A 139,059-nucleotide genomic window follows, 5' to 3' on the forward strand; every position below is an offset into this window, starting at 1 on the left:
ATGCCAAGGCCTGGGCAGCTCCATCCTGCTGGGTCCCAGCTGATTCAGGCAACAGGCAGCTTCCCAGCCGGCCCTCTGTTCCGGGCTGGGGCACCCGGGGCCACTGCATCCCTGGAACTCTTGCCCTGCCTTGGACTCCCCCTCTCAGAATTCAGGCCCCACATACAGGCACTTGCTAACCCACCTTTATTCGCAGCAGGTTTTACTAGTAATAAAAGATCCAGACAGGGCCCAGGATCCCAGGACTTTTGTCTCCAGACGCAAGCCATTGACAGAGGGTTGACACGGCAGCCAGGGAGGGTAGGGGGCCTTCTGCGGGGCTTCTGCAGGGCTCAGCTGCCCCCAGCTCAGACCCTCCCTGAAGCTGCTGAGGATGCGCCTCACGTTGCCTCCTTCCGGAGGCCTCTCTCTGTCCCATTTCCTGGGGCCTCATTAATTCCTCCCCACCTCACCGCGTGAGAAAGCAGGTCTGTGCTAAGCCTGGCCCAGGCCCAGCACTGGGTCTCAGCATGCTGCTGCTTGGTTTGGGAGGCAGGGGACGGGGTGGGGTAGGGGACTCACCCTGTCCCACACTCATCCCAGGGAAACAGGCAGGGTGGCCTTCCATCAGCATCCGTGTCCCAGCTCCCACCCACCTTCCAGGAACCCAGGCACCCTGGAGATCAAGAATATAAAGCACAGCTGGTCTTATGTATAATATTTATAAAAGGGGGCTGCCAGCTTCTCCACCCCTGCCCCAGACTGGCCCCTAGGGTCTTTGGCTCCCAGGGGCAGAGACACTCTGGGCCCCAGCCTCTTTCTTCTCCCAGCAGTGGAATGTGAACTGTGGCCTGGGGTTGGGGTGGGGGGGAGTCCCAGCCTCCCCAGGACTGGCAAAGGGCCAGAGAAGAGGTCCCTTGGGGGTGCCCACGCCCACCTCAATTGAAAACCAAGTTCTGGCCTCAGGGATAGGGTGAGGCCAGCGCGGGGGTTGCAGGGGCCAGGGGGCTGTCTGCTCCTGGAGGGGGGGGACGGGCAAAGAGAACTAGATTATCCAAGGGCCTGAGCCCCAGTGCCTGAAAGGGGCCTCAGGGACAGAAGGAGGAAAGGCAAGTGGGCTGAGGGAGATGAGGCCCCAGGGTGCAGACCATGGCCCGGCAGCAAGGTGGGGGGTGACTGCAGGCTGATTCAGCTCTGCGCGCCCTCTACAGGCTGTGGGACCTGAGGGGGCAGCCGCTGGGCCTCAGTCTATGCACCTGTGCAAAGAGGATAAGGGGCTTGGGTGGGATCTGAGGCAACAGGAAGGGAGCAGGGGTCCAGCCCCACCCTGCTCCCAGCTCAGGAAGCCCCGGCAGCCCAGGAGCTCAGTGGGGTAGTGGCCCGAGGGCCTTGGTCCTGGCGCTAACAAACTGGGCAGGGCCAGATGCCAGTGCCCAGCACGCCTTTGTCCTCCCCCCTGCCGACTGGCCACTAGGTGGGAGCAGGGACTGAGGAGTCTGGGCAGGAGGACGAGGAGACAGAGGAGATGCGGGGGTCATCCTAGTGGCTCCCTCCGTGCCGACTGGTGCCGGAGACCCAGTCCATGATGATGAAGCTCAGGCTCATGGTCATCAGCAAGATGCCAAGTGCAGCAAAACAAAGGGCCTGTGGGGTCAGAAGTCAGGGTCAGGCCTGAGGTCAGGGCAGACCCCCTCAGCCTCACACCAGCCCACCGACCTCCAGGCCCTTCGCACCAGGATTTTGGGGGTAGACCTTGCAGGTTCCTTCTCAGTGGGTATGATGCGAAAGTAGAAAATAGCTGGGAAGATGAAGATGAGGCACGGGGCAGACGTGGCACCTGCAAAGACATGGCCACTGTTGGCTGCTCACAGAGGATGAGATAGTTGGATGGCATCACTGACTCAGTGGACACGACCTTGAGCAAACTCTGGGAGACAGTGAAGGACAGGGAAGCCTGGCGTGCTGCAGTCCATGGGTTCGCAAAGAGTCGGACATGACTGAGCGACCGAAGATCACGACTGTTGGTTCACTTCCACCTACTGACTAAAGTTCAGGGTGGGACACTTTAATGAGATCAAACATTCCTTGATGAGGGAGTCTCAACTTGAAACTCCACTTGAGAACTCTGCCTGATTCTGGAAAGTCCATCAGCCCCTCCCCTTTTTCTCCATCCACCAGGATAGAAGGCTAGGGCTTTTGGTATCTGAAGACTCTGTCAGTGAAAGATAGCAAAAAGACAAGCCAAGAGATAGAGACAAAGCTTTGAGGATATTGGGCTGCTGGATACAGCTATTCCTGAAGGCATTTCAATTAGCTGAGCCCATGCATTACTTTATGCTTAATTCATTTTGAGCCAGATTTCAGACATATAGAACCAAGAGTCTTGTCTATGATATAAATGCTACTCAGTCCCCAGGTCAGTGTGTTGGCCCTTGCAGAGTTGAAGAGTCAGCCTCCTGAGTTGAGTCACCCCAAAGATGTCAGAATTGTTTGATCTTCCCACTCAGAGCTCCAACTGGGACAGTTGGACAGAAGCCCAAATCTATAGTTCCATTATCCTGGGGCTGAATCAAGGCTCTCCGCTTGATAGCTATATGGCTCTCCCTTAATCACTGTACACTTCCTTATATGTGGGGTGGGGAAAAGGCCTGATGAGATCCTTTGTGGAGGCCCCTTGACCCCTGAGCTCCACCCCATCCCCCAACACCACCAGCAAGGGTAACTGACCCGGTGGTTCTGAGCCCTCAAAATGGATTAAGAGACCCTGAAGAACAAATCTCAGATGGGAGGCCAAGCTGTCTGTGCACATGGCAGGCAGCCATCTCTTAAATGTAGGGTATGATGAGCTCAGGAATCTGCCAGGGTTTGCAGAGAGGAAGTTGCCTGGGGCAGCACCCTGCCTCCATTCACAGGAGGGCCAGACCCCTTACCGATGACCCCGAAGATGCCCAGGATGTTGGGGGCAAAGATGACCAGCAGGTTGATACACGTGAGCAGGACAACGGCAATGAGCACGTGCCGCAGCCAGCTGAACTCTCGGTTGGGAAACAGAATCTGCTGGAGGGCGCGGCGTACCTGGGAAGCGGGGCGGGGAGAGTCATCAATCTGTCAACCGCCTCGGTCCACCCCCGCCACCCCGCCGTGGGCCTGGCCACGTGCACATTGGCTCACCGGGAACAGAACGATGGGCACTGTGAGTGTGACTGCCGTCAGCACAGCCACGCGCACGCACAGGATCAGCACGTCAAACGGGTCCACCTTGCTGTAGGTGTGCAGCAGCTCCGACTCTACCCCGTCTGTGGCAGGCAGGGAGGGTGGTCAGCAGGAGGTCCAGGGAGGGGGCTGGGCTCTGAGCCTGGGTTGACCCTGACACTGTGGGGAGTGGCAACCGACTCACCTCCACAGCCGCAGGGCACAGACAGGCATCACAGACCTAATGAGCGCCTATAGTACGCAGGGTGCTGTGGCCGCTGGCCAGCCCCTTGCCCCCCAGCCTGGCCTCTGCCTCTGCCCCCCATGGTCCAGCCATACCGTAGAAGGTGAGGTAGCCGAAGAGGGCAGCCAGGAAGTACATGACATACATGACGGCGATGGAGAGGTTGGAGATCCGCTGCATCTTCCTCTTGGAGGGGCTACGGGGCAGCAGGGGAGGGGACTGGTGCCGAGCTGGGCAATACTGGGAAACCCCCGGGTGTCCTGGGGGCTCTCTCTGGCAATACACCCTCACCATCTGGTAGCTCAGGGAGCCTCCTTCTCACCCCCGGTCACCCCTCTGGCAGCCACAGAGACCTTGGATAAAATAACTTGGCTCCTGACATTCCTCCCCGCTTAGGACCACCTCCGTTCACTCCAGGAAGAAGAAGCACCTCCCCATCTCCCATACATGGATACCTACTCCTTGAGCTCCGTGTAGATGGGCAGCACCTCAGGGTGGCAGACAAAGGCAAAAGCCATGATGGGGATGGTGTATGCCGTCTGAAGAAACACAGATTCTGTGTCAGGACAGGCCACCCCCTCACCAGTCCCACACTCTTCCCAGGCCTGCTGCCCCTCCCCTGGCCTGCTGCAACCTGAGTGTTTAGCGTGAAGTAACTTGGGGTGCAGAAGGCCCTGGCCTCCGTCTTGGCCTGCAGCCCTGCCTCGTCTTTGTCGATCTCCACGAGGCTGATGTTGCTTGTCACGTTGGTCGCATTGGGGGACAGCGGGCAGGGCACGTGGAACTTTTTGTAGATGACCTAGGTGGGTGGTGGAGAGGGCGCAGGGAGAGGAAGAGGGCATCAGGGCCAGGCAGGGGTCCTGGGAAGTCACTGTGAAGCCACGTGCAGATCAGGATGCGTGGAGCTGTCCTTCTGACCCAGGCTGCCCAGAAAGACCTGCCCCCTCCCCGGGTGGAGGGTGACTCACTGCAATTAGGAAGAACATCATGCAGCTGAGGGAGAAGCCGCTGGAGTAGCCCAGGTAGCCTGTGAGGTGGGGGAGTGGGCATGTGAGTCGGAGGGGCCCTCCCATGCCTGCCCCAGGCCCCAGGCCCTGGCGCTGCCACACTCACCGAGTTGCCGCATCAGGGCTAGGGGCAGAATGACGACGACGGAGACCAGGATCACCAGGTAGTTCCCATTCGTGTACCAGTCCCTGCAGGGGCGGAAGTGGGGAGCCGAGGTTACAGTGGCGTGGCTGCCTTGCCCTCAGTCGGGGTCACCACTGAGTGACACCACGCAGCGACCTCTGAAGAAGACTCGTCCCCCACCTCCGAGTCTCCCTTTCCCCATCTGCAAAATGGGCCCACTCCCAGCATTCTCCGGGGCAGGGTGAGGACTAGCACACGCAGCTCCCGCTTGGTAACCATCACGATTACAGTCACTGTGGCTGTTTTTCCCAGGGCGCACAGATCTGGGTCCAGCCTGCCCAGGAAGTAGCCCTAAGTGGGTGGGATAAAAAAACCTGGGTCTGGGGAGGTGGTGAGGCATTTTCCATGGGGGTCTCAGGGACTTGCCAACCACCTGAGCTCCTTGTGGTGGCCCCAGGACCAGGACCTTCATCCTACGTCATCTGGCCCACACCCTCAATAGACAGTGGGCATAGGGATGAGGAAAGAGACCCTCCTTCCAGGGCAAGTCCAAAGGCCAACTCCGCAGGAGAGGCCCCCAGGGCCTGGGCACCGAATCCTGGCTGTTTGTTTCCACCTGGAGCCGCTCACAGCCACACGGCCCCTCTGCCTGCTGGGGCTGTGTTTCCAAGGGCAGGGCCTGGCTTTCTTCTCTGTTCTTACCCACAAAACATGGCTATGCCATCAGTACTGGCTAAACTGATGATAGGCAACTGGGACACTGTGGGCTTAATTTCTTGGTTGGGGCGAGGTGGGGGGAAGCTAACACCCAAGCCATGGTCAGGAATAGCAGGAGCTTAGAGCTAAGCCCGAGGTTCTCAGGTCCTCCGTGCTCATGGCTGGGTCCAGGGCTAGGCGGGGCCAGCTTGCTCAGCCTCACCCCACCTCCCAGCCCCACATGGCTCTCCTGGGAAGGTTCCCCGAGGTGAATGTTAGCTTTTCTAGCAGCTCTCTGTCCCCCACTCCACCCTGGCTTGTCTCTCCCACTAGTCCAGCCTGAGCTCTGCTAGTGGTGGTAGGCAAGGAGGGGTAGCCCAGAGCCTCCCACCCTCACCCAGCCCCGCCCCACCCTGGGGCTCACGAGGTCCAATCCTCCAGGTTCAGGAAGGTCTGTATGACAAGGGGCAGCTCGGACTTGATGATGTACAGGTAGCTGGACATGGCTGTGGGGAGAAGGGCAGGTCAGCCAAACCCGCTAGCTTTCAGCCTGCGCACTGCCCACTGTCGCCCCGTCCATCAGCTTCACCTCCGATGTTCTGCAGTGTGATGGCCAGGGCAGCCGCCAGCTTTCCTGGGGTCCCAAAGGCGCGGTAGCCCAGCTGCTCATAGGCACGGATGCCTGTGGGGGCAGGGAACCAGGACAGTCAGAAGAGCTCTCCCCAGCCCACTCCTCCCTGCTACAGGCAAATTTGGGGCTCACCCACGATCCCTGAGGACTTGAGTAGCAGATGAATGGAGTAGCTGGACAGCAAGGCGACGGCTGTCAACAGGAACCTGGGGAAGGTGGATAAAAAGAGACTACTAGGGCTCCCCTGGCAAGCAGGGGATGATGAGCTCTGGGGAGGGGCTGAATGTTCGGGGTCCGCAACCCAGGTGTCTGGACCCCCAACATATGTGGATGCAAACTTGACAGTCCCCAGGGGTGGCGAACACCACCCAGGTTGACCCAGGGTGGTCAGGACTCAAAAGAGACCCTCTGAGCACCACCTCTCACTGATATCTCGGAACAAACATATTTTCCATTTAGGCTGCAGGGCAGAACTCCCAGGTAAGGACACGTATACCCACATACGGCCTGGCCACTGGATTCATCCATCACGTGTTAAATGTGGTAGGACAGACTCAGGCCTGTTTGGCTGGCCCCATGTCATGATCTCAGCAGGTTTACCAGGAAATGAGGTATATTTGTCTGGCCGGGGCTGTTTTTTTTTTTTTTCCAGCTATGGTTTGGGGTGAGTATAAGTGCCCACCCACTGCAGCCTGGGTCTTGGGATAGGAAACTGACAGGTCCTGGGAGGTCAGGGTTGGTGGCCTGTTTGGGGCTCCTGTCTTTAGAAGGTTTGCTGAGAACACTCACAGGAAAAGGATGATGCCCGTGTTGGCCATGGCATAGGCGAGCCCCAGGATGCCGCTGCCCATGATGGCGTTGCTGAGGTTGAACACAGACATCCCGAATGACGTCTTCCCCTCGAACTGCAGGCACCAGAGTGAGACGGGAGGGTGGGGTGAGTCAGTGAGGTGCAGAGGGCAAGCCAACGTTCCCTCCCTCACTGTCCCTCGGCCTCCCGGCGCACCTCATCACTGCTCCCATGCCCCTGAGCCCTTAACTGCAACCCCTGCTCACGTCGGTGAAGTGTGGCTCCTTGCTGGGGCTTTTTGGTAGGAAGCCTTCGCCCTCAACACAGCTCCGTCCAGGCCCCTCGACCCTGCAGGCACAGGTCAGGGCACGCAGCTCAGCTCTAGACTCTTGCCCGCACCCCACCAACCCTGCCCTGCCATGTGCCACGATGGGGTCCGGCGCTCACCTCTGGCCGCCAGCTGTGGGGGTGGCGACTGGGAGGAGACCCTCCAAGTGCTTGCCATTGGGCACCAACTCCACCATCTCCGTCTGCAGAGGTGCTTCCATGGCTCTGGGACCACCGCCACAGGAACACCAGCCCGCACGCTGACGCTGTCGGACGTCTACACAGCAGAGAGTCCTGGTTATCCCCGCTCCTTGGGCTCGCGGCCCAGACTCCCACGGGAAGGCTGCTCTCTAGCACACCTCCCAGTTCACAGAGGACAGACTCGCTCGCGTCTGCCTGCTGTGTCCCTGGAAGCTGCCATTGCGGGGCAGAGCTCGCACCCCTGAGCCCTCCAGGCCACCCTGAGGGGACACCTCAGCCAGTACCCAGCACTTCACCCTCCCCCCACTGCCGCATAGACGTAGCGGCCCAGGCACATCTTTTGGGGGTCTTGCTTTCACCATCTGTGAAGTAAGGGTCAGCTGCAGGACCTGACTTGCCACAGCCCGAGGGTGCTGAGTCCCAGGCCTCCAGGCCCCTCTCTAGGGGTGGGCCCTAGACTGACTCCCCCGCCATGACACTAATACCCGGAGACGGTTTCCTGTGCCCTATGTGCCAGGGGCCTCCTAGCCAACCTAGAATGGCACTGCCCGACGGCTGGAGGCCTCGGGACAGGGCGAGGGCTGTGGGCTCTGTTCCCAGCCGCCCGGCGGGCCTTGCTGGCAGCCAGAACAAAAGGTCCTCTGTGGGCTGAGAGCTGGCGCTGGGAACGGCAGGCGCAGAGACTACCCCCCCCGGAGTCAGGAGGCCTGAGGCGGTGCTGGGTGGCTGGACACCTGGGCCCTGCCCGCTCGGCTGCAAAATGCCCTCGTGGCCTTCCAGGAAATGGGAGCCCCCAGAGCCCAGTTTTCTGGGCCACACAGACCTCACCCTCCACACAGCCCTGGCCTCAGGGCCATGTTCTTTCAAGCCTCTCCTCCCCTGCTGGGGAAGCCCCCACCCTGAGGTGCCCACCCTTTGAGCAGACTCCCCACCTCCTGGAGCCCCAGGTCAGGAACTCAGGGCCTTGGCCAGCTGTAGATGGGCCTGGACCACTGGATCAGTCTTCTCTTCCCTGTGCTCTGCTGGACCTCAAAGGGATCCCCTCCTCCCCCTGCCCAACTCTGCCCGTTGCCCAGACAACTTACTGGCTCCTCTCCCATCACTGGGGCTGGGAGCCACCTACCCCATGTCTAGAAGGTACCTGGGCATAGTGCCCCCAAGCATCTCTAAGGACATCCTGAAGGCCAGACAGAAGGCCAGGGCAGAGACCAGGGAGGCTGCAGCACTGCCAGGCAGGTCAGCCAGAGCCTAGTCTTGACTAGTCCCTCTGCCTGGGAACCCGGCATCCCGCTCCAAATCCCCCAGATCCTGATGGTGTCAAGTGCGTTCTTAAAGCTAGAGTACCAGGGGTCTCAGACTCAGCATTCAGGGCTGGGGTGGGGAGGGGAGGCTAAGCTCAGGACTCAAGCCTCAGGCCACAGGCCCTGGTGTCCTTGGGGCAGCAACCACATGGAGTTGCCCAAAGGACCTCTTTGTGATTGCCCACGCAGCCCCAAAGCAGAGTTCCCATCCTAGGTACCTCAGTCCTGAAGACCCCATACCTGGCACTCTTGGACCACTTACCCTGGCTCTCCTTCCTCTGATGCTGGCAGCTGTATCTTTCTCTCCTCCAGCCTGTCCACATAGGACCATGACAATTTGAGATCTCTTCTCATGCCCTCTTCCCCTGGACCAGAGTCCCCCAGGTCGGCCTGTCCTCTTCATGCCCCTGCCCTGAGCCTCACTGAGAGCACCCCTCCAAGGACACCCACACCTGATCTCCAGAGTCACTCCAGAGTGCCCCCCGGCTCTCAGCTGGGGTTACCCTTGCCGGGCCTCCTGCCTTGGGCAGGCTGGGACAGGCCCTCAGGGTGTGCTGAGTCAGCAGATTGGACAAAACACTCTTCTCTGCCTTAATATTCTTCCCTAGCAGCCAAGCACTGCCTCCAGGGAGACCATAGCGCCTGGCACGGTCATGGCCAAGGTGCCCGAGGCCCTCGATTCAGGTTCCCCAACCCCTCGGCAGGACCTGAGGTCACAGGCTGGCCTGAGATCCCAGAGAGGACACAGAATACCCTTCCTCAAGTGGCTTCCAGTCTGGAAGGGACAAACTCCCCACCCCCCATCCCCTACCCGATGGCTCCTGCTGTAACGGAGCCACATAGTGCTGGGATTCAAAAAAGGAGAGAGAGAGAGGCATCAAGGAAGGCTTCCTGGAGGAAGAGGTGAGGGAGCCAGTTCTGAAATTCCAGCAAGAGCCCTCAAGGTGTGGAAACAGGAAAGAGCAGCTCAAGCAACGTGCACAGCACGGATGGGCAAAGGCCTCGAGGCAGGCTGTGAGGATAGTATGAAGGTTCTGTGGCCATAGACAAGCCTGACAGGGCCTTGAAGTTGAGGTCAAGGAGGCTGGATTTCAGTTAAGGCAGGACTAAGGGCTGGAGGTGGAGGCAGGGTAGAGATAGCACTGGCCTGACATGTGGACCCTGAACCATTCCCTGAGGCTGGCAGCCCATTTTTGACTGTTCCCATCTCTCAGGCCTGCCACGTCCCCAGGCATCTTTGCTTCAGACATCTGGGTAGACTCAGGAGTTAGCCCTGCCTGAGGAAAGCAGCCAGGAGATTCTGAGCCACTGCAGGGAAAGCTCAGGGCGGACACTCTGGGTCTGCGGCCTGACCTGGCCCTGCCTCACGGTAGGATCATGGACAAACTATTCCTCACTCGGGACCTCAGTGTCCTCCTGCCCTCCGGGGGTTCTGTGAGGCTTGACCAAAAGTGGGGACAGAGTGAGGCGCCTCCCAGAGGACTTTGCCCCTAGAGCAGACCACAGGCCCCCAGAGAGGGGTCAGGCTCTTGGGTGGGGAGATCACGGCAGCCTTGAGCGGATCATCAGAACGGCAGCCGTCATGGGTGTAGCATGAGTTCAAGCAGTAAATCGATGGTACAGGCCACTGCCCTGGGGCCTGTTTGCTCTGTTGGGAGATAAGGGCTGAGGTGGAGGGGGGAGCCGGGGGCCAGAAGCCAAGGGGATCACACAGCAGGTAACGTCCGCCCACGCAGACATCACAGGGTGAGAATTCGTCAGGCACACCTCCTCGGCAGGCGTTGAGTTTGGCTAATTAAAGATTTCAAGATCCAGGAATCCAGGCCACCGTGGGGCCACTGCTTGCGTCAGCCGCTATGGGAAGCATGTCTCTCTGCCCTCATCCAGGTCCTGGGAGTCACCAGGGCTCTGAGCCCGGTTTTCCTCCCCTATGCGCAGGGACACAAGTGGGTCTGCAGCTCAGCTACAGGGAGAATCCACACTGTCCTTCTTCCCTCAGTCCTGTGGCTGCACGCGCTGGTGGAGGCACTGAACCCACGGGGCTGGCTGCCATGGCCCCCCGGTTCCTTGAGCCTGGACAGCCCCCACCTCAGCTCAGATTTCAGGGCAGAGGCAGCGGGCCTGGCTTAAGGCTCCACTGTGCTCATCCCTGGGGGCTCAGGGGTGACGGCTGCCCCCAGTTCTAGCTCATGGGTTCTTACAACTTCCCTCATTGGCTGAGAGATGCCCCTCCCAGCCTAGTGTCCACCTGCTTCTCCAGGCTTCAGAAGGAAAACAACCTCCTCAGACCAGACATTAGTCAACAGAGAAACTGGGTTTGCTGGACACGTGTGGACTGTACGCTCTCAAGGCACAGCCACGGCGATTGGTGCGAAGCCGACTGCTGAGGTCAGGGGTCTAGGGACAGGCCATGTGGGAGGATGTTTAGAACAGGAGAGGATGCTTAAAAAAAAAAAAGTACTTTGCCCCTCCTCAAGACGCACAACTCCAGGTTTTGACCTCAGCGGATCCAGTCGTCCATCTACTACTCCCTCACTGTCAACAACACTGAGTAAGTGACCAATGTGTGGCTAACCCCCGGCTGGAACTGAGGGGGTGGCAGACAGGAGGGGCCACATCCAGGGGAAGGCAAGTGGTGCAGAACAGCCATGTGCTGGCCACACCAACCCTCACCCGCTAGCTCCTTGGCCCCGTGCTTCCGTGTCTGGGTATCCGGAACCACCTAGGAGGATCTGAGGGCCCCTGCTGGGGCCGGAAGGTGGACTTCCCTGTGACAGGGTACACTTTCTAAACACTTAACAGATGCTTACCCTTGGGCCTATCCCCAGTCACCTAGGCCTCCCCTCTTGCCTAACCCTGAACCCTCCTTGCTCAGGTTGCCCCCCAACCCAGTGGAAGCTGTGGTCAGAATCTCTTGGCTCAAGACTCAGCCAGGGCCAGCAGCAGCCCCCTTCCCCCCACTGCCAGCCTGCTGAGAAGGACGTGCAGCCCGAGGCTCAGCTGAAGCAAAGGACAGGACATCACGTGCCTGCGGCCCCCCAAGAGGCAGGGGAGACCCCGAGCCAGCCAGCCCATCCTCCTCCCTGCTGACCCGGAATCCCCTGGAGGCGGCCAAATATTTGGACAGCCGGATTTCTGGCCCCAAAGAAAGCTGGAGCCGGGGCCTGGGGCAGCTCAGGACTCATTGGAGACCCTGATGGGGAGGGGTGGGCGGCAAAAGACAAGACAAGATCAGCCTGGAGGAGAGGCACCATCCAATGTCAGGAAGAAGCAGAGAGAGTTGGAGGAAGGGAAGAGAGAGGGAGAAAACACACGCACACATGATATCTGTGCTCATGCAAACAGATCCAGACCAAGAGACAGACAGAGGCGGGGGAGATAAGAAACACAGATGGACCCAGAGGGACACAAGGGCGTCCCTGGTGGCTCAGATGGCAGAGAATCTGCCTGCAATGCAGGAGACCTGAGTTTGACTCCCGGGTCAGAAAGATGCCCTGGAGAAGGGAATGGCTACCCACCCAGTATTCTTACCTGGAGAATTCCATAGACCGAAGAGCCTGGTGGGCTACTGTCCATGGGGTCACAAAAGAGTCAGACATGACTGAGCGACTAACACACACACATACATACACACAGAGGGATACAAAAAGAAAAAAATACACAGAGAGACAGATGTGTAGGCATTCAGACAGGAAGACAGACAACCAGACAAGTGAGAGACGGATTGACAGAGGTGGCCAATCAGTTAGAGATAGCTAGATGTAGAAACAGACAGAGAGCCGGAATTACCAGACAGAGTGCCCCAGAAGGAGCAAGAAGTGGACGGTGCCAGAGGCCCAGATGAGGGGCAGTAGGTCCAGTGGGACGCCACAGCATCTCTGGATTCTTATGAGGGCAGGTTATGCCCTCATTAGCCAGGTGGAGACATTCAGAGGATGGGGCCACAGGCCAGGACGAGCTAGAAAACTCAGAACCCCCAAGTCCAGCACCCACGGCTTGTGTACCCGCACAATAGGAAAGCTACAAGAGAGAACCGTCAGTTGGAATGACCCCATCCTCAGCAGCCACGCACGTGTGTAGACGTGCTGGCTGAGAGGCTGTGTACAGGACGTGGCCCGCAGAGCGGAAATTCAAATCCAAGCCACCCCAGGCCACAGGCCGGAAAGCCCCTCCTGCCCTGCAGCTGGTCCTTCCCTTTGGCCCCCAGTAACCCTGCCTGGTCCTCTAAAGAGCCCCCACCCTGCATCAGTCTTCTTATCCAGAGTCAAAGTCCAGCCCTCCACCCACCTGACAGTGTGCAGGGGGCACACAGTAGGCACTCAGTAAATATGAAATGAACGAAATGGGTTCAAAGTCTTTGGCAAGCCTCCAGGCCATCTCACCTGCTCCAGGTGGCATCTGGTTCCCCAGCCATGTCTGCCTGAGAACATCCCCCTGCAGCGCCCCTCACCTAGTAGGGTACAGGCTGCAAACCCACCCCAGCTTTCTGTGTGCACAGATGCCACAACTGTACATTTCTTGCAGCCAACCATTCCCCTAAAACGGTTCCCGCCTCAAACTGAGTGCCTGCCCCCTACCCAGCCCAGACTTTCAGGGTGCGCTCAGTTCAGCTCCAAAAACTTTCCCTGCCCCAACCCAAGCACCATAAACCACCTGGTCTGTCCTATTGCACTTCAATTTCTCCATCTCTCCAGGGCTCCAAGGCTACTTGGGTTTCCCTGGTGGCTCAGTGGTAAAGAATCTGCCTGTCAACACAGGAGATGCGGGTTCAATCCCAGGGTCAGGAAGATCCCCTGGAGAAGGGTATGGCAACCCACTCCAGTATTCTTGCCTGGGAAATCCCATGGACGGAGGAGCCAAGCAGGCTACAGTCCATGGGGTTTCAAAAGAGTCAGACATGACTTAGCAACTAAACAACAACCACCAAGGCTACTTGCTAGGGAGCCTGCACTGGGACAGGAGCAACCAGCTCTCAAGATCTTGCCACTTGGAGCCTCATGGGGGGTGTCTGTGACATGGTCCCACAGAACCAGTACTGAACCAAAGGTGGATTGAAAAGCCAGTGAGGATAGGGCTCTATGAGCCCAGGCAGAATAAAGTTCCGAGACATACAGCTCAACCTCAAGGAGCCAGAGATTCTCCTTCCTGATTACAAGTATTCCAGGCCTCTTGGAGATGTGCCAGGTCTGGCCTCATCTACCCCTGATTTTCCCCACCTTTGGCTCTTCCTACAGGAAGCCTTCCATGATTGTGCAGAGCCTCCCCTTCTCAAAGTGGACCTGTCTTTGGATCCCACCAGCTTTCTATGCTCTGGACTGAGAACCTCTGAGGGATTTGCTTCCCTTCCAGAAGGAAGTGAGCCCCCATGCCAGACTGTGCATTAAAGACGAAGGGCTTCTTTCAGGGCCAGCCAGAGGCCCAAGGCAGTCGTGGAAGGAAGGACAGGACTGGCAGGCTGAAGGAAGGATGGGCCTGGGTCGAGGTGTCCCCTACGGTGCGAAGAGCTTTCACGTAGTCCCCCTCAGACCTGTCCCGGAGCATATACCTGGACTCAAGGCTCAGGTGACTGTGGTGGGGGTGGGGAGGCGGGTGGAGAGGGTGACTTCCCATAAGCCCCTCCCCTGGACTCTCCACCGGGTGTAAACAAACGCACGCACTTGCTGTGGCCAATCGAAGGGGCCAGTTGGGCTAGGGCGGGCTCCTGCGAACCTAGTCCCAGTCCTTCCCCTCCGCCCCTGCGCCCGCTGCCAGCTCTCACACCTCGGCCCCAGTGCGCGTGGCGGGGAGGAGCGCAGACCAAGCCCCGCCTTCAGTCCGGGGAGCCACACTCGCCCAGTGCCCGCCGTGCCCGCTGGCGTGGCTGCAAATGGCATGGCCTCTGGGACCAACGTGTGTCCCGTAGCCCCTCAGGAAGCCTGGCCGGATCTGCCCTCAAGCCCCTGCCTAAGGCAGCAGGATAAATATACCCTGACGCCCGCCTTGCCAGCCAGGCCGATTTGCTTGTCAGGGCGCCCGACGGGGCAGCGCTCCAGGGCCTGCTCCCGGGCCCTCTTAGGCCCCCCTCTGGGACCCTCTCGAGCCCGTCCCCGTGGGCCGTGCCTCTGCAAGCCCACGGCGCGCCACCCCAGCCCCTGACAAGGCGTCCCGTGACCCTGGCTCAGGGTACCGCCGACCCCGCCGGCCCTGCGAGAGGCCCCGGGACGACGAGGTGCCCCTCGCGGGACACCAGCTCAAGCTGGGAGCTGGCGGGTCCCCAGAGCCTGCAGCTCTCCGGGCTTTGGTTTCCCGGAGGCTGGGGCGCCTGCCCGGAGCCAGGGCGGGTGAGGGGACCTGCCCGGAGTCCAGATCCGGACGCGAAAGTGGACAGTAGGGTTCCGCCCGCCCGGTGCCCCTAGGAGGGGGTCGGCGCCCCCAGCGGTACCTGGCCTCGCGGGAGGGGACGCGCGGTGCTCCGCTCGAGTCGGTGCTGTCCGCTCTGCCCACGGCGGAGCTCGGCGGCGCGGGATGAAGGGCGCCCAGCCCCGCCCCCGGCCCGCCCCCGGCCCTCCAATCCTGGGCGGCCCGCGGGAGGAGGGGCCGGTCGGGAGAGAGGCGGGGGCCCTCGGCAGGCCTGGAGCAAAGGGGAAGCCCTTAGGTAGGACAGCAGCTGCTCCGGAAGGGGCTCAGGGGAGTCTTGTTGGGAGAATGCTTTCGTCCAGGACAGATTCTCTCTAAGGTCTCCGAGTGCCCCCTTAACCCCTGAAGTGCTCTGCCCTCACTTCCCTTGAGCCAGAAGGGGCTTTTCAGCCAAGAGTAATGGCAACAGAGCCATGCTTAACCTCAGCGAAAGGTGCTTTGAATGGGGGACTTTCAGACATCACTTAGGCAAAAGATATCTTTTCTGCCGGCCTCACCCTTCTCAAGCAGAGGCGGGATAGGGTGAGGACAGGGACTCTGCATCAGTTCTGTCCTCACTGCAGATAAGCGAAAGAGACTGAGGGTAGAGTGAGGACGGGGGTGGAACCAGGCTTGGCTCCTGTTGATCCTTGCCTGTGTCTCCCTGGCCATGCCCCCACCCCCACTTCCTTATTTCTGAAGAGTAGGAGACAGCTGTGTCTGCCCATGGGAACTGTGGTCTGGGACTTGGTGCCTTGGCAGAAAGGGTTTCAGGGTGGTCCTGGTGTTCCTGGCTGAGGGCTCCTAATCGCATCCTTGCCTGCTTCTTAGCCAAAGCCTTAGTGATCAGAGGTGCATGGTGGGTGTTAAGACTCACGCCCCCCCACCCCAGGCGTAACCAGCAGTAAACTGGGGAAGGCCCTAACCTGGGGAGTGAGCTGGAGGGGGTACTGTTCACCGAACAGCTGTCTCTCGCTTCTCAGCCACTGGCTCTGATCCGATTAATCCATGGCCTCTGCTGTTCCTAGCCAAGCTGGATGTCTCTGTGTCAAGTCCGTCCCCCTCCCTGGTATTGGGGAGAATGCCCTCAGAAGACAGGCCTCACCTCTTCCCTGCCCTGGGTTGGGAGTCAGGACTCCAGGATTCTCTTCCTACTGACTCACAGCACCACCACAGCCAAGCCCTAGCGTACCTCAGTTTCCCTCTGTGTCACAAGAAAATAGCTGTCTTTTCCCCTGGCCTGAAGGAAGCTGTGAATCAAAGACAGAGGACTCAGCTTTGGCTGGGAAGGCCAGGGGGCTGGGTGGAATAAAGAGAAAGGCATTGGGATGGTGGCAATCCTTGAAAACCTCAAACCATCTAAACTGCCTCCCTGCTGAGGGCTGCAAAACAGGAAGGGACTGGCTGTCCCTCTTAATCTGGGGCTGATGTAATCCCCAGATCACAGCTTACTTTGGTCCTGAGAGACCCTAAAACTCACCCTCTGAGGGGCTTTAGGGCTGCCCGTGGGACAGAGTCAAATAGGAGAGGTGCTGACCAGGGTCTCAGTTCTGCCCCACCCCCCCAACCTCCACACATCCTGGGTGCTCACAGAAGCCATCTGCCAAGGACTGGGTGCTCCTATTGGCAGTTCCTGAGGAGCCAGGTCTGGCTTCAAGGTCACCGGCATGTGGGTGTTGGGGTCCTCAATCCAGTCTGGAGGGAGCAGGGGCCAGCTGGGCTGGGCTGCTGTGAGAGGCCCCAGGGCGGCATGGTGTGGGGTCCCTGGGCCAGGCCAGTTGTGGCCCGGCTGGGGGAGGAGCTGCCTGTTTGTTGATGCTAGGCCTGGGCCCCAGCCAGGGCAAACACAGCTCAGAGGACTTTCCTGCCACCTGCCGAATATCCCAGCCCAGCTTGAGGTGTCCGGACAGCTGGCAGTCTTCATGGGGCTCCGAGAGGTACCAGGCACCTTCTCCCAGAGGCTGGAGGGAATGTCCGTTCACGCAGCTGCAGTGCTGGGGGCAGCCACCTGGAGTGGAAGATGGGGGGGGAGCTTTATCTCAACCTGTGGCCCAGCCTCCTACCTCCGAGCCCCCATCTCCAGAAACTGACACACAGCCCCAAGAAACTGCCAGATACATGAGGCAGAACGTAGGGTCCCAGAATCACTCAGACCCTTCTTCCAGGGTCCTGGCAGCCCTTTGCTCTGCTCTTCCCTCTTTAGTCATGTGTTCTCAGCCTCCAGCTAGGCAGCCTCCTCTCAGCTTGCCAGCACGTCCCATGGCATGTTGGCTACACAGCATCCCAAGACTCTTTTACCATGAGGCTCCATCCTCATCTTCAACCCAGTCCTCTTCAGAGCCTAGCATCTATATCCACTGATTCCTCCAACACACTGCAGGCACCTGCCTCACACCCAGACAGCCTCCCTGACACCCTCCCGACCTGCTCCTCTTCCCAGCTGGCCTCTTCACTTCCCCCACTGCCCAGCTGGCCAAGCTCTTTCCTGCTGTTCCAAGAACATGCCAGCCTTCACTTCCCTGTACCTCTGCAGTCCTGGTTCCCCATCCTGTCCCACATCCTTGGCAAACTCTCGCTTGTCCCTCAGTAGCCAAATGAAGGATCACCTCTGAGCCCCCAGAAAGAGCCAGCTCCTTCTTCCTACACCGACTGCAGCAGCTCTTGCCACCCCGCCACACAGCTGCAGCCCCAGTGTCTCCAAGCACTCTGTGTGGGTCCTTGAGGCAGGAAAGCTCCTGCCAGGTTAGAGCATGCAGATAAGGAAAAGCCTGATGGAGAAGCAATCTGTGGGCTTGGCTCTGCCAAGGGGAAGAAAGACACCTGCCAGTGTGGGGAAGAGAGGGCACGGTGGACAGAAGGAACAGCTTAGCCACAGGGAACTGTGAATGAGTATGAGATTAGCACTGATAGGCAGAGGGCTGTGGCCAGGGCGAGACCCTTGGCCTGGAGTCACGTTGGGGGCTTTCAAGGCCTTAGAGGAGAGAGTGGTTTTCACCTCCACATCCCAGGGTTGAGGACCCACACTTACAGCTCCTGACAACACTCTGCCCAGCTTGGTGTCTGGGAGGCTCCCCTTTGGTCCCAAGCAGGGGGTTAGGGCTGTAGAAGTCTAGAGTGGACCCATAGGCAAACCCTCCTGTCTGGTTCTCCCCTGGCCTTCATCCACAGAGCTCGTGACCTTCTGGCTAGAGCCTGTCCCCACAGCCCTGGAGGGCCCCCCTCTCTCCCCCGAGACCTGGCCCCCAGCTTCTTTGGCCACTGAAGCGGCTTAATGAGCCCAGATCACGTGCGCCCCCCATGCCTGTGGGGAGGGCCCAAGCCCCCAGTGGCCACCCGACCAGGCCCTGACGTCAGCAGCATTAACCGTTCACCAGGCCTGTTTAATCTCTGTTCCATGGCTGGGCCAGGTTCGCCCCGCCAGAGTCAGAGTCGAAGGTCGTGAAGGCCCCCAGGGGCACCTTGGCGTTGAGGTCAGCAGGGATGGTGGTGGCTGGAGGTGCCCATAATAAACGCCCCTTGCCTATAAGACGAGGGTGGGGCCACATGTTGACTCTGGACCAGCTCTCTGATCCTCTGCCCTGGACTGTGAATCAGGCACTGGGCATCCATTGATCCTGCTCGCTAGGGTATAATTTACACTGGTGTGGTAAGTGGGGCTGAGGAGGCTTCCGTCCGGGAGACTTGCCCCTCTCCCTCCACTTGATGGCCATGAACAGGGCAGCTGGAGGCCAGGCAGAGTCGCCAGTCTGTGGGATCCAAGAATATCAGCTCAGAATCCCAGCCCCTAGGGTCAGAACCTGGAGTGTGGGGTCCAGCATTTCCATGGTATTGGCCTCTTCTCTGTCTCTTGCCAAGGAAGCCTGGGTAGCTCATCACCTTTCTTCTGAGACAAGGTGGCTAGGCAGACTTCCCCATGAGCCCAGCTCTCCGGACAGCTTCCTCTGTCTCAAGCCTGCCTCCTCCAGCCTTTCAAAGCTTTCTGTCTTCCGCCTTGCCCCTCCCCATGAAATCCCGCCATCACCCTCCCCTGCCTCACCTCACTCCAGTAAATTGTTTGGGCAGAGAGTCCTTAGCAGGGATGAGCAGCCCAGCTCAGCCAGGCCCCAAACCACCCAGTGGGATCCTGAAACACTGGCCAGAGCCCCATCCTCCCCCTCAGGCCTCTGAGCAGCACCAGAATGGCTGCCCACACGTGTCCTGGGCTCCCTAACTTATCCGGTGTCCCCGCACCTCCACCCCACGCTCAGGCCTGCGCACACTCACTCTCCCCTTCTAGCCCCACGCAGGCTCACTGTGCCGCTTCCACCTGGACACTGAGGACGCTGCCTGCATGCTGCCTTCTGCCCAGTCCCAAGGATCTGTCTGACTCCTGGATCTCTCCCTCAAGTGGCCACAGGTCCAGAAAACTCAGTCCTCTCAACACTCCTTTGCAGCCTCAGCTTAGTGGGGGCATCACATGCACTTGATCACTGTACAAATTCAGACCCTTGTCACTGAGTCCCACTCCTTGAAGATGTTGGTCCTATGGAGTAATGACATAAATCTCTTCCTCATGGAGCCTCCCAGCCCCACTCCTCTCATCCCCCCATGCCTAGCCTCCAGGAAAAATGTGTGTCCCTATACACATGCTTTTATGAAAATTTTTATGATTATTTTTTCCAGAAACAGATTTGGAAAATAGTATTGATGATTTTACTCCCATTAAAGCCAAGAATGTGAAAGTGATAGTTGCTCAGTCGTGTCCAACTCTTTGCAATCCCATGGACTGTAGCCCACTAGGCTTCTCTGTCCATGCGATTCTGCAAGCAAGAATACTGGTGGGTTGCCAGGTGCTTCTCCAGGGGATCATAGCAACCCAGGGATCGAACCCGGGTCTCCTCTATATAACACTGTAAATACTGTTTTAGGTATAAATAAAATACTTAAGCTTAAAATAGGACTTCCCAGGTGGTGCTAGTGGTAAAGAACCCACCTGCCAATGTAGGAGACATAGATGCAGGTTCAATCCCTGGATTGCGACATAAGAGACGCGGGTTCGATCTCTGGGTCGGGAAGATCCCCTGGAGGAGGACATGGCAACCCACTCCAGCATTCTTGCCGGGAGAATCCCATGGACAGAGGAGCCTGGTGGGTTACAGCCCATAGAGTCGCAAAGAGTCAGACACGACTGAAGCAACTTAGCACGCGTGCACAAGCTTAAAGTAACACTGTGAATTTTAATATGCCTACTTTCGACTTATTTGATGTTTCTTCAACTACTTTAACGTTTCGTAAAAAAAAAAATTAACCTTTAAAACTACATGAAAACATATATGATAGGAGTGGATATTTTTCCTTTTGCTTTGGGGTCCAATATGGTTCCGCCAGGCTCTCTTGGATCTTGTCTTGATAAAAAATTTTGATATTCTGTTCATTATGGATTTTTGCAGGTAATTTTGATTTTTGAAAGTACTGCATTAGTATTTATCTTGATTACTGAGTTTTTTTGGCACCACCTTAAGCTTTACATCTGAGGTGAGTGCCTCATTTGCGTCACCCTAATCTCAGCCCTGTGATTATATCCTAGCTTCAAGGGCTTCCTGGACCCATCATCTTCTGGAGGAAGCACAGGCCCTTGGGCTGGTGGGTGGCACCCGTCCAGCCTTCCTGCTGCTGCTTCTCCCATCTTCCCTTTCCTTCCCTGCTCCTGCTCCACGCAACTCCTGTGACCCAAAAGCCCACATTCCTGGGCCATTTACACCCTACTATCCATGCCAGAATGAGCTTCCACCTCACAACCCCTTCTTGATCCAAGATTGTCCTTGTGAACATTTCCCATGGCCCCTTTACCCCCTCAATCCCTCTCAGGACACCCAAATTGATCCCACGCCCCCAAGAGTGCCCCCTGCCACGCCAGGTCAGCCGCTTCTTTCTGGAAAGAACCATCTCCCTACTCACGTCCAGTCCAGCACTGGGCATTGAATAAATGCGCATGATTCATGATCATTAACTCTCCCCTTCCCCCCAAGAAAGGACAACCAGGGCCTGACGCAAAGGTTTATTGCTAAGTTTGTGTATCTAGCTGAAGGGAGTGCAAATTATGCCCTGGACTTGTTAGACGGATGTTCCTTGCCTTTGACTACAGCACGGGCTACAGCCCATGGGCATCAGCAAGGACTAGGTACTTGATGAGGAAGTGGGGAGCAGAGGTAAGGGGACATGGGCTTTTGTCCCTGATGGTTCAGGCATGACTTTTTTTTTTCCTACCAGGGCCCTGATGGGAAGGGTGAGAAAAGCTGCTGGCAGGGACAAGGGGGTCACATGGATTTGCTTTTGACCCTACCTGAGGCAGACCACTCTGGGCACAATCTGGGCTTCCTTCCGGTCTCACATCCTCTGCCTGGGGCTGATCGATGGGACCCGGACTCTGCTCCCAGCCACCCCTCAGGACAGTGTGACCATTGGCCACAACTGGTGTCAACAGTACCCTCCCTCGACAGAGTGGCTGATCTAGAGTGCCGCGGGCTGGAGGGGAGTAGGACATGACTCTGGTGTCCAAGGACGGCGTGGGCAGAGCCTCTGGGGGGAGGGGTTAGGGTACGGGAAGTTTCCAGCTTGAGTCTCTTCCTGCTACCAGGAGCCCCCAGGCTTGCCCTGACTCACTAAGTCGTCTCCATACAAGCTGCACAGGCCAGAGCTGGCTTGAACTTTGGACTCCTGAATCTGCTGGGCAGGGCAGTCACTGGCCACTGGGCAGATGGGCATCAGACCCTGTCACATGGAGGTGGTAAGGCTAGAATGGGCTGATGGTAAGCAGAAGGCTTGCTCAGAGAAGGGCTCCATGCCTGCCCCCTGCCCTTCATAAAGCTCTGGGAGGGAGGGCTGTTTGCTGAACCCAGACTCACCAGGTGAGTAATGGGCCTCCTGGGGCAGAAGAGAGGCAGGAGATTGGTCAGTAGAGGTATTGCTGAGTCACCGTGAGCTGTAGCTGCCCCAAGTCCTGCTTGCTTCTAGCTGGGGCTGGCTGTGGTAGGTCTGGGAGGCCAGTGCAGCCAGGCCGTGAAGGGCAGTGCTGGGATGGCTGGGGGCATTGGACTCTCGGAGACCTGGGAATCCTGGGAGCCACGAGGGAGGGTTATAGGGCCTCAAGGCTAGCAGGGTTTAGGGCTTTGAGTATGTGGCTGGTGGGGCCACAGGCTGGAGCCCAGGAGTCCTGGGGGACTGATAGGGTCATGCACATTGGGGCTACAAGGTGTCAAGGGCTGCAGGGTCTCAGGGACGCATGAGCTCAGGCACCTGTGAAGAGAAGAAGGAACAGAGTCAGCATCCGTAACATGGAGTCATATGGAGATGGGCGTGGAAGCAGTGCCCTAGCTGAGTGACTGGGGCGGAGTCAAAAGAGAGCTAGTGGGTGGGGCTTGTGAGCCGGGGGCGGGGCCTATGGCCATAGGGGTGGAGCCTGAGGAGCTAGAGTGGGATCCGGAAGCGGAAGGGTCAGAAAGTCCGGCGACCAGACGCCAGGCAGTGGAGTGGATCCGGAAAGCTGGGGAGGGGCTTGCAGATGGGATAGGGAGCTGGGGATGGGGCCCCCGGGGGGTACTGAGATCAAGAGGCAAGACAGAGGAGCATCCCGGCCCGCAGGGGAGCCACCTCAGAAGAGCCCGCAGTCTTTGAGGTTCTCCTTGATGATGATGTCGGTGACAGCGTCGAAGACAAACTTGACGTTCTGCGTGTCGGTGGCGCATGTCATGTGGGAATAGATCTCCTTCACGTCGCGTCGCATGTTGAGCTCAAGGAATTGCACCTTGATGTAATTGCCGGCGTCCTCATACGTGTTGGGCCCTGGCAGGGGAGGGGTGGGGGGCTCTCAGTCCCTGCTACGAAGCCTCCCCGCGGCGGCAGGAGGAGCTCAGGCCGAGAGAGTGGCTTTGGAGCGCCGCCCGGTGGCAGGCCAAGGGTCTCACCGTTGTAGTCCGGAAAACAGATGCTAAGGTGCGCCTTTTTGATCTTCTCCGAGAAGACGTCCTTCTTGTTGAGAAAGAGCACGATGGACGTGGTGGCGAAGTAGCGGTGGTTGCAGATACTGTTGAACAGGTGCAGGCTCTCGTGCATGCGGTTCTGAGGAGGACAGAGGCTGTCGGGCACCGGGGGACAGGGGTCGCCACCCCCCTCCACCTGGCTGCGACTGACTGGCCGACCCCAGCCTGCTCTCTGGGCTCCGGGACCCCACTCAGACAGCTCCAAGACTGTCTCCTCCTTCTCCTGCCACTCGCCCACCCTCCCTTCATCTCCTGATGAGGAGGCTGCCTCGTCTCCTCCTTCAGAGGGCTCTGGGACAAACATCCTCTCTCAGATGCTCCCCGCGCCCGCCCACAGCGCCGTCTCCTCTTTCTCCTCTCCTCCTCGCCGCTCAATCGCTCAGGCCCGGCTGGACACTCACCACTTCGTCGTCTTCCACCAGCACCATGTCGTAGGCGCTCAGCGCCGCGATGAAGATGATGCAGGTCACCCCCTCGAAGCAGTGGATCCACTTCTTGCGCTCTGAGCGCTGCCCGCCCACATCGAACATCCTGCGGGGCCATGAGGACCGGAAACCTGTGTATCAAGTCTGCCGGAGACGCCCACAGGCATCCCCTGGCTTCCTAATGCTGGCTGGGAAGCACCCAGATGGGCCTGGCATCCGGAGGGGCCAGACTTCTCTGCTGGTGGGGTGTTGGAGAAGTGGCAGGTCTCTAGAAGGGCTGGGACCTCTGCGACCAACAGGCCTCGGGCAGTGAACTTGGGGGAAGGCCTCCCCACTCCAGAGCAGGAGTCAGGGCTCAGTGTCCTACCGAAAGTTGAGGTCCTTGAAGGAGAACTGCGTCTCAATGATACCCGTGGTCTTGACACGGGAGCGCAGCACATCCTGTTCAGTGGGCACGTAGCCCGGGGTTACCAGGCGCTCCAGGTCTGAGAGATAGCTGTGGGAGATATGGGATGTGGGTAGGGTTGGGTGGAGGGGTGTGCCAGGGCCCCGCCTGCCCCCCACCCCTGTGCCTGGCCTGTGCTCTCACTAGCCAGCAGAGTCGTTGAGCTGGTACTCTGAGGCTCGGTCAAAACAGGCCTGGATACCGGAGTCCTTCCACAGCCGCTGGATGATGTCTGACATCTCCTTGGGCATCGTGCCCTCCTCGATGGTGTCTGCCATGTGCATCAGCTTCCGGGCGTCGTCCTGAGGGCAGGGGAGTGGTTGGTGGTAACCAGGGGCTGGGGCTCAGCCTCGAATCCCCAGAGGCCCTGTTCAGCTAGTCTCTTGACACACCTGGCGCGCAGAGTCTCCGTACTGGATGTTGAGCGTGGTCATGGCGCGCACAATGGCCAGGATGGACTGTAGCGTGTTGCCATAGATGATGGCAATGAACTCAAGACACTCTTCCAGTGAGTACCCGTCCTGGTGGATAATCCTACAGCCACGGGAGCCGGGTCAGCACCTCTTGGGCGGGTCGGGGATCAGACCTCCAGGGCACGCCCAGCCCCAGGGCCTCAGGTAGGGCAGGGGCACCACCCACCCCCAGGGCCTCAGATAGGGTAGGGGCACTCACTTCATCTGCTTAACAATGGTACTCTTCCCGGATTCACCGGCACCTGGATTGGAATGGAAACCCTGCCTCAGAGATGCGCAGACCGCACTGTCCCCTCTATCCCACCTGTTTCCCTACCACACTCCCCAAATAAGGTCCTAATACCCCGGCAGCAAAACCTAAATGTCAGGAGTGACCAAAGCGGGCTGACGAGGCGAATGGACAACCTCAACTCTGTCCTGGAGCCTCCAACACCTTGTAGGCTGTCTTATTTTTCGGAGGCCAAAAATAAAGAAACCTTGAGCTCCACCTTGTGGACGATTCTGGTACTACATGCATGGGATTATTTGAGCCAGGTCAACCCCTGCTTTTCCACCTGGGATGGAAGGGAGTGTCCCCAAGAGGCTCAGAGGGAATTAGCACGTTTTGCTGGGGGAGAAGACAGAGCTGACAGTCCTTCTGAGCCTGCTCTCGTGTGGGTGTCGGGCACAGTTAATGGGATTTTGGCTTAGCCTGTCTTCCCTGGGGTACTCTGGTTTGGTCTCTCTACACACATTCACCTGTCTGTCTGAACCCTGGACAGCCTGGGAGAAGCCTGAGGTGCCTTCTCAAAGCAGTTCCTTCCCTCGGTGGTGGCGGCAGGAGGAAGTACTAGATCAGTCCTAGCTCCCCTCACTACCCATGGGACCAAGGACATGGCTTTCTCTATTCTCCGCTGGGCCTTAGTAGCCGTCTACATCTTTCACCTGTCCTGCAGGTCTGCCAGCAATAAAGCTCTGGAAACTGAGGGCCACTGTGTGTGGACCTGGGAGGTCCTGGAAGCTACCTACTCTCAGGAGGACTGTGACCTCCTTCCCAAGGGAGCAGCCTTGTTGTGGTGCTCCCGAGGCCCCTGGTTTCTGAGCCCTCCTCAGCAGGCCCATCAAGCTAAAGGCTGGGGTTTGAGGGAACATAGCCAGGGCAAATGTGGGCCTTGAACACGTCTCTAAAAAAAGTGTGATTGGCACACACATCTTGGGAGGGGAGGTTGCCTGAGGTTTGAGCCCTCCAGAGAGGGTTTCTGTGGGATACCTAGCCTTAGGGAGCCAAAAGTGTCACCCATCAGGCCTGGTCTTGCTTGGCCTGGGCTCCACTCTGTTGCTAGGCTGTAGGCTCATTCTGTTTCCCAAATCACACCTGCTTCACAGAAGGGCCACCTGCCTGCCCCCAGGCCTCTGACTGGCAGACGTGGCCCCTCCTCAGCCCACCCCCTTACCCAGAAGCAGCAGTTTCACGGTTCGAGCATCTTTCTCAGCATCTTCTTTCAGCTTCTTTTCCAGCTCCCTTGAGTGCTTCTCCTCAGCGCTGGCCCCAGCCCCCATGGTCCTGGCAGGAGGTGAAGGAGGAGGGCCGTGAGTTGGTTCTTCCGGATGGAGGGGTTCCCCAGAGCCAGGCTCAGGCTAGCCTCTGGCCTCCCTGGACACCCTTCTGACCCCAGAACTGGGAATCCAATGGCTGTCTACAGATCTGGGCAGGGCCTGGTGGGGCTACTTAGTAGGATTTGGGGGTTGTTGGTATCTAAGAGCCAATCAGAGACAAGGACAGGTGAATCCAGCTCAGCCCCCAGCCCTCCTAATCAGGCTGGCATGGCCCCAATCCCTCACCTGCTGACTCTGCACCCCACTCTTTGCCGCTCCCCAAACCCTCTGGGAGAGACCCTGGAGTCCTAGTCCAGCTCCTGCTCCAAAGCAGGGGTACAAGTTCTGGGGGGTTCAGGCTCAAAAAGGGGAAGAGAGGGCCTCAGTTCTGGGGGTGGGGGTAATGAGGGGAGGGCCTGGGAGCAGGGAGGAGAAGGATAAGCCTGCAAGGAGCACCTGCCCACTGTCTAGTACTGGGCTCAGCACTGCTCCTTGCTGAGCTCACACCAGCCTGGCGGATGCACCACATCACTGCACAGATGAGGAAGTGGAGGCTCAGAGGATCACATGGCAGGAGGTGGTTGAGAAGGGCCGGTGACTCTAGGCCAGGGTTCCATGCTTAATAGGGAGTCAAGAAGGAAAGGTGGACATTGCATTTGCCCTGTACCAAGGGCTGGATCCAACCTGGGTGAGGCCTCTACCTGCCTCCATGATTCCAACAGACTTGGGTGGGTGTGCATGTATCCTGTACTGGTGTCAAGCAAGACAATGACATACGTTTGTCTGTGTATACTTGCATGTAAACATGTGCCTGTGCTTTCGTGAGTGCAAGTGTATGTCTATGCTTGCTTGTTTGTGTACCACGTGTGTGTGCATGGATGCTTTTGTGCACTTCTCATGTGTATGTTTATATGTGCACTTTGCTGTGCTTATGTGGGTTAATGTTGCATGTGTGTGAATGTATAATGCATGCACAGGTGAAATGCATGTGTGTGGATTTGCCTGTGTGCACGTACATTTATGCACGTGTCTGCCTGTATGTGTACACACTTGCACATGCGTGTACCCATAAACTTGAGGTCAGCAGTGTGACCTGCAGAGGTGGCCAGGCTCTTCCAGGGAATATCTTGCAGGCCTGTTATCAGATGGGAACAGAGTCCCAGCGCAGGTCTGGCATTCCCAGGGGAGGAGCGGATGAGCCCCACTCCTCTTCTGTCCCCTGTGGGTGCTCTGGGACCTGTCAGGGATATCTCCAGGGCATGCCTGCCTCAGCTTAGGGGTTAGATGTCTGTGTGGGGTTCGGATGGGACAGGGTGTGCTCCTAAGTGGAAGTGGTTCAGCTGAGCATGTAGTGTTGAGTTGCAGCCTCTGGAGTTTTGCCACCTCCCATGAGAAGACTCAGATCCTGGGCTCTCAGCCCCCTCCTGGCTGGACTCCCCAGAAAACTTGCTGCCTTAGCACTCAACTCTTGCAGACGCAAGGCTGCCAGGGCCCCATATTCTGGGCATTGAGACTGTCCCTAGTGTTGAGCAAGCTGAACAGGCACATGTAAATCAATGAAGTTAGAACACTCTCACACCACACACAAAAATAAAGTCGCTTAAACACTTAAATGTAAGACAGGACATCATCAAACACCTAGAAGGGAACGTATGCAAAACAGTCTGACATAAATCGTACCAGTATTTTCTCAGGTCAGTCTCCAAAGGCAATAGAAATAAAAGCAAAAATGAACAAATGGGACCTAATCAAACTTAAAAGCTTTTGCACCTCAAAGGAAACCATAAACAAAATGAAAAGACAACCTAAGGAATGGGAGAAAATATTTGCAAATGATGACTGACAAGGTCTTAATTTCCAAAATATGCAAAAAGCTGATGCAACTCAACAACAAAAAAACAAATAATCCAATCAAAACATGGGCAGAAGAACTAGACATTTCTCCAAAGAAGACATACAGATGGCTGACATACATATAAAATAATGCTCAACATTGTTAATTACTACAGAAATGCGAATTAAAACTACAATGAGGTACCACTTCACACTCGTCAGAATGGCCATCATTAAGAAGTCTACAAATAATGAATGCTGGACAGAGTGTGAAGAAAAGGTAACCCTCCTACACTGTTGGGGGGCAGGCAAGTTGGTAGAGCCACTAGGGAGAACAGTATGGAGGTTCCTCAAAAAACTAAAAACAGAGTTGCCATATGATCCAGCAATCCCACTCCCAGGCATACATCTGTAGAAAACTGTAATTGAAAAAGATACATGCACCCATATATTCATAGCAGCACTGTTCACAATGGCCAAGACGCAACCTAGACATCCATCAACGGATGAACGGATACAGAAGACATGGCACAAAAACACACTGGAATACTACTCAGCCACCAAAATAAATGAAATAATGCCATTTGCAGCAGCACAGATGGAACTAGAGCTTATAACACGAAATGAAGCAAGTCAGAAAGAGAAAGGCAAATACCGTATGACACCACTTATATGTGGAATCTAAAATATGACGCAAGTGAACTTCTACAAAACAGAAACAGACTCACAGACAGAGAACAGACTGTGGTTGCTAAGGGGAGTGGTGTGGGGGAGGGATGGAGTGGCAGTTTGGGATTAGCAGATGCAAACTATTACATATAGGATGCATAAACAGTAAGGTCCTACTGTATACCACGGGGAACTAAACTCAATACTTTTTGATAAACCATAACAGCAAAGAATATTTTAAAAGAATGTATAAATATATGTATAACTGAAGCACTTTGCTGTTCAGCAGAAATTAACACATTATAAATCAACTATACTTGAATTAAAAAATTCACACACACACACAACACACACTGACCCTAAACATGTAGGAAGTAGACACTGGTTCTGGGAGCTGGGAGCTGGTGGCTTCAACATCTGCCCTGCTGGGTGAGGGGAGATCCATTCAGGAGCAATAGATTATCTGTGCCACCTTCAACTTTTAGGTTCCATTTGTCTTCTACCCCACCACCATGCTGCAAGTGGGCCCTGGGAGTCTCTGCAGCCTGTACACTGCCCAGGGGGTTGGGGTGGTACAGGGGCCCAGGTGTGTGAAACCAACAAAAACCTGCTTTCTACATATTGGCTTTGCTTAAAGTGGGACTATTCCACTGCCTCCTTGTCCCCCCCAGCTCCCCTTGCCTGCCAGGTATGGCCCTGAGCCCTGCTGGATCCCTGAGCCTCCCTAGCTACTGGCTTCCCAGGTGGCTCAGTGGTAAAGAATCCACTTGCCAATGCAGGAGATACGGGTTCAATCCCTGGCTCAGGAAGATCCCCTGGAGAAGGAAATGGCAACCCACTCCAGTATTCTTGCCTGAAAAATCCCATAGACAGAGGAGCCTGGCGGGCTATAGCCCATAGGGTCGCAAAGAGAGTCGGACATGACTGAACATGCATGCACATCAAGGCTTGACTCATTAACTTTGGCCCAGGGCCCCCAGCCCCACTTCCTCCTCTCCAGCAGATCCCCACTTATCCTGGTCTTCCCTGCCTCTGGACATTTGCTTGTGCTGGGCCCTCTGCTAAGAGCTGGCTGGAAGGAGACAGGAAGAATGGGAATTTTGTTGATTCTCGGGCCAGGGGCAGCTGTGCTGTGAAGGCTGTGGCTCTGTCTTGCCAATTCTGAGTCCTGAGTTCCTGGCAAAACACAAAGCCAGGTGAGAAAGCAGTGTGAGCAAACGATCAAACGGCTGAATGAATGACTGAAAGCTGAACTTCCAAAGGAGACCGTGGGGGAACCGGTGGTCAAGCTACATTAGTGGAGGACAGAATCTGGGTGTGGGCTGAACTCCCACCCTCCCTCCTGCGCCAAGGAGAACACCAAAGTCCAGTCCCAGAGCCAGTGTTTATTAGCAAGATGGAACCCAAGGGCAGGTGCAGCCGGGCAGCAGAAGGCTGCCAGGAGCTCCCACCCCACTACCCAACTGCCCCCCAGAGCTATTTACACCCATCATCTGAAGTGGTGGGCAGAAGGGAGCCCTGGGGAGCTCCTGCAGGCCCCAGGCCTCTGCCATGGCCCTTTCTCCCCTCAGTGCTACCTGAGCCTGGCCCCTCTGCTGTTCTCCCAGCCCCCGAGTCACAGTGGCACAGAAAAAGCGAAGAGGAGGTAGAGAGGCCAGGCAGGGTGGGAAGGAGGGGCCGGAGGGGCTGCCCCACCCAGGCAGGGCTCCTCTTCTTCTATCCCCAATAAATAGAGAATAAATACCCAGGAAAGGGCTGGCCTTGACTGAGTGCCCCTCTCCCAGGCAGGCGCTGGCATCCTGTGCCACCCCCTTCTTCCCTTCTCTGAGTGCATCTGAGCCCCCGCCCCCCACCCCCAGTCTCCAAAGCAGTCCTCGCCTCCACGTGCATGCCAACAGCACAGGCTGATGGAACACACTGGCAAAGGTGTGTGTACAGTCCGTGCTCTATCCAGGTAGAGCCTGCTCGCTCCCCGTGTCCTGTCGATCCCGCCGGTGGCTGTCGAGCAGGTAGACCCCCAGGTGAGCCTGGGGACTGTGGTCCTGGCCTGACCCGGCCAACTGGCTGCGCCTGATTAGGTGGGCTCCGTTTTCTGCTGTCTCTGACCAGCTTGGGTCTAAGTTCTGGACGATGCTGCCGTTGAGGCAGGTTATTTACAACCCACCAATAAATACTGTCTTTGCAGGGGCAGGGTGTATATAGAATATAGATATTTTATATATATATATATATATCTTTTATATTAAAAGGAACAAGGGCTAGAGGCTGGCCCATTGCAGGGCTCAGACAGCAGGCCTCATGTGTCCGGTGGGTGGTGGCGGCGGTTCCGGGGTTTTTTCTGGTCCTGGGGTTTAGGAGGCCTGGGTGCCCCTGGGGCCTCCCTGGGACTGGGGGGCACGTGGCGCCAGTAGCCCTGGCAGTACTGGTGGATGAGGCCCACTTCTGGCTGGGCCAGCAGCTGGGCCAGCTCTTGGTAACGGGGCTTTGGGGGGCCGGTGCCCGGGGGCGGTGGAATGCTCGCAGCTGGCGGTGGAATGCTTGCAGCTGGCGGTGGGAAGAGGGCCGTACGGATGTCTTCCTGGCCCAGGACATGCAGCTGCACCCGTGTGATGATGTGCTTGAAGTTGTTCTCGGTGGCTGTACAGGAGTAGAGGCCGCTATCACCAGACTGCAGGGCGCGGAGCAGCAAGCCCTGTTCAGTGCGCAGGAAGCGGTCGTCCGCGTGGACCTGCAGGGGCAGGGGGTGGAACTCAGGGACTGCAGGACCACCCTGCTGTCCCCACCAGATCAGACCACCTTTGTGGCCACCCCATGGAGGGACACCCATCTGGAATTTCCATGGAGCAAGAAAAACCCACAGGAAGTGTCCATATGACATCTGAATGGCATATGACACTGCCATTTCCAGAGGAATGACCATAAAGGGAGTCTGTACAATGAGGGAATTCTGGAGCATACATACAATTTCTATTTAATGAGAATAAACGGATGTTGGGGCACCCTCCTAGAATTTGTTTAAGAAGGGACTGCCTAGAAGCTATTTCCATAATAGGAGGGCTACCCGATAGAATTTCCAGATGCTGGAACTCATCCACGTGACAGTTCCATACAGTGAGGTACACCGCCAATCAAGTACACATATGGAACTCTCACATGAAAAGGCATGCCTACAAATAGTTTCCATGTACTATGGAAACCCCACAGGGTTTCCATATAACTGGATTCACCCAAATGATTTCCACACAGGGAAGGGTGCTTGGAAGGACTTTCTTAGAATGAGGGCTGCCCCACTCTTGGTTCCTATACCACGCTTCACCCACGTGGAATTTCTACTGTATGAGGGATGCCCCATCCACGGCAAGGACCATGGGGCACAGGAAGTCACCTCGCGGCGCCGGTCACTGGGATCTCGCTGGAACAGCCACTTCACGGTAGCCTGGGGCGAGCGGGGCTGGCACTCAAGGAAGGCTGTGCTCCCTGCCACACCGTACTGCACAGACTCCACGGCGTTCTTATTGGCTGCAGAGCAAGAGGGTGCCACGTGAGAGCAGCACCGCCTCTGGGCAGACCGTGGGCTGGCAGGGGGCACACACAGCCACACACACCCCCACACACACAGGCAGGGCTGTGCCCTCAGGCATCCACTCCTGGAGGGGGTGGCCAGGGACATCCCTTCTCCAAAACCCCTCACCTCCACGGACCATGGGAGGGTCTGTGCAGTGCGGGCCCCGTGATCGGCTCTGCGGGCCGCGTGGTAGTAATGAGACACAGCATACTCACCGTTGGAATTGAACCCACGGCACTGCCGGATGGGGTTCCCGTGCCGGACATCCTGCCGGCGGCTCCGCCTGGATGAAGACAACTCCTAAAGAAGTATTCTCAAGAAAGCTTGTCCCCCCGAATCCCCACCACCAGGTCTCTAGAACCCCAAAACTCCAGGCTACTAGAATGCCTCACCCACAGAGACCCCCCAGGGATATATCACATCCATCTCTAGACCCCCAGGACAGAGCCTTTTAGTCAGAATTCCCAAGGTCTCAGGGTCTGCACCTCTTAGAGGACGCTGTGTAGCGGGAACAGGCTTGGCCATCCCAGGCGCAGTAGGGGTCCCGGGCGAGGCAGCAGTCGGCACAGGCGGCCCCATATGCCTGACAGCGGTGCAGGCTCAGCTGTGTGACGCCCACGGCTGAGGCCACGTACAGTTGTTGCTGTGGGCAGGGGTAGGGGCTTGTCAGTTCCCTCTTGGCAGCCAGCTTTCCTTAGGAGCCAGCTGAGCTGGGCTCCTCCCCTTCCTGTTCGGTGCCTCAATACCCCCCATCTCTCTTTACCACGGGCTTGACCCCAAGGGGAGGTGGGCTCCATGCCCACTCCCAGCCCACCTCGCCTAAACTCACCCTCTTGGAAGAGATGGTCATGGTCTTAACAGGTGCTGGGTCCTAGAAGAAAACAGGCGTTAGCGTGCAACCCTAGGGACCCCCCTTCCTGTCCTGACCTGGAGGTCTGAGGTTAGGAGGTGGCACCGAGGGCAGCTGCGGTGAGTGGGACAGGCCCGGGTGGTGTCACACCCACCTTGAAGACCTCGACCTCCTCTAGCATGAGCTCCTCCATCTCCTGGTCGTCCTTAGGCAGCACGATGACCTTCTGCACTGTCCCGCGGTCTGGAACGGGCCGGGCAGGGCCTCAGCGGGGCTGAGGGTGCTGGGAAAGGGGCACCAGCCTCAGCCCCTTCCCCCACCAGGGCCCAGACCCCCCAGGGGCAGTGGAGTGGGCGTGCTCTATGCCCAGGTGGAAGAGCAGCCCCAGATGAGGGGAAGAGGTCTAAGGGGGCTGGCCCTGCATAAGGAGGGTGCCACAGCTAGAGTCTGCCCCTCTGCCCCCAGACCCTCGTTTGGGAAGCTGAGAACAGGATGCAGGATGCGTTCCCCTGGGTTGACAACTACTGGGACAGCAGTGAATGTGGTCTGCATTGCACACGAGAGCATGTGTGTACTTGGACCCGGGTGTCCTGGAAGTGCCTGCCTCTGTCTTCCCTCTTCCTGCCAAACATGGGTCCCCAGGCACCCTGGGTCCCCATTCTCCCGGCCACCAGGGATGAGGATGGGAATGGGGTTTCCCCACCCCCATTCTCAGTTATCCTGGTAATAGAGGGCTCCATAGGATGAAGGAGGTGGCAGGGGTGACAGGGACAACCTTGTAGCAACCCCCTAGGAGGTCAGGCCCAGCCCTGTGGGTCAGCACCCTCCACCCAGCGGGCCCAGCGTGGGAGGGGCTGGGAGCAGCAGTGGGTACCTGTGCCCAGGAAAAGCACCTCATAGCGCCCGTCGGCTGCGTCCACCTGGTCCACGGCCACAGTGGTGAGACGGTAGGGCGCGCCTGTGCGGACCACCAGGGGCCGCCGCTGCAGAGGGTAGATGGCCTGGTACATGAGCGGGTGGCTGCGCATGAAGTTGATGACTTCATCAGGGTAGTCTTTGGTGGACTTCATGGACGGCGTGAAGGTTCCGCCAGGGCACTGCAGGCAGGTGATGAGCGTCAGGCCCAGCCCGCCCAGGGCCTGCCGGGCCCATTCGCTCCAGAAGAGGTCTCCCCTGTCTGTGCCTACCTGCTGTCTTCCCCTGCTCTGCTTCTCAGAGCTGCCCCCCATCTGGGCTTCTGCCCTCCACCCAACCTCTCTGCAGGTCCTGCTCCAGCTGAGGTCCCAAGGTCTCACCTGGCCAGGTCCCATGGCCATCTCCCCAGCTCACGTGCCATGACCTTGTGGCAGCCATCTGGCAGAGCTGACCATGGCCTTTCCAGGTCCTCATCCCCACCCACTTGTCTGCTTCCTCAGACTGCTCTTCCAGACCCCTGCCCCCGACTCCACCCCCTGCTCAGCGGGAGCTCCTGCCCCAGCCTAGCCATGTGATCAGATCATGATGTGTTCCTGCTTCCACTCCTGCGGTGGCCCCATCACACCAAGATCAGGTGGGTCGCCTCCCTGCAGGGGCTCCTGCCCACCCCCCCACCTCCAGCCTGTCTTGAAGACTTCCCCCACAATTTTTAGCTCCCCAACAACCCCTGCCCCTGCCCCCAGAGGGTGCACCCTGCCACACCCAGCCACCGTCTCTGTTTCAGGATCCTAGCTGGCTTCTTTCACAGCCTGACACTGTTTGTAAACGGTGGAGTTTTCTTTTTAACTTCAACTTTATAGCGGGTGAATAGGGAGTTTATACGTGTGTGTGGTCCACCCTTCCCCCCCGCCCGCCACTTGGCTATGAGTGTCACAATGGTGGGGCCCACGTCTGCAAAGGGCCTGACCCAGCAGAGGTCTCGTAGAAAGAGAGGAAGGGGAAAGGCAGGCTGAGTGTGGTCCTCACCGTGCCGGGCCGTGGGTAGGGCATCTTTCCTGAGAAGGGCATCCACTGGTAGTTGGGGCCCTCCTTGTGGGCAAAGGGCCCATTGAAGACCATGCGGATGTCAGCCATGGAGTAGACACACACGGCAGAGCCTCGGAACACAGAGCTGCGGGCAGGGCAGGCTGCTGCTGTGGGTGGGGCAGACCCTTGGCCCAGGGCCCCTCCCCAGCCTGCTTTCGCCCACAGCTCCCCACCAGGATGGGGTCCTCCACAAGTCATAGCCCCTCAAACTGCCACCCGCTGCTACTGCTGGCCCTGGCCTTAGCCTCACCCCGAGGAGGTGAAGACAGCGTAGATGACTGGGTTCCTCACATCCTGGGTCTGCTGGACAAACACATCCTCTGGGGATAGAAAGAGAGGGGGCTGGGAGCGTACCTTGGCCAGGAGCCCCAGAGCCCTGCCCACTCCAGGGAGGGGGCACACCAAGCTTTCCTGACTACCCATCTGGCCGCCCTCCCCTGCAGTGGCCACTGGCCCCGCCCAGGTGCTCACGGAGCTCGTCGAAGTGGGTCTCGATGCCATCCTCGCCTGGCACAGAGCAGACCAGCCTTGCCTTCAGGAATGTGCTCCACTTGTTGACCAGGCAGCAGTGGCCGCCGTCATCATTCTGGTGGGGGTGGGCAGGAACTGAGTCAGATCAGCTCGCTCACCCTCAAGACCCCGCCAAAGCCGGGCTGACAAGAGCCAGGACTGGGCCTGGGCAGGGGGCAGCAAAGGGGCTTCGTACCAGGCAGATCCGCCCAATGCGGGCATACACGGCAGGGCTCTGCGGCGCCTCTATGGACCGCTCACGGAAGAAGAAGTAGAGCTTGTCGTCGTTGCGCTCGGCACTGTCAGGGATGAGCTCGGCGTGGATGAAAGAAGGGTCTGCGGGCGGGCAGGAGTCAGCAGGCAGGGCCCTCCTCAGACAAGGTTTCTTGCCCAGGTCAGGTGCAGGAACACCCCCAACTCTTCCCTTAACCCGGGATAAGAAACCACCCTTGCCCTAGCCAGTCAAGGGCCCCAGATTTTCCATGAGTGTTGCCTTAGGGTCTCCGTGCAGCACCCCAGACATGCTGCCCGCTGGAGCTGTTGCAGGCTGTTCTCACCATTGAGCCACCGAGAGTTGTACTGATCCGTGCGCATGGCCGTCTGCTTGCCAAGGGTGCGGAAGATGGCTGCGTCCGTGCCCATGAAGTCGATGTACACGCCTGCATAGAGCTCCTCATCTGCAGGTGGGCCAGTGAGTCAGGGGGACAGTGCACAGCTCAGGTGACCTCCGGGGCAGGGGCCCATCTTCCCCGCTCAGGTTCTCCCAGGCAGTTGTACCACCAGTGGGGCGCTGGGGACTGTTTTGACGACTGGTTCTGGGAAGACTGGGATTGGTCGCAGTTGACTCTGATAAGCAGCCAGAGCCAATATCTATGGTGTAAATGCTCCCACTATGGCTGATTTCAAGCCATTACCCTGAATCACCGAGCAGAGTGGGGAAGAGCTGCTCAAACCAGTGGATAGTATTTCTCACGGATATTCACAGAAGATGTAAATAATCTTAAGAGTATAGATAATAATAAAACGTAGTAAAATAATTAGGAAGTAATGAGTTTGGAGTATCTTTACCTTTGTCTTTACAGTAATTTAATTGTAAGCTTATATAATTGACTTTTTAATAATATCTGTGTTTAATAGCTGGCCCACAAAATACCTGAACATTTAACAGAAAATCTGAAGTGCGCTGGCTCCAGCACACCATTCCAAGGGTGCTCCTCTAAGGTCCTCCCAGCAGGTCTGGTCTTCCCCCATCGGACTCCCTGGTCTGGATCCTGCCATCCAGCTAAGAGACCTTCTTCCCAAGATGGGGGAAGATAAAGCCCACCCACTGCCTTTCCCAGGCTTGGAGGTGGCACGCTGCCCAGCAGCTGCTGAGAGGCAGACTTGCTGGGCAGCCGGAAAACAGGCTGAGTGCAGGGACCTGGGTCAGCACGGGGCTTGCCCGACCTGGGGGTAGGGGGCTGCAGCTGCTCCTGAGGCCCCAGGCAGGACTCCTTCTCAGAGAACCTTCTCCCAACTCCCCCAGACACCTGGCCAGACCAGAAACCAACTCTCCCAGTCAGTCTCTGGGCCAACACCCTCCATTGGTGCTGCCTTGTGGGCCTCTCCTGGTCTCCCAGACAATCTAAGGCACACTCTGGGACCAGCCCTCATACAGGCCTCACTGCAGACCCCGCTTGTCTTTTTCCAGGGAGGCTGCAGTCTGGAGGGCTCTGATCTTCGCATGGACCCCAATGTGGATTTCAGGGTAGAATCTGGCCCCCTGAGCCTATCCCCACCCCACCCCCCATCCAAGGGGCTGGATGGAGGCTCATGCCACCTCGTCTCTGCCCCTCAGCTACTGGGGTCTGGTCTGTACCCTTCCCCTTTCCAAGAGAGGCCACACTGCGGGGGACGGGTTTCAGACACGGCAATCTCACAGTCTCTTCCCTGGGATAAGTGCTGGAGCCAGGCTCCCTGCTCCAGAGGCAGAGGTCACACCTTTTGGCCACAGAACCGGGGTGGGGTGAGGGCACTCACTGATGAGGGCTGAGGCTGTGTCCAGCTTGGGGTCATAGGGACACTTGCCCTTCCCTGACTCGAGCTTCTCAGGCTCCAGGTAGAAGACGTAATCCTGCAGGGCAGAGAGGGGCGCAGCGTCGTCCAGGCTGTCCCACAGCCAGGGAAGGTGAGGGCCACCAGGCTCCCAGGGTGACAGTGAGCCCCCAGGGGGACCCTGAAGCCACCCTGCTTCCCTCCCCAGATCTCACTGGGTTTTAACTCCATCTGGCCAGGTCTCCCAGGGCACGGCCATGCTGTGGGTTCCCAAGAAGTTGCTTCCTGGTCCAGGTCTCAGATAAGACCTGGACATCACAGGTCTCAGAGGACTCTGGTTTGGGGACCATGAGAGGGGCATGGGGTGGGCTTATGGGGGCTTCAGCTCCTCCATGCCAACTGGTTCAGGAAGACTCTGCCCAGGGCCCCCCAGTGGGCCACAGAGGCACACCTCTCTGAGCTGTGGCTGCCAGTCTCAGGCCACAGAAGGGCTGCCGACCTGACCAGGGCAGGGGGACTGGCCAAGGGCCTGGGGTCCTGCCCTTTGCCGTCAGGTCCTGCCAGGCCCGAGGGCTCTGAGGTTATTGTGCTGCTGGGTTTTGCGCCCTACCTGTGGTCCTTGGGACAAACTAATAGAGCAGGGCCTTTTCCCTGCCCCTCAGCAGAGCCCCCAGCCCCACACATCTCTGTGGGGAGCTGGGAGTTGAGGGGTCTAGCCTGGACCACGTGGAATTCACAAAGCCCCCCAGACCTCCCAGGCCATCCCTGCAGATGCTAGGAGGCAGGCTGGTAGAGGCACTGGGACCAGGACAAGCTCACGAGGTTAAGGGAGGGAGAAGAGACAGGCAAGAGGCAGGAAGAAGGCGCAGCAGGGGGCAGGGATGGTGATGGGAAGGTGCACACAGGCCTGCTTCCAGTTCCACTCTGCACACACACGGGGCTGCACACAAAGCTCGGCACGCGCCACAGCCAACACACGGAACCCATTGTTCACACCCTGGGAGCGCACACACACAGTCTGAGCGGTCCCACCTTTCAGCACTCCCTGCCACAGACACACCAGCTCAAGTGACCACTTGCTCTGTCACTCACCGGCAGCCTCTGCCCCCCTGCCCGCCCCTGCCCAGCCCCGGCCCCCCCCAGCCCCGGCCCCCAGTGCCCCCTCCCTCCAGTGCCCCCCAGCCCAGCCTTGTCCCAGGTCAAGCCTAGTAGAAACACAGTTCTGCCCCTTCCACCCCGGGCATGGGGGTATGCAGGACACCTGCATTAATGCACGACCAGGGAGGCCTGGGGCACGAACCCCTGAGAGCTACGTCAGGCTGAACATACGCGCCATATTCCCGCACTGGGTGCTGAGTAAGGTGTGGGCTAGAGAGTGCCCTACGCGTGCCCACGCGTATGTGGGTATGTGCTCACACATGTCTACACACGTGTTCTGAGGGTGGAGGGATGGCTGTCCCCAGGGCTCCTGTTTTCCCCAGCTGGTGACTTCATGATTTCTCGTCACACTGAGGCTGACACGAGTCCAACTGGGAATGCCTTCAGAGCCTGAGGGCACTGCAGGGAAAGGGGTGGGAGGGGGCACACAGGTAGACAGAAAACCCTGGGGAGGCTGGCCTGGGGTGCGGGTTCCTGGCTGTAAGGTCAGGCCCGGGGTGAGTTCGGTGCTGAGGCAGTACTGGCTGGCAAGGGCCTAGAGGGATGAGGCCCACCTGGCGTGGGGCTGTGGGCGTCGGGTAGAGGGCGCCATCGGTGGCTCTGCTGCCTCGGCCTCTGACCACCTGCATCTGGGTCCAGGGAGTGGCCTGAGAAGACGAGGAACATGGGTTAGAGCCAGGGGTGGCAGGGGCTGGGGGAGCGGGCTTGGGCTGCCAGCCTCTCACACCACACATGCCAGGGACACACACAGGCGCACCTGGGCCCCCTGAGCTCACACATGGCTCATCGCCGTGAGGACATGTCCACACAGCTGGGGCACGCCTGCACACACTCATGCCCCTTCAGTCCAGTCGCTCTCACACACACTCTACAAAGTCACACCAGCTCACACGCATGCCCACATGGAAATGGAGCGGGGTAGAAGCGGGCAGGTGGGCGGGCAGAGCTGAGGAAGGGGCAGCTCTCCCCCAGGCCGTGCGGCAGAAGCTGACCCAGGCGTCCAGCCTCCTAATGCTGAGGCCCCCGCCAGGCCCTCTGGGTTGGCTGCAGGGGGCACCATCCACAGGCAAAGCCAAGAGAACTGCTGCCGGGTATGGAGTGAGTGCTTACTACACGCCAGGTACAGTGCTAAGTGCTCTGAGAGCATCAGCTCACTGCCGCCTCCTCACACCGACCTGTGAGAAAGGCAGCTATAAGTCCCGTTTTCAGGTGCGGAAACGGAGGCTCTGAGAGGTGGAAGAAGTCACTCACCCACGGCCACAGGGCCAGGAGGTGGCAGGGCTGGGGCTCAGGCCCGTGCTCCCGTCAGAACCCTGGAAGGCAGCTCCTAGTGGGGGCGGCATCGGGCCGGGGCGGGGCGGGGCTTACCTCCGCGCGGCGGCCACGGTTTACATAGGCGCACACGGGGTTGTAGGCTCCGGTGCCACACACGTACAGGTGTGTTCGGTTCCAGGGCTGGATGAGCCTGACGAAGTTCCCGCACTCACCCTGGGGCCAGAGGGAAAGCCAAGGAGATGCCCCAGATGCCTGCCAGGCCCCATGCCTTCCTGGGGTCCCCGTGCCCCTGCCCTCCCCACCCCAGCCTACCCGTGGACCCCACTGCACTCACGTTGCCATCCTTGCCTGAGAGCACACACTCTTCAATGCGCTGTGGGGTGGCTGCCCAGTGGATCTGCCAGAGAGGGGGATCAGAGGGCCTGCCGGTAGGGGCCCCGCACCCTGAGGCTCACGTCCCCCAACATCCCCCGCCCCACATCTGGCCTGGCCCTTACGATGAGGGGCTCGCGGTTGATGTCATGCAGGTCCAGGGATAACACGTAGTCCTTGCTGCCCACATACATGCGGTCGTGGTCCTCGTCCTTGAACAGGATTCGGTAGTCGCTTGTGTTGAGAAGGAAGTTGAAGAAGTGGGCGGTGCCTGTGGCCTTAAGCTCTGTGGGCGGAGGGTAGGGCAGCAGTGGGCACCTGGAGGCCAGCCAGCATCCCCTCGACAGAGGCGGTAACCCCGCCCCACAGTCCTCTTAGCCCTCTGCTTCCCCTGCAGAGCCTTCTTGGTAACCTCTTGAGTTCCTGACATTCTCGGAGGAGAAAATGGGACGACGGGTGGGCAAGCCAGGGAAGGGGCCACACCCAAAGCTGGGGCCCTGATTCATCAGCAGCCCAGCCAGTCTCCAGGTCCCAATGAAAGCGCAGTGGGCGCAGGCCAGGGCGCGTGATGGCATCAAAGACTCTGCTCAGGTGGGGGTTAATGCTCCCACGCTCAGGGTGGGGCCAGCTTCCCACAGGGGCCTAAAAGGGTTAATGAGCAGGGGGGTGGGGGTGGGGGCAGGTGCATCAAGGGAAGCCCGAAGACGCTGGCACAGAGCTGGGGCACCCAGTCCTCACCCCAGCTGCCAACAAGGCAGGGGGCAAAGCGGGCACACACAAGGTCCCCACCGTGTCAGAAGCAGGTTAGCCAGGACACCGGAAAGCCTTGCTGGAAGCAAACTGCCCAAGATATCTTGGGCTTCCCCCAGACCCCATGGGGTTGCTGATGGTGGAACCCTCAGGCCACTTCCTGGAACTAGCCAGGAAGTCCTTCCCAGGAAAGAGGCCTGCCCTCTAGAGCTACAGCACCCCCAGGGGCTGGGAGCAGTGTCCATCTGACTCATCAGTTTCCCTTCCATGTGGCCCGCTGACCCACAGGCTGCTGGGGGAAAGCCCTCCTTTCTGAGGATGAAAGACAGGAGGGAACTTAGCTAGTGACACGCCAATGACAGAGGATTCCAGGAAACTTGGGAACCTTCCTCCTCTGGGAGAGGGAGTTCCGAGGGGTCCCTGTGGCAGGCCCCTCCTCCACCCACCCCCAGCTATTTTCAGCTCCACCAGAGAGGAGTTGATTGTAACCAGGGTGATGGATATTCACCAGCACAGGAGACTTGAGATGGCGGCACACAGAACCAACAGTATGCATGTATGCACCCAGCCCAGGTATACACACCTGTACATATCGGTCCTACGCCACATGAGGCACCCAAGGGAGATCAAACATGTGCAATCTCCCTGCCCCACAGCTGGTGACCCATTTCACAGGTGGGGCAATCGAGGGAGAGACCTGGAGAGGGGGAACAGCTGGGATCTGAGGTCCTCCTCAAGGTGGAACCAGCAGGGGGCTCTCTCCCATTAGCCCAGGCTGCCTTCTACTCGGGGCAGTTGTCTCTGACTGGCCTGGCTGACCCTGACCCCCTGCTGTGCTCTGGAGAGCTGGGAAGGGGGCTGGAGAGGCTGAGCCTGAGAGCAGCTCTGAATGGGAGCTTCAGGATGTGCTGAGATGGGCGTGTGAGGCGGGCCAGGAGCCAGGGGACTCCCACAGCAGACCCGGAGGCCACGTCCGAGGCCGTGCCCTGCCCAGCCCTGACTATGGCAACAAGAGAATACAGGTGATGACCTTGGCCCACCGCTGGGACGCAGGGACGCCAAGGGATCAAAGGGCCGATCCCTGCCTGGCTTCGGCCTCGTTGGCGGTGCCTCTGAAGTCCTGGGCAGGGCAGCCTGGGCACCTGTCCTGCACCTGTTGTTGGGCCACTCGGAGTCCCCCGCCTGGCCACCCAGCCATCGTGACAACAGGAAAGTAAACACTCCCTCACCCCCAGGGCCAGGAAGTGGCCAGAGAGGAAGTGGGGCTGCCAGCGGAGCCCCCCCAGGCTGGGACAGCCCGCCAGGGGTTATTTATACCCTGGCTGGGGGCATGGCCTTGACAGTGCCCTTACCCATCCTGCTGGGCTAGGGGGCATTTGGGGGGCAACAGGGGGAAGGGAGGCGAGGCTCAAGTGGGCACCTTCAGACACAGAGATCTAGGGTTGGGGGGAATTTCAAATATCTAGCCCCAGGGATACAATCGGCTATAATCCCTACATCCCTGCCCAGCCCCATGGGCCCCTATAATCTGAGCCCTCCCACTCTACAGTGCCAGGACCCCTCAAGTTTTCCAAATCCCCCTCTCAAGTTCAAAGTGCTGCGAGGACAGAGGAGAGGGCCATTCAGCAGTGAGGAAACAGACCTACAGGAGGAGCAGGAGGCTCGGTGACCTGACCCTCCCTCACTCCCTCCGGGTCCCCACCCTGTGGGTAGAGATGGGAATGGAGGGAATCATCCCTTGTCTTAGTCATCCCGTGTCTATCATGAGCAAAGCCCTGTGCTCACAGCATCCAGTTTACAGATGACAGGCAGAGCAGGAAAGTGACACATCGGAGTGCGCAGAGCGCAGGATTCCCGCCCAGGTCCATGGCCTTTTGGACCGAAGGAGGGGGCAGCTCTGGCAGAGCCCATCCTGGTGGTGGTGGTGGGGACTGCCTGCCAGGAGGGCCAGGGCCGGAAGGTGACTCGTCCTCCACTTACAGGGCACATGACTCAGGACCCTCGGGACCCCTCCCAGTGGCCACGGGATATGGCGTCAATGGCTCTGTTGTCACAGGATGTGATGTTTTGGTCACTGTGGAAACAGGCAGGTGTGGGGAACCCCCATAAGGCTGTATAGAGTAGGGAAGGGGTGGGACAGGGGTCAGGAATCTTTGGCCCTGCCATGGGCTCCTGGCATGGGCTTCAGGAGCCCAGTTGGGGTCACTGAGTGCTCATTTCCTGCAAACCAGATTGTAGTAAAGAATTACAACAAGGGTCCCTGTGACAGCCCTGCAGCCCCAGCTCCAGACAGGAAGACTGAGGCCCAGGGGAGAGTGGTGCTCACCTTAGGTCACCAGGCAAGGACTGAAACTAGTATCCTGTCCCCACCTCCCCTCTGCCACAGGGTGAAAGAACAGGGGGTCTTCACTCCTCCAAGAAGTGCGGCTGAAGGCAGGTGGTGGCTGAGTAGTCCTGGGCATCCTGCTCTGACACCTGCAGCGTCAGCAGGCCTACAGCCTAGGGCTGCCAGCTCCAGTGAGGGGCAGGGACTTGGGCCCAGGGCACTTGGGGGCCTAAGCAGGCATGGGTGTGCGAGGAGGAGCTGACATGGACCCAGGCTGCTCACGTCCTCAGGCCAGTCCCCACCTCTGCTCCACTTGTTCCAGGCCCAGCTCTGATAGCAGGAGTGTCACCCCCCTGCCGCAACCCCAGGAAAATACAGACGGAGGGGCCAGGGCACAACCAGCCCAATCCAAGGCTCTGCGGGTGCCAGGGATTCAAGTCTGGATGAGCTCTCATTTTGGGGAGAGAGGGTGGTGTGCCTGGGTGATGCTCCAGGGACGAGCTCCCCACCCCCAGGCCCTCTTGCAGGCTGGGCACAGGCTGGGTGGGGTAACATCCGGGAAGGCTTTTCCCGTCATCGGGAAGGAAGAGCCTTTTCTGGCATCGGCCACCTCATTTCCGCAGCCGTTCCCAGCCTTGACAGTCTCCCATGGCCATTAGACACTTGGGGTCCTGGCCCAGAACGGCCTGGCAAAGGTCCATGGGCAGGAACTTTCTCAGCATAGAGGAGCCTAATCCTGGGGGGTCTCTGTTTCCTCCTCTCTGGGAAGCACTTGATGCCTCACTTGAAAGGAGGAGGTGGGCGAGGATAGTGCTGAGGGGGCGTGTCTGCAGCCCTCACCCGCAGACCCCGAGTGGGCGGCCCCCGACCCCTGCTGCCCGTCTCTAGGACACCAGGTCTGTCGCCAGTGAGGCAGGGGCTGCTGCAAGAGGGGGGTCTTGGAGCAGAGATGGGTACCCCGCCCCCTTGGTTACAGCCCTACAAAGCAGCAGGCCTTGACTGACAGTGTCACCTCCGGGGCTGTGCATGGGTACTGCGAGCTGATGGACAGGTCCTGGCAGCCCAGCCCTGACCTCTGACTTCATGTGGGCTGGGGCAGCCCTAATTCCTAAGATGAAGAGAAATGAGGCAGAGGGTGAGGGGCAGGGGTGCGCCAGGGTCTCTGTTAGGTCTCTATCCTCCAGTCCTTCTGAGGAGGGAAACCAAGATGGAAAAGGAGATGGGGGCAGGAGCAGAAGGGGAAGGGTCCCTCCTGGACACCCTCGTGGGCGCTGGGCAGGGGTGGCCCCCAGCCCCTTCATCACTCCCCCAAGCTGTGAGGGGCCCCAGAGGAAGGCCTAGGGGCTGGGCTGGCCCCCTGGCTCCCAGCCTAATCCTCTTTTAATGAGCGGCCAGCCGGAAGGCCTCAGCCCCTGGCCGCAGCCTTGCAACCCCGGAGCTCCAGCCAGGCTGAGCAGGGGGCAGGGCAGCCCTAAAGCCATTGCAGGCATCTTTCTCCCTGCTCAGCACCCCACCTCCCACACACCTCAGTGCCAGGGTCCCGGCATCTGCAGGGATACACCGGGGTGACATGTGCCTTGTGCTAATCCTCTCCTAGGCACGTACCATTTATTCAGGTCCAGGTCCCACATGGGGCTGAGCAGGGGAGGCCATCACCTTTGATTCAGGGGCTGATTCCCCCAGTCCCTTCCCTCTGCCACCCCTCGGGATGTTCTAGATGGGAACCCCTAGAAGCCAGACCCAGGGGTTTGCCTAGGGCTTAATCTGTCTGCTTCCTGGGATGGGGGGCAGACTCTAGGTTCCTCTGGCCCCAAGCCCATCAAAGTCTTCCCTCTCCAGTCCCATCTCTGCATCAGGCTGTCCAGAGCGGAGACCCACAGGCCTCCCTAGGAGCCATCCATACTCGCCCCTCTTCCCCCTAGGCAGGTGAGCCAGGTCGGTGCCAACAAAACCAATTACAGCAGCTCTCACCCAATTAGCAACTAATTATGGCCTCGTAGTCCATTCAACATAATTAACATGTAAATGACTCCGCGTGTTTATATTCAATAACGGCTCTGATTGAATTTAATTTAAAAGTCTGAACTGGGGACCCTGTTACCGTATTTTACCACTTAGCGCTGCCACTTCCTGGGAATGTCAGCTTCTCCAGGGGAGAGGGACCCAAGGCCAGAGTGGACAGCGGAGGGACAGGCACCAAGACAGTGGCCGAGAGGGTGGAGATGGTTGTAGTCTCTGGCTCCCTGACATGCCTATCCCAGGGATATGGGGAGGTGGTAAGATCAGACCTTGATGGGACCCTCAGGATAGGAAATCCTCTGGAACAAGGGGCCCCTTCTCAAGAGCTACTGTAAACACTGCAGCTGTTCAGTAAACACCAAGCTGGAGCAGCCCAGCTGGGCTAAACTCTGCTGCGGGCTCCCCTCCCATTTTGGGGGCAAAGGGCTGGAGGCTGGGGCCCGGCAGGCCCAGGCATGCTGTTCCCACGCCCGTTCCGCCCCAGCGCCCACCTGCCCCGCCCAGGAGAAGACAGGCTGGGGGCACAGCTCATCCCGACCCAGGAAAAACCAGCAGGTGGGAAGCGGCAGCAAGGTCACCCTCTGGCACACACAGGAGGAGAGCAGAGGTTGGCCCTACACCTCTCCCCGAGAAGGATGTCCAATGACTTTCAACCATTGTGTCCTAGCTGGTAGGGGGCCCTCCATCCAGGTGCCTCCATTGAACCCTGCCCAGCCCCAGGCCCACATGATGCCTGATTGTTCTAGGTCTGGGCTGGTGGCTCCAGCGGCCAGGACATCCTACCTGGACCCGAATGGTGTGCCTAGGAGGACACCTTTGGCAATCTGTGGGCCAGGCAAAGTTCAGAGCTCTAGCCCAGCCTGGAAAAGACACAGTGTGGTCAAGGAGGCAGGCTTGAAGGAGCAGGGTAGCCCCCAAGCCTGGGGTGGGAGGAGAGGGCCTGAGCCAGGCAAGCAGCTCACACTGGAATGTGCCCCCAAGAAGTGGGAAGTGAGTGGGAAGAGGGGCGGGTCCTGAGGGGAGGGTGTTACCCATCCCTTTCTCAGGTGGGGAGAGTGGATCAGAGCCTCCAGTTCCGCAGGCCTGGGGGCCCACCCCTCCTCCCACATTCCAGACCTGGCCCGGAAGCCCCTCACTCCTTACTCCACCTCCTCCTCCCCTCTGTGACTGCAAAAGACAACAAACTCTCCATGGCTCATTTACTCTGATAAATCAACCAGACGGACAGGCCAGGATAGGACCAACAGGCTGGTGGGTGTCAGGACCCTCCCCCTGCCCTGGGCCCCGCCCCCATCTCTACCCTCTTCAGACTCCTGGAGTCCGTCCCTGCAGGCCCATTCACCCACCCAGAGGTTCCCAGGGTATCCCAGACCGTCTTAGCTCCCTCCCCAGTATTCAGGTGGGGAAACTGAGGCATAATCACACAGGCAGCTGTGTGCTCAGGGTCAGCCCTGGGGCATATGGTGGGGCTGTGTCAGGAGTCCAGCAGGACTCAGCTGGTCACCAGTCCAGAAAGGCAGCGAGTACTCTACACAGGGCTGGTGCTGGGACTTGGAGAGTGCTGAGCAAAATGACAGCATGGGCAGCCTTGGGTAGAGGAGCCCGGAGTGCCACCCATTCTATCCCGGATGCCGCAGGAGCCCATGAGGCCCCCGCATTCTAGCAGCTGCTCTGCAGTTATAGTGTAAGACTGACAGGAGCCACCCACGCGGGCTGACCAGCAGGTCCACACGGTGGACTCTGCTCCTGGAAGGAAATGAGGGCATCAGCACGGAGCCCTAAATGGGAAGAAACAAGGTTCTTGGCCGGGTGCAGAGACCTGAGAGGAAAGAGCATGTCCGGGTAGGAAGCCAAGCAGGGTTCATGGTGGTGACGGAGGAGATGGAGGCAAGAGGGGACCAGGGGGCAGGAAGGAAGGAAGACTGGGGGGAGGGGAGTGGAGCCAAGGCCTTTTGCCCTAAAGGCCTCCTGGTCCCTGGAGGGGCTGTTACTTTGGGACTGTCCCTGCCCTGCAGAGATGCAGCAGATGGGCAATACTTGCCGGCAGTCCCAGTAGGAACAGCACAAGTCAGCCTAGCTGGGCCTCCCGCGGCCACCGGCCGGCCTCCTGGAACCTAGGCCAGCAGCCACCGCCCAGACCCCATTCTTTGCTGGGTCAGGATCAGTGATCAGGGTCTGGAGCCCAGGAGGCCTCCACCCTCTCCCTGGGGCTGCTCGGCAAGCTGGGGGGGCGGGGGCCTGCAGGCCTGCCAAGCTCAGGCACCCACGTGAGCTGGGCTTTGGATTCAGATCGGAGCCTTCTGGCATCCAGGCCTCTGGCAAAGGCCCTCTTGCTATTTCTAAGAAAAATGCAGCAGGAATCTTCTCTGCTTCTCCAAAGCTCCAAGGGCTCTCTTGAGGCGGGGCTCAGATTCCCAGGACAGCGCCAGGTCAGGCCAAGCACACACACTCTCGGCCCAGTTGTATAGATGCCCAAGTGAGCAGTCCAAGTCTGGTCACCCCGAGCACAAGCTGTAGGAGCCAGAACAGTGCTCAGATTGGGGGTGGGGATGGGGAGGTCACTGCAGCTGATCATGGGCACCATGATCATGGGCACAAACCAGACTGTGGCACCCGTCTCTGGAGAGACCCCCCCAGGGCATCCCCTCCCCAAATGCACTGTCTTTCCCCAAGTATGTATGTGGTACCTCTGCCATGAAAGAAAGAGCTTAAAAACCAAACCCAAAAAGGAGAAAACACAAACTTTATATCCTACCACCGAGAGCGAGCCCTATCCAGCATCTTGCCCTTTCCCCAAGTGCTGCACCACACACACCGCCTCTGCTTCTGTTCTTCCAGAAATCTCCCTTCCCCGGGTGGAGATACAGCTTCCTCCAAAATGCCTGTCCAGATGCTCACGGCAGAAGTCCTCCTCCTCCTGACCCCACTCCACCCACAGGGCTCAGGGCGTCTTTTGCAGCCTTTTCCAGACACCGTCTGCTTCACCACAGGGTAGAAATCTACAGGGAGAGGTGAGGCGGTGCAGACTCCTTGGGCATCCCCAGGACTAGCCCTCACCCGTCTGCTAACCTCAGAGTAGCTCCTAGTTTCTGAGACTTCCTTTCACCAGAGCCACAACGGTGTACACAAAGTTAATACTCAAAACACAATGAGGTCAGCATCATTTTTTATCCCCATTTTACAGATGAGGCAACAGGACACAGAGGGACTTCACTATGTAAGGTCTACCCACGGCCAGGATGCAAGCTGGGCAGTTTGAGACTTCCGGATGCTGCTTCCACGGGACCACTGCCATCCTCACCTTACATGGAGAAACCAGGGGTGGGAAAGCTTAGGCTACCCGTCTGAGATCACACAGCTGAGAAGGTAGGAAGGGGTCTGTCTGCCTTCCAGGCCAGCCCTCTCAACCAGCACAGCATCACCTCTGCATTCTACCAAATGTAAGTGCCCTGCTCTGCCTGACCTGGGGGAGGAGATGGAGGTCTCCCAGTTGTCAGGGAGACCCGCAGCTTTGGAGACATCCCTCTGGATCCCCCACCACCTCTGGAGGGGTCACGGGGTTGGAGGTGCGCATACACAGCAGACAGCCAGGAGCCCACTCTGAGGCCGCTGCCTCCCAAGCCACAGGGTAAAAGATGCCTTTATGAGCCAGGATGAGATTTTTATCTTGGTGGTTTCTCTTTAAATTCTTTACGATTACGAAGCAGCGGGGGCTGCCAAGGAACATGATTTACTCCTTGAGCATGCACCAGCTCCTCACTCCGTGCCAAGAGAAGCTGGAGCCAGGGAGGGAGGGGCAGGCGTCGTGCCAGGCACCCAGAGACAAGGCCTGTGCTGCGGAGGCCCAGCCAGCGGCGGTCCCATCTGAAGCTTGGCGGGACCTGGAAGGACCACAGCTGAGGCCCTCGGCCCTGGCCTGGCTGACCCCAGCGGGGCCTCGGGCAGGTTCTCAGCAAGCACAAGGACCTGCCCCGCTCTCTCTGACGGAGATCTATGGCCAGCTGAGGGGCAGCCAACCAGCCCCCCAGGACCTCCCAACTCCCCAAGTGGCCACTTTGAAGGTCCATCTCAGGAGAGGGGGTAGCTCCCATTTCCAGGAAAACTGAGGTCCCAGATGCAGGGATCTGGGCTCAAGTTCGTGCTTTGGGTCTTCCTTCCTCCCTTGTCTGGCTCATCCTGGAATACTTAGCCCTCCCCAATTTGTGATCGCCAAGTTTCACTGTAATTGTCAAAGCCATCTACCCAGCTTTCTGGTGCCACCCCTGGCCTCCAAGCTCCTTCTCACCCTTCCCTTTCAATCTCAAGCTCTAAGCCTGCTTGGCTGGCCAGGGAGCCCCTAGGGGGCAAGGGAGGGTCCTTAAGCTCCCCAGGCCTGCCCCCACCCCTGCTCAGTCAGGGCAGCTAAGATGAGGCTTGCTAGAGACACTTCCACTTCAGTCCGTATTCACCCCATACTCACTCTCCCTTGGGTGAAGTAAACGGACTGTGACCCTTCCTAACCTCCAATCTCCTCATTTCCTAATAAGGAGGCCTGGTGACTCTCGTTCAGCCACACACAAATGATGTAAGTGGTGGCCCTGTTCTGGGCCATTTACCCCAAAGACTCAGAGGCTTGGCTGATGTGGGCTGGGGGTGGTGACCAGCACCCACCTGTTCACCTGCCACCTACAGAATGTCCTTCCCACCAGGCAAGCCAGATACGCCCAGTCTGAGAAGGCTGAACCCCAGGGCTGCTCTGGATGTCGGAGCTCTTTCCTCTCCTGGACTCTGTTTTTCCTTCTCTGAAGGGAGACAGCTTCCCAGGGGACTCTGATCAGTGGAGGGGCTGGGGTGGCGGACAGCTGGATTCATAGGAAAGGAGCAAACCCAGATGCTGTTTCTCCAGTGGGAAAGAGCACAAGAAGCCTGCCCAGTGCGAACCCAGTGCTTTCCTTGGGAAGTAAGCCTGGACAGGCTACGGGCGGCACTGCAGGGTCCTCGAGGCTTAGCCTGAGCTCGTGGGAGATGGCTGGGCCTGCCTCCCCAGCCTGCCCTCCAGCCTCAGTCTTGGGACAGGCTCGGGCATCAGGCGGAGCCACGTTCCATCTGAGTCTGGCTCCTGAGTGACCCGGGAAAGCCTCTGGGTCTGATTCCTCACAGGAAACCCAGGCAGCCCTCCTCCCCAGGTCTTGGTGGGACTACCACTTGGTTATCATCACGGGTACCTACTGTTATTTCTATTATTTTCATCTTTCCTGACCTCCCCTGGCAAGGTGACCTTCCACTCCATCTCCCGACTCCTGCCTCAGTTTCTCAGTAGCCTGGCCACCTCATGTCATCACAAGACCCCTTTCCCTCTCTAAACACCTCTTGACCTCAAGTCCTGGCCAAAGCCAGCCCAGGCAGGAGCTGTGTCTTGTGGGGGTGGCTTCCTGGGAAAAAGTAAACATTCCCTAGGCTGAACAAAGGAGCTGGCAGGACCTTCACACCTCCCTCTGCAGTGGGAGGTGATACCTCAGGGCTTGGACAATCTCAGGGTGGGGGAAGGAGGGTATTTTTTCCTGCCAGACTTGGCCAGTGACTCTGGGGTTAAGAGGACTCCAGGCCCAGGCAAGGATGGATGGAAGAAAGAAGGTCCTGCTGGCCAGGTCACTAGTTCTAAGCATCCATGAGCACTCAAAGAATGCCTCTCCTGCTCCGGAAAGCCTTCCCCACTTGACCCTCATTTCTGCATGACCCTGGCTGTGCTTCTGGTGGGACAGGACAGGAGATGGGCCATTGGAGTCCTCCTGCTTCAACTGGGCCCCTTCTTACACCCTCTCCAGGCTTTTGGCCTGGCTGGGGTGCCCAGGCTGATGGGCAGGCAGCAAGCCCAAGCCTGGCCCAGTTCCTGCCTTTGTTCCTTTATCTGTCCTGGGCAGCGTGGCCCCCCTCACACCAGCAGCACCTCTGGCTTATTAGAGGGTCTGGGCTGATTGGGCTGGAACTAGCATCTCCCAACTGCCCAAGGAGGGGAGGGGATGTGCCTAGGCCAAATTCCTGAGGCCTGGTAGGCCAGCTGCTTTTACCTATCCACAGATGGAGAAGCTGAGGCACGGAGCCGCCGTGACCATCAGGGCTCCTAATAGCAGCCCTCTCTGTGCCCCTTGGGTATATGCAGCAGGAGGCTGTCCCCCCAGCCTTAGACACAGCCAGGCCAGGACCCCCAGGTTCCGTAGTTGTCAGTCTCCATTCTTATTCCACAAATGCTCACTGAGGGCCTACCCACCACTGAGGGCCGCGCCATAGGTATGTCCTGGCTGAGACCATCCAACATGACAGGGGAGAAGGGTGCCTGGGGCCTGGTGCACAGTAAGTGCTGGGCTCCCAGGAGGCATGGGCCAACTGGGTGTCCACTGCCTTTTAAGCCACTTTGTCTGGGAGCGCCCCACCCTGTTCACTGCACAGTCCCAAGTACTCAGCACAGGGCCTGGCGCATGGCAGGGACTCAAGTATCTACTAAACTAAGTGGCATCCACGCATAAAAGTAGGACAGGAGATCACGTGGGAGACGGAAAGGTCATTCAGGACAGAGAAACCTGCGTGTGCAAAGGCACAGAGGCCCAGGGATGGGGTGGCCCCAGGCAGCCTCCAGCCCCGCCCCAGGCTCCACAAGTCAGCACCACAGGCTGGCTGCCAGCGAGCTGGGCTTTTAGTCAGTGCGGGTGTCGGCTTCAGAGCTAATTGAGAGGGAATCGACCTGACCGATGTGAGCGTCAGGCGTCAGCAAGACCAGGACACCAGGGTTCTATTTCTGGCCTTGCCTCTGCCTCCTGCCTGACCTTGGCCCTGCCCTCATCTGAGCCTCAGTTTCTCTCTCTGGAAAACAGGAACAAAATCTTTTGTCCCTTTGCCCCTGCAGGTCCAAGAAGGTTTAAAAGGAGCGTCCAGAGACCCTCCCTCTGTCTCGTTCCTTTACTTCCTCTCATAGGTCTCCGAGATGATGACAAATACCCAGAGTGGATGTCTGGGCTCCAGGATTCCAAAGGTCTGGAAACCAAGTCATCCTCCCCGCTCCTGTTGGGTGGGGGTGGAGGGGTGCTCTATTCTCCCTGCCAGCACCCTGGGTTGGGAAGGGAATAAGAGGAGGATGGGACCCCTTCAATATTTATTAATATGCTCTGAGAACTTCCACCAGGGAATGGTAGCAGTATCAGTGGAACGAATATCTCACCTTCCCAGGCCTAGGGGAGGGGTTGTTTTTTACGACCCAAAACGATCGACTCTTTTGCCCATTTCTCGGGCCCTGCGTACGACTCCTCCCTCCCTAGGCACACTCTCAGAAATTCACTCCCCACTCCCCCCATCAAGTTGCAGGAATGATATGGGGGCCAAGAGAGGGGTTCTTCTAGGGGACATGGGAACATGGTGAGGAGGGGCTGGGCCTCATCAAGCCTGAGGAAGGAAAGGCTGGCCCAGCCACTCACCCTAGCAAGTATATCTGGAAATCTAGTCAGCCAGGGCTGAGTTGGCCCCACCCAGGACAGGCAGCTGAATAAAGTCACTCTGGTCAGAGGAGGGCCAAGGCTGAAAACTCAGCAGTGAGCCCGGGTCCCCCAGGCACAGTCGCTATCTCTTTTCTCAGGCCAAGGGCAGACTCTTTAGACCACGTCTTCGAGTTGGTGGCTAGTGAGCGAGCCACTGGTACGTCTGAGGGTGTGGGCCGCATGTATTCACCGGCCTAGCTGGTTAGCTGTAAAGGCGATGGAGCTGGACCAGTGTCTCACTCTGCACACCCCAACTCATCATTAAAAGCCTCCACTGTGTGTGCGTGCTAAGTTGCTTCAGTCGTGTCCAACTCTTTGAGACCCTATGGACTGTAGCCCGCCATGCTCCTTGGTCCATGGGATTCTCCAGACAAGAATACTGGAGTGGGTTGCCATGCCCTCCTCCAGGGGATCTTCCCAACCCAGGGATCAAACTCACATCTCCTGCGGTTCCTGCATTGCAGGTGGATTCTTTATGGCTGAACCAACCAGGGAAGCCCAAAAACCTTCCGGTGATTTCAGGCAAAGTGCTCACTGGGGATCTCGGGCCTGTCATAACAGCACATGTTCCCCCTGAACTCACCAGGGGCCCTAGACTCCTCCAGTCACAGCACAAGAGCCCCCTCCCCAATTCCTAGAAGCCCCTCCCACCTAGAGACCCCTAGGATGGTTACTCAAGCACATCACACCCCAGAGGAGCAGGTCCTGTTCCTCTAGCTTTTGGAGGCCTCAATGTCTGTCCGACTGTCTGATCGATCAGGCAGGGCAGGACCAGTGGCAGGGAAGGGCTTCTGCAAGCACAAGTCTGAAAGATGTGACACCTCTGTCTCCCCCAGTCATCGCATGGACAGACACCCTGCAGACTTGACCCAGAGACCATACATTCTGGCTCTAGAAGCAGCCCAGACTCAGGACCCTTCTCTAAATGTCTAAGTAGTCCAGTCTCTAGCTTTTCCCAGCAAGTCACCACCTCCCCCAACCCCTACAAACCACCCAGTGTGACCCATGTGGCTGTACAATTTGTTCTTTCTTGCTTTGACCTCTCCCTCTCTCTCCTTTGCAACAGGACAACATGCTCTGGACAGGGGGATGCCAGGGAACTGCAAGGAAGCCTCTTACCTTTATATGAGAGCCGGATCCGGGGCATGGCTGGGAGGTAGTCCTGGCTGGGGGCGGCTGGCCAGGCCCCAGTGAGCAGGGAAGCCCAGAGGAGGAGACCAGCGACAGGCATTGTGGAAGGGGCCTAGGGCCCAGGAGTCAGGCAGCTGTCTATACACCTGCGAGGAGGAACAAGATTGAAATATGTGAGGCAGAGCAAGGTATCCTGTCTGACCAACATTTTCTTGTGTAATTCTGTCAAAGGCACCTCAGTTTCCCTACCTGAACAACTACAGTGATAGGTACCTCTGTGCTCACACCCTCAGCCTGGGGCCATGAATACCATAATGTCAACAGGGCTAACAAGGGCCAGTGGACCTTTCCCAACCCTTCCCGAACCACAGCTTCCAGACTTCCGTTCACAGGACTCAGCTCAAGGAGGTGATCTTACATCCTTCTCCAGTTTCCATGCATCCACCCCCCAACCAAATGGGCTGTTCCTTCCTCTCCCACTTCAGGGAATGGGGGAAGAGATGGGTCCAGTCCTGCAGGCTCCAGCCAAATCTCTCCTCTCAGTAAAGGGAAACCTGAGCCTGATGATTTGAGTTGGGAGCAGTAGAGAGCGGAGGATAAGTGAGAAACACATAGATGGCCTAGAGAGAGAGACAGCAGCCAGAACAGGAAAGGCAAAGAACAGCAGGGTCTACTTCTATTGAAATCACAGCAGGAGGGATCCAGGTCAGACATACAGAAGGACTTCCTGCCCGCGAAACTTCCAGCTCTGCCTACAGAGACCAAAGAAGGGGAGCTAGGGTGGCCAGCAGGCCAGGGGCAGGGTCTGAGCCAGCCTCAGTGTCCCCGGCAGAGCTCTGATACAAACCTCCAGCAGGCCCAAGTTTCCACACAATGTTTTTCAAATATTGTCTCCCCAGGCAGGCTGGCTGTTGGGTAAACGCAGCCCAGCACCAGTTGTCAGAACATATTGCTCCCTCCCGGCGAAAATCAGCGCCAACTTCCCAACACCCCCCCACCCAGATGCACTGTGGGTGGGGGCAACAATGACAATGTGAGCCCCACCCCCTAGAACTGCCAGGTCTACTTCCTTCTCCCATGGGAGACAGGGACCCTAGGCCCATTTCTAGGACTCTGGGGTGGGGAGGGGAGGGTGAGGGGTATTGTGATCTGTTAATCCCCTGCCCTGGCTGGCATCCACTGAGGCAAGGCTCCACATCAGGACTGTCCAGTCCCACTCGACAGACCCTGATGTCCCCCCGGGACCCACCTCCCCTGAGCCCTTGTCTCTCCTGCCAAGCAAACCACTGGTGATTCCTTGGACAGGAAGTGCAGCTTCAAGTGGCCTGCCCATTCCCCATGTGGTGCTCTCTGTGGACACACCCCCTCCGGGGTGCCTGCAGTACCTCTCAGGTTCCATCAAAACCTCCCATTACAGGTGCTAGGGAGGCTAGCTGAGGGAGGGGAGAATCAGAACCAGCCGTGCCCCCTGTCCGCTGGGGCACAAAGCTGGAGCTGACTGAAGAACAGGCCCTGATTGCGGGGGGTGAGGGGGTGGAAGAAAGGGCTGTGCAGTTACTGGCACCCACGGGTGCACCTGGGAGGCCCCTCTAACAGCTGTGGATACACACATCCAAGCTTGCATGCCTGCACTAGTCCTTACAAGCATATATACACATATATATATATATGTTTGTTCAAGAACTCGACCTGCTAGTGGGGTGGGGCTCAGGAAGTGGGGAGACGCTGCTCTAGCTCTCTCTCGGGGAGGGCTAGATGCAGGCTGAGTCCCTTGGAGAGCTTTGATCCGAGGTATCAGGGGGCTGGGGTGACTCGCCTCCCCTCCTCCTTGTGACCTCATTTCTCCTACATCCATTTTCATGGTGACAAGGTCAGGGTCACCAAGGACAGTGTTGGAGTCCCCCCAAGGAGTCCAGGAACCTGGAGGGCTCTGCTCCACTGGGCCCCTACAGGGACCTCCCACAATGCTTTGGCCTTTTAAAGGGGTGAACCGGGGATGTTCAAATCTGTTGGGGCCTCAGGCTCAAGTCTAGGCCCCCCTCTTTGGCAGCTTGGGGGATGGAGGAGAGGAGGAGAAGGAAGGAGGAGGAGGACAGAGATAGGGATGGGGCAGGCATTTCCACAGTTGCTTCTCCCCTGCCAGCCCCTGGATGCATTCCACTCAGCCCCAGTCCCAGAGCAGCCCCTGGAGCAGTCGGGTCCAGCCCAGATGGGTGGACAGAGAAGGAACAGCCGCCGCCACCTGGGAGCCCACCAGGAGGAGAGCAGAGAAGGAAGGAAAGAAGGCTGGTGGGAGGGAGCAAGGGAGGGAGGCAGGCGGGAGGGAGGAGGAGAAAGGGAGGAGAGAGGGAGGGACGGAGGAGAGACGCTGGAACAAAGAACCGAGGAGCTGGGGCTGGCAAGGGGCGCAGGGAGGGGCGGCCAGACGAGGGGGTCCGGAGGCACCTGGGGGCGGGGCAGGGGGCTGGGAGGTCACATTGTCCAGCCTGATCCAGACTTCTTGGGATTGGAGGGGTGGGGGGCGCGGGTAGGGGGGTGGACAGCCTGCTTCAGGGAAGGAAGGTTGGCTCCTGCGAGCTGAGAACTGGATGGAAATGCTGCGGGGGGGACATGATGGAAAAATTATTAACAGCACCCTACCCCTCATCTAGCTCCTCCGACACCCCCTCCAGCAGGCCAGAGCTTCTTCCCGACTCCTTGGCTTCCCCCTCCCCCAACACCCTATGGACCAGGAACCAGAGACACCCCAGCACAGCTGGTGTTGAAAACCCCTCTTTCATGGTCAGAGTTTCCTAGTCAAGGTCACCTGGGCTTGGCTCCATCTTCCCCCTCAAGGTGTGCCTACAGCAGCAGGGGGCTGAGACTAGGTTCCCTCCTCTCCCCAACCCCCGCACTTCCGGGCCTGGCTCCTTCAGAACTGAGGGGCAGCAGCAGGGGGAAGCATGCCCAGTGTCCTCACTCTCCAGGACACCTTACCCCAAGGGTCTGGGCACACTCCCTGTGCAGCCTGGGAAAAGGCTCCATCTCCATTCAACCCCCGGGACTGGCATGAACCTACCAACCTCTGGGTGCAGTTTCTCTGTCTCTGCAATTAGAACAGGGGCTTCTGGGAGACAGTCTGGATGAACTGATGAGGACAAGAACCCCCAATCTCCAGAGCTGACACATTAGCGCTTTAGGTTCACACCCCACCTCCCCCGGGTGTTCATGGGCTGGTGTTCATAACACAGTTATCTCAAGAATCAGAAGTTATTTATCCAGGCAGGCCTGCAGCCCTAGCTCCAGCCGAGCCCTCCTGGGCCACCTTGACACTCTCTGGTCCCACCTGCTCTAGGCAAGTCCACCAAGCTCCTACTGTCCCCTGCCCACTCCACCACTTGGGCCCCAGCCTGACCAGATTGGGGTGGAGGCGGGGCTTGACTGCAGGCTCTCCCAGCTCACTTACTACCCACATACAGCAGGGCCCCTAATCCAAGCAAAATGCCCTGCTGGAAGGCAGACACGGACTAGCAGCCAGGGGTCGGGGGGCTGGCACAGGGCTGGGAGAAAAGCCTTGGGGCTGGCTGTCCTGCCCCGGCTGATCTTGGAGACCCTCCACGAGGGGGCTGCCAGGGTAGCGCTTCCCTTCCAGCAGACGATCCCCAGATTCCGACACTGAGACAGGGCAGGGGTACCTACTAGGGAAGAGAGCTGCCTGAGGCATTAGTGGGAGAGCTCAGCCAGGGGAAGGGGCATCAGGTCTCCAGCTACAGCAACAAGGAGGCGTATGGGAGCACCCCCCCACCCAGAACCTCTCGGAGAAAAAGTTGCTTTGCACACTGGTGACCCCGCAGGCCACATCCTTCACACATCTCCACGTCGCTTCGATGTTGAGGGTCCCGGCAGCCCTGACAGGTACAGCGCCCACTCTAGTCCTGTCGTCCTCGCGTCCGCGGGAAGCGCCCTGCCTCTCCGAGCCCCGCGCCCCTGACACTTCCGCAGAGTTGCAGTGCCGCGGGTCCCAAAGGGATCGCGGGGTGGCCCGGCCGCCTGCCCGCTCCCTCCCGGTTCCCGCCGCACTCACCTCTTCCACGGCGGCGGGGCCTGGGCTCCCGAGTGGCAGCGGCGGCGGCAGCAGAGCGGCTCCCGGTTGGGCCGGTCCGCGCTAGCGGCCCCCCGGGGCCATGGCCCTGCCCGCGCCCTCTCGCTGCTGTGCCTGATCCGGGGTCGGCGCCGCGGCCCCGGCTTAACGGGGTCTGCTGGCTTTGGGCGCGTCAGCAGTCGAGGCCCCGGACCCCATCCCGGGCCATGGGAAGGCTCAGGGGCGCTCGGGGCCGCCTCCCCCCGGGTGGGCTGCGGGCGCCCCCTGGCCGGCGCGCCGAGGGCGCATTCCCCGGCGCGGGGCGCGGGCGACAGCGCGCGCTCGGCTTCGGGGCGCTGCGCTCGGTTTGGCCCACAGGCACTGTGCTCGCCTGGTCTCTGGAGTGGGGCCGGGCGGCCGCGCTGGGTTGCGCCCGGGGCTCACCGGGCCGCGGCCGTTCGCTCGCTGGCTCGCTCTCTCTGGTCTCGCGGCCGCCGGCGGGACGGGGCGCTCGGAGCCGAGCGGGGAGCGCCGGCAATTGGCCGCCCGTGGGCGACATTTGCATAGTGCGGCCCCGCCCCGCCCGCCCCGCCCGGCCCCACCCCCAGGGCGGGACCCGCCCGGCCGCCGTCCCGCCCCCGCTCCACCTGTCCGCAGGGTGGGCTCGGTGATCCCAGGCGGTGGGGCAGCCCGCGCCCGGTAAGGCTAACCTGCACCCCGCGCCCCCGCCCTGGCTTCGCGGGCGGCGCCCCCGCCCCGCCCCGGCTTTGTCTCTCCGTGGATACACCGCGCACACCGCGCCTGGTGTTTACCCGGGCACTCAACTCCCTGGCGGGAAGGGCAGGCGCGCCAGAGAGCAAGAGGCTGCGCTCACCTGCGCACCCCCTGCCGTGTCCGTCCTTCCCACTCGCTGCCCGCCACGCCTGGCCTCGCGTGAGCCCCGCAGCTTAGGACCCAGGACTGCCTGGGCCGCTCAGCAGGTGGCAGTGCAGCCCCTGGGACGGCTGACACTGCAGGACCTGTCCTCCGCCTCCAGCCCAGGCCAGGTCAGCCCTACAGCTCCATCCAACAGCTCTAGGGCTCCCTGTGATCTCCCCAGCAGCCAGCCCTATTTCAAGCCAGTAGCTCCACGGACCCACCCCTTATATTTCCACATCCCAGAGAAGCCACCTAGGGGTTCCTGAAAGCGACATTTGCTTTCAAGTGGATTCCTGAGGGCTGCAGACTTTAGGGCTCTGCAACTGAGCTTTGGGCCCACCTTGATGCCAGGAAGGGACCTTCCACCCAACCTAACGCGATGGCCAAGGCCATGGCCTCACCAGCCAGGACCACAGACTCAGCCCTGCCCCATGCACTTTGCCAAGGTCCCAATGGGCATGGGCCTCTTTGTCCTCTCCCTTGTCCTTCTTCTCCTATTCCCTCCCCTTTCTCCTCTCTTTTCTATTCTTTCTTTTCCCCTCCCTTCCCCGCTCCTTGTGTGTGTTTAGTCCTGTCCCACTCTTTGTGACCCCGTGGACTGTAGCCCATAGCCCGCCAGGTTTCTCTGTCCATGAGATTGTCCAGGCAAGAATACTGGAGTAGGTTGCCTTTCCCTTCTCCAGGGGATCTTCTTGACCCAGGGATAGAACCCAGGTCTACCCGCATTGCAGGCAGATAGATTCTTCACCATCTGAGCCACCAGGGAAGCCGTTTTCCCCTCCTTCCTCTCCCCCTATTTTTCCTTGTCTGCTTCCTCCTCACTCTCTTCGCCTTTCTCTCTTCCTCCTCTCCTTTCTCTTCCTGGCTAACCCCCCACTCAAGACATCTCTCACTCTGACCTATTGGCTGGTTGACTGCAAATGTAGGTTGTTAGGTATGTTAGGGATCCTGCTGAGGGTCTCCTGACTCAGACTTACACTTGGACTGCTGGTTCGCATGCTCCAAGCGGAGGCTGGCCACTGGATGTGAGCAAACACCAGCCTGCAGATACAGTGGCTGGAGTGACAGCGCCTGTGCATCTCTCACCGTCATGCCTCATTTAAAAACACCGTGTCAATCATTCCTCCTCATTTCCCCCTTCTCTGTATGAGGGTCACCCTTGAGGTCACTGCCACTGCACCACCATTACCAGTGCAGCCTATGCCACCATCATTGCTGAGGGTTTCCAAAGCCATCACTTCCACCACCACCCCGGAGCTCCCTGGCCACCTCTGTCACCACTACCAGCATGATCATCATCCTGGTCATTAAAGCAGACCTGTGGGGACTTGGCAAAAACGACTCCAGGGTGCTGGGTTGGGAAGGAAAGAGACTCAGCTGATTTATCCGTGAAACACCTCTCAGACACACACACAGGCCTCTCAGCACACGGAGGCCTTTGGTGGCAGTGGTGTCGGAGGAAGGGGACAGCAGAAGAGAAAAGAGTTGGAGCTAGGCTTGGCTACACATAGTGGAATGATGCCAGTTCTCTTGTAATCACTGTGAGCAGGTTGAATAATCAATAGAAATCAAAACAATTATAGTTGCAGGAATGAATCTATACTGCACCCTTGTCCTGTTGTGTATCATGCTGGGATGAGCACTTTGTATCACTATATATGTTATTATATATATAATATGTATTATTGGGAGGAACATTGTAGCCTACGGTGATTTTGTCTCCAATTTCAGGGGACTCCTTGAAACCAGCCTGATGCCCGACCAGGAAGCCCTGCATGCCATTCACAATCCCACTGAGAAGCAAGTCCTGCTGCCCCATTGTACAGCTGAGGAAGAGGAGACTGGGAGAAGCGGAGTGAGGCCTGTAACCACCAGCTGTGGTATGAGAAAAGCAGCATTTTCCAGAGCTACGGGAAGGCTCCAGGAGGAAAGGGCCAGGCCACGGGGCCCACATGGAGCCAAGGGCCTGCAGACCAGTGCTGCGGGGGCTGGCAATGAGTGCTAGAACCATACGTGGCACTTAGGGAGTTCAATAAATCTTTATTGAATGAATAAGAGGGCAAATCCCTGTAACACCAGATCCAAGAGGGAACATGAGCCAAGAGGCCAGGAGCCAACTCCTTGCCTGCTACCCAGCTCCTCTGGACTGGCTGCCCCAACCCGACACTCTCACAGCCACCCTGAGTCCTTCTGTCTTTCTGTCTCAGTGCTACTCAGCTGTGCCAGCTCTACCTGAGAGCCACCCAGGATGCCCCGTGGGGCCACCTGAACAGAGGCCAGGTCAGGCTGACCCTTGCCTGGCCTCTGTCCCTCCTTCCTCTGTGGACACCCAGACCCCAGGCATGCCCAGTCCCTATGGCCCATACTAGTGCCGGTCTGGACATGCAAGGTGGTAGGAAGTTCAGAGATGGTTAAGCCAGGTCTGGTTCCCCACCTTGACCGATTCTCTGGGGTTCCCATCCTGGAGCAGTGCCCTCTCCCTTCCTACATGAGGACAGGCCCTTGGGGTGACATCCTGGCTGTTCAGCCTTGGGCTCAGCTTCCCAGAGCTCCTGAGGTCCCACAGAGCCTGATAGTGAGGGCTACAAATGAGAAAGAATTGGCCCCCTTTATCCCAGTCGCCACCCATGGGGATAGTGCTGGTAACAGGCAGGAGAGCTTTGAAGGTCTCCCCCAGACACCCCCAGCCTTCAGCCTGGCCCAGACTTTGTTTCTGGCAGTGCTCATGCCTGTTTAGTTTCCTTCTTGCTCTTCCAGGCTGTGCTGTTGGGGGCTGAAGTGCAGCCCTAGGCCTCCTGCTGCCTGTCTAACCTCTGTCTACACTATTTGCCTCTATCTGGCCTCCACTGTGGGTAAACTTGAGAAAACTTGCCCTCTTGGTCTCTGCATCTGGAAGGCTGGACAAGGCAGGCCTGGGCCTCAGGGACCAGCCGTGCCCCCTCCACGAAGGTGGCCCACTAAACCATCACTCTCTCCTCTGCCTGTGTCTCCGGGGAACCTGTTTCCCGGGCCTAGCCGGCTGAGCAAGCCTTGGCCCGCCCAGCCCTAGCGTTGCTGGCTCAGGTTTCCCCACTTTCTGGTTTTCTCATCTCCTCTGCCCCAGGCGCTGCCTGCTTTCTGGCCCAGCCCCCACCCGCCCGGAACTGGATCCCAGAGAGGGGGAGTGATGGAAAGGGGGCCCCCAGGAGGGGGTACAAGGCCGTGCTTGCTGCACCGGGAAGGGGGCGGGCGGTGAGGAGTCACCCACGCCTGGCTCAGCCTTCTGCCCAGCCTGCCCCAGGGGCTGGCTCCGAGCCGATCAAAAGCTGGAACGACCCACCTCCCTGGCTGCTCCCCAAAGCTGCCTCTAGGCCTTTTCTGCTGTTGTCCCCTCTGCTAGGAATGCTCTTCAGTACCAGTGTAAGCCCTGTGTTTCCTCTAGCCCAGAGCCTGTGGCCACCTCCATCACCCTCCACACACTGTCCCTTTCTGCACAAGGGGCCAGGCTCCCTTCTTGAGGCAGCTTCATCCTCCCCTTCCATTCTGGAGCCCTGCAGGCCTCCCAGGCCTCTTTGAAGAGTTCTGCCCTCGCTCTCATCTCTGGGTCTTCGCACATGCTGATCCCCTGTGCTGGAATGCCTTTCCTATTTCCTCCTAGATCCGGTAGGCCTCTGGGAAGACACGACCTCCCAGGAAGCCAGTCCTAATGTTTGGGTCAGAAGGTTTTTTAGACCCTAGGGGTCCTGCAAGTCCATCCAGAGACCGAGACACCCAGGTCTCTCTGTGTTCTGTCTGGGCCCCACACAGACTCATCGGCCGCTGCTTCTCGTGTGCATTCAGAGTGAACAAAAGAGGGAGTCATGGGATCTGAGTTGCCCATACTCATCTCATCCCATGTTTGTATTACTCTGTGTGTGTGTTTGTATATTGAGGGAGGTGGGAGTCGGGTGAGCCTAAGCTTGACTGGCTGCCAAGTGACCCATGACCATCAGCCAGCCTGAGCATATCCTGTTTAGATAGAGGCCAGACAGCCATCCCTTACCCACTCGGGCCTGCCCAGCCCTTGCTGGGGAGCCCAGGTCCTGGGCCTAGAGCTCAATCCTTATCTGCTCCAGAAAAGAATCTTTACTAAGAACTGAGATGGAAATTCTGCATTTCCCCTGCCCCCATGGTGCAGGCCTTTTTTCTGGGTGGCTGGGCCCAGGATCATTTACGGTTGGGCAGCCCCCACCACTGGGTAGAGGTGGGGGCTGCGGAGTGTGGCTGAAAAAACCTTGGATCTGGAGCCACTCCTTGGTTTTGCTCAGCTCAGTTGAGACAGTCCTATCCTTCCAGCTGCTCAGGCCAAAAAGTCTTCGAATCAGCCTGGACTCTCACATCTCCATCTAGACCTTTCAACTTCACCTTTAAAATATACAAAATGTCAGGTGACCACTTCCTACCTTCTCCCTGGCCGCCAGCTCCGCAGTCATCGCCTCTGCAGCCACCACCTCCGCAGCCAATCTCGTTTCTCGCCTGACAGGGACAGGAGCCTGCTTTCTGGGCTCCCTGCTTCTGCTCTTGCCTCCTGCTAACCAGCCAGGATTCGGAGAAGCCCTGTTAAAATGGAAGTCAGGGCCTGTCTCTCTTTTGACCAAAGTTCTCAATGGCTCCTACTTCCTTGAGAGTCAAAGCCAAGTCCTTGCAGTGGCTGTCTCCCCAGCCCCCCTCCTCATCTGACTCCCGTCCTCCTGCTCTTGGCTACAGCCTCCTCTCTCTCTTCCTCTCACACCAGGCACACTTCAATGACTGTTCTCTTAACCAACAAAGGTCCGTCTAGTCAGAGCTATGGCTTTTCCAGTAGTCATGTATGGATATGAGAGTTGGACTATAAAGAAAGCTGAGTGCTGAAGAATAGATGCTCTTGAACTGTGGTGTTGAAGAAGACTCTTGAGAGTCCCTTGGACTGCAAGGTGATCCAACCAGTCCATCCTAAAGGAAATCAGTCCTGAATATTCACTGGAAGGACAGATGCTGAAGCTGAAACTCCAATACTTTGTCCACCTGATGCAAAAAACCGACTTAATGGAAAAGACCCTGATGCTGGGAGATTGAAGATGAGAGGAGAAGGGGATGACAGAAGATGAGATGGTTGGATGGCATCACCGATGCGATGGACATGAGTTTGAGTAAACTCCGGGAGTTGGTGATGGACAGGGGAAGACTAGTGTGCTGCGATTCATGGGGTTGCAAAGAGTTGGACACGACTAAGCGACTGAACTGACTTAACCTGAATGATCTTCCTGCAGGCATCCCCCTGCCAGCCCCTTACCTCCTTCAGATTTTTGTTCAGATAGTCCCTGTCACAAGTAGTATCTGTCACCACCACCCCAATGCGCTTGACTTTGCCTTCCCTTCCTCTCTTTTTCTCCTCCTTTGCTTCTTTTTTTTTTTTGCTTATTGTTTATTGTCCATTTCTCTACCCCTGGTAGACTATCAGCATCAAGAGGGCAGGAACTGTTCTATTTGCTTTTTCCCCAGCACCCAGAACACAGACTGGTATATAGCATCCTCACGGAATGAGAGAAGGGCTCTGCCCAGGGCCCCTCTGCACTCTGGCCAGGGGCTGGGTGCTGCTTCCTACCCTGATCTTTGGGCCTCTGCTCCCACTCCCTGGAGCTGTGGACAGGGCAGGGATGGATGCCCATGTGCTGCTTCTTCCTCCACGGAAGAGAGGGCCTGAGGAGAGAATGTCTCCAGCTACGGCCCCAGAGACTCAAGGTCAACTTTGCCTTGGCTTTAAAGACAGGGAAAATCTAGTTGTGAGTGCCCCCCCACCTCCCCCGGCCAGGGGCAGGCATAGTCCTTCAGGCAGAGGTGTGTCTCAGAGCTAGGGGAGACCAGGGCAGGCCCCCAACCAAGCTAAGTGCGCTGGGCTCTGATCCTGTGGGTTTCTGGCTGCCTCCCAGGCCCACATCTGCTGCACACACCCCCTTCCATGTGTCTGTGTGGCCACAGTCCTGGGGGAGGGGGGCCCAGGGAGGGTCCTGCAGCCAGGCCTGCAAGCCGAGATCTGGACTTACTTAGTTCCAAATGACTGGGGAATGTCCCTTCCGTGACAGCCGCGGCATGGCCTCCCCTGGTCCCTCGTTGCCAGCAGGGAAATGGGGCCCAGATAAGGCAACCCCCCGAAGTGGGAGGGGCTGGTGGGCAGACCCTGGGCACCCTGCCATCCTGGTCCTCCTCCCTTAGCCTGGATTCAATACGAGGCCACTGTCCTTAGCCTCAGACCAGAGATCTAAGGCCAGAGTATCCCATCTGGGTCTCCATCCCTCAGGAGCCAGGAAATGGAGGATCTTGGCCAGTGCCATCGCCTATTCTAGGCTGTAAGGCATCTGGGGCACAGCAGCATTGGGACTGGCCAAGGAGGAAGGCTCCATGCAGAGAATCTCCCCATTACAGCTCATGGCCTCTTGCCTTAGAGGAGTATCAGGTAGCAGGGCGGATGCCAGGCAGTGGGGAGCTGGGACTGCCCTGGCCAACCTAGTGCCTGCTAAGCACTCCATCCAGAATGATGAACCTCCCTGCTCCGCGTGTGGTTGGCAGGGCAGTGAAGCCAAGCCTACGCCCCCTGCCCTGGGACAGGGTGCCATCCTGTCCTGTGAGGGTTTAATTTCCGAACATAACTGGGTGGAGTGGACCCCTTGGCCTTACCTGGCCTCTGAACCTGCATCCAGGAATCAGGGGCTCCACTTGTGCTATCTGTGGAGTCTTAGAAAGGATGAGGGCCTCTGGCTTACATTGGTCAGAACATCACTGTGCACCCATTTCACAGAAAGGAATACCGAGTCCTTGAGGAGCAGGAGCCTGGGCAACCTTGTCTGGGGATTCCAAACTAGGGTCCCCTTGAATGTTGGGGTGTAGCCTCTGATTGAGGAATGACTAGGACTGGCCTGAGGGTAATGAGGGCAGTAGAGTCTGATTTAAGATTTTACAGGATTCCTCTGGCTTCTGGGGGCCAGAAAGGGAGTTGTGAGCATCAAGCGAGAGGACAGGAACCTGGGTAGATCACTAGGAGAGCTGCTGGGGATGCTCAGCTCAGCCAGGGTCCCCTCACTTTTCCCTTTTGTGTATGAGATCTGACCCAGACTTTTGGAATGGGGAAAGTAGCTTCCTTCCTAGCCTTATACACCTCCACATGTGGCCTGGCTGGCCGGGCTCCCTGCCCCGCTCCCCTGAGACAGTGGTTTAAGCTTTAATCCGAGGACAAGTTTCAGCAAAGCTCATGTTTGCCGCGGAAGGAGCAGGGACCAACCTAGATGGAGGGATAAGGTGGGAGGGGGATTTGGAGGGAGGGAAGGGGCAGGGCCTGCCTAGGGAGAGATCAGAAATCCACACTCCACCCTCTGGCCGGCCTGCCTCCAGCACCTCCGGACTATTCCTGCCACTTAGAGCGATGCATTCAGGTGTCCACAGCCTGTCTGAACACCTACTGTGTGCTGCATCTACATCAGTCACATCCACTCAGCTCACAGGGAAGGGTCTCTGGGCCCAAGCTGTACTCTTCAGGCAGCAGTCCTGGTCAGGTCCTGATTCCCCAGGATGCTGGTCAGGAGCACAGAGGAGCATTTCCTCCTCAAAAGGAAGTCGCTGCCCTCCCTTTCCCCTTCCCAGTTGCTGGTCTCCTCACAATCCCTGGGGGAAAACTGGGACCCCCAGCTTGCCCGACCCCTTGTCCTCTCCTGAAGTACCCACAATTCCTGTCCTTGAGCCCAAGCTGCCCCGACTTCTCTTTGCCCCATTCCTCATTGCAGCCCTTCCGCTCCCCCAACCATAAGGCAGCCTTCTCCCCACTCCTCTCTGTGCACCCAGCCCCTGCCTGCGGGAGAGGAGGCACGCAGAGAGCTGGGTGGCTGGAACAAGGAAGAAATTCCAGCACACATTCTGCAGGCAGAGCCAGCCACGTGGGTAGGGCTGATCTGTAGTTCCCAGATTCAAATACTGTCTCCCCAAAAAGGCCCCCCAACTGCCCAGCTAGTCGCTGTCCCCTGAACTCTTAGAAGACAACCTCTCTACCTTGTGTCTTGGTCAAATGTCACATATTCATTCTGCAGGTATCACGAGTGTCCTGCCTCAAATTCCATGAAATTCCAAAAACCAAAACTTGAATTTTCCACTCATCTTCAACTATTCACATAGCACTTACATTATATTTGGGCTTCCCTGGTGGCTCAGACAGTACAGAATCTGTCTACAATGCAGGAGACAGAGGTTCAGTCCCTGGGTTGGGAAGATCCCCTGGAGAAGGGAATGGCCATCCACTCCAGTATTCTTGCCTGGAGAATCCCACGGACAGAGGAGCCTGGCGGTCTCCAGTCCATGGGGTCACAAAGAGTCGGACACAACTGAGTGACTAACCAACTGCCAGGCCATGGAGGCTAATGTCTCCACACATCTCATACTCTGGACCACGAACTTCAGACGGTCTGGTGGAGTCTCCTCTGAGCTGAGGGTGCAGTTCTGGGAGGATGGACAAAATGGGTCAGACTGGGCTTCCTTGGTGGTACAGTGGATAAGAATCTGCCTGCCAATGCAGGAGACTCAAGTTCGATTCCTGATCCTGGAAGATCTCACATGCCAAGGAGCAGCTAAGCCTGTGAGCCGTGATGACTGAAACTGTGCTCTGTAACAAGAGAAGCCACCGTAATGAGAAGTCCACACGTGGCAACTAGAGTAGCCCCAGCTTGCCACCACTAGAGAAAAGCCCATGCAGCAACGAAGACCCAGCACAGCCAAAAAGTGGGTCAGACTGCCACTGAGCCCCTGCCCATTGGGTAAGTAAGCTCCCAAATCCCAGCTTCCCATGCTGATTCTCCACCCGAGTGTGGGCTGAAGTTTTAACAAAATTGTCCCCAAGGAGTGGTGGTGGTAGTTTAGTCACTAAACCACTCTTGCGACCCCATGAACTATAGCCTGCCAGGCTCCTCTGTCCATGGGATTTTCCAGGCAAGAATACTGGAGTGGGTTGTCATTTCCTATTCCAGGAGATCTTCCCGACCCAGGGATTGAACCTGCATCTCCTGCATTGCAAGCAGAATCTTTACCTACTGAGCAACAAAATTGTCCCCAAGGAGTGGTTGGCTAGGGTTATAGGCTTGGGGTTGAGAAAAAGGGGCCACCTCAGGAGACCCTAAAGGCACAGAGTTTGGAGGATCAAGTTCCTGCAGGGCCCAGGCCTGCCCTGGACCCTACACCTTGGAGAGGCCCCCTGAGGGCTGGGAGATGGGTCTCAAAATAGGAAATGAGAAACACGAGTCTCACAGAAGTGTGCAGCCTGGGTGGTGGCAGAGGCTGTGCAGCTCTGGTCTTGCTCTCCGAGCAGCCACCGGGGCTCCCGTGGACGTGGGAACACGGGCAGGCGCAGCCAGGGACACTGAGCTCTTTGATCTCACCGGGCCTCACTCTGCCTACCCAACCATCAGGGCCAGCAAGGCTGGGGCTGCAGTACGAGTGCACGCAAGTGTGGGAAGGTCTCCTTGGGACCCCATCAAGGACCCTCTGACTCCAAGCCTAGCTGCCTGAGGGTCTTACCCACCCGTGGCCCACGTACATTCTTTTGCTTATTCTCTGGAGACCAGTTTCCTCATCTGGAAAATGAGAGCTAGTCTCTCATCTCAGGGTGCTGGGAGGATGAAAGGAGCCACTACGAGCGGGTTGCTGGGAGCAGCATCTGGTATGTAGGGCATTCTCTGCCTATGTCACCTTTGCTATGACTCACTGCTTCTCTCCAGTGGATGCCAGAGAGACCCAGGGGCATGAGGGCTTACCTGAACTCCTCTGCCATGGGCTGGAGCCCCAGGAGAGAGTGGGGACCCTTTTCAGCCAGCAGAAGGGACTCCATATCCAGCCACTGCCTCAGCTCCTCAGACAGCCAGGACCTACAGGGCGGCACACAGGATTGCCCCACTGGAGCCTCTACCAGCAAAGGCAAACACACCGTCCTCCCAGGTAGAGGCCTGCATGCCGGCTGTCAAGGGAATGCGGTGATAGCACAGGAGGGACTCCCAGGTCACACACCTGCTTCCCTCTAGGCCAGCCCCACTCTGGCCCTGACTGCAATGTCCAGCCCACAGTTTCTGCAAACCTCTATGACTCAGGAGCTCTCGGGGTCAGCAAGGTGACGAGGCCCCAGATCAGCTTGGAGCTTGGCCAGGGGATATCCAAGCGGGTGTGTATACGCGGAGGGCTGAGAGAGTGACTCAGGAATGGCCACACAGAGGAAGTGACAGTGTCACTGGGCCTTAAAGAACCAGAGATCTCCCAGCTTGAAGGATGAAGGAACAACTTGGGCAAGAGGCTGGAGGCATGACCTGTCAAGGTGTCCTGGAGGCCAGATCACCGGGCTGTCTCGAGCAGAATCAGTGTCGGAGTCTACTAGAGATGCGTGTTGGCGCAGGGGATAGGAGAAGTGGCAGAGGAGCTTCATTTTGACCCTTGCAAGAGCCAGGAAGGCCCTCGCTGAGCTCAGCAGAGGCAGAGTAAGGGCAGATGTGGACCGGGAACAATCCCTGGGGAGCTGTCAATCAGAGGAAGAGGCCCAGTGACAGGACACCAGGCAGCCCAGACAGCTGGTGAGCTAGTCAGAGGGGAAGCAGAGGTGCAGGGAACCAGGTCAGCCCTTCACAAGGAGCTGGGGTGGGGGGCTCCTGTTGACCTCCAGCCTGCAGGCCTTTCTGCCCCTGAGCATAGTCTATTGGTAGATTTGTGTTAGCTTTGCTGGAGAGACAGGCTGCCTTCTCTGGAGAAGATGCTGTTTTCATTACTCATGGGTAGCTGGGAGGCTTGGAGACGTGTGGGAGGGCAAAGGTCACAGGTGGGTCTCTATTGTATCTTCTACACACCTGGCTGCCATTCAAGGACACCCCAAGATGACCCCTGGGCTTGGGCAGGACCCACCTGTTTCCAAGGAGGTCTGGGCTACTCCTCAGAAACCTCGCCCCACTTACGTTTCTTCACACGCGGTGAGACTGCAGCCCAGAGGAAGAGTGCCTCACACAAGCGGCTCCGTGGTGTTCATCGGCCTTCCTCCCAGGCCCCCATAAATGAGAATTCCTAGCAGAGAGTGGGCTCAGACTGGCTTCCAGAGCTCTCAGAGCCTCTCTATCCTCCTTGCTCTCTCCCCTCACCGGGGCCGCAAGCTTAGCAGAACCTCCCTATCCAGGGCGCTGCTCCTGGAGGGCTCCAGGCTGTCTGCTTTTCCCTGAAAATACCTGCCACCCTCCCCCGGCCTGCATCCTGTGGGCGCCCCTGCCTGACCACCACTCTGCCAGCCCTGCCTGGGGACTCTGATGGGTCGTGGCTCCTCCAAGGACTTCTTCAGGAAGTAAATGCCTGAACCAGGGCAAGGAGGGATGGGGAGGGGTAGGGAGAGAGGCCCAGGTGGGGCTGCAGGGCAGGGACCACAGAAAGACACCCAGCCTCAGTCTCCCCAGGGGTTGCCTGGGGTGCTGGGTGGCAGGCCAGGCTTTTGGCCGCCCTGCCCCCACCAGCTGTGGGGCTGCCGGCAGCTCAGAGGCCCCTTTGTCCCTTATCTTCTCTGCCTCCTAGGTGGCAGTATCCAGATAAACATCCCATTTGGGGCTGAAATTCCAGCCCGGCTGCCCACTTCCCCACCTGGGGGTCTGAGACCTGCCAGCTGCACACCTTCCCCAGGACCCCCTCCCACATCTGCACACTGGGACTTGCACCCCGCACCATTCAGCCAAGCAGAGTCGTGACTCACACACACACACTCACTCTGTGGGCCACTTTGAGGCCCCTCCCCTTCTCCCATTTCCACCCCGCATAGCTGGAGTGGGGAGGTGTGCAAAGGAGCCCCAGACCTGAAACTGAAGAGCTGACCCTTGTGTGATCCCCCAAAGACACCCCCAGGCAACCCCAAGACACAGGCACATCCCTGAGCTTCTTGGACCACCCCTCTCAGTGACTCAGTCTCCATCTCCCAGCCCCGCTCAGCTTCTCTTCTTCCCTGTCTCCCCCCTCCCCCCTCATTAAGCCTCCTAAACCCGGCAGCTCCCTGAAGCAGGAAATTGCATTCTGCCAAGATTAAATGGACTTGAACGCCCTGCCTCTGCCCGAGAGGGAGGGGAGCTGAAAGGAGCCAAGTTTGCTGGGGGTGGGGGCCCTAGGTTGGGGAGGGGGATCCCAAAGTTGGGGGGGCTCTTTCAGGACGGGATGGGGGCTGCCTGAAGGGCAGAGGGGAGACGACAGGGACTGCAGGAAGGCAGGGGGTCAGGGTGCTGGCCTCTTCTTCTGGCTGCAGTGGGAACCAGACGCCGCAGAGAGAGGAAGCCACTCTGTGGGGGTGGGGGTGCGTTCCCATTAGGTAGGGGAAGGGGTGGGTAATAGAAAAGGGGGCAGGGGGAGGGGGCGGGAGGAATGGTGATTGGGAGGTGAGAGGGGATGCCTGTCAGGTTGAGATCCGACCTACAGGAAATGGAAAATGAACCTTGGGGGATGCACACACTGCTTTTTGAAGTACCCAGAAGGAGGGGCTGGCACATCTCCCCCCACACACACCCCCCACCCTCCACCCCCGGCCCAAGATCTCATAGCAAGGATAGGCAGGTCGGTTAGGGACCCCTGTGTGCCCTCAGGTCCCTGGGGAGCCCGGTGTGCAGTCCTACAGGCACCCAGGACCCCAGAGCCCCTGGCCCTGCACTATCTGGAAGTCTCCCATCTGGAGACAGAGAGCACTGACAGACCTTCCCAGGAAAGATGCTAGAAGGTCCATATGCCCCCTACCCCCAGTCCTAGGCAGCAGGCGAAGTGGGGGCTGAAGCCTTGTGAGGGGTGCCAGGCAGGAGCATCCAGATACTGTGTCCGCAGCAGCCCCACAGCCTGTAGATGGGGCTTGTGGGAGGGGCCATGCCGGTCCCCTCTTTCCCCAGGTAGGCAGGAGCAGGGACAGTTGGACTACGGGTGGGCCTCCCATGGGCAGCTCCCACTAGGGGCCCAGTCCAGCTCTGAGTCTGGGTCAGGCCTTCAGAGCTGGATCGGGCCATGCGGGCTGGAGGAGCAGGAAGAACTGCTGGTCTAAGCTGGCTCAGGCATTATTCCTGGGACCACCCATCCCACAGTCATGACCATGGGCAGCAATGTTTACTGAGCACCCACTGTGTGCCAGCCTGTGCTTGGCACTGGGGCAGTGGTGGACACTAAGAAGGACAGCCCAGCTTGACTGGTGTAGTGGTGGGCAAAGGATGGCCACGGGCAGGGTCTTCCTGGAGCGCAGCAGAGGCCATTCATGTGCCAGGAAGAGAAGACAGGTTGTCTGAGGAGGGCCTGGGAGGGCTTCAGCCCGGCTGATCGTGGGCAGGCAGCAGTTAGCCATGGGGCTGAGGGGTGGGAGGTCCGTGTGGTCATCAAGCAGGACTGATGGGACAAAGGCAGCTGCAGGACTCTCGTGAGCTCCAGGGTGGGGCTGGGGGCCCTGCCTCCCCACCACCACCACCTCTAGCACTGCCCTACTCAGGGCTGTTTATTCAGATGCTGGTGCCCATTTCAGGCAACCTGAGCTGGGCAGATGGTTTCCTAGGAAGGACTCTGGCTCCTGGCTCCAGTCTGGCGGCTGGTGAAAAATGGGCTTCACCTGTCCAGATGTGGGGCAACTGACCCCGTGTCCCTGGGAGGTGGGGCAGGTGTCTGCCTGGCTAGTGCATCGGGGTGGGGGGTCACCCTGGCAGGCCCTGGGAAAGACAAACCAGTCTCTGGGAAGGGAGTGCCTGCTGGGAAAGAACCAAATAAGGCTGAAGGGATAAGTAACCCTTATAAGTTTGATAAGTCTGCTCCCCAGTGTTCCTGGCCAGAACGTCCCTGGTCACTTCCTGGTTGGGTTCTCTGTCTCCGGTCAGATGCGTGGAGCCAGTTTCCTGGGAGATCTGAATTGGCCTGTCCTTCAGGTCAGTGAGAGCCAGTGACCCGAGGCCCTGCCACTGCCTGAGGCTGACTTCGTGTCCCCAGGCTATCCGTTGTTGTGAACAAGAGGTGCCCCTTGCAGCTCCCCAGCAACCTCCCCAGAGACCTGTCTCAGGGAAAGCCAATCAAGACCGCTCCAGCTCTGAGGGGGTTATTCCTAGGTCCTGACACGCCTCCCCTCCCAGTCAGGGCTGCAGTTTCAGGACCACGGGACCTGGCCAGCTCAGCAGCCCGGGGACCTCTCCTCAAAGAAGATGGCCTAGTCCCACCTCCTGGGGATCCCCAGTCTCCTGTGTCCCTCATCACAGGTCCAGCCACTCTGGGGGGTCAGCACTGTCCTCCCTGCCCGCAGGACTGTGAGCTCTGGGAGGATGGAGACCACATCCATCTCAGTCACACTTGGTCCCCAGGTCCTGGGAGCCCTGGGAAACAGCTCAACCAGTTAGCCACAAGGTACAGCTGCATTTCCAACGCTTTAAGGCAAACTCATTCAATTGCCTCACACACAGACCAGCCCCGTGGTGGGCCCCTCTCTTTCATGGGCCCCAATGTGGTGGTGGTAGGGTGGGGTATAGACATTAGGCAGGTATGGTTTCTGCCTGTTCGGAGCTTGGAATCTTCCTGGAAGACAGGCCTGGGACTGAGGAAATAGGTGCCACGACCCTGGGTCCCCAAAGAAACCCAGAGAAGCCCGAGGTGAATGGGCTGTCAGAGCATTAGGAGACCAGGAGGGCTATGAGGTTGGGGCTCAGGGGTGCCTCCTGTAGGGGCTCCGTGGAAAGCACTGTCATCAGGTGGGTGGGTTGGGAGGGCTTCTCAGCTTCTAATCTCTAGCCTGCTCAGCCAGCAGTAGGGACCTGCCTCAATGACACTCGGTGCCCCTCACACTGCCAGCTCTGACCTGCTCCCTGCCCCCATGGCTGGATCGCCTAAACAGCTGACAGGACAATTCATATCCTCAGCAATCACCCCTTAGCAACCACCCCTATACCCCTATACTCAGACAGCCTTAGCTCCATGCAAAGGGAACTGAACTCCACTCCCCTACCAGAAGGCCTATTCAACTACCCTTTCCTGTTGACCAGGCCTGCCAAGCCTGGCCTGGGCTGAAAGCCCTGCCCTGGCCTTCTGAGTAAATGTCCCCATCCCAGTACCCTTCCCCTACAACACTGTACCCTGGGTTAGCACTGGCCCTGCTCCCAGCTCCCAAGGCTGTGCAGATGGTGAGCTGTGGAATTTCAGACAGGTCTGCTGTCTCTGAACCTTTGGGGTCTCCTGCTCTAGAGCAGGGATGCTCACCCCGACAGCTTGCAGGTGGCTGGCAGGAGAAGAAGATGGGGCTGGTATATCCCACAGGCTATAAATAGTTGCTGGCATTTCCTCAGCTTCTCTTTCAAATACCCCCTGGGGAGTCAGGCTTCTAGGCCCAGATTCCTGGTTCTAAAGCCCCAGGGACCCCTTTCCACTGAGGCAGGGCAATTTGGGGCCTTTTGATGTTCAGGCATCACGCTGGTCCAGGCATACCATCTCTGGAGCGAGAGGCCTGGTTCCTGCCTGATGTGAGTACACAGGATATGGGGGACAGGGCGCTGCCTCTGACCCTAGAGATGGTGCCTAGAAACTAGGCCATCAGGTATCCTGGGTGGGGTGGTTTCTATTCCCATGCCACTGACACCCATCTTGCCCTGCTGGTCCCCCTCTCACCCACACTCCTCCTCTGAGTCAAGATGGGGGCTCCAGTGCTGCACCAGCCTGCCAGGGCCAGCAGACTTTCTTGGAGGGTCTGAACAGTCCTCTAGCTGATGCCAAGCCCCCAGTTTGCACTGAGTGAGGCTTGCCAGACGCCTGCTGCTCACAAGAGAAATCTCAGGCAGCCCTGCTCCTTAGTACTTTAGCTGCAGGCTCTCAAGTGTGGAGGCCTTGGTAGAAGTGTAGTGTGGTTCAGTATCAGTTCCCTGATACCAGGAAGCTCTTCAGAAGCCTAGGAGCCACAGATGGCTGGGGGAGAGAGGGGTCTGGCCCTGTCTGGGTGTCATAACCTTAGGGGTGAGGGGTCACAGGCTGTAGAGAGGAGATGCTCCACCTGGGACATTCTCATGCTCACCTAGGGCTTGGGCTGGGGTTCTCTCCTCCCCAGCCTAGCCTGGGGCTTCCCTGATCTGGGTGTCTGGGAAGGATAGGGACTGACAGAAAAGTGGGCAGGTGGTGATGGGCTGGCCATAACACCACTCTATCTTGTTCCTGGGGTTCTCTGTGGCCTCCCCAAGGTTGGCCTGCCCATCTATGACCTCTGAAGGGCTGTTACTATATAGTCTCAACTCTTGGGCTCAAGGAACAGGTAAGATGGAAGTGACTTCTCTTTGGCCTTGGCCCCCATCTGCTGGCCCTGCAGTGGTTGGCTTTGGCACTCCACATCCATCCTGGGGAAGGAGGGCCCCTCTACCCAAATGACTGATGGGGTGGGAGCACAGCCATAGGGAGAGCACAGGGGAGGCGGGGAGGGCGGCCTTGTTGCAGGACTCTCCCCATCTTCTGCCTTGAAAGCTTTTCTCTGGGGGAGGCATCACCTGTGGGGTATGGATCTGCTATAGAGACAAGTCAAAGTGTAAAGGAATTACATGAACATGAGGCATGATGGGGTACTGCATGGGGCTTGGGGCCCCATCATTCTCTAGACCCAGGCTACTCTGCTCAGAGGGGCAACCACCTGTCTGTCCTGGATGGTTGGCTCCTCTTCTCCCAGTCAGGAGGCAGGTGGGGCGAGGAGGGGATGCTGGGCCTCAAGAATTTACAATGACCAGACTAATGAAGTGGGGTCCTGAGCAGAGAGGACACTAGTGGGAGCGGAAGGGCAGGGACTGGACAGTGTCTGCATCCCTCTCCCTCGATCCTTCTCAGATGCCCTCTGCCCAAATCCAGCCAGCACAGGGTTCCCTAAGCTAAGCTCCTTAATACCAGGACACAGTATAAACAACATCTGTGCCCTACTGTCCTGGGGTCTGTGTCCAGTGCCTTGATATCCTCACATGAGCCCTGGAGACATGGAGGGGAGGTCTGGGAGGGTCCCTACTGACTCTCTCTGCTCCTGCAAAGCCACACAGGCTGTACTCTCAACCAGGCCTCCCAAGTGTGCTGGCCTCTGCCTGCCCAGCCATGCAAAGCCATCACCTTTCCCCTGTGGACCTGGATCTGGACAGGGAACGGGGAAGAGGCTGCCCTCTTCTCTGGGGTCTAGGGTGCATGAAGGAGTCGGGGATGGATGGGGCCCAAGTCTTCCCACCGGCCCCTCTGGTCTTCTAGCCCCTCCCTTCTAAGATTCAGAAAAGAAAAGAGAAGAATGAGGTGTCTGAGGATGAGGATTGAGGGGTGGAAATTACCTCAACTGAATTTTAAAAACCCCTGGCTTGTTGCCATGGTAACAGAAAGGTGCATCCCATTGCCATGGCAACAGGCAAACACCGAGGTTTGCTGCTGGGATTGGGGATTTGGGAGGTGGCCGGAGGGGGTGGGTGGAGGAGGCTGAGCCTAGGCAGGAGCACTTTTTGTGTTGGGGTGGGGGGTTGCTATACAGCCTGGGATCACCTACCCCCACACTTCCAGGAGGCCAGGCTGGGTGCTTCTCCTGGTAGTGGGATCAGAGGAGAAAATACCGCCAGGAATAATCCCCTAACCTCTACAACCCACTCCCTTCTCAAATATCTCTGACCCGTAGGAGACCCGAGTGGGATTCTGAGCCTGCTTAACTGAGCTCTTAACTGGGCACAACCTGGACTTAGAGACCATCCAAGTTGGCCCGTTAAGGAGAGGAAGTCTGGGGGTTACTGTCAGTCACTGGTCCCCAAGAAAGAAAAGTGTATGGCCAAGAATTAGTTCCATGAGGTCTGGAGGACAATTATGTAACATACCCTGAGGACAGATGAACATACCTGGAGGGCTGCTACGTACACCTGGAAGATGACAACACTTACCTGGAGGTTGGTTTCTCAAGGCGACAGTCCTTTCCCCCAAGAGCCTCCAGCCTCCAGGACTCCAGACCTATCAACAGAAACTTGCGTTAGTGTCAGGGTTCAGGGAGGGACAGAAAGTCTCCTCTGAGGACACTCTCAGGAACCCCAGGACAGCCTGGCAACCAGAAGCACAAGTCCCATTTGATAGGTCTTGGTGTGGGCTCAGGACTGACCCGTGCAGCCACTGGGTCCCAAATGACTGTCACACTACAGGCTCCACGCAAGAGACTGGACATTCAGGTTCATTGGCCCTATGGCCTGACATCCTACCATCAGAGTTGGTCTCTGGGGTTCCCAGTGACGCCAGAAGATGCTTGTTAGACACACCTGGGAGCATCTTGGCTCCCGGAGTCTCAGGCTTTTCCATTAATGCATTAGTGTAGCCAAGTTCAGAGATTATATGAGCTGCCTGTGGCCTTGGAGACCTGGCTCTGTGTGTGTGTCTGTGTGTGCAGGACAGTCAGCAAAGAAGGTGGGGGTGTCTACCCTCCCAGTCTCAGCCTCAAGCAGGCTTGTCACACTCTGGATTTCCAGACCCACTTCCAGAATTCCCTTCTGCCAAAAGCATGGCACAAGAGTTCTGAGGAAACACTGGAGCATCAATGAGGCTGTGTAGCCCCAGGCGACTACCAGGGGTGGGTGGAAAGAAGAGTGAATCCGTCTAGGGGAAAAGCACCTCTCAGGCAGGTAAGAGATGCCTCCTGACTCTGGAGAAGCCAGAACCCAAGGCACTGTGATGACTCCTGCCCTTTCTCACTGCTGCCTTGGCCTGGTCTTCCAGGAGTCTGGGTACTTCTGGGTGAAAGAGAGGCATTCCTTTCCTCACTCCCCCAGCACAACTGCCCATCTCACAGGTGGGAAAGCTGAACCCAGAAGGGTCCTACCTCTGCTGAAGCTGCTCCACGCAGCCCTCAGAGGGGAGATCCAGCCCAGGGTCCTGCCTTCCCACCAGCCCAGTTGGCCCAGGTTAAGGAATTCTGAGGTCTGGACACCGGATGTTAAACACAAAACCCTCCAGAAGGTTTCAGGAGCCCTTAGCAGCCCATATCCGCCCTGCTCAGTCAGACTGCGGGTAGGAAGTGCCTGGCTGGGGTCAGATGGGGAGATTACCATTCAGTCTTGAGAAACGTATATGTAGGTCAGGAAGCAACAGTTAGAACTGGACATGCAACAACAGACTGGTTTCAAATAGGAAAAGGAGTACGTCAAGGCTGTATATTGTCACCCTGCTTATTTAACTTATATGCAGAGTACATCATGAGAAACGCTGGGCTGGAAGAAGCACAAGCTGGAATCAAGATTGCCGGGAGAAATATCAATAACCTCAGATATGCAGATGACACCACCCTTATGGCAGAAAGTGAAGAGAAACTAAAAAGCCTCTTGATGAAAGTGAAAGAAGAGAGTGAAAAAGTTGGCTTAAAGCTCAATATTCAGAAAACTAAGATCATGTCATCCGGTCCCATCACTTCATGGCAAATAGATGGGGAAACAGTGGAAACAGTGTCAGACTTTATTTTTTTGGGCTCCAAAATCAGTGCAGATGGTGATTGCAGCCAGGAAATTAAAAGACGCTTACTCCTTGGAAGGAAAGTTATGACCAACCTAGATAGCATATTCAAAAGCAGAGACATTATTTTGCCAACAAAGGTCTGTCTAGTCTAGGCTATGGTTTTCCCAGTGGTCATGTATGGATGTGAGAGTTGGACTGTGAAGAAAGCTGAGCGCCGAAGAATTGATGCTTTTGAACTGTGGTGCTGGAGAAGACTCTTGAGAGTCCCTTGGACTGCAAGGAGATCCAACCAGTCCATCCTAAAGGAGGTCAGTCCTGGGTGTTCATTGGAAGGACTGATGCTGAAGCCGAAATTCCAATACTTTGGCCACCTCATGCAAAGAGTTGACTCATTGGAAAAGACCCTGATGCTGGGAAGGATTGAAGGCAGGAGGAGAAGGGGACGACAGAGGATGAGATGGCTGGATGGCATCACTGACTCGATGGACGTGAGTCTGGGTGAACTCCGGGAGTTGGTGTTGACAGGGAGGCCTGGCGTGCTGCGATTCATGGGGTTGCAAAGAGTCGGACACGACTGAGCGACTGAACTGAACTGACTGAGAAAGCGGCTCAAACCACTACAGCAGGAGTCATGACTGGTGGGGAGAGGGTGCATACCCTGAGCCATGAGAGGGGCGGCAGCTGGGGTGCACTCAGGCTGCACCTCTCACTTACATTGGGCACACACATGGAAACTACAGGGGCAATGGAGCTGGCCGGTGGGGACACTGGGACCTCTTGCCACCACACATTTTTCTCAAGGTGGCCATCTTCTCTTCAGAGCAGGGACCCTCCAGCTTCCCCGAGACTGGCGGGCCCCAGCCTGCTTCAGTCTCCATCCCCCTCCTGGTCCCCAATTCTGGTGCAGTCCCTGTGGCCCCAGGCCAGTATTTGATGCCCTGGAGTCACATGCGAAAGGCCAATCCCTGCTGGTTCATCTGGGTTTCTGGCTTTTGTCTCAGAGAACTCAGCAGGGCACCCTGCTCCCAGGAAGAAGATCTGGGGCCCCACTAGGCAGGAGCCATAGAATGCAGGTGGTAGGGTAGGGGCTCCTTCCCCAGGCTTCCTGAGGCGGCCCCCACCCCCTCATCACCAGCCAGGAGCCCAGCTTGGCTGCCTTGCTGGGTTTATACCCTGTAGCCAGGTCTGGAATCCATGGTGACCCCTTGGATCACCTGGGCCCCATCTCTTTAGCCAGGAATGCCCAGAGTCTCATTGGACTTAGCCATTAATGGCACTCATTCATTCCCTCTTCAATTTCAGGGCTTCTTTGAATTACTGAGCTCAGAACTGCCCCTAAGTATGGCTTTAACCCCACCCTGGCTATAGCAGATATCCATGCTGCTGCAGGAAGTAAATGGGACCCAAGTACCGGCGTTTATCCTTCTCCCATCCCCATACAAGACCTGCCAGGGTTGGGGAGAATGACCTTGGCCAGCGTGGCACCTTGGAGGAAGCTCCCTTAGGCACCCAGGGCTTCAGGGACAGCCCAACCCTGCCACCTCATTAGTGTATGGAGCCCAAGAGGCCTGTCCCCACCCAGAACCAGAGACCTAGCTTGGCCCCCAGACACTCAAGTCCTGAGGTTTTGACCCTGTCTCTCCCTCTAGCTCCCAGGACAAAGGTTTGGGCTAGGACCTGACAGATCCTACTTATCTTGTCATAAATATTTATCAGGCTCTAGGGGCTAGAGCCTGCAGCTGACTCTGAGCTGGCGGTGTGGGGGTGGGGGCAGATGCTTTAGAACGATCTCAAAGCCCTTTCCTAATGAGGGTGCTGCGAGGGGAGAGTGCCACCTGGGCCTTGGGCTCCTCGGGGAGGAGGGTGGACAGATGGACAGCGGGACAGAGTCAGAGAGAGCCTGGGGGGACTTAGGTATGCTCCAGCAACCAGACCTCCCCATGCACCCCAGGAATGTGGGGGAGGAGGATTCAGAAGAAGCCAAGGGTACCAGAGACATGGCAGCCTCCTCCCTGGACTGTCCTCTGACAGACAGAATATCATTGAGAGCAGCACTCCCCACACACATCAGGCCCCCAGATATGCCCCCACCCTGAATGGTACTCCATATTCTCCACCCTCCAGAGCTGTGCTCTCCACACATTCAGGAGCCCCCTCGCACCATCACCCATCATGGGCCTGCTTTCCCCACCAAGCAGGACTCCTGACCACAGCTGCTAGAAACCCCTCCGATGAGCAGAGCAGACTCCCCATCCCAGGGGTCCTGCCAGCGCCTCAATTCCAGCTCTCCCATGAGCCACAGAGGCCCCCTGCCTCCCTCATTGGCATGCTGGTGGGGCCCACAGGTGGAATCAAAGCCCTTTGCTCAGCGCTGAGCTGCACAGCAGGGAGCGGGAGCCTTTGTCTCCCCAGCCCTGGGGGAGTAGGGGAGATGGGGCAGAGAGGGTACATTTTGGGGCCCACAGCCACCTCCTTACTGCCACAGGCAGGCACAGCTGCAGATAAGGGGGGCAGCCTGAGCCAGTGAGCACCCCCAGTAGATAATGAGAGACTGGGGGGAAGGGACAGCCTCAGGCACAGCCCTGGGGGGGAAGGCTGCCTCCCAAAGCCCAGAGCGCTCATTAGTGGGAAGCCTGGGAGGGGAGACAGCTAAGTGGGTCAGTCCCCCTCCCCCAGCCTGCCTGACAGGTGTGGGTGGGAGGGAAGACTGTCAGTCTATTGTCCCCCACTGAAGCCAGTCCCACTCCTAGAGGAGACCCCTTTCCCGTCAACCCCCTCCCCGAGTCCCCTGCCCCTCCAACCCACCCTCCAGAGCCCCCTTTCCCTCTCCAAGACCCCCTCTGTGGCCTTCTCCCGTTCCAGAGCCCCTCCCACTCTCTGCGCTGCCCTCCCCCCCAGGTGCTGGCCCCTCAGTCAGCCTCCCCAAGGCATCCTCCAGACTGAGCCACACCTGGGAGAAATTGAAATCTTAGACTCTTCCTCTACCCCCGCCAATGAAGCAGACATCCCTGTCCGGGCCACGAAAGGCAGTAAAACACGGCTCTACTGGGGCCCAGCGGCGGGCTGAGGACTATGCCAGAACAAGTATCCAGATTTTTGGGGAGGGAGCCAGGCGGGGCTCGCTGTGGGCTCCAGGCCAGGGCTTTGCTGCCCCCCTCCCCTACAGTTGATCCTCTCTAGGTACCTACCCTGGGATCTCCAGCTTCCCTCTTTGCCCCCCACCCCCAAATTATGAAGATAATTGTCCTATCACAGAAGTAAGGTGGGTGGAAGAAGGATGGGGGGGGGAGTGGAGCACCACAGAGGCAGGGTCTTCTCCCGGCTGGGTGGGGAGGTTCAAAGAGACAGGGTCTGTTGCCTGGATCCTCCCTCCCAACTCAGGACAGAGCCAGGGGAACACAGGAAGGGCAGCCCGGCTGGCAGCTGCCACCCCTCCTCACCCCCTCCCCCTCCAGTCTTTGGCTGGGCCCCTCCCTGATCAAGGACTTTCTAGGGCTCCCCATTTCCTGTCAAGGCCACCTTTCTCAGGCTCTGAGAAACTTTTGGACCGGAACTTCTGGTCTCGGGGCAGAAGGTAGAGCATGTATGGTGCTCTGCCACTTTTGATGGTGCAGGCACACAGTTCTGGAAAGGGTTGAGTGTCCTGGTTCCGCCAAGCCCCACCCCAGCCTGAGGCCCGGGGGGGTCACTATACAGTCATGAATCTCTATCTGGCTACACAAGGGTTAATCTCAGGGTGCCGCCTCCCCCACAGCCTCCCCCCCACCACGTGTGCACAAATTCCAGGAACGCTTTCCATTAAGGACGCTGAGCAGATTTCATTTACATTAATAAGAACCAGAAAAATCTGTGAGAGGGGAGGACAGCGGTGTGTGGTTGCTGCTCACGTGTGTATCTGAGTCTGGTACAGCCTGCGGGGCTCAGGCTGGGGCTCCTAGACTTAGAGGAGAGGCCCAGCCAAGCCAGTGCCGGGGTGCGCACTCCTAGAGGAGAAGCCATCCAGTCCTAGGAGATCCCAGTCTGAGAAAGGAGGCAGAGCCCAGCTGATTCTGAGCACTACTAGCCCAGGGTCTCCATGTCTGTGTCTGCGGGGACTGAAGAACCCAGTATTGGGTGGGATAGGACACCAACCCGCGGAGATGGCCAAGGGCAGGGATAGGAGCCCTGTGCTTCCAAGAGCTGTAGATGAACCGTATCAACCAGGGTTTGCCGGCAGCCCATTTCTGAGCCTCAGTCCGCAGTCTGTCTGAGAAGGCGGCTCCGTCTGTCCTCTCCCCGCTAAGCGCGGCTGTGGCTAACAGGAAGGTTTTGAGCTTTGAGCCAGTATTTCAGGAGCACCGTGTCCCCTTCCACAGCCTCCTCTCCTGCTGCAGCTCTGCATTTCAACCCTTGGGTAGACCCGGGACTCTTGATTCATTAAGCTCAGAAGCCTGTTTCGAGAGGAAACCCCAAGATCCACCTACCCCAGAAAGGGACGCCTGAAAGACTGCGCGAGAGCGGTGCGTGCGTGCGTCCGGCTTGCAGTGTGTGTGCGCCGAACATGTGCACGCGCACAGTGTGCCTCTGTTTTGCCAGTCCGAGCCCTTCCCGCATATGGCAGATAGGGACCTCCCACTTCTCTCCCAGCTCCCAACAGATTGTCAGACCAAGTTTCCTTCCTTTAAGGGTAGCGCAAGCCTGATTGCTGCCCCCTTGGGCCAGAGCAGACTGTAAGCATGTGCGGGGGTTAGAACTCATGACTGGACCTGGCCTGCCCATTTACAGGTGGTTGGGAAGAGGTGTGTGTGAGCTTGCATGCCTTAGGCATGGGCAAGGCCTGGGGTGGGGTAGAGTTTAGTATCTTCGTGTGCTACCCCAAAACAGGAGCGTGCTGGAGAACCATGCCTGCTGCCGCAGGATGACTGTCCAAACCTGTGCGTGTGTGTGCATGTGTACACTTGCATGCTTGTGCATGCAGAGGACCACCCTTAAAGCCAGGCTAGGATTTGGGGAGAAAGGAGAAGCGCTCCTCCTCCCCTCCCCCCACAAACACGTATTTGGGCCCAGTCTCCCTTGCTCCAGGCTGGAGATCTACAGTGGATGACCTGGGGCACTCTGCTGCGCTTTACCTCACCCTAGTATAGCAGGCCAGGGTTCCCATATCCACATCGCCTTCTAACCCCCTTCCCCCTAGTCCCGCCTGAGCAAGGGGATAGTGTGGGGACACTTAATTGCATCCAGGAATCATTCTCAAATAGCTCCTGTCCAACAGCTGGACTCAGGGTGCTGGTGCCTGCCTTGAGCGGGAGCCAGGCCTGGGTGGGCCAGGCTCTGGGAGGATGAAGGGCGCTGCTCACTCTGGCAGGAAAGCTGGCAGGGGTCCTGGCCAGACCACTGGCCCCTCCTCTTTCCACAGCCTGCTGCCCCTCACCTCCCCCCTCATCGCTCAGAATTCACCCACTGCTACTTGGCTGTCTTATCTCCTTGGCGGCCAGGGGGTGGAGCGGAAGCAACTCCCCCAGACCTGGCCAACCCCATTCCTTGTTATCTTGCCGGGCAGCCTCCTCCCGCCCCTTGCAGCCACTGCAGACCTTTCCCTGCTCCTTTTCCCAGCATCCTCTAGGCCTTGCTTTGTCTGCAGTTGTCTTTTTTTCCTGCCTCTCCCTGTCTGTCTTCTCTCTCTAGGGCATTGAGGGGGGCATCCCCCAGGCCCAACACATCAGCTGGAGCATGTCATCCTGTCCCAACTACAGACTGACTCTGCGCTTGCAGCTAAGGACCCATTTCTACTGAGTCCCTTCAGCTGGCCCAGATATTAGTTGGGCAGGGGTACCTAGGTCAGAATCTAGGCTCAGCACTTGCCAGCCTGATAATAACTTCCAGCAACTTCTCTGCTTTGAGCCTGTTTCCTCTTTAAATGGGATGAAAATGGTTCAGGGACTAAAAGTGGTTCAGAGACTAATCAGATGCTGTGAGGGCGCTGCCCCTGGCTGTGCCTCCTGCTGGAAAGCTTCCCAGGCCTCCTACCATTTGGGAGGCTGGGTGAGGGCATGTGGACATCCCTTGCCTCCACCTGAGAGCCCTGGGCAAGTTCAACCCCAACTTCCTCTAGCCTGCCAAGGGAGTATTTCTGGGTCAGTAATCATGCAGATGGGTAAAGGGAGTGTGAGAGGCAGAAATGCATTTTATCGACCATAGAAATTATTTACCTGGGTTGAGAAGAATTGCTAAGAGGTTGAAGCACTTATTGTGCACAGGGCCAGCCTGACCCTTTGCCCCACAGCTGGGCGACAATTTCCTTTTCTAGCCCGAGGTGATCTGTGGGGGTAAGGGACCTGTCAAGAAGCTGCAGGTCCCCAAAGTTGTTGCCTCTTCTACTCTACACAGATCTTCGAGGCCGAGTTCTAGCCAGGTCTCCTTGAATCTGAGAGACCTGCAAGCAGCCCAGCACCCCAAGACTTCATGAGACCTACTCCACCAAGAGCACCTAAACCAGGCCAACCCATAAATGGTGGGGTGCTGCCACCTGGTGGCCACCAGCAGCACAGCCCTTCTCCAGGGTCCAGTCTCCAGGGCAATTTCTGCACCCCCCTCCATCCCCACCTGTCCCTGAGGGCTTCATCCTTTGGCAATCAGGGTGGCCAATGGCTGGACTCCAGGCGCACTTGAGACCTCCAGCAGACTGTGCATGCCTGGGGAGCTTAGCTCAGGCCTGGCTGCTCATCTGGGCTTTGAAACTCTTTTGATGCATGGCCATGACAGCTGCTCCTGGACGGCTCTCAAAGCCCTGCACAGTGTAGCAGCTGTCCCAGCAAAGGGCGGGCTGGACTTGGGAACCCTGGAGGATCCCTCTAGGTCAGAGGAGACCCTTCCAAATTCAGAATTTGGGTTTTACTGATTGAGAACTTTGCACTGCTCTCATAGCACCACCATCAGCCATGGCTGGGAGGAACAGCAACCCTGTGGGCAGGGTAGGGCAGGGCAGGACCTGGCACACTCATTCCTGGGCTTGGGGTTGGAGCAGCCCATGATGGGCAGTGGGGAATGCCTGGGTCCTTGGGCTTAAGCCTCAGGTTCTCAGGGGGTGAGTCACTTATCACTAGCAGGATCTCCCAAATACGGTTTTACATGAGATCCAAGCAAGCGTACAGCCTATCAAACTGGAAGAAACTGCACCATGGGTTCCGATACACGATGAGGGCAGCAGTCACCTGCTATGCTGGTGACAGGTATAGCTGTGGAACAGACTGAAAGTGGGAAAGCGGGGTGCCAGCTTCTCTGAGGGGCTGATGAGAGGATGGATGCTAAATTCATGTTTATAGGAAAGCCCATGGCAGTGGAGACAGCAGATGCAGTGGTCAAGAGCTGTCTTCATGAGAGTCTTAAACAGCTGAGAGGACCAAGTAGGTTGGGATCAAGCGCCCTTCCTGATGTGGGCACAGTTTGAGGCTCAAGGGAGCTGACGAAGGCCTGGCACTCCTGCTGGTGCTCGGCTGTGGCTTCCCCAGGGGAGCGGCTTGCACGGGCTCGGCCTTTGGTGCCCTGCTTCCCAGATCTCCTGATGGGTGTCCTCACCTGCAAAAGCTGTCCAGGCTGGCTGTCGGAGGTGTCTAATTAAGCTGCTTGTGACTGCTGCTCTGATGCTAAGAGCACCAGCTTCTGCAAGGGTTCTGGAGGTGGGGCTGGTCTCCCCGCCCTGGCCCCTAGCTGACCCTAGATGGGGATGTCAGTTGGGCCCTCATCTGTGAGGTTCCCAAGCCCTAGCCCACAAAAGCCCAAGCTTGAGCTTTCTGATTTGCCTCCACATCTCCCTAGCAAAGCTAGGCTCAACTTCTCCAAGGTACCCCCAAGGAAACTGGGATGAGGGCCCCTGCCCTTAAAGCTCCTCCTGTGCAACCCTTTATCCTGATTTTATATAGGCCAGGCCTGCCTGAAAACAGAAAAGTATGACCATTCACAAAAGCCATGGAGTTCGAGCTTTAACAAGTTTCCCCCTCCCTGACTAAATTCCAAACATGAAGCCCAATCACTCAGTTCAGCCAGATGGGCAGCATGGGTAACCCCATTGCAGCTGGTCTTGGGAATAGCCTCAGACTCAGGCACACTTCCTGCCCTTCTCAAGCATGATCTTGCTGGCCAAAATGATGACAGGGATGGGACGACACCTTGAGAATGGAAAACCTTGCAATGTCCCTGACCACCTCCCAGGCAGCTAAGATGATTTGGAGAACTGGAGTGCTTCAGGAGAGAAAGGGCCTCTCAGCTCCTCCACCTCAGCAGAGGGCTCCTGTATTATGGCCAAAAGCAGGGAGGTTGTTCCTCACAGAGCAGTAACATGCCTGCCCCCATGTCTGGACTTACAGTCTGTAAAAAGTGAAGATGCACAAGTGCTCACACTCACTTAGGCCCAAAGGGAGTAGAATGAAGTGGAAAAGGCTGACTCAGTTATGATGGAATTTTCACGAAGAATTTTCACGTACTTATTTTATCACCAGGCTTGACTGGCTCCAACATGCTCTGCTTACCTGGCTACCCAAGAATAAAGAGACACACACACTCATTTTTCAAGGTATTTCTTTTGTAAAGGAGCCAGATTTGGCAACTAGACTGAAAATCTTCCAAAATTCTGTACAAATGTGTAATATACAAATATACATAAGGCTTTTGCCGAGAAAAGACAGCACAACAAATGACGAGGCGGCTTTGGTGTCACATACCACCCTAGGGCATCTCAACACCCCCTAGGAATGCAAGGGGCTGATGGACCACAACATAGGCTACACATGTAAAACACACACTACATTACAATATGTACACGAAGTATAAAAGACGCACTGTCCCCCTGGTCAGCTCACAGGCCCTCTGGCAGGAAGGCAAGCCATTCACCAGATAACCCATACAAGGGGAACTCAAGTGGGAGAACCTTGCAGAATGAACTGGTTCACCCTAGAAACCATTAACAGCACAGGGCATGCCCTTAAAGAGAAAGGTGGTCAGAGTGAATTCAGGAGATGGAGCGTTCCTTGTGCTCTTTGGAGCTCTTCGTCATCTCTCTCTCATCCCCGTGTCTCACTCCATCTCAGTGAATCGGGCAAACATGGCCTTCCGGACAGCATCTTTGTAGGAATCTGCACCAGACAGTCCGTATGCGCTGCCTTTGGCGCCTAGGCCAGCTCCTTTTAGCCGGACTTGAGCCTGGTGGGCAATGAAACTGTAGTCAGCAGCTGGCAGGTAGCGTGTGGACTGCTCCCTCTCCCCCACGTCTAGCCCACTCCCTACTGAGCTGGACCACCCCTTAGGAGACAGAAATTTTAAATGAAGACAGGGATTTCTACTTTGGAGACCTGGAAGGACTGAGGGGATCAAATGGGTGAGGGAGAAAGGCAGACAGAAACACACCCTCCCCCAATTCCATGCCTGTTCAGCAAGCACCGTGCCTACTAAAGGGCCCCAAAGCCTTACACCAAAGCCCAGTGAAGGTCTGGTAATTTTAGGTACAGATCATGGCAGGACAGCTCAAAGTCAGCAGAACTCGCCTGCACAGATCAACAGCAAGTGTTTGTTCTAGGCTATGCTGCCAGGTCAGGGAGACAACCACCACTGGCAGTCCTCTTGTCTAGAAGGCCAGTGGTCGAGGGCCTCTGGTCCTGAGCTCTGACTGAATAAAGCATTTCTTATCATGGATCAAAGTCCTACTAAAGGGTAATTTGTTTTATACATAAGCAAAAGTCACTTAGAAATGAAAGCACAGTACCTTTCTGAAAATCCGATCTAAGCTACTGAGTCAGCGTTAAGGTTTGTTTATATCGAAGGATGTAGAAAGACACAGCTTCTTAGGAGAAGGTAGGCTTTACCCAAAGAGACCCAAAAACCAGAAAAATCAAGCTGGGTGCCACACCTGTTCCTCCCAACTGACATCTTAAAAAGAGGGTGCAATATGGGATGGCTGCAGGGAATACAACTCCCACTGGGGCCCAGGCCCTCCGGGTGCTTCAACCTCATTCCATCTCTGGGACAAGCCTGCAGGTCGCTGAAGCCCAATCCCACTGCTTACCTCAATGGGGGCCGTGATGCCTTGACACTTTCTCCCCAAACCTGAGCCTTCCCGCCAACCCATGGCCTGCAGCATCTTGTTGCCAATGTTACTGTGGTCAATGCCATCTTTGGTGGGCTGCTCGTAATTCCTGCCAGTGGCAAACACACAGTTACTCAAAACAGCCAGAGCCCCGGCTCAGAAAGCGGAAAATGTGCACAACACATACACGGTGCCAGCATCAAACTGCTTCTTGCGCTTGGGTTCTGGAGGCTCTGGGATGCCATATTTCTCCCGTCTTTCTGCAGCGCGATCCCGGTATTTCATCTACGTGGGAGAACAGCCCGGTTAGAGATATTCAATCAATCTGTCGCAGTCTCAAGCACCCACACTTCAGACTGTCACCTCAGGTGCTTCCTTCATCTGGAGCTTGGCCTTTTAGAGTGCCTGCAAATACCACATGCCCTGTTTCCCTGGCTGCACTTCGTCATATCCCAAATGGCAGGTTTGTAGAGATGATGTGTGTGTGGAACCTGGGGCAAAACTACATTTCTAACAACCAGTTTTATTTAACGAGTCACCTCTTGTCAAGCTCTTCAACCAGCCTGCTGGGTGTGGGCATTGCTGGGTGTGGGCACAGCCTGCCGAGGTCCTCGAGGGAGAGGAGGGCAGGGCTGCTGTTCTTCCTCAGCATTTGGACAGGCCCACCTCCGGGAAGACAAGGCCAAGAGGTGGCTTCCTGAGACCTGCTCTACAGTCCCTGGGGAGCTGGCACCATTAAAGAGCGGGAAAAAACAGGAAGGTAAAAAGCTTTAGCTATAGATACCTCAGAACTATCTTGGGGTGAGCAACTTCAAGTCACTTGCTCAGAGGTTCATCTCTAAGCCATAGGCCTCCATCTGTACTTAAACTGGGTGGCTGGATCTCAACCTGCTTCATCAACCACCAAGTGACTGCTCATTAGGGGCCCCACTGCTTCCTTCCAGGTCACCTGCAATCATTCTGTCCTGCTGTTCCCTAGGTCTCGTCTGAGCTCCCCTCACTGTCCACAAAGGCTTCCCTGGTCAGGCCAAACAAGCTCACTCTGTCCTTACTACAACCCAGTGTACTTCACCAGTGGGTCTCTGGCACCCAGGGCTTGTGAGTGGTCTCAAGCACCCTCATGAAAGGATACTGTAGGGGTCCCAGTGCACACAACTTGGGTCCAGTCTACACGAGCCATGACGGCCAGGTGACAGATATGTGACATACCCTACCCTGTCCCTGGGACCTGGAACAAGTGCTACGAGTAAAAGACAAGGGCAGTTACCCCAAGACACGCGAGCAGCACCTTGACCCCCATTCACCTCTCTCTCTCTCAGTTCCAAGGCTTCCAGCTCCTGCTCGCTCAGTCTGGATCGTCGGTAGATGTCCATGTTTTGCTGTATCAGAGATTTAACAAACACAGTAATTCGTATCTTCCTAATTTGAGATGTCAAAACATTATTAGTATCTATTGTGCTCCATCCAAGTCAGAGTCCAATTCATTACAACAGGAAAGCCAGAACTGGGTGTACCTGGAGCTGCCACGCTCCTTTCTACTCACAATCTGGAACAGACTATACTGAGGAGCTGCCTTGTAAGAGGCAATCACTTAACGCAGGCATTTATTGAACCTTCACTACCATCAGGGCACCCATAGCGTCTCGTTGCCTCCCCTCCCTGCCTCAGATCAGCTCAGAGAAGCATGGCCACCTTGTGGAGGTCTGAGAGTTGCTGGTGCCTGACCAGGGCGTCTTTGTTTGGGAACTGGCGCCGGCAGAGCAGACAGGCCATCTTTTTCCAGTCGGCCAGCTTTTCTTCTTCACTCTCAAGTCTCTCTACCAGCTCCTCTTCGTTGTCACTGTCACCACTGTAAGCAGCAACCAGACCCCTCTAGAAACAAGAGGAAGGTGGGTCATTGGAAATGTGCAACAGAGAAACAGCAATGGCTAAAGTAACGCCTAATCCAAGCTGTGAGAGAATGCCCATTGTCCATACGTCACACGTAAGTGAGTAGAGCAGCTAGGTCTTCCAGTGCTGGGCCCGACAGCCTCCCACCACCAACCCTCTTGGGAACCAAGAAGACTTCCTGGATGACTTTTCTCAAACTACTGACCATGTCTGAAAACTTCAAATACAACAGATCAGAGTAATGACCCACTCAGGTAAGTATCTACCAAGTAAAACATGCTTTTTTGGTTTAATTTTCTCTTTCCAGACTGTTAAAACTCACTATTTACAAATGTAATAAAACTCAACTGAGCTCAGGAATCTGGGCTTTATTCTCTGTTCCATCTCACTTGCTCTCACACAGAGAAAACAAAGCCCTGAACATAGATTCTGTGTGCATAAGCTGCTTCAAATACCCACTGACAGGGACACATCCGTTTTAAGCAGGAATGAGATTAGCCAGATGCTTAGCTCAGATGGTAAAGCATCTGCCTGCAATGCAGGAGACCCAGGTTTGATCCCTGGGTCAGGAAGGTCCCCTGGACAAGGGACTGGCAACTTACTCCAGTATCTTGCCTGGAGAATTCCACGGACAGACCGTGGGGTTGCAAATAGTTGGACACGACTGAGTGACTAACACTTTCACAGTAGCCAAGATGCAGATCAAAGTGAGACACAAAGCACAGACACAGCCTTCAAACACTGGTTTAAAGCTGGTACTTCCTTACTTTGAGGGGGTTGTCCTCATCTCCATTTCGCACCAATTCGGGGATGAGCTGTTGCCTTTCTGCTAAGGCTCCCTGGGAAACACAGAACAAGTCATAAGCCTCCAGTTTTACCGAAGCTGCCCTTATGAAGTAAGGCCATCCTTGTTACTGTTACCTTCTTCTCAAAGAGAGCAAAACCGGCATCTGCGGCAGCAGATTCTCTCCTTTCTTCTTCCCTCAAAGAATTAACAGGTTGAAAGCTGTTTTTAAAATTTTCTTTCTGCTTGTTTAAACTCTTAGCCCAGCGTTCCATGTCTTTGGCGATCTACAGTCAAACAACAATGACAGAGATTTAGGTAGAGGAACTTAGCAAACAGTCTCCTATGCCAAGAGAACAAGCCATTATTGTAACAAACTGTAACAAAACCCCTTTTGCCCTTATCTTTTTTGAGATACTGCATATTACCAAAGTCATTAATGAATATTGTTCCAAAGTCTGTGAGTCTTTCAGGCAACTGACAGATAACAAAGAATAACACTAAAAAACTGCACAATGTTCTAGGAACTTAGGGCTTCCCTGGTGGCTCAGATGGTAAAGAAATCTGCCTGCAATGCAGGAGACCCTGGTTTGATCCCTGGGTGGGGAAGATCCCCTGGAGAAGGGAATGACTACCCACTCCAGTATTCTTGCCTAGAGAATTCCACAGAGAAGCCTAGCAGGCTATGGTCCATGTGGTTGCAAAGGAGTTGGACATGACTGAGCCACTAACTAGACTATGAGCTTAATGTAAATAAGATGTATGACCCAGTCTTTAAGAATCCAAATAAAGCTAAATGCCACAGCTCCACCCCACCACTTGATTTAAAAACAAACAAACAACAAAAAAAACAGATAAAAATGGGTCTGCTGCTTGGGTCATGATCTTACTTGCTGGGCTGTTTTGCTCTTGGGTTTCTCCTTCTTTTCCTTTCCTTCTTTTGCAGGAGGTAGGCCTGTCTGCTGGTGGGAGTTAGACTCCGCAGCCAGCATGTAAGTCTCCTTCTCTCCATCCCAGTATAGGTACTGCTGCGTTAAGGAATTGTAGTAATACTAGAATAAAAAACACAATTAATGTAGACTTTCTCCTGGGTCAAACCACTAACCAACCTAAAGGAGTATTTTTACTTCTTTACATCTCCATTATTTTGTCAAAAAAATTAAACATAAAAACATAAAGCATGCTGCAGACCAGTAATATTTCCTGGGCAGAGAGGAGGTGCTATCCACCTTGGTGTAGGTGAGGATGGTAAACTAGCTGGCCAAGAGGTGTGAAACTTCTTGGGTGAGTAGAATGTGGTTTTGAGAGTCTCGAGGTCCCATTAATTAATACCTGGGCCGGGAGGGTACCCAAAGAGCAATAAGCCTGACTCCTTTCCACAGATAAGACCATTTACACAAACCAGGTGGCCAGAGCAAGTGGTTCAGGAGGAGCTTTTTCTCACAAGTCCTCCATGACAATAAGTTAACATCTCATTGCTAGGTTCAACCATACAGAACCCTGCCTGTTCTGTCTGGACGCCCAGGCAACCAAACAGGGTTGTAAAACACCAGCTCGGGAACCTGGAAGGAGGTGACAGGTGAAGGAACCTGATCTGAAGTGTGTGGGGAGAACCACAAAAGAGAATGGGTGGCAGCTACCTCTCCTCTTCTCTATTGTCCAATCGCTTACTCTACCTGCTCAACAGGGGCTCAGGAGAGACTGCCTTTTGTATCTTTTCCAGGGGAGGCAGTGCACGTCAGACACAGGAGCCCCAACTTTTATGGCCACCAAAACGGCCTGGGAAATGGCCAGACTCCACAAGAAGAGCAGTGGAAGCAACATGTACAGGCCCCAGCCTGCTTGGCAGGTCCCACACAGCGTCACACCTGACTCTCAGAAACCACAAGCTTTCAATGCCAAATTCCTGTTAAAAGCACTTATTTTTACTATTCTATATATACACACAGCTTCTGGTCATAAACAGTTGCTTATTTATGGAGTGTTAATGTTGCCTCTCCTCTTTAAAAAGTTCTATACACTGCCAAAAATAAAATATCACTCCACAGATCTGCTGATTTCTACTCTCAAAAATACTAAGTAAAAAAAGAGCTGTACACAAAAAGTCACATATTATTTGATTCCATTTATACAAAATGTCTAGAACAGGCAAACCTAGAGAGACAGAAAGCAGTGGTTGCTGGGGTGGGAAGGAATTAGGAAGTAACTGCTTAATATGTAGGGTATAGGGGTTTTTTTTCAGGTTGATGAAAACGTTCATCAACATTAGATGATGGGTGTCCAACACTGTGACTACACTAAAAAAACTATTGAACTGAACACTCTAAATGGCTGAAATGTGAATTTTCCCTCAGTTGAAAAAAATCACAATTTAAAATTTGTATATAGGTGTCTACATGAAAATTAACAGTCACCTGAAAACTTTAACGTGACAAAATAATCCATGGTAATAGGAGAAAGAACAGTGCTTGGGGCAGGGGAGGTGGGACTGACCAACAAGAGGCACCAGAGAATGTTTAGTGTGCTAGGAATGTTCTTGCTCTTATTGTGGTGCTGGTAAATGAACCAATGTATATATATGTAAACAAACATTCAAAGAACTGCAAGAACTGCATGTGTCAGTTTCATGAATTTTTCAGTAAGTACATTACACCTCAAAACGTCTGTTTTACCCCTTAAATTACCTGTGAGTTGGGGTCATAGTACAGCCCTGTTGTTGGATCATAGTAATATCCTGAAGATTCATCATACTGATATGTGGATGTGTCAGGCACTGCTGCAAAAACAAAACCCAGCACACAGTCATTCCAGGGAAGAGACTGGCTTTACTTCCAATTCTAAGCCACTGAGATGCAGCAGGTCGTCTTCTCTCACATCCCCACGTGTCCCGCTGACACCCACAAAGGGAGAGGAGCGCTTATTAAACAAAATCAACAACTAGGACCTTCCAACTGTCAACAGCCCCATGAGGTTTGGCTTACCATATTTGGTACCAGGAACTACACCAGTAGGGGAAGCGGCTGGGGCCTGTGTACTTGTGCTAGTGCTAGGCTGTGCTTCCTCAGTCTGGAAAGAACAGCAGCTTCAATATAGTTTCAACTGTAAAGCCTCTCAAGAGAACTAAATCACTGCAATCATCCAGCAGGAAGGGCCCCCTGACAGACCCACTGTAGCAATGGTCTAGGGCAATCCTTGAGCAAAACACATGCTGACAACTGTCTTCCTAAAGGTCAAGTCGAAGCATGCATAGTATAAACAGACCCTGTGTGGAATCTTGCACTTAAAATACAGACACAAAATTACTTCAGTACATAATACGATTAGACAGAAAGAAGTAAGGTTGGAATGTGTGTGTATCAGTCAATCCTGGCTCACACAGTGAGAAAAGGTAGTATTTGTATAGCAACAGTTTCCCCAACAATCACCAGTTCTATATCTAAGATGACAGGATTACCGGAGAGCTGGGTGGGTTGGAGGTCTGATTATACAGCTGGGGACTCTGGGATACGACAGCCGCTGAGGTGGTGGTCACCGCTGTGCCTGATGATAAACACCGGAGTTACAACAGCCAAGGCACTGAACTCTAAACCAAACATCCTTACCTGGAATGCCCAATCTAGAATCTGTCTTTGTATATGTCAGTTCTTAACCACCTAAATCCCAGTAAGTACTCTTTAACCTATGATATTCTCACTTTTATAATCCTACTAGAATGTGATACACAAAGTCAGACATTCTGTATGATGGCTAAGAAGAAGGTTTCCACATCTGCTCTGGGGTTGAAAATAGATTTAACTGCCACAACTTCGTAATACTGGAACAAAAACCAGAGCAATAGCTTTTAAGAGTGACCCTTCTGATTGATGTCTGGACAAGAGACTGCTCACCTGAACTTACATGGGCACCCACAATTCCAAACAGCACAGAGAGGGAAAATACTGAATTCAACTCAAGAATGAATGCTCATTATGGCATAGTCTCTAAGAGCTTCGTATCAGCTCCTGATATCCACAAGTGTTAATCACTCAGTCCTGTCCGAATTTTGTGACCCCATGGACTCGAGACCATCAGGCTCCTCTGTCCGTGGAATTCTCCAGGCAAGAATGCTGGAGTTGAGAAGCCATTCCCTTCTCCAGGGAATCTTCCTGACGCAGGGATCAAACCCATGTCTTCTGCATTGCAGGTGGCTTCTTACCATCTGAGCCACCAGGGAAGCCCATTGCACAAGCACTGCCGATATCCCCCCAGAAGCTTAGGTACATGGTGACAACCCTGAATGTGCCCAATCCCTCATCTTACAGGGAAATGGCTCTCCTAGATTTATTTGAATCTAATGAGAACATCTAGCTGTATGTCCTCAACTGTATTTGCTTAAACAGGAGATAAAATGAATATGAAATCTATTACCTGATGCAGATGATGCATCGGATTCTAACCCTCCAGCTTGTTGCTGATAAAACTGTTGGTAATCCTGTGAGTACTGAAGAAGAGTCCACCATTAAAGCTGCCATTCTTGGACACACTCTGGAGACCAGAAGTCAGATAATGGTCCAGTCTACCCACCTGAGCATACTGGGCATAGCCATCTTGGCCTGGCTGCAGGTAACTGTAGTCCACACTGCCTCCTTCGCCACTCTGAGACTACAATGTCAAAAGAAGAGGAAACACAGACAAACTTAGCAGACACTGAGGTCTTCAAATGTCCTTGGAGAGCTTCTAAGGCAAGCACAATCACAGAGCTGACTTCTGTGAATCTGGGCACCACCACCACCACCACACTACTTGGAGCAAAAAGATCCTTCCCTTTACCTGGGTGGATGACCACTGAGCAGCAGCAATGGCTGTACTAGCCACGGAGAAGGCGCTGACCCTGTTACCATCTGGTAGGACCAAGTCTCTGAAACCACAAAAATCCAACCATGTGATTTTATATCAGTATGCTTCCCATCACTTAATCCCACACTACCCAGAAAACAGTAATTCACTCCAGACTTTACTGGAAGGTCTGCAATGCCAGCAACACCACATTTCAGAGTGAGGAAGGGTTTCCACGGGCAAAGCCCTAAGTGGGCATGTGTCCCTGCAGTATAGCTGCTTTCTTTTGTACTTTTCTATTTAAGAAGGTGTCTACTTGATGAGCAATGATACTAGAAATGGGAAATTTACATCACTAGAATGAAGCTCTATATACATGAAGCTGTATTAGCATGCTGTTGTGGAAGGAAAGAATTATTTCCAGATGGGTCTGCACCATTCTGAAGCAGTTTGCATAGCATATATTCTCAACCCATCTACCAAGTCTGTCTTGTCCTGCTCTCAAGCCTTCTGGCAACTGGTTATTGAGGACAGGAGGGAATAAGTGCTATGAAGACAAGTGCATCCTTCTCAGCCCATCAGGAAGATTCCATCTCAGTACAAGAACATGGGCTTCGAGTGTAGTTAGCAACTCATTCTCGAACAAGCATGCAGATGCAGCAGTTTGAAGTAAGGGCGATGAAGCCACTCACTTTCTGGCACTTTTTGCAAAATCAACCCCAATGGTTTTGCCATCAATTTTCAAAGGAGGATGGAGACTCTGTAGTATCTGTAGCAGCTGAGAAGCATCCTGCAGAATGTGAAGAAAAACAATTTTGTCATCTTTGTCATGTAACTGAAAATCTCTACCATCTATCCTAGTCAAAGAAATTAAAAAAAAAAAAAAGCAATTCATTATTGTCTGTGGATATGAAATCATGAGAAATTAAAAAAAGCCCTCTCTCAAGGTATCTAGTATTATTAAAGGAGCCAGTGCTAGGTCAATCTAAAAGCATGAAAAAAGACTAAACTGTGGCTCAGACTTCAGTTCAGCTAGTTATCTACAGGTATACCAATGGTATTTTTACCACTTACTAAAGCCATCAGCCTATAATTTAGCACTGCAATAACTGTCATTACTTAAGTCTTGAACTTTGGGCTCCAAGAACATTAGACGTAGTATCACAACTGGATGAACCACATTTGCGTCTTATCTCAGTTTCTTTTAAAAGGAAAGATTCAAGGAACATCTCACCATTGCAGAAGACAGCTGCACAAATGCAAAGCCTCTGTTCTGCTGGGTCTGTTTGTCTTTTATGAGGCGAATGTTATTGACAGCTAAGGACGCATAGGGAGACAGTGCTGTCATGATGGAATCCACCACAGTGTGTGGAGCTATGTTTCGAAGTATGATTGCTGCAGGTGAACGAGACAAATGACAGAGACATGCATTTCTACCACCAGTGCCTTTCAAAGCAGTTTCAAGTACAAACAAACCCATTTTGGGAGGTTTCCAGTATATTTGACCCTTGAATGCAGGGGGATGAGGGGGTGCTGACCCCACTCCCACCATGCAATAGAACATCTGTGTATAACTTTACAGCCAGCCCTCTGTACTGGTAGTTCCACATCCCCAGATTCAGCCAGTAAACAGTGTAGTACTGTGTGTGCTTAGTTGCTTCAGTAGTATCTAACTCTCTGCAACCCCATGGACTGTAGCCCACCAGGCTCCTCAGTCCATGGGGATTTTCCAGGCAAGAATACTGGAGTGGGTTGCCATGCCCTCCTCCAGGGGATCTTCCCAACCCAAGGATTGAACCCAGGACTCCCACAGTGCAGGTGGATTCTTTACTGTCTGAGCCACCAGGGAAGCCCAGGGTAGTATTGTAGCATTCATTAAAAAAAGAAAGAAAATCAGCATAGATGCACATGGTTCAAACCCATTGTTGTTTAAGGGTCAACTGCATTTATCTTTCACTTTGACACTGAAAAGAAATCCAAAAATCAGTCTTTAATGAGACAATCTGAAGCCACTGACTGCTCATTAAAAAAGAGCAGGAGAACAAAAAACATCCAAAGGAGATCAGTTTCCAACTTAACGGCCGAAAGATTACATTTGCACTTACTATCACAATAGTAATCAACAGACTGAACTGATTCTGTGGTTCCAGGGGGCACTTCCTGTTCAGAGTCTACAAGAAAGGAAAGAAAAGAGGAAGAATCAGTAATTGAAGACAAACAACAAATCAACATAAGAAATACATTCAAATACCAAAGTTTTAAGTAAACGGAGCTGTTATTTTTTCTTTTTTAACCATTTGTGGCTACAGTAAAACCTCATTAATTTTGACATGAATTTTAAATGTGGAATGCAAAAACCAGGCCACTGGAGGACTTCAGAGGACTTCATCTCTGTAGTAAAAAAAAAAAAAGCAGATACAGAAAGCAAAGCAGGAAAGCTGACTTAATTTTGAAAAATAAAAGAACTCTTTGTATTCTTGCACTCAACACCAGGATCTACTAAATCTAAGGAAGGAGGTTTAAAGAAAATAACTACATAACCTAAGGTAGAAGATTTAAGGAAAATATACACGTTATTGCTTAAACACCCCACAGTCTGTACTTTTCCTTAGGTTCACAGATAATCCAATTAGTCAAGTTTCAATACATATTCCCAAACAGCCAAATCTGGGCTTACCAAACTTGTCTGCTCCACATCGGAAGCATTTTAGTCTTTTCCTGAAATTGTTAAGGCAGCACTGGAAAAAAAAAAGTTTTATCTGTAATTCTATCTCATGGTAGGCCAGGTTTACTAGTAACAATGTGGATTAGAGCAAGAGGGTCACAGGCAAGTCCCAGTGAGGAGCAATAAAAGCAGAAGGTGATCCTATGCATTGAAGACAAGGAGCATTAACCTAAAAATTTCGCTATGTGAATGACCCCCAGAAAAATACATTCTGATGTATTTTGAAGTAGATTTCCATTTTTCTCAAGTTGCGGAGAAGTTTCAGTTCACCCCAAAACCCTGCAGCAAGCCACTGGCAAAGTTCTCCCTTATGTCAGAAAAGCACTATATAGACCACTCTATATACACAGATACAATGCGAATGGAATTCTGTCTAGAGCCCTGCTGGACATGTGACACCAAATACTCTCAAAATGCCAACAGCAACACCTACTTTGTGACTTTGTTGACACTTGCCCCCTTAGGGTTTTGCCCATGGATATCGTTCCTCACTCATAACAGATCTTATATAACTCCCTTATATAACTCGAGCAGGGCCACAAAGGGTTTTGTTAACAAAGAGATTGCCAAAAGATGAGAGCGCTAGAATTAAGAAACCATAAAGTAAAACAAACTTAAAATCTTAATTGAAACACTGGGCTTAAAATCTGGTTCTTAAAATCTCTCATGTTTGAGGGAGTCTGTCCTCTAATACCTACTCAGGAGGACCCAAGAAAGTCACAAAGTATGAAAATCACCTCCTGATAAAAGCTGGTAATCATATATTTTACTCATTTTCTTGTTTGGATAGTCAAACAAATAGAAAACAAAAAACCCCAAGAGTTTGGTTTGTCTGGAAAGAACACATGCTTACCTTGTTACAAAGCCAATCTTCAAACTTAGGTCTGGGATTGCTATAATGCATTGCAATATGCTTTCCTTGAATCACCAACTTTTTCTGTAAAAAAAAAAGAAGTAATTAGTTATTCCCATTGTGAGGAACATGTGTCCATTTTCCCAGGGCAGAGCACACTTCGGAAAAATCAGTGCTCTGGAATTAAATGGACAACATACGGGGAGGACCAACCACCGCCACCTATACTCTGCCCATCCAATCCTTCAGATAGGCAGTAAGAGAATGGGATGCGGAGTAAAGGTAAACGGAGTCAGGGAGTGCTGAGAAAGCTGACACACGCTATAAACGCTGACATGCACCAGGCCGTGTCTCCAGCAGAGACAGAAGTCCTAACATTCAGCATTGACAGGCTGCCTGAGAGTTGACAATCTAGTTCAAAGAGCAGAAGACACAACTCTCCCAGTTCTGAGGTTGTCTCCTACTTTAGCCCTTAGCATGGTGTCCTTGGGCTTCGCTTCACTGTTCCCCCAGTCCCACATCCTTATGCAAAGTGAAAGCCTTTACATTTCCCCTTCACCCAAATTCCTGCTTCAGGATGTGTCCTTTGGGGACAATGAGAGGGAAACCCATTTTTAAAGGGAAGCTGGTGACAATTTTCTCAGGAGACACTAGTCTGAATGCCATCGATTCTAAAAACAGCTAAATGAGGTTTCTTCCTGCCAAGTGCAACCACGTGATGTCCTGAGTGACAGATGTGTTTTTCACTGAAATAAGATGGTACTCTCTTCAAGATGAGTAACCAGGAGGCCAATGAAGTTTCTTCAGGGGGTTAGGAAAAGTGTGTAAGTGTTCATATGCCACCTCATCCTTCTAGTCAACTGTGTGACTACAAGGGATTTTATTTTCAAAGGTGAAAATTCCGAACCGAAACAGTTTACCAAGAGCACACCCAGCATCTGCCCCCAAAGAGCCTTCATTTTAACAGGAACACCTTTTCTGTTTTTTTTTCTGGGGGGAGGGAAAGGGAGCGGGGTGTTCTGACACCGTCAGAAGGGATTTAAGTAGGAGGTTAGATATCCAAACTTTTTAAAGGAGTCTAACCCCTCCAAACATACATACTGTTGAGTAATTTGGTTCTTGCAAATCCTGGAAGAGTTAAGACATGCTGTGAATGTTGTCTCTGCAATATCTAAAGGCAAGACTGCATGTCTGGCCAAGAGGGAAAGAGCTGAAGGTCATCCACTCACTGTGTTGTATAGAAGCAAAAATAAAGAAGCTGGGAAATAAGTCAACAGATCATCCCACTAGGAGGGATGTGCTGGTTTGGGGAGACTCCAAACTATCACTGAGTCCCTAATCCTACTGGCCTTTCATTTCTGGAGTGAATTTGAACTGTAATGAAATAGTACATATTAACACAGCTTTGTATACATTAAAATTGTGCCGCTTTTAAGTGTCTTTCAGGTTTTAATTTCCCAGGAGTTTTAAACTCCCAAGTCATTCTGATACATCCATTATATTAATAAGATGCTTTAAAAAGATGCTGTCGTGTAAAGAAAGCAGGTTCACACGAAGCTTGTGTATGTCCTGAATTTTACTAGGATGGTGTCCATGGTACGAAATAAATTAAGATCTACCATTATAAGATCAGGTTGTCACCTCTGGGTTAAGGATGTGAGAGGCTTAAAAATCTAACAAGTCAATCAAGATGATATCCTCATTAGTGAGTCTCATTATTAATGATATTAAGTGTCCAAAGAACATAACTCTTATTTATGAGTAACAAATCATAAAATGCTACAGAGAAGCAACATTATGAGTTAAGCAAACTTCCCAGAATGCACTTGGTTAAGGCATTCAATACTGTGCTTTGGAGTTGTGGCAAAAAATGTTATTTATGTGCCAAGCACTGAACATTATCTTGATGAACTGTAGAACGATTAAGTTAATGCCACATCAAAGAAATCATCAAAGATTTGCTTTGAACAGACTGTAAGAGGCATTCTCAGGGAGATTAGGATGTTAATGCCACTCTAACTAGATTAGACAGCAGCAGGACACCAGCTCTTAGGCTAATCTCATCAGACTTACTGTTCATAAATTCTATTAGATCCTTAAATAGTTCTTGAAGACCCATATGAGCAGTTATGCCTCTAGGAGGCTTGAGGTCTCCAAGTTGAAATAATTACTTACAAAATTCCTACAGCAGACTTCAATTATATTCTCTTCATTGTCAAATTGAGAGTTGGATAATCTAAGATGACTCTCAAAGGACAAAATAAACAAGAATATAATCAGGGGAGGAAAGGGGGAATATTCAAGATGTTCTGATAACTACCAGACAAACATTCAGTGGTTAACAAAGCCATGTCAGGTAGCCATGTTTAAAGGCAGAGCAAATTCTGCAGTGTAATGTGTGGTACTGTATTTATTCCAGTAACATCAATTTTAATATATACAAAGCCTTTTTTTTAAAAGTCACTCCTTTGGAACAAACCACTCCTTCAACCTTTTTTTTTTTAATTGTACAGACTTGTTCCATTTTCATGAATATCTAGACTTGGTGAGTGAAGCAACCTGATTGGCTTCCATCCAGCTGGTAGCATCTTGCAAGTGATAAAACTCCACGAAGGCGAAACCACGGCTTACACCTAGAGACAGCATTCAGATATAGACGGGATACTCGTGTTAGTCAGTTCCTTTATAACAGGTGAATCTCTCTCCCACTGCTTCAACACTGCGTGACAAAGCCAATTGGGAAGCAGCTTTACAAATGTGACTTGACTTGGGGATCTTCTTGATACTTTGCCATGGCAAGGAACCAAGCCGCCTGAACTAAATGCCATTCGATTTGATTCCACGCTTAAAAACCATGCAACCGATTACAAACAAACAAGGAGTTTATACATCACTACTTACCGAAGGGAAAAAAAAGCCCCTAAAAACAAAGTTTTTAAAAAGGTCCTCAGGTGCTTTCTAACATCGTTTTCAAAGAGTCACATTCCTTAGCCATGGCAAACCTTTCATTCTGAATTCATGTGCTTGAAGACTGGGGAATATCAGGATGTTCTTTAGGGACTGAGGTGGGAATGGGGAAGAGAACCAGAACAGCAGGAACTAAGCAAGCTCTCACCTGTTTTCCTTTTCATCAGCCTCACGTCCGCAGGCTGAGGGCCTTCAAAGGATTCCATCATTTCTCGAATCTGCACAGGGTTTTACACATTTACTGTTAAAGCTTTAGCCACAAACCATTCCACACTAGAGCGTTCAAAGACTAGGGATTACATCAACTTAAGCTTATATTACTTAAGCTTAATTGGCCAAGCTTTTATACTTCTATCATCAAAATGCAATTAGTCTAAAAATAGAATAAAAGAAGGGAGGCTTCTCATAGAAACTGATGCACTATAATAGCTCTGAAAGCCTTCTTTACCTGCTGATGGGGGATTTCCTCAAGTACAGCTACTTTATGTTGTGAGACACAGCCTTGCTTGTGGTGTGCTGACCCTCAAGCCTCCACCCACCCCCCTCAGGCTAATCTTGTCCTTTGTTCTAAAGGACCAGAGAGAAAAGAAAAAGATTTAAAAGAGGCAGATAATATGTCATCATACTCTGAAGTAGAGTCTCTGAAGGAGACTAAGAAATCAATAGCCCCAAAACAAGGAACTCCCTTAAGATGTTTTTTGCACAATGTCTTAAAGAAATAGTTTCCTTATATTTACATAAAAAAAAAAAACTTTTAATATTCTTAGGCTCCTAGTGAATCAAAGTGAACATGAATTGGGCCTGAAGAAAGACTTCTGGCTGCTAAGCTTACTACCAATTTCAAATCAAACCTTCACTGCAAAAGGCAAAATACATTAAAAAAGACATCAATCTCTCCAGCAATCATACCAGGCAGCAACACTCTCAGGAAAAACACCAGGGACAAATTTGTGAGAGACTCTTAGTGGCTTCCCCATTTCATTATTACGTGTAAAGGTTGCAGGATTATATAAAATCAGTCCTCAGTATTTGGGGTAGATTTGCCTACTAATTAAAATTCATTATACTCCAAATGAATACTACTTGCACTTTCAAGGTCATTTGCAAACACGTGCGGAGTAGTAAAAAATTTGAGTTGCCTGATGCACATGTTCCTGGCAGAGGTTATGCTATGCTTTGTATCAGCTTTCATATTGTAAACAGACGTCCTTCTCCTAGTCTATTTAGTGGCAGGTATTTCACATTTTTGTACTTTTTGGTGGCGATTTCACGGTTTAAAATGGCTCTCCAGGTGCAGTGCTGAAGTGCTGTCTAGTGTTCCTAATGCAAGAGGGCAGGCTGTGATGTGCTTCACAGAGAAGATATGTTAGAAAAGCTTCCTTCAGACATGAGTTACAGTGCTGTTGGCTGTGAGTTCAGTGCTAATGAATCAAAGTATATGTTAAATAAGGCACCTTTAAACAGAAATATACACGAAATAAGGCTATATATTGATCTGTTAATGAAAATGTTGTGACCAGAGGCTTACAGCAATCTAAGTTTGTATTTCCCCTAAGAGCATGAGTCAATACTCCTAGTGGCTTTGGAGACTACCACAAATAGAGAGTATGTAGAAGTGTTACATCAAGCCAGACCCAATCACCTGACTCAAGTTCATGCTTGGTAACATAGTTACCGATAACTTAGCTACCAGAGTAACTAAATACAAACTGGATGAATATACTGATACAGTAACACACATAGTAACAAAATTAACTAAACATAGTTACTCTAGGAGTTCACATGTCAGTGAGGGGATTACAAAGGACAAATAATGATGAAAGTGACAAACTGAAGTTCATTCAAGAGAACACTATAATTTTTAAATGCTTTTAAAGATCTCAATATGAGGAGGCTTCTCTCATAGCTCAGTTGGTAAAGAATCTGCCTGCAATGCAGGAGACCCAGGTTTGATTCCTGGGTCGGGAAGATCCTTTGGAGAAGGAAATGGCAACCCACTCCAGTATTCTCGCCTGGAGAATCCCATGGACAGAGGAGCCTGGCAGGCTACAGTCCACGGGATGGTAAGAGTCAGACACAACTTAGCAACTAAACCACCACCAAAGAGCCCAATATGCAAATTTCTCACAAATATTGCACAAATCTGGGGAATCTCAGAAAGTCTACTTGGAAAAACCTGCCTTCTTATGGTAAGCACTTCTAGCTCCCTGAGAAGCCTGAAATAAGCAAGAATTACAATCTTGTTTCATTACCAGAAGGTAGGTCCCCCAGGGCCAGCTAGGGCATTGCTCTCCCCATTGCCACCCACTTCTGCAGGCTTCAAGGGCCACAGGCTTAACCGACTCAAGGGAACAACATGATTAACAAGTAAAGTTTCCTCAACTGACTCCTGCAGGATTTCTTCTATCCCCTACTCTACAAGCCCATGGCTACTGCTACCTGAGCTCAGCTCTGCCTTCCTTCTAGCCCCTACCACTCCCTGACTCTACCATTCAAACCTGCACAGCTTTTGTTACCAGGCAAAAACTTCAGCAGCTTTTTTTAATACTTAGCTGGGCTTGTAAAGATTCCAGCAGTGGCCCCAAAATATGATTTTCTCCTGCCAAACGTCTTTGATTTCAGTCAAATCAAGCTAGTTAGGGCCAGTACACATCTTATCCTCTGTTCTCAACCAGGTCAAAACATTTTCTATCTTTCAAGAATGAGCTCAACTAATAGCTCCCTGGAGCTCTTCCTTACCCTCCACCAGTAACACAGCTCCCTTAAAGAAGCCTCGAGTTACTACTCCACAGAACTACTTTCAACAAGACCTCTTCCGACACTTATCCCTTTCTATTCTGCATTGCCTTCATTATCTGTTGACTTTAGCTATCATCCTTAAGCGTTTATGAGGCAGGATCCATGATTCTATGGTGTAACAGTACACAGTGGAGCAAGTGTGTTTTGGAACACAAATAAATACCCACTATTAACTCAAACATCCCATTTCACATTTTGTCACTTAGGCTGTGTGAACTCAATACAGCTCTAAAATTCATAGTCAGACTATTACCTTGAATACCCTAAGACAACAGATACTGCCATAATGCTGTGCATTTATATGCTTTATAAAATATATTTCAAAACATCACATTCATTTTACAGACATTGGCTGGGCAGCCTCCTGAGTTCAAGGGTTGGGGATACACATAAGAAATTCTGCCTGGGGACGTACCTGGTGGTCCAGTGGTTAATAATCCACCTTCCAATTCAGGGTTCGATCCCTGGTCTGGGAACTAAGATCCCATATGCTGCAAAGCAGCTAAGCCCACGTCCACAACTAGACAGGTTAAGACTCTGTGCTTCCAACCCAGGGGGCACAGGTTCCATCACTGGTTGGGGAACTAAGATCCCAAATGCCCACACAGCACGGCAAAAAAAAAAAGGGGGGGGGCATGGGGGCATATTGGTAGAACAATGGACATGTACAAAGTTGCCTGCAGCAGAAGCCAAGTGGTGGATGGGGCTGGAAGCAATGGGTGAAGACCAGAGACACCACTGGAAACCAGGCAGTGCCTAGTACACCAAAGCCACAGTTGACCAGTCTGAGAAGGGGGAAGCCAGGCTTGTCAAAAGGCTTTCCAGAGGTTTCAAATGGATAATACAATGTCCATCAAATCAAAGGATGCTGAATCATTAAAATGTTTATAATCTCAGTGAATAAGTGACCAATTCAACAAAAATGTACTAACTACCTTCTAGGAGCTATTATTGAAAGAATAAAAACTGTCCCCTATAGTTCTGAAAGCTGTATATTGAGCTTCAAAGTCTAAATACAAAGATTATCTATGAGCTAAGTTGAGAGAACTTCACCCTACTTATAGAAAGGTACTTCACTAGATATTAGCTTGAGCTAAAAAGAACACAAGAAAATAATGGTAGAAGGTCAGAGTCTGTTGGGCCTACTGACGGCTCATTAGACAGTTGGTCCCCCTTACATCGCTCTCCGTGATGGTGATGGGAAGGCCACGAAGCATGATGGTCTTGCTCTCCCTCTCGTCACTGATGTCGTGCCTATAGTCATGTTCACCATAGTCACCATCAGAATGGTAGCCATCTTCCGATCGGTCACTGTTCCTTCTTTCACGTTCTCTCTGATTTACAGTGAACAAAATTGTAATTCAAATCACACTGTGCTTTTTATACCCTTTGATCCACTCCATCCACTCCTAATAATTCATCTTACGGAACAGATAATACAAGAACTCCATGATGATGTTCACCATAGTGTCTTCTAAAATAGCAAAAAACAAAAACCCCCAAACCTGGCAACAATCATTTAATTTCAGGAAGAATGTTTAACAACTCACCGAACAGTATATCAACACACAAACAGTATTACTTGTTAAAGAAAGATGATTATATGAACAAAAAAAGAAAAAAAAAGTGCCAAATTATATGGGTAGCACAATATTACTTCTCAACAAAGTTGATGCATATGAAAAGAAATGTGAAAAAAAGCTATGCTACAATATTAAACTACAACTTTCAGAAACTATCTGAGGCCAAGGGATGGTATATAATTATGCCCCAATTGCCTCATCTTTAAAATGGGTACAGTAACTACATTATATGGTTGTAGTGAGATTTGAATGAGTTCATCTAAGTCATGTGCTCAAAAAAGTGCCTGGTGAGCCCTATGTAAACCCTGGCCAAGAATTCTGACTACAAGTCTCCGTCTGTGTTTGAGAGTTATAGCTGACTAAACAGATTTCAGAATACTGAAGTGTTTGAATAGAACACTCCTCCTGAGAGATTCTCACACTTGGTATACTTATTTCATAATTCTAACAACTCCATAAACAGTTGCTGGTCACTCACCTCTGGACTGTCATAGTCTCGGTAGTCGTCATATCTATCACCCCTCCGATCATCACTAGATCTTTTGTAATCTGAGTCCCTCCGCCTGCTTCTGGATTCACGCTCATCACGGTCATCCCTGTCTATGATGGAACCATATCTTCCACTGCGCTCCGTTCTACTCACTCTGCCAGGGAAGAAAATTTTCCTTTATTCTTAAGTAAATCACATTCTGTCCCTTTAGAAAACATGGTTGAAAAAAATTTCAATCCAGATTTTGGTTTATAAGGTATCCAAATAGTTCAATGGATCCCTTAAAATTTATCACCAAATAACAACTTACAATTGAGACAATTACAATTGAGACAGGTTGTCTGTCCATGTTTATCCTGCATTTCCCCAAGCCTGTGATCTACGTATCACTCCTTTCATCCCTGATTTCAGATCTTACTGATCAATTTAAATAGGAAGAATGCAATTACAGTTGTTCCTGCCAGGGACTGTTTCCAGGACCCACTGCAGATACCAAAATCCATGGATGCTCAAGTTGCACAGTAAGCCCTCTGGTATACCCAATTCTGCATCTACAGATTCAACCAACCACGGATCATGTAGTACCGTATTTATTGAAGAAAATCTGCCTGTAAGTGGACCTGCACAATTCAAATCTGTGCTGTTTAAGGGTCAAATGTATTCTCATTTCATTCAGTTTCAAAAGAAAACATATCCTGACTCGTCCACTCTGAAGGGTATTCTCACTACTGAGCAATGGACCACTGAACTGGATGAGTTAGTTTTTCTTTTTTTCCCTGTTAGGCAGTTAACCAAGTTTAATTGTTATAACAAGTAGCATCATCAGAGAACATTATTTCCTATAACATCTGATTTATTTTTGATTACTGGGCAGCACTGGGCTTTACAGGAAAATCTAATAACAAAAGGCTTAAACCCACTGGACCACAAACAGTTCTTTTTTAAAAAATTAATTTATTTAATTGGAGAGTAATTACTTTACAATATTGTAGTGGTTTTTGCCATACATTGACATGAATCAGCCATGGGTGTACATGTGTTCCCCATCCTGAACCCCCTTCCCACCTCACTCCCCATTCCATCCCTCAGGGTCATCCCAGTGCACCAGCCCTGAGCACCCTGTCTCATGCATCGAACCTGGACTGGCGCTCTGTTTCACGTATGATAATATACATATTTCAATCCTATTCTCTCAAATCATCCCACCCTCACCTTCTCCCACAGAGTCCAAAGGACTGTTTTATATATCTGTGTCTCTTTACAAACAGTTCTTTGATAAATTGTTTACCAGATTCATAAAACTCTGTGTAAGGACAAAATAAAGGGAAGGGCTATAGGGCATCATTTAGAGTATACAAATTTAATAAAAAGAAGTGAATGATAACAAATAGTCCAGGGCAATTTCACAATGTAAAGTATGTGAATGAGAGACCCTAAAACGGTAAATGTTTATTTGAAACCAAACAATGACATCATGTAACATGAACATTTCCTGAGTCCCAGTGGGCCATCAGTTTGATCTATCACTGGGACTGGATTCAATATTAAGAAGGAAGCTGGCTGAATAAGCAGAAGTTGTGTGTTTAAATCAAATGGTTTGAGTGGGAGACTCCACAGATGACACAGGAGCCAAATGCTCTCATCTTAATTCTGTTAATTCTTCAGCAGTTTTTCTTTCTTCTTTTTTAATGTAACTCATGGTCCAAAGCTTCTCAGCTCTATAATCTGGATCATCTTGTCATGGAGGAGACAATAATGAGAACTGGCCTTCACTGACTGCTTTCTACAGCCAGGTACTGTGCAAAGCGACAGGACAATTTCCTACTTTCTGCCAGAGGCTGTTATCCACACCAGGAACCTTCATGATCTCCTACTCCACCAAGCCTTCTTTGCTTAATTCTTTCTTACCCTTCAGGCTTCACCTTAAGAGAATACTTTCTCCAGGAAGCTTTCCTGGCTATTTCCAAGAAAACACAGGTTCCTAAGTGTTCTAACAGCCCCCTCAACTTCTTTTACCACAGGACAGTTCACACAGTATTTTTATTATCTCATTAAACCATGTGCTTATGCAAGCAAGTATCATGAAAGTGCTCACAGAATGCATGACACAAAACACAGACTCAAATATTAGTATGGTAAACAATTTTCAACAAATAGCTCAGTCGCCATTAAAATGTTGAGATCAAAGGCATTTACAGCAATAACTTACCGTTTGTCTGAACCCATTGTTCTACTGAAGATCTAGGACACTGCTCCAAAAGGTTCAAATTTGCTTTTTTCTAGGAGACAAGAGAGATCCGTTGCTGCAAATCTGGGAGATCACCTAAGTCAACTGTTTCATAGCTGGGACACCACTGAGACTGGAATTTCTTCAAACCATTAACAGTGATGATCTAAGGTTGAGGGGTGGGGGCCAACTGTCAACATTAAAATCAAACGATGGTTTTATTAACAATGAGCATAGCAGGAAGGCGAGCAGAGTTAAAAATATTAGATTCCATATTCAAACACAAACCCATAAAAGGATGCAAGCAGAAGATGCCTTCCCTGCTCCCACTGTAGGATTACAAAGCAAAAAGGGCACAGCTGCAATCAGCTCCCTGTGTTCTGAATCAAAGCAACTCCAATTGGGGTAGTTGAGCCTTAAAACATTAACCAAAGTGTCTTTATTAATACAAGGAGCTAAACGAAATTCAAAAATTACTCATGAAAAATTTAAAACCTTTCAGAAAGCCGATGCTGGGCTAACTGAAAATCGAGTCCGTTTAAAACGCAACGGCAGATCCAAAGCTATATCAAACAAGAGTAAACATCCGTACGACTTAATTCCCAGGTAACAATAATCACCACAGGTCCCTGAGGCAGCCAACCTGGCCCCGCTGCGCACTGACGGTGGTAAAACATCACACAGCTAGAAGACCTTCGATGCTTGCGAGGTCTGAGAAACCAGTTACAGCCGTCCCTGGCGCCTGTTCTAGGCAGGCGCTTAACGAACATGGGAATTAATACAGGGAACAGAACCATCAGGGAGGAACAAGGGCCTGAGCAGAATCCCTGCTGCAGCCCCTCAACGCCTGGGCACTGCCCAGACCCACCTCCGTGGGGAGTCGCGGGTGAGATGGCGGCGCCACGGACTGCACGACCGACTCAGGCGTCCAGCTTTCTTTTCCTGTTTGCACTTGCGCCTCCCGACCCCTAAGCGGTTCCCAGCCCCAGATCACCCTTCACCGAACAGCTTTTCGGAGAGAGTTGATTCCGGCGAACCTGCGGAGCTATGGCGGCTAGAGACTGTCAGGGGGCCCCTAAGAAGTATCTGAGGGACAGACGACGACTCCTTGCTCAACTTGGCCTGGGAGTTGGAAACACGTCCCGGGCGGGGCACACTCACAGCTCCAAGAGAAGAGGGCCTCGGGCTGGCCGGGAGAACGCTCTCTGAAAGCTGACAGCGCTGGTGGCGAAGAGGGGCGCGGCCCTCCAATGCCTCGGGTAGCCCTTCGAGATCCTGCTGGGGCTGAACGGCCGCAGCTTGCGGCTGACAGGGAGGCTCTATAGGGCCTGCCACAGCAGAAAGAACCGCCAGTCATTATGGGCGGCCATCGCACTTACCCCCAAGAAGGACGGAAGTAGCAGCAGCAGCAGTTTATGCCAAGGAATTCCAACAGGGTACGGCCGCTTCACAAAATGGCGCCTCCGCCGACGGCCGTCTCCTACCCACAGTACTTCGCGCCTATCCCCTTCCCCCACTACACGTTTCCTAAAGAGGCGGCCAATCCGCGAAGGTGTCTGGCTGCGCGAGGGCTGCTGGGAACTGTGGTCGCTAGGGCAGCATGTCACTTAACTACAGCCTGTGTCAATTTCCTACGTATTTCCCTTTCTTCAAAATCTCGGCCTTGTATGCCTTTTCCAGATCCGGATTAGACCTCTTATCTTTATTAAGCATAGTAATTATTTGCCTTTGCTACATGGGCCTTAGTACAGTTTGTTTTCACTGACGCGATGTAAACCATCACATTTAATCTTACTTTAGGAGAAGGAACATGGGTTGATCACCTTTTGCACTATCGAATGCTAGATTTTATTACTGGGCTGCATGCTTCACAAATATCTATTTCCATCTTCATAACCTCTTTGGGATGACTATTAAACCCATTTTGCAAGTAAGAAAAATCGACGTTTGTGGTAATTAAGAGGATTCTTGAAGGCAGTCTTCAGAATATTATCTTATTGATAATCTTTAGTCTAAGGCAAGGACACGGGAAAGTTACTTTCCAGGGTTAATAGAACAGTTGAACGGCACCATCGACTCAATAGACACGACTTTTGAGCAAACTCGGGGACATAGTGAAGGCCCGGGAGGCCTGGCATGCTGCAGTCCAGACAACTGAGCAATTGAACAACAATTTAATAGTTACTAATTGGCTGTCTAATGTGTATGCTGTGTTCAGTCATGTGTGACTCTTTGCAACCCCAAGAACTGTAGCCTGCTAGGCTCCTCTGTCCATGGGATTTTCCAGACAATACTGGAGTGGGTTGCCATCTCTTCTTCCAGGGGATCTTCCTGACCCAGGGATCGAACCCATGCCTACCTGTGTCTCCTGCATTGCAGGTGGATTCTTTACCGCTGAGCCACTGGGAAGACATCTCAAAATTAACACAGCCTGGGAGCCATCCATGACTTTTTTTTCCTTGCACTCAATCTGGCAGCAAATTCTGTTGACTCTATTTAAACAGCTGCCCCAAATGCTGTTCTCCTAGTCAAAACCATTATCACTGTCCTTGTTTTAGAAACAGTAGGTCACACTAAAAGGTCACACTATGGGTTCCACACTATAGTGGTGGAACTGGGATTTGAATTAGTAAATTTGGTTTGAGTCCATGCCTTCATCCACTAGAATGTAAACTCCAGAAGGGCGGGGACTTTTCTCTGTTTAGTTCACTACTATATCCCCCAGTGCCTCTGCTGCTGCCAGGCACATTGTATACCACTAATAAATACTCGTTGAGTGAACAAATGAATCCACTACCAAAATTAAAAGTGCAACATTTGCAGCAGAAGCAGCAGAGAGGCTTCAGCAATTCGAGAGATATTTGGATCCTGACTCATCAGTCAAATGGTGGTATACCTTTGTATCCAATTGACATAACTTGCCCACTGGCATTCTTTATACAGTTTAAGGGAACTGATTTTTAAGGTCACATATACAGATTGAAAAACTAGACCATAACAATGCAGAGGAAGGTATTAATTATGGAAAACCAAACTTATACTCTTCTCTTTTGGGGTAAGAAGAAATCTTTCAAGAATAAGTAGAAGGATGGCAAGAGATTTCAAACCAGAAGCTTCAGATATACCAGGAAATCTTTTTCCCAGAAAAACATGTTTTAACTAAGGCTTATCCTTCAAGGACATTAAGTGACTGACACTGGGAACTCTTTGGATAATTAAAAAGATGCCTCACTTTGGCAGCACATATACTAAAATTGGGATGATAAAGAAGATTAGCATGGCCCTTGTGCAAGGATGACACACAAATCTGTGAAGCGTTCCATATTTAAAAGAAGAAAAAACCCCCAAACACCCCATGAGAATAGATGGAAAGGTAGAAATCACTGGATTTCAGACTGGATAACTTCTCTCTCTTCTCCTGGCTCTATCTTCCTATCTATCTATCTACCTCCCTCCCTGCTTCCCTATCTATTATCTACCTTTTGTTCCAGCTGCTATAACAAAATGCTGCAGAATGGTTAAGTTGTAAACAACAGAAAATTTTTTCTTACAGTTGTGGAGGCTGGGAAGTCCAGGATCAAGGTTCCAGCATGTTTGGGTGAGAGCCCTCTTCCAGGCTGAAAAATTCTTGTATCTTCACATGGTGACTTCTGTGGAATTTCTTTTATAAGAGCACTAATCCCATTACGACAGCTGATACCTCCACCCTCATGACCTTATTACTTGCCGAAGTCTTCACCTAGCAATACTATCACCTTTGCTGTTTAGGTGATGGTGGTGGTGGTGGGGAACACAAGCATTCAGACCATAGTACTGCCCACACACATAGATTTTTCTACATTTTCATATGTATTTATGTATCTATATATAGCATCCAACAGGATGACACCAAGTTAGAAGGAAAACTTAGTCACTAGTTCAGGAAAAGCTTGGACCGGCTTCCAAAAAAGTGTTTTGACCTACTCAACGAAGGTTGGGCAGAGAGTAATGAGATATACCACAGATGCACTTGTGACTATCAGTTAGACCAGAAGGGCTCTTGGAGTACATCTGTCTAGGGCTGAAAGATTCAAATGGCCCTTCTTCTAAAATGCTGCCCTAGTGGTAGCAAGGCCCAGAAGACTTTTGATCAAGGCTCTTGATCCTGAAGCCAATGCACTCCTGTTTGTCTTCCTTTTCAAAGGGGTCAAAAGATTAAGAGGGGTTATTCTTGGACACAGCACAGCAAACTATTTAAATTCACATTTACTGTTGCTAGAAATGTTTATTCCTTGGTATATTCCTCCATCTCACCTCTCCCACCCCTCACTGCTCATCCTGTCCAAAAATGCCAATACCCCTACTCAGTTTTTTGTTTTTATAGAACCCTCCTTGGTCCTCCCTTAGGCATGGAGACTGTCGTTTGACCAAAGATTGGCAAAAACCACAAGCCCTGGGCCAATTCTGGCTTGTGACCTGTTTTTGTAAATAAAGTTTTATTGGACCACAGCCAAAATCACTTGTATATGTATTGCCTGTGGCTGCTTTCTTACTATAGTAGAGCTGAGTTAGGTGCAACAGAAATCCTATGACTTATAATATAAAGACTAAAATACTGACTCTCTGGCTCTTTACAGAGTTTACAAACCCCTACCACATACAATCAAGATGTTCCTTCAAACATGCAATTCTCTTCCTAAGAAACATTCTTCCCCTGAGATACCTGAAAAGTACAATTCTTAGTACCCTATGCTCCCTTGAGAAATTATTTTTAAGTTTTAATAGGTTTGCAAGATATAGTAGTCCTTTTAACTACAAAGAATTTTTTAAAAAACCCTTTCCTTTGGAAGCAAATTCTGTGAAATGGTATGAGTGATATGGTGGGCAATAAAGAAAGATTTGAAAGAGGGCAGACACTTCTTTGGAGAATCCTAGCCATGGAGGGAAGGAGAAGCTGGGGCAGTGGCTGCAGAGAAGTGGCATAATTCCTATTATGTTGGCATAATAATTCCTATTATGCCAGCTTGCTGTGGTGATCACAATGTGTGAAGCACTGAACACCCAGCAGACACTCAGAAAAAGAGGTGTCACAACACTGCCTCCCCCGACCACCAACAAAGTCAGAAGAGCACTTCTAAAGGTCTAATGAGTAATAAACCCACATATAGAAATAGGTTCAGCCTTAGCAGTTACCATAATGAGATGCTGTTTTCACTAATTAGATTAGATCTGACAGTATTCATACAAGCCAGTGTTCAAAGGTCCCTGCAACCAGTCCTCTCACACTGACAGTAGGCAGTGTTCCAGGGCTCACTAAAGCCCTTGCTGCCATTTCAGCATCACCTCAAATGGGCCCACATCAAGGGATTCTCCCCCTCCTACCATTAGCCCCAACCCCCACCCATCTCTGGGAGAAAAATTTAACCACCCCCCCCCACACACAAAAAAAATCACATTGAAAAAAAGTTTATTTAAAAAAGTTCTAGCAGCAAGAACAGTAACAAAACAAAAAGAGAGACGGACAAACAAAATAAGAAGGAGGCTGTGTCCTACAGGACTTGTCTCCACTCTTTAATCGAGTTCTTTATACCGAGCAAACATGACTCTTCGCACAGCATCTCGGTAAGTCTCATTGGACTGTCTCTTGCTGGTTCTTCCTGGAGCTCCCACATTGGGACCCCTCATCCGACTTTCAGTCTGTAGAACAAAGACAAACATTGAAGTGGGCTCTGTAAATTAATTAGCTTCAGAGCTGGTTTTAACATTTCTGGACTAGTAAGGAGAAGAAGATACAGGAGAATTTTTACAGAATGCTTAATTAATAAACACTCAAGATGAATAAGAAGGATGGTGACACCATGACTTCAGGATTCAACACCAGAAATATGAGAAGCCAACCTCTTATACTTGGCATTTTCAGATGGGGACTAAGACAACACAAAATGGGCACTGTTCCTTTGTATCACCTTTTCTATCTTCTTTTCCTGAAACATGAGGGGTGAGGCCCTTCATGAGAACCAGGACTAACATCATGCTCCTCAAATTTTAGCCATCAAAAACCTCTGATGACAATTCCTCTCTGAGATGCCTTTATACCTTTTATTGCTGGTTCCCTGGTTCTTGTCACCAAATTATTCTTCACTCTCAAAACGGCCTGATTCCCACGCTGCCCCATGTCTTACTCTTTGTAACAGTAAAATGAGCCCCATTCCAACTTTTCTCTCTGCTTCCCATTGCCAATCAAACTGCAAAGAGCCTAGCATGCCTAGCTATAACCTAGGAATAAAGACTGAGAGGCTTCTCAGCTCTCAAGTTCTTTGAGAAAGCCCATCTAATAGGCTGGGACATAGCTGTGGGCCACAGAATGAGAGGAAGCTAAGTATACGCCAGGTTCATGACACCCCTAACAAGATGGAAACCATTTCACCTCCTCCGCCGAACCCAATCCTGGATGGCCATATCCGAGGCCTGCCCCCTTCCTCCAGCCAGTGGCCTGTTGGACATAGCCTCCTGTGCTGCTACTGTTGATGCCTTCTTTACCAACAGGCTTACGATCGCTGCAAAAGAAGCATATATACTAAGACACCCGTGATATGCTTATGAGCCCAATAAAAACCTCTGTCCTCTTGATTCAGACATGCCTCCTCTTAAGATTATTAAACAGTTAAAAAAAAAAAAAAAGAGTATTAAACAGTATCTTTCAGTGCCTGCTCTCTACGAAACCAGCTTTGTCCTGGGGATACAGAGACTAAGACCTGACCCTGTTCATGGGGAAGGATGTGAGAAGGATAATATGTCAACAGATGCTTATAGCACATTGAAAAGCCACTCAGCCACGAATGTGGCAGCAGTACATATCTATTATGGAAATAAAAAATCACAAACCTGAAGGGGTATCATCACAAATGAGGAATTCTAACAAAAGGGTATACCTGAACTGGTTCTCAATGAATGATGAGCTTGTGAGCTAGAAAAAGCATGGGAGGAAAGGAGGACACAAGCACAGAGAAGTGAAAGAATGCAACTTGTCCACAAGAGAAGCGGTAGGAGCTGACCAAAGCCTGCTTGAGCCAGACTATGAACAGCCATGAACATCATGCTAAATCATGACATTTCCCCCAGAGGCACATTCTGTCCTGGCTACTAGTTCTTTCATTTACCAATGAAGAGACTTGCCCAAATTTCACTAGATCAACACCTTACTTAAAATCGTTTCATAACCTCCTATTGCCCTAAGACAAAATCTTAGTAAGGTGTTCAAAGAGCATGAACTTCATGAATGGGACTGAGCCAGCCTCATCTCCTTGTCACTCAACCACATTTTCCCAGTATTCAGCCCATCAGGCTATGTACAACTTCTCAAATGCATCACAACCTCTCTCTCTTTTTCATCCATGAAACATGCAGTTCCCTGCAACTAAAATGCCCTCCTCTTCCTCACCGGATTTCTGTGTCTGCCCTACGAGACAAAATATTACCGAAGCCTTCCTTAGTCTGTGTTCAGACAGCCAAAAATAATATTTATCTTTACCCCTGAATATTCCTTGCACTTGGTGCAGTATCTGTACACAGTGGGCTATCAGAAAATTTTATAACTCTGGACTCAAAACTTGGGAGCTCTGTGACCATAAACAAGCACAGGAAGCTACAGATTATATATTACCAACCAACCACTTATCCAACACTTATGTGGCAACCCATTCCAGTATTCTTGTCCGGATAATTCCATAGACAGAGGAACCTGGCCGGCTACAGTCCATGGGGTTGCAAAGAGTCAGACATGACTGAGCGACTAACACACATACACATGAGAATGAAGGTTCCCTGGAGAAAAAGTCCAAGAGTGTGACATTCTAATCAGGTTAATAAAGAGATACAGCATTACTGATGAGAAGAGAAAGGGTTCCCAACCACAGCCACTCCAGCCCTGGTTTTGAGCAGCTAAGCAGCCAATGATTCTTTCATGCAAACATATATACTGCCTGTGTTAAGACAGGTGGTCAAAAGGCTGGGGTGAACCTCATGCTCAAAGAGTTCAGACAGAACCTGCTCCCGATAACCTCACTCTCTGAGATCAGAAAAAGGCAGCAAGTTGGAGAAAGGTGTAGGCTGAGCGAAGAGTTTCTAATTTACCTGTCAGTTTCCCTGGAGTATTTAATGCGTTTCCTTTCTGGAGAATCCAAAGACTGGAGCTTTTCCCTGCGATCATTTCCTCTTTCTTTAAACCTTCCCTGTTGGTAAGGAGAACAGATCTGAGATTTCCATACGAGGGGATGGGGGAATGGGAAAGTTTCACTTTATTCTGGGTATTTCCTATAACGAGAAGGGAATTCAACTGGTAACTCCTGGAATCTCTCACTTTAAACATTCGTGAGAAAGTAGTGGCTTCTCTTAACTGGTAAATTTGGGAAGAACAGGTTATCTTCCCCTCTTCTGAGGAAAAGATAGCCTCCACAGATGGATTCCTAACAATCACATAAGCCTCGTCATAGGCCGGTAAAGCCTGTAGCTGCCTAAGTGAATCCGCCTAATTGTGTGGTCTAAATAGCAAGTCAGCTCTCAGACTAAGGTACTTCCTCCAACTTGGCTTTTAACCGTAAAAGATGCTATTTCAGCAGCCCGAGCCAACATTTTTTCTTTGATTTTAAAAGCTGGGCAAGAAAGAGGAGTGTTATTTGACCTACCCAGAGACCCTAACATTACTTTTGAAGGAACCAATTTTATTAAAGTACAATTTATAAATTAAAAAATGCAACCACTTTAATGTAGTTTGATGAGTTTTGAGAAATGTACACACCATCTTTTGGGGCTTCTTCATTCTTTATCTTCAGCACAGCCTGCATATGTTACATCAGAAAACTAAAAGAGCTGGGGTCAAGGGACTAACATGCCACCAAATCTTACCTCCCGTTCTCTCCTCTCCAGATAGGCTAACTCCTGCTCAGACTGTTTTATCTTCCGGTGGATTTCCAGGTTTTGCTGAGAAGAGAAGGAGTTCTTTGAGTGTAGGTCTATAAAAAGAGTGGTCCGAGCAATGAGTCTAGGCCTTTTCTGATAGCTGTGTTAGGACTGTGGCTTCTTTCACTGGCCAACTCTTCTAAGTGATCACTGTACTACAGAATCAGCCACCCCTAAATCTTGCGTTAACTTCACCAATGGGAACCCATGTTCTGACACACAGATTAGTTCCATGTTGTGGCACAAGGCAGAATTTTATCCTACTTCTCCCCGAAATGTAGAAGACACACACCTGGTTTCTATCTCTTTATCCAAGGTAAATATGGGAGAGGGGACTCTGAAGACACCACTGACGAAAACCAAATACCCACACGCTCTGCCTACCGCCACCATCACCAGCCATCCTGACTCTAGTCACTCCTTCCACACCCAGAGAGAGACATGCAAAGGAACTCCAAGGACACAAAACAACAGATTGCTCTGAGAGTCCCGTATTCCTCATGTGTGGCTTCACTACACAATGCCCTCTGGAATATATAAAGAACTTAAGGTATCTACATGAAGATATGGCAGAATGTGACTCACCTTTCGAGAAAACTGCACCCTGTCAGAGCTAGATGGAACCAGGTAAAGCCACCAAGTATCAGAGAAGTAAAGGGCCTTATCTGAAGACCAACTGTGAGGGTAATAGTAGAGCTAAGATGAGAAACCCAGCAAGTGAGTGTCCTTTTCCATGACCCCTGCTCCTCCTGACTTCAGCACAGCCTCCATTCTTGGTGCCTCAACCCCAGACATATTGCTTGCCTTGTGTCTATACACTGAAGTTTTCTGAAGCTGGGCACAATCTTAATGCAGTGCGACTCATGAGCAAAAACGTGGAAAAACAACTCATTTTTGAATTAGACTGATTTAATTAGAGGAGCTGGGGAAGAGACAGGGTGAGAAGGACAGTATAAGCTTCTTTATTTACTGTAATGCTCAACGATGACAGTCAAAGTTCAGAAGGCCAGGGCCCAGTCCCTAATACCTTGTGCAGATCTGAAAGCTGCTGGTGTTTGATTAAAACTTCTTTATTGGGAAACTGCCTTCTGCAGAGCAGGCAAGCCAGTTTATTCCAGTCAGTGAGTTTGTCTTCTTCGTTCTCCTTCTTGGTCAGCTCCTCCCGCTGTGGGGGCTGTGCTGTGCGGGGCTGTGGAGGAGGGGTCTGCTCCTCCTCCTCTTCCTCCTCATAGTCACTGTCTCCTCCATATTCACCCAGGAGGCCAATCAGAGGGTTTACCACCTTAGGCTGGAAGGAGAAGGCCAGGGATTAACACAACCTCAACCTGTATTTTGGAGAAGGCAATGGCACCCCACTCCAGTACTCTTGCCTGGAAAACCCCATGGACGGAGGAGCCTCGTAGGCTGCAGTCCATGGGGTTGCTAAGAGTCTGACATGACTGAGCGACTTCACTTTCACTTTTCACTTTCATGCATTGGAGAAGGAACTGGCAACCCACTCCAGTGTTTTTGCCTGGAGAATCCTAGGGACAAGGGAGCCTGGTGGGCTGCCGTCTATGGGGTCGCACAGAATCGGACACGACTGAAGTGACTTAGCAGTAGCAGCAACCTGTATTTGGGGCCTGTTTTCTAGATATTCTGCTATGGGCATCTCATTTCTTCTCTTTTGGTTTGGATAATGAACTGGGTTCAAAACAGGCCCACTGACCACACTGTTCATCTTCCAGATGGAAGCAACATGGCTTGAGCTTGATTTTCCTCCTTGTCCACTGACATAAGCCAGAAAGGTTCCCTTAGAAGTGACACTAGCGACAGAAGAGTGATGAGAAGGAAGAGAAATGGAAACTCACATAGCCCTCAAAGAAAGAGTTTAAAAGTTACAAGTTACTTCTAAAGAGGCAGAGTCATTGTAACCCATGGAGAAAAGACAACTTTCATCCAGGCCACAGAAACCCCTATAGCAAGAGAGATTTAGGAGATGGACTAAAACTAACTAAAGGATAAACACCCAGGTAAATAGATCCAGCTCCTGAATAAGGTAAAGACAAAGGCACGGTTAGGACAGATACTACAGTGAACTGAATCAACAATGTAGAGCAGCAAAAAGTATTTATCATGAGTTTATAGAAAATGTTAAATAATGACACATGATCATTGGCCTAGCATCAAAATAACTTTTGATTACCTTAAGACTATTACTTTTAAGGCATCTAAAAAATGGGTACCAGTGTTAGCTTTGTTTACTCTGGCAGGCAAACAATAAAAATGACATATGCATGCACCTGACATTTAAGATGTTTTCATGCAGCATCAAACAAACATTAAACAAGCATCAAAAAATAAACATTAGGGCCAGGAAAACATGTTTCCTTGGTCATTTAGAAGAGAAGAATTAACAAAATCAAGATTCTAACTTAAAAATGACTGGCATTCTCTGGTCTGGTAGGAACAGCACAAGTTAGAGAGAAAAAGGACAGATAACAGCCTCTGAGTCTCAAGGAACACTCCTACTAACAGACAGGAAAATGTACCTCATGTTTACACTCAAGAGGAGTCCTTGTCTGTGAGACACAGAGAACTACAGGACCAATACCGAAGTGAGTCATCAACCTTTGAACTTTCTTTCCCATTCGCAATCAGCCCCACCCTAGCCCAGCACATCAGCTTAGCCTTACCGGTGGAGGACTCTCTTCCTTCTTCACAGTGGGAGGCAGAGGCTTCTTAAACACATCTTCTGCGGGAGCTGTCCCCTCACTGGCATTTTCCTGAAACTGATCAAAATCCCAGGTAATTTTTATATGATACCCATAAAAGCTGGGTTTAGAGTTCACCTGTTGAAATGAGTCTGATTTTCCAAACCTCTTAATTTGTAAAATATCTGTGATATTACTATAGTGATTCCAAAATAAAAAAAGGTTTAAACACATCCCATTTAGTATATATTGAGTGATTACTCTATGTCAGGTACCAGATGGTGCATTTATATACATTATCTCCTTCAGCCTTTACTACAATTCTATCTTGAAATATATATACATTTAGTGTGTACTGTATATATTTTTCAAGATAGAATTGTAGTAAAGGCTGAAGGAGATAACATATAGTGTGTACTGTGGAGTACACACTAGTGGAGTACTGTGGAGTACAACAGTTAGTGTGTACTGTGGAGAAGGCAATGGCAACCCACTCCAGTACTCTTGCCTGGAAAATCTCATGGGCAGAGGAGCCTGGTGGGCTGCAGTCCATAGGGTCGCTGGGAGTCGGGCACGACTGAACGACTTCACTTTCACGCATTGGAGAAGGAAATGGCAACCCACTCCAGTGTTTTTGCCTGGAGAATCCCAGGGATGGCAGAGCCTGGTGGGCTGCTGTCTATGGGGTTGCACAGAGTCGGACACGACTGAAGCAACTTAGCAGCAGTGTGTACTGTGGCGAAAAGGAAGCAGGATTCACAACTCCTCTTACCCTCGTGACTCCTCGGTCTTTTTTCTCCTTGCTGTCTCTTTTAGACGTTTCCTTTTTGCTACTTGACTTTCCTTGACTGCTGGGTTTCTTCTCCTTGATATCTTCTTCCTCAGGGGACCCAGGATCCTGGGGTACATAGACTTCTTGCTGCAAAACAGTTAAGTCTATAGAACATTTCACTTTACCAGAAATCCCAGGTCTAAGGAGCACAGTTCTCTTCTGAGGGAAAGAAACAGCTTTCTCCCTCTTGCCTAAGAGGAGAACATATCAAACAACCTAAAAACCCACTCCAGGGGTCAAGACGTAGCCAGACCATTCACTGTCCATTTTTCCCAAGAGCAGCACTGTTCTCACCTGTACTGTCACAAGGCATTGATTTTTCTTTTTTCTTTTTATTTTTTTTGATTTTTCTATACACACAACAGTTAACATGAAGATTACCATCTTTAAAATCCACCTACATAATTATAACTCAATATAAAACCTGGACATTTCAAAAAAACAAAACATACACACCAAAATAAGGACTTCCCTTATGGTCCAGTAGTTAAGAATCTGCCTGCCAATGCAGGGGACAAAGGTTCAATTCTTGGCTTTGGAAGATCCCACATGCTGTGGAGCAACTAAATTCATGTGCCACAACTACTAAGCCCATGATCTACAGCCTGTGAGCTGCGACTGCTGAAGCCCCATGCCTAGAGCCTGTGCTTGGCAACAAGAGAAGCCACTGCAATGAGAAGCCCACTCGCTGCAACGAAGTGTAGTCCCCACTCACCACAACTAGAGAAAAGCCCAGGCAGCATTGAGGACCCAGCACATCCAAAAATAAATAAATAAATCTTTAAACAAATAAATAAATATAAAAGAATGATTTACAAAATAACAAAGCCCCAAACTCACCTGTGTATTGGGGTCATAATAAGTTCCTGCCAAGGGATCATAATAGTAGCCAGTAGCAGAATCATATATGTAGCAGTCAGATGAAGCTAGAGGGAATAAAAGCAGAGCCAGTGTTAGCCCCTGTCCAAAGAAGCCCTTGCTGGGGACTCGTCAAGAAATCTAAAAGGAGGCTGGCCAACCCAAAGCCTGTAGATGGAGCTCTCTGAGTGAGCACCCCTTGTCTCTTTCCAACTTTGTGATCATCAAGATTTCAATTAATGGGCAATCAAACCAGAAAGAACAATAGAGATAAGACAAAGGTTACTCACACTGTTGTCCTTGTCGATTTACATCGGAAGACCAGTCTGAATTTCTGCCACCTCCCCGCCTATCTCGGAAATATTTTTTACCCTATCACAGAAAAACAAGTTAAAATTATGGAACTTCGGATAGCCATTTACCTTAACAATCACCCATTAGAGAGAAGTGAAGATCACTTTTTCAGTCACTTGAGAATCTTAACAAAGCACTCCCCAACTGCTGAAGCCTACCTGATAGTAGTGCATGTGGTCAGAATGGTCCCCAGAATCATTTCTGCAACAAACAACACAACATGTCTTGAGCCTGCTACCAAAAGCTACTTGAGGGGCGCCCAACCCTAACAGATCTGCTGAGAAACTCTATTCCCCCCGTGGCACGGAAAGGAATCAACCCAGATAGCAGCAGGTCTGGTGATGCAGAGACTCCTGAAGGGAGAAGCAGTGGAACTCCTGAATAACTATCTGCTGGAGGAAAACAGCAATTGAGTTGAGGGTACCAGAACAGAGCTGCCCCCTCCCTGTAAGCCTGCCTCTCTGATGCTGCCACTTTCCAGTTACCACTTCTGGGTCAAGATGAATGAAGGAGTAAAGAAGAATAAGATTTCCCAGCACTATGGGGGTATGAACAAAGTCAAGACAGCATTTTCTTAGGATTCCAGGGAGCAAGGATATATTGCAATTTTTTTTGCACATCCAAGGCTGTACCATCACCTGGGGCCCAAGGGGAAAAAAATAAGTACTCAGTACTACTATTTAAAAGGAAAAAAAAAAAAAAAAAAATCTAGAGAAAGAACAAGGCAAGCTATAGAAAAATAAAATATACATGTGAATCTGAAGCAACTCACACTGGGAAAGCATGCTTTACCATCTGTATCTCCAGTCAGAGGTAAGAGCTGCCTCCCAAACATCTGAGTGGGGTAACACAAAGGAGTCCCATCCCTCTGCTTTACCTTCGTTTTCCAGTGGCCAGGTTTACAGCTACCATTTTCCCAGCAATGCTAAATGGTGGATCAAGGTTCTGCAAGATCTTCACTACTCGAAGAGCTTCCTGGGGAAACAAAGACTCATCTGAACCCAAAGAGAGAAAAGGACATGTCCTATGAAAGAAAACTAAACATGGATTTTCCTTCTCAAAACAAAACAAAACAAAACAACTTATTAAACATTATGTTCTGGTCATAATTATAATACTAAGAGCACACTGGCAAAAATAAGCAACCCTTAATGAAGCGTTGATCAGAATAGTGGTCAGTGTAGCCATCAGTTCTTAGTATCAATTTCAAAAGTTCAAATCCTCTTCTTTTAGTCTGCAACTGTCACTGCATCAGATCCAGTTTATGAAGTCTCTTGTGATTTTTTGAGTGCAAAACATAATTTTCATTGCTACCCTCACATTACTTACATGGAAGAGGACCCCACAACTAGAAATTCAAGGCACAAGAATCTATTAAAGCAACACTTTGAGGAAAAAGGGCAAATGTTCTGTTACCATCAAACATAAAACTGTGATTGGTCAAAATGATTTAAGAAATTAGAAAATTCAACAAAATCTTGAAAAGGTTCAGTACTCAGATTTTCCAAGTGACTAAGTTGTCACTTTATTTTAACTGGAAACTGAAATGCCACCAGACAAGAAATGGACCTGGAAAGTTCCAACTTTCTAGGGCAGTCACTTCACCTGAATGAGCCAAAGGAAACAATAATAGGGGTTATGGTACTAAGTGGCACATGACAATTTTAAGGATCAAGTCCTTCAAACCTTCTTGAGGTTTCCATAGTCAGTTGTTCCTAGGCCATCCTGGGGTGAAAGGGTAGGGTGAGGGGCCTGGGGGATGGGGGTGATGGACAACTGCAACTCACTGCGTGGGAGTCCAGGTCAATAAAGCCATAGGTGTGGCCCATGTGCCCTGTTCTGTTCTTGATGATACGGATGTTGGCAGTAGTAAGGCGGACATAGGGCTCCAGCACTTCCACTATCACCTCAGGTGGAGTGGAACGATAGATGCGTTTTAGCATGATCGCTGAACAAACCAAGCACAAATGGGAGAGGAGAAAGGAAAGAGAGAAAGGTTTACAATTTTGAAGTCTTCAGAGTGTATTTTTTTTTTTTTATACTGCAGATGTTACCCTGCTTTATCAAGGGTGATTCTATAACAGAATGCTTGTCAAATACTTCACACTTTTCTTCACAATACTTAGAAATCTAAAGTTATGCCTTGCTGCATTTGAATAGCAACTTGCTAGTTGGAGGATATAGATTTTGTCAGCGAGGCCTGCAAAAAACAATAGCGTCTATAATCAGGTTGAGCTGTTTTACTAGGGTGTAGGAAGTCACAGTATAGGTCATCTATGCCCCAAGCATGGTGGTCACAGACTGGTATATGTCCTGACAAACCACTTACTTTTGCTTTCCCCATCCTGGCGTGTCTCCCCAGACCATGGCTCCTTCTCTCGGTCTCTTCGGAAGGTGAGCCCTTCCCTTCGAGGAGGCAGATACCTTTCTGATTCTCTCTTTTGATGTCCCAAGCGTGGTTCTTGTCCTTCTTCCCTCTTCTTGGGTTCAGATTCCTTATCAGCTGACCTTGAGGGTTGGCTGGCTTGTTTTTCTGATAGTGCTGGTATGGATGTTTTCTGAGGCTGAGGGTAGGTTACTAATTCTTGCTTGGCTTCTGTCATTAGATGAACAGAAACAGAAAGAGAATCTCCAACAGGTTTTAATCCCCCAAACACTACTCTTATGGTTCCTCCTTACTTGCCAACAAATACTAACACTAGAATGTTTTTATTTTTGTTTTTTTTTTGGCCACAGTGAGCAACATGTGGGATCTTATTTCCCTGACCAGGGATTGAACCTGTGCCCCTGGCAGTGGAAGCTCAGAGTCTTAACCACTATACTGCCAGGGAACTGGCTTATATCCTGCAAGCTGTATGGCTTGCAGGATCTTAGTTCCCTACCCAGGGACTGAACCTGGACCATGACAGTAAAAGTGCCAAGTCTTAGCCACTGGTCCACCAGAGAATTCCCTGGAATATTTTTAAAAGTAAAAAGAAAAAAACAAACCTACCAAAAAGTCCTCTGACAAACTTTAAGCAGAAAGGCTAACAAGACAGTAAATAGACAGTTTACAGAAGAAACTAAGTATTAAAAAAATTTAATCTTATGAGTTTTTTATCACTTCCCCAACATTTACATCTTTCATGAGACCCTGGACTTTACTATTATAACCACTGATAAGAACAGATTTGAGGACAAAATTATTAAACATATGGTCTTTCTAGGAGTTTGCTAGAAACATTTACGTCAAATGTGTTATGCCTAGGAGTCTTTCTTTTTCCAGTGTTATGGTACTAAAATAGCTGCTCAAATTCTGTAAGACTAGATACCCTAGTCTCCTGCAAAAGTAAGAAGAGACCTACCTGTACAAGGCTCATTTACATGCCAATAACTATAACAGGTAAATGTCCTTCAAAATATAAATGATTCATTTCCAATCTCTTTCTATATCAGGATAATGTATCCAGTTAATTGGGGGCATTTTTTTTTTTTAAACAGTTAATTCATTCTTAAGGGAAGTCATGTGGCTCAAAGAGACATTCTGTGGGAGCAGTGTAGAGATTACTTAACAGTGGTGACAGGCGACTAGTGAATGCCTGCCATGTACGTTTCTAGCTTAAAGCTGTTTCAACCATCTTAGTGGTATGGTGCTCAAGGGTTTCTATAACCCATTTATTCATTTGTTAGAACAGACTGAAAAAATGACTTTCTGGAGGGAAAACACAATTTTGCATAACTGGAGTGATACAGCAAGCTAAAAATTTCCCAACTGTCTATGGGAAAGTTATTTACTCACCTTCCCATGTGCCGGTTTGGTCTCTAGAGCATATACAGCCTCCCCGCAAAGATTTTCAGAACACCTGCTTCATAGCCCTCACTTGAGAGCAGAATCTCCACTACAGGTCAAAAGCGAGCTAAAAAATTCCTTGGAGGCACACTAAAGTCTAACCTTGGAACAAACAGATCTTTTAGAAGACTACCAGGATCCCAGCACTGAACTGTATTTTACTGTCAGGTACTAGCTTTCCTTACAGGATAATATCAGAAAGAGGCACATAACAGTCATCGTTATAGGACTACTGTTATAGATGCCTTTGACAGACTCTTAAGGCTGTTTACCTAGAGGTTCTCAGGAGAAATTAACTTTAAAATCAAGTCACTGAGAAGCTGGTAGGTTTATCACTATAAAAATAACACATACCCTCAATCCTGATTTTGTCTTGTTTATACTTTTACTGTTACTTTAAGGATGTATTTGTGTTACGATCCTCAAATGTTTATAATGTAAGTGAGAAAGCAGTAACCATAGCAAATTGTCCCCAATAACTTCAAAGAAGTGGGAGTGGAGGGGTCACATGGATGAATGCCATGTAGACTCTTCCTCAACCTAGTATCCTTAAACTATAACAATAGTCTAAGTAACAACACTGCTGACCTCTGGTCAGCTGCCCAAGCTAAGTAGCCCATAATCCATCTCCTGCCCTTGGCAGAACTCTGAGACCCAAAACTATTTACTAACAGGTCACACAAAGTTAGTTATCACATTGCACTTTTAAGAGTTTTACAGATGAACTTGTATTTAGGGATGATCAGCCTTTAAAGCCAAGGAAAGCAGGAAATTTGTCATGTTCAGTGTACAAAATAATAACTACCACCTTCGCCTCTATCACCACTCACCTTCCCTTGGGCACTTGCAGAATGAACATGAAGATCGGTGTCCACCAGTGCTGGCTTTACACTACATGGGGAAAGTAAATAATTCAATTTGACCAAAAAAAATATATATATATATATTTTAACCTTATATATATATCTAACACAGTGACAACTGCCAAAAATGAAAGAAATAAGCCATATCCCAGATTCCTGTAAAACCTAACCATTCTGATATCCTCTACTCATCAGAGCTGGCACAGAATCTGGTGAGCTGTTATCTGAGAGCTGCCTCTAACAGAGTATCTAGCTGGATCTTTGAGCAGCCCAAATGCCTTTGCTCTGGACAAAGATTTCTCCCGGAAGTAAACTTAACTAAGGAAACTGGACTATTAAGTGGTTTATAGGAGATTCTGTCCTAAAGCTGTGACTACTCAGCCTGCACCCAAAAATCTGATCCTGAACTGGTTATGATGGCCCGATTCAGGCTTGGCTGGAACTGAGAAGAATTCAGTGATCAATTCCTTTCTCCAACATTGATTTTAAAAAGGGCATGGAAGGAAGAGGAAGATCCATAGGTAGCACCTCTGCTAGCTGTTCTGAGGACGTTAAAAGTGTTACAGAGCATTTACACTGAATTATCTACTATACGTAACCTAGAGATGATTTCAAGTATATGAGGGAATGTGCCTAGGTTATATGCAAATACAAAATCATTTTATAAAAGGGACTCGAGCATCTGTGGATTTTGATACCAAAATATAGGGGAATCTACCCCCTATAGATACCATGGGAAGACTGCACAGTGAGCTTTAAGTGGGGGAGTTATGATCCTAACCTAGGTAGCTATAGTTAAGACACCATAAAATTGATCAGTTTTAAGTGTTCAATTCAAGGATTTCTAGTACATCTATAGTAAGATCATCACCAAAATTTAACTTCAGAACATTTTCTTCATCCCCCAAAGAAAAACCTAGTGCAGTCATCTTCCATTCTTACCTTCAGCCCCACAGAATTGATCTTTTGTGTCTGGCATAGTATTTTTAAGTTCATTCATGCTACAGCACTGATCAGTACTTCATTCCTTTTAATTGCCAAATAGTATTCCATTGTATGGTTATACTACATTTAGTTTATCCATTTGTCAGCTGATGGGCATTAAGGCTGTTTCCACTTCTTGGCTATTATGACTACTACTGCTATGAATTTTTTTTTAGAAGTCAGTGCATTTCACATCAGGCCAAAGATCCCATATGCAGGACTGGCAGTTCAACCCTTCCAGAGAAGCACAGAAATTACAAAATACCCCTGAAATAGCTAAAGGAGTGGCCTGATATTTTAGGGAACAATCTAACCAAGCCATTCTGCTCTTTCAAGCAACATCCTTGGTAACAGTTGTATAATTCTGACATCAGATACCAACATATTTTTTTTTTGCTGGTTAACAGAAAACAGAGTTCTAAAATTTCTCTTTAATGCTAGCTCCCTCCAGCTCTGATTATAAAATAAACAATACTTGTGCATTATAGCTAATAGTGGAAAGAGATGGGGGAAAATCACTCATAATTCCAAGATGTAGAGACAATCACTACATAAACGCAAAATATTCTCAAAATTCTAATGGCCTTTTTTGCAGAAATGGAAAAGATGATCTTCAAATTTATAGGAAAGTGTAAAGAGACACTGAGCCAAGACAATGAAAAAAGAACAAAACTGAAGGACTCACACTTTGCAACTGCCAAAATTTACTACAGAGCTGCAATAATCAAAACAAGTGGTACTGGCATGAGGACAGACAACAGAATAAAACTGAGAGTCTATATAACTAAATCTAGACATCTATGGGCAAATTATTTCCAACAAGAGCACCAGAACTATTCAATGGGGAAATAATAGTTAATTCAATAAATGGTTCACGGAAAACCGAATATCCGTATTCCAAAGAAGATGGACCCTTACCTCATATCCTGAACAAAAATTAACTCAAAATAGATCAAAGGTCCAAATATATTTAAAAGCCAAAACTATCAAATTCTTAGAAGAAAACCTAAGGATACATCTTCAAGACCTTGGCTTTAAGCAATACTTTCATGATACTAAAGGGCAAGCAACAGAAGAAAAAAAAATAGATGAAATGGATTTTATCAAAATTAAAACTCTGTATATCAAAGGATACTATCAAGAAAGTAACACACAATAACAACACAAAGAATGGTAGAAAATATTTGCAAATCCCCTATCTGACCCGGGTTCGATTCCTGGGTGGGGAAGATCCCCTGGAGAAGGAAATGGCAACCCACTCCAGTATTCTTGCCTGGAGAATCCCAAGGACAGAGGAGCCTGGTGGGCTATAGTCAATGGGGTCACAAGAGTCAGGCACAACTCAGTGACCTAAACCACCATATCTGATAAAGGATTAACATCCAGAATATATAAAGGACTCTTACAACCTTTTTTTGGCGGGGGCAGGGCCCACACTGCACAGTTTATGGCTCATAAGTTCCCTGACCAGGGGCTGAATTTGGGTCACCACAGTGAAAGTGCTGAGTCCTAACCACTGGACCACCAGGGAATTGCCAAGAAGAACTCTTACAACTTAAAGACAAACAACCTACTTAAAAATGAGCAGAAGACCTGAATACGCATTTTTCCAAAAAAGATACACAAGTGGCAACAAACACAAGAAAAGATGCTCAACATCACTAATCATTAGGGAACTGCAGATCAGCATCACAATCATGAAGATGAAGTACTATTTCACACCCACTCTGTTCAGTTCAGTCGCTCAGTCGTGTCCGACTCTTTGCGACCCCATGCATTGCAGCATGCCAGGCCTCCCTGTCCATCACCAACTCCCGGAGTTCACCCAAACTCATGTCCATCAAGTCGGTGATGCCATCCAGCCATCTCATCCTCTGTCATCCCCTTCTCCTCCTGCCCCCAATCCCTCCCAGCATCAGAATCTTTTCCAATGAGTCAAGTCTTTGCATCAGGTGGCCAAAGTATTGGAGTTTCAGTTTCAGCATCAGTCCTTGCAATGAACACCCAGGACTGATCTCCTTTAGGATGGACTGGTTGGATCTCCTTGCAGTCCAAGGGACTCTCAAGAGTATTCTCCAACACGACAGTTCAAAAGCATCAATTCTTGGGCGCTCAGCTTTCTTCACAGTCCAACTCTCACATCCATACGTGATCACTGGAAAAACCATAGCCTTGACTAGATGGACCTTTGTTGGCAAAGTAATGTCTCTGCTTTTGAATATGCTATCTAGGTTGGTCATAACTTTCCTTCTACGGAGTAAGCGTCTTTTAATTTCATGGCTGCAATCACCATCTACAGTGATTTTGGAGCCCCAAAAAATAAAGTCTGACACTGTTTCCACTGTTTCCCCATCTATTTGCCATGAAGTGAGGGGACCAGATGCCATGATCTTCGTTTTCTGAATGTTGAGCTTTAAGCCAACTTTTTCACTCTCCTCTTTCACTTTCATCAAGAGCACTAGACCATTCAGGTATGACCTAAATAAAATCCCTTATGAATATACAGTGGAAGTGAGAAATAGATTTAAGGGACTAGATCTGACAGATCTAGTCTGAACTAGCCTGATGAACTATGGATGGAGGTTCGTGACATTGTACAGGAGACAGGGTTCAAGACCATCCCCATAGAAAAGAAATGCAAAAAAGCAAAATGGCTGTCTGAGGAGGCCTTACAAATAGCTGTGAAAAGAAGAGAAGCGAAAAGCGAAGGAGAAAAGGAAAGATATAAGCATCTGAATGCAGAGTTCCAAAGAATAGCAAGGAGAGATAAGAAAGCCTTCTTCAGCGATCAATGCAAAGAAATAGAGGAAGATCTCTTCAAGAAAATTAGAAATACCAAGGGAATATTTCATGCAAAGATGGGCTTGATAAAAGACAGAAATGGTATGGACCTAACAGAAGCAGAAGACATTAAGAAGAGATGGCAAGAATACACAGAAGAACTGTACAAAAAAGATCTTCACGACCCAGATAATCACGATGGTGTGATCACTGACCTAGAGCCAGACATCCTGGAATGTGAAGTCAAGTGGGCCTTAGAAAGCATCACTACGAACAAAGCTAGTGGAGGTGATGGAATTCCAGTTGAGCTATTTCAAATCCTGAAAGATGATGCTGTGAAAGTGCTGCACTCAATATGCCAGCAAATTTGGAAAACTCAGCAGTGCCCACAGGACTGGAAAAGGTCCGTTTTCATTCCAATCCCAAAGAAAGGCAATGCCAAAGAATGCTCAAACTACCGCACAATTGCACTCATCTCACACGCTAGTAAAGTAACGCTCAAAATTCTCCAAGCCAGGCTTCAGCAATACGTGAACCGTGAACTTCCAGATGTTCAAGCTGGTTTTAGGAAAGGCAGAGGAACCAGAGATCAAATTGCCAACATCCGGTGGATCATGGAAAAAGCAAGAGAGTTCCAGAAAAGCATCTATTTCTGCTTTATTGACTATGCCAAAGCCTTTGACTGTATGGATCACATCCACTAGTGGTTGTTAAATAGTTTGACGGCTACTACCAAAAAAAAAGCGGGGGTGGCGGGCTTTGGGGGGCAAGAAAATAACAAATGTTGGCAAGGATGTGGAAAAACTGGAACCCTTAGGACACTGTTGATGCGAATGTAAACTGTGCAGTTGCTTTTTGTGGGAAAAAGTTTAGTAGCTCCTGAAAGAGTTAGAACATGAAAGTACTATATGACCCAACAATTCTACTCTTGGGCATAAAACCAAAAGAACTGAAAACAGGTTTTCAAACAAAAACTTGTACCTGAATATTCATGGTATTCTTATTGTCAATAGCCAAGAAATGGAAACAATGCTAACGTGTCCACTGCCTGATGAATAAACAAAACGTGGCATATCCATTTATTATTCAGCCATAAAAATAAATGAAATACTGATACACACTCTAACATAGATGAACCCTGAAAACATGGTATGTGAAAGAAGGCAGACAAAAGTCACATACTACATGGTTCTACTTACGTGAAATGTTCAGAACAGGCACACTCACAAAGATACAAACAGAATAGTGGTTTCCAGAAACTCAATGAAAGGGGAATGGGGAATGACTGTTTAATAGATACGGGGTTTCCTTCAGGGTGAAGAAAAAGTTCTCGAGTTAGTGTTGGTGATTGCACTTCACTGTGAAAGTACTGAAGGCTACTGAATTACATGCTTTAAAATGGTTAAAACAGCAAACTAATGTTATGTTTAGTTCATCACCATTTAAAAAATAATTAAATGTCTTTCTAAATTGACAGCTTGTGGTGGATATCCATGAACTATGAATGCTTTGGTTAATGACAACTGTATCTATTCAAATTGTATTTCAAAATGTCAAGCTAAAGCCATTACTTAATTTTATCAAGTTGTACAATACTTTTAGTGAACCTTGGTTCAGAAACTGTATAGACTTTTCAAACTTACTTTTGAAACTAATAGCGTGATGAAAAATGATAAAATGTATGTTCACACTCATTTGCAATCAAACTGGACATCTAAAAAGAGTATAGCCTAAAATCTTTAAATATACCATTCAAGAAGAATATGAAGTTAAACAGAGGGCAAAATACTATGTTACCTGAAGTTCTATATCCTTGGAAACCCCTGAATATCCAAAAAAAAATGTATACCTCTCACAGATCCAGCCTCTATATACAGAGTTTTCGAAATATTAGTAAATCCTCTTTAACCACTCCCAGGAAAGGAAACTGGGGGTAGGCTTTAAATCAAGGGACTGTGTTTCCTTCAGTTCAAAATCAACAAAAACATGGCATATGTCCCTGGGAAAAGGTCTCCATCTACAGGCCTTGAATCCTCTATGGCCACAGGCAGTAGCTGGGATGACTTTGCCCTGACCTCAAGTTCATTTGAAGTGAACCAAGAAAGAACTTTTTGCCCTTGGCAATGTATAATACACCAGGCAGCATTCCTGGAAACATGGAGGAACTATGACGCTGGATCCTTACTTCTAAAGAGAGGAATTCTGGGCACTCACCCATTTGCAGTACCAAAAATCCAGGCTTGGTACATACTCGAGCGTGACCTCTTTGTCATGGATCATTAGAGTTCCCTGTGAAGACAAAGACAGAGCCATCAACATTAACCCTTGGAGAAATGAAGAGACAGGAAGGCACAAGAGAGCCTTTCCAGTCCCCCAAGCTGAAATATTTTACAAAGAGTGAGCTTATTCATGGACAAAAGGAAATGGCTGTTATAAGCCACAGTCTTGGGGCAGTGTCTGCTGGCAGAGCAAGCTTAAGCTTAGGGAAAGGGAGTGGGAGAAGGTGAGATCGGTCTTCAGCCTTGGCTCCTGTGGGTGGGGGGCGCTGTCTTTGGGCAGGTTAGGCCTGGTCTATCCTCCAGAGGTCATATAATCCCAGCAAGTCCCCCACCTGGCTAGGGAGCTAACACACTATCAAGAAGCAAACTCCTTCCTTCTCAGCACAGAGGCACAGGAGCCCTCTCAATTTCCTTCTTTGCCATAGCTAACTCAAATCCCTGTGGTAAGGTAGTAAGGGCTCTTCACTTTGGTGCCTGAAAACTTTTTTTTTTTGGCAATACTGCTGCGTGGCAAAAGCACCAAAAGAAAGAGATACAACACTGAAGACAGGAAGGAAAGAGGACTGTGAAAGCTTCACGGCAGGTCACATCCTTAGAGCAGGAAACTGAGTGGCTGCTGGTGGTGGTGGTGGCGGCGGCGGCAGCGTCACTGGGCTTGGAGCCTTCGGAGTGAGCTGGCCGTGAGAAGTGAGAGCAACTGCTGGCAAGTGAACACTTTGGGAAAGTCTGGCACAGGAACAGGTAGGGAAAAGGGGTTCAACAAGCCTGCAGTTACAGAGCTCCTTTGCCTCTGCATTTTGGACAAGACACGAATTCTTTCACACCAAGAAAAATGAAATAAATTTTGTTTAATAATAAACACTAGACAGCAGATAGGTGTTAGAGCAGAGGGGGAAAAAAATCTCTGCCTAATGACAAAGGACCCTCACCCACACTTGCAAGTGAACTAACCGAGGATGCGACTCTGGAACTAGCCCCTGCGCTGTGTTCATTCTCCGCCCTCTAGGGTCCTCTGTGTCTCCTCAGACAGGGCTCTGAGTTATACAAGGCATTTCTTTGCAATTGGACCTCAGTTTCTTGCTTGAATCCATACATCTGTCAAATAATGCTTTACCTCTCTGCTTTTCACACCAAAAGAGTCAAGAGAAATACACAGAATAAAATTATTGTCTTGTCAAAACCAAAAAAAAAAAAAAAAAACCTGCCCGCCTACCTAGGTCTTAGAACCTGGTCTCTGAGAAACTGTTTTGTGGTTTGCTCTTAAGACCAGAGGATGATGATAACAAAAATTTGCTAACCAACTTGAAGTGCTTACTAAGAGCCAAAGATTAAGTGTGTTGTTATCTTCTTTAACCCCTAAATGATCCCATGATCATTCTCTCCACTTCACAGGTGAGGAAACATGCTCAGAGAGGCAAGGTTACCTAGCTCGTCAAAGGCAGAGTCAGATTAACTTCTAGGGCTGTAGGTAAGTGGCTATAGGCTACATTTGGCAACTCCTGCTCACTCTGAGGGTTAGGTAAGCTGCCCAAGGAGCCAATATAGGAAAGAGAGACAGCTGTGCAGACAGGGAGGGTCAGGGGATTATCACTCTGCCAAGCCCTATCATATGGGAGGTTGGTCAAGATGGTATCCTTCCATCCAGAGGCAGTATGTCATTTAAGTCATTTAAGAGTATGGACTCTCAGTCAAGTTCCCTAAATTTGTATCCTGCCTCCAATCCATGACCTTCAGCAAGGTCCTTAACTTCTCTGAGCTTCAGTTTCCTCTATTTGTAAAGTAGGACTAACAGTATGTATACCTTATAAGGTGGTTATGAAGATGGATTAATTCACTGCAAGTGCTTAGCATGGGATATAGTTAGGCTTAATAAGTGTATTTCTCACTTGCTTGTCAGGGGTTAATATTTCATACCCCATTTCAATCTATTGAAAAGACTTAAGCTTTCATAAGGGCAGGGTCACTGCCTGTCAGAACCTATATTTTTATGACAGCCTTTAGTGTTAGTTTTCAATTGCTGGACCATATCTGATCAACCAGGCTAAATCTTGATGGTCTTTTGTTATCAGTAGTCAGCCCACTGCTTAGTACAGAAAAGGAACTTTATAAGCATTTATAGAATGAAAAAAAAAAGACTTGAATGCATCCAACTATGCCTGGAAGACTGGAGTGCTCAGCACACAGTAGCTCTGGAGGAAGATTCTGCTGTCATAGTGCACATCTGTATACCCGTCCATAAAATATGTGGGATGCTATTTGAACAGTGAACAGTGCCATCAGAACAAGGCACTACTGTGAATCGCAGTCAGTTGCAAACTCTGATTTCACCACTTGGAGGCATCAGTAGATTCAGGAATTCCTAAGGCAAGGAGCACATTCTACTTCTCAGATAACAAATACGGATGGATGTTCCAGGAGCCTCTGAGGACTTTCTGCCAAGGGTAGGGAACTTCCCCTGCTAGGAGTACTCACAGAGTATCAATTGGAGATCATCTTCAACTCATGTTAAAAAGGCCATGTATAATTTTTTTTTTTTCCTGCACTGCAGGGCTTATAGGATCCTAGTTCCCCGGCCAGGGATTAAACCTGTGCCCACTGGAATGGAAGCACAGAGTTCTAACCACTGGACCACCAGGGAATTCCCCATGCACCATCTCTTATTTCTCAGGGTCCTCTATCTACAACTAAGATGGCCCTTTCTTTTCCACCTGCACATGGCTAGATATAAGGCTACCAGAGACCACTGCTAAGGAATACAAAATGGTTGTGAAAGCCACCACTGTTGAAAAACAGCCAACTGTTTGAGTAAAAATAAATAGACACAGAACAAACTCGAATGGTTGACTTATGATCTGATTCCCCAGTTGCTATCATACATCAGCTGCTCAGATATACCAAACACAGGCGTGACATATGCTGTACTCCCCCCATGCCTGTCAAGTCTTTTCTTCAGGTTTCATAGTCAAGATCTGCCAGTGTCTCCTAGGGAAACAACCTGTGGGGAGCTGGGTAGGATGATTTCATCATTGTTTGGTTGTCCACATTTCATTGTCTAATACCTACCATCTTCATTCACACACTAGAAATTTTATTTATCATTTGAATTAGTGGGTTGTTTATTAAGGCTCCTGAAGCAACCCCATGAAGACTGCAAGTCTGATTAACCACATCTAGCTCCTAAAGATGTACCACCATATATTTGAAAGTAAAACCAAAGATACCCATGCCCTTTCTCAGTCATTGGAGATTAGGCTTAAATTAGATTAAAACCTACTTGAATTCTCCTAAGCTGAAAGCCCTCACTTGACAAAATCACACAGATGCATTCCTAAGTATATCTTAATGTGAAGCTGCAAGGATTGAGAGACAATCAAACTTTTGAACAGCAAACCGAGTCCTTGTTCTCCACCTCAGGGACACTGGAGAGTACCATAATCTGTGCCTGAGGGCTGCTAAATTCAACATGCACATTTCCATTTCCCATTTCATCTGCTGCTTTTGCAAACTTGATAACTCCATTTTGTGACCTGTGAAAAGAACCTAGGTCGGAGAATTGAGACTCTACCTTAAGTTTTAGCTGATTTATAACTAAACCCAAGGATTCTTAAGGTACTAGGAGGTATAGGAGAAAATGGAAATGAAAGAACATTTCTGGCAGCAGCTCTGCGTCTTTGTTGAAGATCTCCCCCAAGCACAGTCACAATTCTACTTTGTACTGAGAATACGGCTGCTGTGTGACATAACAAGTCATCCCATTCAAGAACGGAGAGAGACAGGCAGGATCAAAGGCAGGGGGAAAGTATGTGAGCCTTGTGAATACAACTTACACTGAAAAATCAGCAAGCCCTCTTTGTAGATTTGTGCTTCTTCCAAGCACAGGATGGGAGAATCAGGTTACTGGTGGTAGAAAACTGGTACTATCAGAGATAGTAATCTTTATTCACAAAGCAATTATAGTTTACAAAGGCATTCTTCACGAATGTCATCTTGATCGATCCTTGCAAATAGGGGATATATAAAATCTATTTCCACATGGGAAAGTATGACTGAGATACAGAGCAGCCTATTCAGAATTATAGAGCTAGTTAGCAATATACATGGGACCAAACAGCAGGTTTTCTTTTCACCATCTTGCTTTTCTTTGTTTTTAAACTTCCAGAGTGTCAGCTAACTCTTAACACTTGCCACACCACCGAGGTGGCTTCTAATGAAAAAGTGCATAAGCTAGCGTCTAAAGAAATTCACAGGCAATGGCACCCCAGGAATTTTTAGAGAAACTGTCACAAAGATCCTGATAGTGTTGCCGGTCCTCCAAACTGGCCTGCTCAAGGTATTCTTATTGTGCTTAAAGCACCTATGATTACTTTAGGCGCTGTGTCTAAGACAAAGATGGCTGCTAACTGGTACTCTACAAAGAATTTCAATAACAACAATCAAATGGATCTGCAGAAATAATAAATCAGGAGGAACAAAATAACAGGCTTAACACAGATGTACAGTCATCTCTTGATAACCATCGGAGACTGGTTCTGGAACCCCACAGATACTACAATCCAAGGATGCTGCAGCCTGGCACAAATGGTGTAGTAGAGCTGGCCCTCTGTCTACGGATGCAGACCTGTGCATGTGGAGGGCTGCTCATATGTCATTCCCCCCAGCATAAAAGAGAAGCTTTTTGTAGAAATCTTTTGCAAACCACCTAGACTCATTCTTTCCGGTACAAGGATATGTAACAGCTCAAACATCTAGTAAAACTAAGTATTCTCAAAGGCCAAAACCAAAACGAGGCAGAAAGAGGAAAGGACAGGAAGGAAGGAGAAGCCAAGAATCCTGATGAAACTACACAGAATGCTTTGTGACAACCTTAGCTTGGTCCACTGACTCCCAGGTACCTTCTGCTTAGAATGGCCTTTCACCTGACAGGAGCCGACTTGCCCTCTGAGCGAGCACGAGGTGAGGTCCTGAAGAGAACTCTGCTAGAAACAGAATCGAACTTGAGGGTCTAAATAAGACTGAGGAGCAAGGAGACAATGCCCTCTGAGCAGCGACTTATCTTGATACCTTTTCTTGTCCAGACAAAAGCACAACAAACGTTTTCTAAAATGCTCCTTAATAACACTATTTTACTACCTGACTAATTTATCTGTCATTTCCTAAAAGGAAACAATTTGTATCACACTAAAACTAAAATCTTATTTGTGTTCTCTGAAGCCGTATGGCTGGACTGT

At 52.1% G+C, this 139,059-nt stretch overlaps 5 protein-coding genes, 1 long non-coding RNA gene and 1 other non-coding gene across 41 annotated transcripts in view; 2 read left to right on the forward strand and 5 right to left on the reverse strand.

Annotated features, from left to right (window-relative positions):
* Positions 1-682: 682 nt before the first annotated feature.
* Positions 683-14,969, reverse strand: SLC38A3 (solute carrier family 38 member 3). Of its 2 annotated transcripts, none has more exons than XR_015151639.1 (16): positions 14,914-14,969; positions 7,111-7,267; positions 6,930-7,011; positions 6,663-6,778; positions 6,006-6,079; positions 5,832-5,924; positions 5,667-5,748; positions 4,529-4,611; positions 4,384-4,442; positions 4,050-4,214; positions 3,875-3,954; positions 3,561-3,611; positions 3,151-3,275; positions 2,910-3,054; positions 1,713-1,816; positions 683-1,623 (listed from the first exon to the last, which is right to left on the reverse strand). XR_015151639.1 is itself a non-coding variant. In XM_086367940.1 (16 exons), the coding sequence occupies exons 2-16, from the start codon at positions 7,209-7,211 to the stop codon at positions 1,519-1,521; spliced, it is 1,515 nt and encodes a 504-aa protein (XP_086224066.1). In that variant the 5' UTR covers positions 7,212-7,267; positions 14,914-14,969; the 3' UTR covers positions 683-1,518. The 2 variants fall into 2 exon arrangements, 1 of the variants encoding a protein (XP_086224066.1); XM_086367940.1 differs by having other exon boundaries at positions 3,511-3,611.
* A 5,920-nt stretch (positions 14,970-20,889) lies between these two features.
* On the reverse strand, positions 20,890-29,677 carry GNAT1 (G protein subunit alpha transducin 1). Of its 2 annotated transcripts, none has more exons than XM_086367942.1 (10): positions 28,664-29,677; positions 25,662-25,771; positions 24,428-24,470; positions 24,148-24,289; positions 23,900-24,057; positions 23,678-23,806; positions 23,287-23,416; positions 22,811-22,964; positions 22,497-22,688; positions 20,890-22,142 (listed from the first exon to the last, which is right to left on the reverse strand). In XM_086367942.1, exons 1-9 carry the CDS (start codon positions 28,720-28,722, stop codon positions 22,498-22,500), a joined length of 1,116 nt encoding a protein of 371 aa, XP_086224068.1. In that variant the 5' UTR covers positions 28,723-29,677; the 3' UTR covers positions 20,890-22,142; position 22,497. The 2 variants fall into 2 exon arrangements, with proteins under 2 accessions (XP_086224068.1, XP_086224069.1); XM_086367943.1 differs by lacking the exon at positions 28,664-29,677 and adding an exon at positions 26,260-26,382.
* Positions 29,671-68,670, reverse strand: SEMA3F (semaphorin 3F). 7 transcript variants are annotated; one of them, XR_015151638.1, is made up of 19 exons: positions 57,865-58,003; positions 53,790-53,947; positions 40,196-40,356; positions 40,033-40,095; positions 39,792-39,911; positions 38,978-39,070; positions 37,251-37,344; positions 35,789-35,908; positions 35,428-35,567; positions 35,193-35,307; positions 34,972-35,041; positions 34,662-34,806; positions 33,614-33,817; positions 32,875-32,963; positions 32,700-32,741; positions 32,356-32,513; positions 32,086-32,153; positions 31,691-31,824; positions 29,671-31,033 (listed from the first exon to the last, which is right to left on the reverse strand). XR_015151638.1 is itself a non-coding variant. In XM_086367935.1 (19 exons), exons 2-19 carry the CDS (start codon positions 53,899-53,901, stop codon positions 30,602-30,604), a joined length of 2,379 nt encoding a protein of 792 aa, XP_086224061.1. In that variant the 5' UTR covers positions 53,902-53,947; positions 68,565-68,670; the 3' UTR covers positions 29,671-30,601. The 7 variants fall into 7 exon arrangements, 5 of the variants coding, with proteins under 5 accessions (XP_086224061.1, XP_086224062.1, XP_086224063.1 ...); XR_015151637.1 differs by having other exon boundaries at positions 32,875-33,003; positions 33,595-33,817; XM_086367935.1 differs by lacking the exon at positions 57,865-58,003 and adding an exon at positions 68,565-68,670 and having other exon boundaries at positions 33,595-33,817.
* LOC147348484 (uncharacterized) lies at positions 57,262-60,831 on the forward strand. Of its 2 annotated transcripts, none has more exons than XR_015151640.1 (2): positions 57,262-57,695; positions 60,511-60,831. It is a non-coding gene; the product is annotated as an uncharacterized LOC147348484 (long non-coding RNA). The 2 variants fall into 2 exon arrangements; XR_015151641.1 differs by lacking the exon at positions 57,262-57,695 and adding an exon at positions 58,452-58,560.
* Positions 68,671-86,770: 18,100 nt separating the features above from the next.
* On the reverse strand, positions 86,771-110,892 carry RBM5 (RNA binding motif protein 5). Of its 12 annotated transcripts, none has more exons than XR_015151642.1 (25): positions 110,801-110,892; positions 109,404-109,473; positions 107,183-107,348; positions 106,300-106,455; positions 102,471-102,540; positions 101,915-101,988; positions 99,356-99,439; positions 98,455-98,515; positions 97,883-97,948; positions 97,012-97,172; positions 96,470-96,567; positions 95,772-95,859; positions 95,526-95,603; positions 95,370-95,442; positions 94,417-94,502; positions 93,944-94,028; positions 93,647-93,738; positions 91,853-92,014; positions 91,100-91,249; positions 90,946-91,017; positions 89,981-90,160; positions 89,556-89,667; positions 88,476-88,573; positions 88,268-88,397; positions 86,771-87,408 (listed from the first exon to the last, which is right to left on the reverse strand). XR_015151642.1 is itself a non-coding variant. In XM_086367961.1 (25 exons), exons 2-25 carry the CDS (start codon positions 109,418-109,420, stop codon positions 87,283-87,285), a joined length of 2,448 nt encoding a protein of 815 aa, XP_086224087.1. In that variant the 5' UTR covers positions 109,421-109,473; positions 110,801-110,892; the 3' UTR covers positions 86,771-87,282. The 12 variants fall into 12 exon arrangements, 8 of the variants coding, with proteins under 8 accessions (XP_086224087.1, XP_086224088.1, XP_086224089.1 ...); XM_086367961.1 differs by having other exon boundaries at positions 89,593-89,667; XM_086367962.1 differs by having other exon boundaries at positions 89,593-89,667; positions 109,404-109,611.
* A 1,752-nt stretch (positions 110,893-112,644) lies between these two features.
* On the forward strand, positions 112,645-112,750 carry LOC147348486 (U6 spliceosomal RNA). The gene has a single exon (XR_015152026.1). It is a non-coding gene; the product is annotated as a U6 spliceosomal RNA (small nuclear RNA).
* A 2,100-nt stretch (positions 112,751-114,850) lies between these two features.
* The window catches only part of RBM6 (RNA binding motif protein 6), an 89,647-nt gene continuing 65,438 nt past the window's right edge, over positions 114,851-139,059 (reverse strand). For 9 of the 15 annotated variants that reach the window (XM_086367957.1, XM_086367952.1, XM_086367944.1 and 6 more), the window contains 15 exons: positions 133,767-133,841; positions 127,755-127,815; positions 125,425-125,691; positions 124,883-125,043; positions 123,973-124,070; positions 123,254-123,296; positions 123,032-123,113; positions 122,724-122,809; positions 121,824-121,970; positions 121,034-121,129; positions 119,386-119,646; positions 118,305-118,379; positions 117,534-117,631; positions 115,828-115,957; positions 114,851-115,097 (listed from right to left, as the gene is read on the reverse strand). In XM_086367957.1, coding sequence (XP_086224083.1) covers positions 114,972-115,097; positions 115,828-115,957; positions 117,534-117,631; positions 118,305-118,379; positions 119,386-119,646; positions 121,034-121,129; positions 121,824-121,970; positions 122,724-122,809; positions 123,032-123,113; positions 123,254-123,296; positions 123,973-124,070; positions 124,883-125,043; positions 125,425-125,691; positions 127,755-127,815; positions 133,767-133,832 — 1,797 coding nt within the window. In that variant the 5' untranslated portion in view covers positions 133,833-133,841 and the 3' untranslated portion in view covers positions 114,851-114,971. Of the gene's footprint in view, positions 115,098-115,827; positions 115,958-117,533; positions 117,632-118,304; positions 118,380-119,385; positions 119,647-121,033; positions 121,130-121,823; positions 121,971-122,723; positions 122,810-123,031; positions 123,114-123,253; positions 123,297-123,972; positions 124,071-124,882; positions 125,044-125,424; positions 125,692-127,754; positions 127,816-133,766; positions 133,842-134,782; positions 134,950-139,059 lie in introns of all 15 variants that reach the window. The other 6 variants (XM_086367951.1, XM_086367954.1, XM_086367953.1 and 3 more) reach the window with 2 other exon arrangements.

The sequence above is a fragment of the Bos grunniens genome, chromosome 22 (assembly GCF_055505025.1).
Source record: "Bos grunniens cultivar Pamir isolate PY7600 chromosome 22, Bosgru_T2T1.0, whole genome shotgun sequence".
NCBI lineage: Eukaryota > Metazoa > Chordata > Mammalia > Artiodactyla > Bovidae > Bos > Bos grunniens.

Coding starts and splice junctions, on each gene's coding strand:
- SEMA3F (XM_086367935.1), bottom strand. CDS start 53,901: ATGCCTGTCGCTGGTCTCCTCCTCTGGGCTTCCCTGCTCACTGGGGCC. Junction 32,742..32,874: donor AGGAGGTCGAGGTCTTCAAG/GTGGGTGTGACA, acceptor GTTTTCTTCTAG/GACCCAGCACCTGTTAAGAC. Junction 32,514..32,699: donor TGACCATCTCTTCCAAGAGG/GTGAGTTTAGGC, acceptor CCCTGCCCACAG/CAACAACTGTACGTGGCCTC.
- SLC38A3 (XM_086367940.1), bottom strand. CDS start 7,211: ATGGAAGCACCTCTGCAGACGGAGATGGTGGAGTTGGTGCCCAATGGC. Junction 4,215..4,383: donor TGATGTTCTTCCTAATTGCA/GTGAGTCACCCT, acceptor CCACCCACCTAG/GTCATCTACAAAAAGTTCCA. Junction 1,624..1,712: donor GGTCTACCCCCAAAATCCTG/GTGCGAAGGGCC, acceptor CTGACCCCACAG/GCCCTTTGTTTTGCTGCACT.
- GNAT1 (XM_086367942.1), bottom strand. CDS start 28,722: ATGTTGAAGCCACCAGCTCCCAGCTCCCAGAACCAGTGTCTACTTCCT. Junction 23,807..23,899: donor CTCAACGACTCTGCTGGCTA/GTGAGAGCACAG, acceptor TATCTCCCACAG/CTATCTCTCAGACCTGGAGC. Junction 22,689..22,810: donor CTGTTTTCCGGACTACAACG/GTGAGACCCTTG, acceptor CTCCCCTGCCAG/GGCCCAACACGTATGAGGAC.
- RBM5 (XM_086367961.1), bottom strand. Junction 99,440..101,914: donor GCTGGATGGAAGCCAATCAG/GTTGCTTCACTC, acceptor TTTTTTTTACAG/AAAAAGTTGGTGATTCAAGG. Junction 95,860..96,469: donor TTTGCAAAAAGTGCCAGAAA/GTGAGTGGCTTC, acceptor TTGTGGTTTCAG/AGACTTGGTCCTACCAGATG.